General features: G+C 36.2%; 17 protein-coding genes and 2 long non-coding RNA genes across 40 annotated transcripts in view; 8 read left to right on the top strand and 11 right to left on the bottom strand.

The window, feature by feature from the left end:
• Positions 1-1,249, top strand: part of LOC110802838 (protein STABILIZED1) — a 3,490-nt gene extending 2,241 nt beyond the window's left edge. The window contains exon 1 of the mRNA XM_022008302.2: positions 1-1,249. This exon is cut by the window's left edge and continues 2,241 nt beyond it. Within this exon, the coding sequence (XP_021863994.1) occupies positions 1-1,068 (1,068 nt within the window). The 3' untranslated portion in view covers positions 1,069-1,249.
• Positions 1,250-2,000: 751 nt separating this feature from the next.
• On the bottom strand, positions 2,001-7,237 carry LOC110802811 (uncharacterized). 3 transcript variants are annotated; one of them, XM_022008266.2, is made up of 6 exons: positions 7,060-7,237; positions 6,161-6,435; positions 5,340-5,991; positions 5,029-5,228; positions 4,017-4,261; positions 2,001-3,689 (listed from the first exon to the last, which is right to left on the bottom strand). In XM_022008266.2, the coding sequence occupies exons 2-6, from the start codon at positions 6,430-6,432 to the stop codon at positions 2,500-2,502; spliced, it is 2,559 nt and encodes an 852-aa protein (XP_021863958.2). In that variant the 5' UTR covers positions 6,433-6,435; positions 7,060-7,237; the 3' UTR covers positions 2,001-2,499. The 3 variants fall into 3 exon arrangements, with proteins under 3 accessions (XP_021863958.2, XP_021863957.2, XP_021863959.2); XM_022008265.2 differs by having other exon boundaries at positions 6,161-6,432; XM_022008267.2 differs by having other exon boundaries at positions 5,340-5,968; positions 6,161-6,393; positions 7,060-7,236.
• A 1,301-nt stretch (positions 7,238-8,538) lies between these two features.
• Positions 8,539-15,642, bottom strand: LOC110802807 (cysteine desulfurase 1, chloroplastic). The gene is made up of 10 exons (XM_022008263.2): positions 15,310-15,642; positions 14,550-14,683; positions 14,214-14,373; positions 12,186-12,372; positions 10,890-11,035; positions 10,743-10,815; positions 10,578-10,641; positions 10,149-10,248; positions 9,124-9,282; positions 8,539-8,931 (listed from the first exon to the last, which is right to left on the bottom strand). The coding sequence occupies exons 1-10, from the start codon at positions 15,562-15,564 to the stop codon at positions 8,755-8,757; spliced, it is 1,455 nt and encodes a 484-aa protein (XP_021863955.1). The 5' UTR covers positions 15,565-15,642; the 3' UTR covers positions 8,539-8,754.
• A 3,165-nt stretch (positions 15,643-18,807) lies between these two features.
• LOC130467130 (uncharacterized) lies at positions 18,808-21,625 on the top strand. Its single transcript, XR_008927290.1, has 4 exons — positions 18,808-19,221; positions 19,500-19,611; positions 20,268-20,332; positions 21,351-21,625. It is a non-coding gene; the product is annotated as an uncharacterized lncRNA (long non-coding RNA).
• A 4,680-nt stretch (positions 21,626-26,305) lies between these two features.
• Positions 26,306-29,121, top strand: LOC130467129 (uncharacterized). The gene is made up of 4 exons (XR_008927289.1): positions 26,306-26,733; positions 27,012-27,123; positions 27,780-27,844; positions 28,863-29,121. It is a non-coding gene; the product is annotated as an uncharacterized lncRNA (long non-coding RNA).
• A 1,738-nt stretch (positions 29,122-30,859) lies between these two features.
• LOC110802824 (transcription factor DUO1) lies at positions 30,860-32,969 on the top strand. Its single transcript, XM_022008288.2, has 3 exons — positions 30,860-31,272; positions 31,642-31,900; positions 32,317-32,969. Exons 1-3 carry the CDS (start codon positions 30,980-30,982, stop codon positions 32,836-32,838), a joined length of 1,074 nt encoding a protein of 357 aa, XP_021863980.1. The 5' UTR covers positions 30,860-30,979; the 3' UTR covers positions 32,839-32,969.
• Positions 32,970-33,100: 131 nt separating this feature from the next.
• Positions 33,101-36,737, bottom strand: LOC110802808 (uncharacterized). Its single transcript, XM_022008264.2, has 4 exons — positions 36,222-36,737; positions 34,046-34,204; positions 33,808-33,916; positions 33,101-33,515 (listed from the first exon to the last, which is right to left on the bottom strand). Exons 1-4 carry the CDS (start codon positions 36,696-36,698, stop codon positions 33,310-33,312), a joined length of 951 nt encoding a protein of 316 aa, XP_021863956.1. The 5' UTR covers positions 36,699-36,737; the 3' UTR covers positions 33,101-33,309.
• A 1,734-nt stretch (positions 36,738-38,471) lies between these two features.
• Positions 38,472-39,092, bottom strand: LOC110802825 (protein FAR1-RELATED SEQUENCE 5-like). Its single transcript, XM_022008290.2, has one exon. The coding sequence runs from the start codon at positions 39,090-39,092 to the stop codon at positions 38,472-38,474; it is 621 nt and encodes a 206-aa protein (XP_021863982.2).
• Positions 39,093-40,698: 1,606 nt separating this feature from the next.
• Positions 40,699-45,615, top strand: LOC110802805 (dnaJ protein homolog 2). Of its 2 annotated transcripts, none has more exons than XM_022008255.2 (7): positions 40,699-40,883; positions 42,118-42,296; positions 43,011-43,176; positions 43,356-43,497; positions 44,042-44,175; positions 44,265-44,407; positions 44,871-45,615. In XM_022008255.2, exons 2-7 carry the CDS (start codon positions 42,147-42,149, stop codon positions 45,387-45,389), a joined length of 1,254 nt encoding a protein of 417 aa, XP_021863947.1. In that variant the 5' UTR covers positions 40,699-40,883; positions 42,118-42,146; the 3' UTR covers positions 45,390-45,615. The 2 variants fall into 2 exon arrangements, with proteins under 2 accessions (XP_021863947.1, XP_021863948.1); XM_022008256.2 differs by having other exon boundaries at positions 40,747-40,918.
• A 2,189-nt stretch (positions 45,616-47,804) lies between these two features.
• On the bottom strand, positions 47,805-51,680 carry LOC110802817 (histone-lysine N-methyltransferase ASHR2). Of its 3 annotated transcripts, none has more exons than XM_056837477.1 (4): positions 51,592-51,680; positions 51,425-51,476; positions 49,223-50,484; positions 47,805-48,331 (listed from the first exon to the last, which is right to left on the bottom strand). In XM_056837477.1, the coding sequence occupies exon 3, from the start codon at positions 50,448-50,450 to the stop codon at positions 49,251-49,253; it is 1,200 nt and encodes a 399-aa protein (XP_056693455.1). In that variant the 5' UTR covers positions 50,451-50,484; positions 51,425-51,476; positions 51,592-51,680; the 3' UTR covers positions 47,805-48,331; positions 49,223-49,250. The 3 variants fall into 3 exon arrangements, with proteins under 3 accessions (XP_056693455.1, XP_056693457.1, XP_021863972.2); XM_056837479.1 differs by lacking the exon at positions 51,592-51,680 and adding an exon at positions 50,913-50,991 and having other exon boundaries at positions 51,425-51,584; XM_022008280.2 differs by having other exon boundaries at positions 51,425-51,615.
• Positions 51,681-54,186: 2,506 nt separating this feature from the next.
• Positions 54,187-59,105, top strand: LOC110802840 (uncharacterized). Its single transcript, XM_022008303.2, has 5 exons — positions 54,187-54,351; positions 54,460-54,728; positions 55,111-55,225; positions 56,538-56,656; positions 58,619-59,105. The coding sequence occupies exons 2-5, from the start codon at positions 54,505-54,507 to the stop codon at positions 58,668-58,670; spliced, it is 510 nt and encodes a 169-aa protein (XP_021863995.1). The 5' UTR covers positions 54,187-54,351; positions 54,460-54,504; the 3' UTR covers positions 58,671-59,105.
• A 228-nt stretch (positions 59,106-59,333) lies between these two features.
• On the bottom strand, positions 59,334-63,854 carry LOC110802841 (cysteine proteinase inhibitor A-like). Of its 3 annotated transcripts, XR_008928356.1 has the most exons (3): positions 63,666-63,843; positions 62,443-62,745; positions 61,931-62,103 (listed from the first exon to the last, which is right to left on the bottom strand). XR_008928356.1 is itself a non-coding variant. In XM_056837476.1 (2 exons), the coding sequence occupies exons 1-2, from the start codon at positions 63,777-63,779 to the stop codon at positions 59,461-59,463; spliced, it is 348 nt and encodes a 115-aa protein (XP_056693454.1). In that variant the 5' UTR covers positions 63,780-63,854; the 3' UTR covers positions 59,334-59,460. The 3 variants fall into 3 exon arrangements, 2 of the variants coding, with proteins under 2 accessions (XP_056693454.1, XP_021863996.1); XM_056837476.1 differs by lacking the exons at positions 61,931-62,103; positions 62,443-62,745 and adding an exon at positions 59,334-59,694 and having other exon boundaries at positions 63,666-63,854; XM_022008304.2 differs by having other exon boundaries at positions 61,931-62,745.
• A 2,827-nt stretch (positions 63,855-66,681) lies between these two features.
• Positions 66,682-80,111, top strand: LOC110802812 (uncharacterized). Of its 4 annotated transcripts, none has more exons than XM_022008271.2 (13): positions 66,682-66,834; positions 68,125-68,252; positions 68,337-68,454; positions 68,651-68,732; positions 72,147-72,243; positions 72,505-72,607; positions 72,697-72,830; positions 76,248-76,425; positions 77,137-77,291; positions 78,012-78,221; positions 78,889-79,236; positions 79,357-79,483; positions 79,669-80,111. In XM_022008271.2, exons 2-13 carry the CDS (start codon positions 68,145-68,147, stop codon positions 79,818-79,820), a joined length of 1,812 nt encoding a protein of 603 aa, XP_021863963.2. In that variant the 5' UTR covers positions 66,682-66,834; positions 68,125-68,144; the 3' UTR covers positions 79,821-80,111. The 4 variants fall into 4 exon arrangements, with proteins under 4 accessions (XP_021863963.2, XP_021863960.2, XP_021863962.2 ...); XM_022008268.2 differs by having other exon boundaries at positions 68,337-68,460; XM_022008270.2 differs by having other exon boundaries at positions 66,696-66,834; positions 68,143-68,252; positions 68,337-68,460.
• Positions 80,112-84,988: 4,877 nt separating this feature from the next.
• LOC110802804 (cysteine proteinase inhibitor A) lies at positions 84,989-85,644 on the bottom strand. The gene is made up of 2 exons (XM_022008254.2): positions 85,476-85,644; positions 84,989-85,362 (listed from the first exon to the last, which is right to left on the bottom strand). The coding sequence occupies exons 1-2, from the start codon at positions 85,578-85,580 to the stop codon at positions 85,132-85,134; spliced, it is 336 nt and encodes a 111-aa protein (XP_021863946.2). The 5' UTR covers positions 85,581-85,644; the 3' UTR covers positions 84,989-85,131.
• Positions 85,645-88,756: 3,112 nt separating this feature from the next.
• Positions 88,757-91,877, bottom strand: LOC110802829 (uncharacterized). 4 transcript variants are annotated; one of them, XR_008928355.1, is made up of 4 exons: positions 91,546-91,849; positions 90,303-90,388; positions 89,526-89,597; positions 88,757-89,442 (listed from the first exon to the last, which is right to left on the bottom strand). XR_008928355.1 is itself a non-coding variant. In XM_056837473.1 (3 exons), exons 1-3 carry the CDS (start codon positions 91,813-91,815, stop codon positions 89,419-89,421), a joined length of 366 nt encoding a protein of 121 aa, XP_056693451.1. In that variant the 5' UTR covers positions 91,816-91,859; the 3' UTR covers positions 88,757-89,418. The 4 variants fall into 4 exon arrangements, 3 of the variants coding, with proteins under 3 accessions (XP_056693451.1, XP_056693452.1, XP_021863984.1); XM_056837473.1 differs by lacking the exon at positions 90,303-90,388 and having other exon boundaries at positions 91,546-91,859; XM_056837474.1 differs by lacking the exon at positions 88,757-89,442 and having other exon boundaries at positions 89,522-89,597.
• Positions 91,878-94,113: 2,236 nt separating this feature from the next.
• On the bottom strand, positions 94,114-97,225 carry LOC110802821 (transcription termination factor MTEF18, mitochondrial). The gene is made up of 2 exons (XM_022008285.2): positions 94,831-97,225; positions 94,114-94,730 (listed from the first exon to the last, which is right to left on the bottom strand). The coding sequence occupies exon 1, from the start codon at positions 97,118-97,120 to the stop codon at positions 95,420-95,422; it is 1,701 nt and encodes a 566-aa protein (XP_021863977.1). The 5' UTR covers positions 97,121-97,225; the 3' UTR covers positions 94,114-94,730; positions 94,831-95,419.
• A 933-nt stretch (positions 97,226-98,158) lies between these two features.
• Positions 98,159-115,493, top strand: LOC110802800 (flowering locus K homology domain-like). 4 transcript variants are annotated; one of them, XR_008928354.1, is made up of 10 exons: positions 98,159-98,695; positions 99,560-99,664; positions 100,338-100,595; positions 110,570-110,628; positions 110,709-110,800; positions 110,907-111,019; positions 112,522-112,584; positions 112,856-112,938; positions 114,570-114,694; positions 115,159-115,493. XR_008928354.1 is itself a non-coding variant. In XM_022008248.2 (9 exons), the coding sequence occupies exons 1-8, from the start codon at positions 98,231-98,233 to the stop codon at positions 112,934-112,936; spliced, it is 1,236 nt and encodes a 411-aa protein (XP_021863940.1). In that variant the 5' UTR covers positions 98,159-98,230; the 3' UTR covers positions 112,937-112,938; positions 114,570-115,033. The 4 variants fall into 4 exon arrangements, 2 of the variants coding, with proteins under 2 accessions (XP_021863940.1, XP_021863939.1); XR_002537324.2 differs by having other exon boundaries at positions 98,160-98,695; positions 114,622-114,694; XM_022008248.2 differs by lacking the exon at positions 115,159-115,493 and having other exon boundaries at positions 114,570-115,033.
• A 1,967-nt stretch (positions 115,494-117,460) lies between these two features.
• On the bottom strand, positions 117,461-121,249 carry LOC110802806 (uncharacterized). 6 transcript variants are annotated; one of them, XM_022008261.2, is made up of 3 exons: positions 121,045-121,249; positions 120,227-120,322; positions 117,461-118,002 (listed from the first exon to the last, which is right to left on the bottom strand). In XM_022008261.2, exon 3 carries the CDS (start codon positions 117,995-117,997, stop codon positions 117,614-117,616), a length of 384 nt encoding a protein of 127 aa, XP_021863953.1. In that variant the 5' UTR covers positions 117,998-118,002; positions 120,227-120,322; positions 121,045-121,249; the 3' UTR covers positions 117,461-117,613. The 6 variants fall into 6 exon arrangements, with proteins under 6 accessions (XP_021863953.1, XP_021863951.1, XP_056693450.1 ...); XM_022008259.2 differs by lacking the exon at positions 120,227-120,322 and adding an exon at positions 119,129-119,188; XM_056837472.1 differs by having other exon boundaries at positions 121,065-121,249.
• Positions 121,250-122,102: 853 nt separating this feature from the next.
• On the bottom strand, positions 122,103-130,919 carry LOC110802816 (uncharacterized). The gene is made up of 14 exons (XM_022008279.2): positions 130,741-130,919; positions 130,475-130,570; positions 130,173-130,369; positions 129,526-129,598; positions 129,112-129,186; positions 128,902-129,012; positions 128,768-128,810; positions 127,306-127,384; positions 123,567-123,669; positions 123,389-123,484; positions 123,270-123,302; positions 122,833-122,929; positions 122,646-122,730; positions 122,103-122,559 (listed from the first exon to the last, which is right to left on the bottom strand). Exons 2-14 carry the CDS (start codon positions 130,559-130,561, stop codon positions 122,433-122,435), a joined length of 1,206 nt encoding a protein of 401 aa, XP_021863971.2. The 5' UTR covers positions 130,562-130,570; positions 130,741-130,919; the 3' UTR covers positions 122,103-122,432.
• Positions 130,920-139,217: the final 8,298 nt, after the last annotated feature.

Raw genomic sequence — 139,217 nt, 5'->3', positions numbered from 1 at the left:
GACGCTTTACTTCGAAGGGCAGTTACTTATGTTCCCCAAGCTGAAGTTCTTTGGCTCATGGGTGCAAAAGAAAAATGGCTTGCTGGTGATGTGCCTGCTGCTCGAGCAATTCTTCAAGAAGCTTATGCTGCTATTCCAAACTCTGAGGAGATTTGGCTTGCTGCTTTTAAGCTCGAATTTGAAAACCATGAACCTGAAAGAGCTAAAATACTCCTTGCTAAGGCCCGAGAAAGAGGGGGTAGTGAAAGAGTTTGGATGAAATCAGCCATAGCTGAGAGAGAACTTGGTAATGTTGCAGAAGAGAAGAGGCTGCTTGATGAAGGCTTGCAACACTTCCCATCCTTCTTCAAATTGTGGTTGATGCTTGGACAACTTCATGAGCGGCTTGGAGAGCATGCGAAGGCTAAAGAAGCTTATGCATCTGGTCAAAAGAACTGCCCACAATGCATTCCTCTGTGGCTTTCACTTGCAAAACTCGAAGAGAAGATGTTTGGGCTGAATAAAGCTAGAGCAATTCTGACTATGGCTAGGAAAAGGAATCCTCAGAATCCTGAACTGTGGCTTGCTGCTGTTAGAGCTGAACTTAGGCATGGGAACAAGAAAGAGGCTGATAACATGTTGGCAAAGGCTCTTCAAGAATGTCCCAACAGTGGTATATTATGGGCAGCTCAAATTGAGACTGTTCCCCGCCCTCAACGTAAAACAAAAAGCTCAGATGCGCTTACTAAGTGTGACAAGGATCCCCATGTCATTGCTGCTGTGGCTAAGCTGTTTTGGCATGACAGGAAGGTGGACAAAGCAAGGAGCTGGTTCAACAGGGCAGTGACACTTGCTCCAGATATCGGGGATTTCTGGGCTTTGTACTACAAATTTGAACTTCAGCATGGAACCGAGGAACTTCAGAAGGGTGTGCTGAAACATTGTGCTGCTGCGGAGCCCAAGCATGGTGAGAGATGGCAATCGATTTCAAAGGCAGTTGAGAATGCTCACCAGCCAACTGAAGCAATTTTGAAGAAACTTGTAATTGCTCTTGGGAAGGAAGAAAAAGCTGCTGCTGGAAATGAATAAAAGTTAGGTTTTCTTTCTTCACATTGTTGATTCTAGTGTTTACCTGCTATGCTACCATATACTGTGATCATGCTTTTTGTCAAATCTCAATGTATTAGTTTCTGACTGTGATATTCTTACGACTTCTCCAATTTGTCCCCACTAAGTTGTCTAATATAATTTGGCTTCAAGTTTTGGTATTGTTGTTGCTGTTTGTGTTGTTTATTTATTTGTCCTTGCAGCATCGTATATTTCTTTGTAATTGCTAATTGCATGAGTAATAATGCTTTCTTTCATGTGATAACAAGCTTTGAGAGCCTAGCTATCCCGATCATAGTTGCTGTACAGTTGAAGTGTTGGTAACATGATGATGGGATCATGAAATTGGCTTGTGAAGACAGCTCGAGCCTCGAGGAGAGTGCATGGATGCCAATCTATCGGCTAACGACTCAGGATGCTGTATATTGTTGTTCACTGCTAGTCATCGGTCTAAAGGCTTCTCTGCTCGCCATAAAATACCATCCTGAAACGTTTAAGACTAAGGCTGCTGCAGTCTTACAGTAATCTTTCTTGTACATTTGGATAAAGTACAGCATATTTAGTTACATATTGTTCAAAGACTTGCTGCCTTATTTGAAGTTAAAGTGTCCCATATTGGAACTTTTCTGTTTTTATTTTGTTTTTTTGTTACAGGGGTTTGTTTTTTTGAAGCCTCTCAAAACCACTTCAATCCAAGGAGATGACGTTCGTAAACATTATGACTCCACTTCTACTTGTTACTCTTATAAACAAAGGGATATTGATTAAGAGAATTAATTAGCTAATATGTGGTTTTAAGTGGTAATAATTATGACCAATAAAGAACAATGTTACATGGAGGGTAATTGTTGCCTGGATGTGTTTCGGATCAATGACCATATTACTCAAACTATTCATTTCAATTTAAGTAATCGTATCGGAACCTTACACTCCTAGGACAGTGTATGGATGGAATTCATAACAAGATTTTAATGTTGACATGTAGGCTAAGTTTTACTGTTCAAATTAAACTATTCACAAAGTAAACTACAAAACTTCCAACCGGAAAATATTTCTATTCTACTTTTACCACAGATCTAAACTTCCAGATTATACAAGATGATTCCCAGTTTACCCACTACTCGCTTGGTTGCTCCTCCATAGCTACAAAAATTCCCTCGTCAACATCCTGTCAGGGACTTGCCGAGTCTTCAGAACTTCTCATAACAGCACCTATTGACCGTAATATGGAACAAAAGAATCGTCAACTAGTTGATTCTCGAGGACGGCAACCACATCTGAGACCTGACAATCTGACATCGTAGACTAGAGATCTTCCCTGCTCAGAAACAGTTATAACAAAAACCTCAACATGAGACCAACACTTTCAAAAAAGTTCTGGCTTTTGACCATCAAACAAGTCAATGACCATGTTCAGTTATCATCTCTCTTTGAATCTTTCCTTGTATCCTCTTTATTTGTGAGTTTCCGTTTCTTTAGTGAGGTTTTTGGCCTCTTATAGAACTTAAGAACAGTATTGTCATCAATAGAATCCAATGATTCAGTAACTTTGTCCCTGTAATCATCGTAATCATGATTGATAACCGAACACAGTTCTGGAGACTCTGTAGATAAAGGTCCTTCCATCATATCTTGAGGAAAAACCTGATTTGAGATGTCACGATCTTCAGAAGCGTCATTCTCAATCATAAGATGGGAATCTGTCAGAAGAGTTTTGTCCCCGTTTACTGACAGAATATCAGCGGGTAGAACTCCATGCGTGGCAAATAAACCAGAAGGTGAGACACATATAGATGAGGGGTCAATCTCCATTTCATCATGAAATGCACTTACATCACATGACCCTCTTTCACCAGTCCCTTTGTTTAGCAACCTACCATTACCACTGCCTAAGTTACCACTCTCACCCAGTTGTTCCAAGGCCAAATTAATATTGTTATCCGAACATACTGTAAATCCTGCTTGTTTCTCAATCTCATTGATCATTCTGTCGCTGCTGTCAAGATCTGGTGAAGCCTTTATCTGTGTCTGTAGAAAAGCTGTGAGAGAAACAGCATGATCACGAATCAAAGAATCATGAGGCGTGCAACACAGCATTTTGATCAATGCTTGCTTGTACTGATATAAACAGAGAGAAGGTTTAGAAGGCTCTTTTTTACGACATACCCTGCTAACCTTACAAACATGCTCACACAAATAGCCACTTTTTGATACAGTGCAATCACAGACTGAAAATTCAGAACCAGGATTTGATACCAGATAATTCTTTTCTTGATCTTGTTGGTCTTTAACTCTGGCACATTGACCTTCCAATATAACATCAGAGTCGGGAATCTTTAATGAATTGCGCCAAGATGTTAACTCATCCATCCACTCATCTCTGCAGTATCTGGCAAAATCATGCTTCGCTGGATACTCGTCAAGCCAAAAGTAAGAGTGCACTTTTGTAGCCAGCTTATCTACCAACCAATCTGCACGTTGATATGCACTGGGATCTTTCTCATTTAATAATCTAACATTCATCTGACGATGGTAAAATTCAATCGCCGAGCTCATCTCCTGGCTGGCAAGAGGAAGGGTTTGTAAACTAGTGGCCCAACCCCCTGCAAGTGGAAAACCATTGTTAACGAAGCAGGTAAAAGCATTCACAAAAAGAGACGGGGAGAAAAGAAGTTCATGTTGTGGAGTCCAATGAGGACAAGAAATGCATTATGGAGCCAGGCTGGGAAACTCAGCTAGGAAATCAGGCATAAGTTTTCCAAACAAAATACCGTAGAAAAAGATATAAAGACAATGCTGCAATGTCCTAATACTCCTTTAGGCAATGTGATAATAGGATGTACGTACTATGCAGTATACAGAACTCTAAATTTAAACAATTTAAGACAGAACAAAATATACTTGTATATTCTGGAGAGTACTTGACTAACCAATTCTGGGGTACCACACAGCTTTGAAGTATTCCACAAACTCCGAATTACTCACAAATTCTTCCATGAAATCATCAAACAAAGTCACATTTCCTTGTCCAGTGCAGATCTCTGAAACAATCTGCCCAAGCCGTTTTGACATTTGAATCCGCATTTCATTTTGAGAACAGCTCTTCATTAGGGCTTTATGCCATGCATGACGGACACGCCACGTAGATATCAGGACAGAGCACTCAAATACATCCCTGAGAAAATAGCCATATATATGAACAAGATCCACACTCCATCATAACAATTGATTACAAAAATTAAAAACACCCTTCTACCATAATACTTTGATTGATATTTTTGTCTCTCAAGCTAACAAACACAGTTCACATGGTCTCTTTTGAGAATTAAGTCAAATAAAATGATTAACAGAACAATGCCCCCACGGGGCCCCACCCCCACCAGGAAAGATAAGTGCTTCAGAATTATCCTAAACTTCAACTGGGATAAAACTACAGGTAGTACCATTTAGGGGAAGGGAACAAAGTCCCAAATTAAGTCGCAGGACATGTAAATTATAAGTTCAGAACCCAGAAATGTCAGACATGAAATTGGTGCGATCCAAAACTAGAAGCCTTTGTTGGTGCATGCGTTCACATATTTTGGAGGATGGTATGAAGATATAATGATAAATTACTTCTTTCCTGAATACGGTAAGGACTAAGGACAAAGCACGTCATTAGTCAAATGCAATGAAGAATCAATTCTGATCAATGTTTCCTAATCTAATTATATGCGCTCTGCATTGGCCAAATGCAATGTTGTTCAACCAGGGACCCCTCCCCCCTTCTCTAAAAAAAATATAAAAGAAAGATAGTTTGATGCATGATACAAAATAACAAGGTGAGTTCAACCACTAAAATGTTGCTCTCGAACACTTCATACAATTGCAGTTATAACATTATAAGAAAACTTGTTATCCAGGTCCAGGATGGTTTCCTAGATAATAAGCCAAAAGGCGTACCTAATTTCACTAACATCGGTTAAAGGATCATCTACAATAAATCCAGCTAGCTTCCATGAAGGATCTTTTGCTAACACCCTGTTGTGAAGAGCCCTCATCCACTTGAATGCATTCCTGCTTGAAAACCTTGGGGTAATCACCCAAGCTACTGGAACAGCCTTGTTCTCTGAACTGAACACAAGAAGGCTGTGGACTGGATACTAAATAAACCAACAGAGTCACTAGAAGGATAATCGCAATCAGTCTTAAAATTGTATGTATGTATATATTAATAAAGGAACATGGAATGTACCAAAGAATACAGAACAGACCTTAAATTTGTTTGTTCCAAATTTTGAATCAGAAACTAGAAGACCACGGTTACCAAATTGAATCATTTGCTGCAACTGCCACTCAGTTTGAATTCCAACCGTGAATGGATCAGACTCAGAAAAGTCCTGATAAAAGAAAACACTTGTTGGATGATTTTCCACCCATAGGCTCAGGCTGACAGCATCATCAGCATCTAGCTCATACTTGGATCGCCGTATTCTTTTTTCTTGTCTTCTCACATATCTATGTGTTAGAAGGTCATCGCGGTTGAAAGGACCTCCTTGTTTTTCTACTAATTCATTATGTCTTTGCATAATGGTTTCCACAGGTACACCAGCATGTAACAGAGAATGAACACGCAGAAGAAGATCCTCGGAGATGTATGGAGCATACATAGCATGAGTTCCAACTGCCTTCTTGTCTTGTGGACCATGACAGGGTAATCCATTCTTGTCAACATGCTTATCCTGACTATATGTGATAAGTGCAACAGAAGGCCGAGCTATGAGGCGTTTCACAATGAAGTGACAGGTGCAACCCCTTTTTGTACCAGGACGTCCGGCAGATTTCTTCTTCGGAACATAAGTGTTTCTACTTGGTCGTACAACCCCACCTTTCCTATGGTCATCTGGTCCAAAGGAACACCAATACCTAAAGTTGGAAAAGGTCATAAAGAAATCAAAATATGACTTCCTAGTGTAACACTTAAAATGTAAGATCATCAAAATCTTACCAAGCAACAAAGAATGTATGTGCTCAAAAAACGAAGAAAGAAAAAGTAAGCCATACATATAAAAGAACAAGAAAATTGGAAACTCACAAGATATACTCAAGCACACCATCAACCTTGACTTTGTATGATGCCTTTGCACTACGGTGCCTCCTAGCCTCAACATGAAATCGAGTAGGACAGTCTGTGTTCGAGGACTCACCCCTAATAAAATCATCTACCCTGGCAAACGGAATTAGTGCAACCCGGTCTATTTTATCTCGCCATCCTTCTACCTTCGACCAAACTATATCCGAAGCACTGAACTCCAAAGTAGGAGGACTCTGCACAGGAAGATTTAAAATCTCATCCCATCTGGCCATCTGCTGGAAACACATTCGAAATCAGATGATATTTTCTCAAGCAAAACCTAATCACTTTGAAGCCTTGAACTAGTAAAGAAACCCACATGATCATCCTCAGCATAAAAAAAATCCCAATTACAACAAACAATCAAACAACAAACCCATGAAGTAGGGTTTGCATATTCCAGTGTGCTCTCTATTTCTGTTTAAGGTGGGGTGTATCCTAAATTTCGCAGAAAATATGAAGTCTTGAATCACAGACATCATAAAAGACCTAATTACAACAACAAAAAACCCAATCAAACAACCACCCATGAAGTAAGCTTTCCTTTCTTTATCGGGGGCGGGGTGAATTCTAAAGTTAACCATAAATTTGAAGTCTTAAACCACAGACAGCATAGCATAATATACATGATTACAGCAAAACAAAGTATAATACGAATTTCACAACAAAGAAGTATAATACGAATTATATCAGAAAAATCAAATCATATCAAAAAAGTATAATATTAATTTCAACAGCGAAACAAGCTAACAAAAAAACCAACAGAATATATTTAACAATTTAGAAAATTACATTTATGAATCAATAAAAATACAAATAAAATCAACAAAAATTAATACAAAATACTTGTAGATAATTACCGAGAATATCAGCAGCAGAGAAGGAGAGGTGGTTAGCAGAGGCGCCGGCGGCTAGAGGTGGTGATACAACTACAACATGCTGCTTTTGTTGGAGGAAGAAGATGCAGCTGCGACTATGCTATTTGGAGTTTCAGGAGAGACAAAATTCATTTATTAAAAAATACATAAGAAAAACTGTTTAGTTTTTTTTTTTTTTTAATTTCTTTCTACTTCTACAAATTTTGATTACGGGATACAATAATAACAGGCTTTTTTGCGAGTGTCACGTGTCATTTTCGCAAAGGTAACGAAATAAATAAAATAAAAGTGGACATAAAAAAAATGAAAAAAGTCAATAAAATTTGAGATTAAATATATATTTTAAAAATCTATTCATTTATGATTATCTCATATGATTTGTACTATTTATTAATTACCGTTATTGATTTGAAATCATCCGTATTATGTTACTTTTTTTCTTCTTTTTTTTTCTCCAATAACTGTGTTATCGTACTTTGTGAACAAAAAATATGATAGGAAAATTTAGAGCACATTTGTTTTAGTTTAAAATTTTGGAAAAATTAACATAAATAATCCCAACTTTCACACATCTTCTAAAAATAATCCCAAGTTTGGATTATTTTAGAATAATCCAAACTTTAGAGGTTACCTTCTCAAAATAATCCGAAGTCTTTTTTTCTTGTCATTACTAATCCATTTTGGGTCTATTGTACATATGCAAATTGATAATTTGGATTATTTTGAGAAGGTAACCCCTAAAGTTTGGATTATTCTAAAATAATCCAAAGTTGGGATTATTTTGAGAAGATGAGTGAAAGGTGGGATTATTTTTGTCAATTTTTCCTAAAATTTTTGGATTAATCGGTGTATGAAAAATTTCATAATGCAACCGATTTGCTGGAGTACGAATGGTGGAATAACATGAATATTTCCCATGGATAAACCAACCACTTTCCTAGCATCATCCATTGTTAATCTGATTCCATCAACATCATGTACCACCAATACTAATATCTTTGTAATCATTCTTGTTATTAATATCTTTCCCGCAATACTAACATAGTAATATCTTTGTGATCATTCTTGTTATTAGACGGGGGCAACAAACGGTGTTGGCAACAAACCCCCTCTTGTCAACACCGTTTGTTGCCCCCGTCTAATAACAAGAATGATCACAAAGATATTACTATGTTAGTATTACGGGTTTTGTTGGAAATCCGCCTTAGTCCGCCCCCTCCGCCCCCTGTTAGATGAAGATAAGGATGATTTAAGGTTGATGACCATGGGAATAAAATTTGTACCATTGTAGGTGGTGTGGTGAGTGTGGATTTTAAACTGTACCCGTCCTGAATCTCTTTTATCTAGTACCCACGAAAGAACCACGTACTCAAATCAGTGACCACCGGAATTGGCATTATCTTAAGATTTTTTTTCTGGTTTTCATTTAAGAGAAGCATAGAAACTAAATACTTGGTACAATTGTACGATATTTGACGATGTTATTCCCATCAACAAGATCTTCAAACATCATTGAGTGGACTAAATGATTATTTGACCATGTTAGTACACTTAACCAAGACCATCAGAAATTACACGCTGCATTTAGAATTACAGGATCACACCAAATGTACAATATGATCAAACAACCCTCTAAAACAAATTACATGCCTTGACTAACATTACAAGCTTTCCTTTTCATTTCGACATGAATGAATTAAAAAACGTAATAGTGTCATCAAGTGCCTCGATGAAATGATCAACGTCCTCTTTGGTGTTGTAGAAGTATAGGCTAGCACGAGCACTAGCATTTGTCCCTATATGGCGATGCAGAGGTTGGGCACAATGGTGACCTGACCTGATGGCCACTCCATGCTAGAGCAAGAATGAGACAAGCCAAAGGTTAAATCCATATTCTTCTCCTTTCAGAAAAAACGGGGAAGAAAAATATATGCATGCAGACTTCAGACAAGACGATGGATTCACCACTAGAATTATCTAAAATGACCCGTAAAGGTTACTCCACTATATGAGATGAGGCTAAAAAAAAAGGAAGAACATTTGTACCTGTTGATCAAGAAAAGTGGCAATATCAGTTGGATGTATGTTCTCCACATTAAATGAACAAAGAGCAGCTCGCCGGACTGTCTGGGATGGCTCGGGCCCATAAATCCGGACTTTAGGGACAGCAGCTAGCTTTCCGTATAGATAGTCAGCTAATTCCACCTACAGAAAGATATGAATCTTAAAAAAAGTAACTCTAGTAACAAATTCAAACTTTCTAAGTGACCATGAGATGCAATATCCAAGTGTATACTTTAGAGATGCATACTTTGTTAAAATAAAATAAAAATGACAGGGAATAACACAACGGTAACCATTTCCTAGCTTTACTGATAATGCGGGAAAAAAACACCTAGTGCAGCAATATGCTATGAACCAATATTAAGGAGAGGGGATTTTTAGGGAGTATCTTTATAAGTTAGATATGAGTGGCCGTGGGAATAAGTTAGGGAGCTAGTTAGGGAAGAGTGCTAGCACATTAGAGAATGGGAAAGGCATGCTGAATATTGTGGAAAGTGAGTAGTAAGATTGGATTGGGCGAGTGCCATTCGTCTCGAAAGATTGGTTAGGTTGTAATCGGTGATTTTATCATCAATTTAATCATATCATTACTTGTTCTTCTTTTAATCTCCCTTTTATGTTCATAGTCTCACTGTTTGGGTCTGTAAGCTATGTTAATTCATAGCACAATATCTGGAGTCCGATACTCTCGGGATGAAAATATGTCCGTGAGGCATACTCCAAAGGTTAAAAAAATTTCCGTGCAATTGCGCGTGTACTATACTCAATTGTACTATACCTTTAGTAAATGTTTTCTACCAACCATTGATGTTTGAATATTTCAGAACTCCAAAGACATGCAAAAGACAAATACTATTCCCAACAGGACCAAGCCATGACTTAACTTGTTAAAATAACAATAAAATTTTACAAAGTTGTAAAGCGACCAAAAAAGCTGATGACGGTTTTGTGTTGGTTCAAAATCATTGAATAGGGTGATGTACCAGAGAGGTAGTACTGAAACAAACCTCATATTCATGTATCTTCTGCATGCCAATTTCTGATAGATAATCTATCGCTGCTCCTAAGCCAATAGCCTCTCCAATTGCTGGCGTTCCAGCCTCAAATCTAAGCAATACACAGAGAAACATAAATCAGAACAAATGTTAGAACCAGCACTGTGACACAAACAAACTAGAAAATCTCATATTTTCAACGTGTGATAAAGTAGCATGAAGACCCAAATTATCCTTGCCAAATCAAGATGCAGCAGCTTTAATGAAACATGCTACAATTTTTTCAATATTCAATCAGCATTCCAAGCAAGAAAAAATAATTTGAGTCAGCGGCAATTAGGAAAAAAAAAAAACACAACAGCAATGTTCTGAAATAGCTTCATGCAACTAGAAAACTCTAGATGCTTCTGCAGTTAATTATCCACTTATTAAGACACCTACCTGGACGGAGGGTCAGCATAGGTGGAGTGGTCCAAATATACATCAGCAATCATTTCTCCACCACCTAAAAGCAGATACATGTTCGTCAATGTTGCCTATGTTGCCTGCAACTGTAGCTAATGCAGGCGAGATTCAATATTACTATAAAAATACCGAAACTCCTACCTAAGAAAGGAGGCATGGCTGCCAGGAGTTCCTCTTTTCCGTATAGGAATCCAACACCTGTAGGTCCACACATCTGAAGCATTGTTTACTCATTGTTTAAAAAGATCTCCAATGTAATAGCTAACGTGAATATTGGAAGAACCAAACCTTGTGAGAAGAAGCAACGAGAAAATCAGCATCAAGGCTCTGAACATCAACTACCATATGTGGAACACTTTGACAAGCATCTACCAAGACTTTTGCTCCAACACCATGGGCTGAACGCACTATATCAACTATGGGGAGAGTCGAAGCTACAAGAGATAACATGGAAAGTACCAAACATTCAGGAACCTTATGGAAGAAAGAACAATGCCATTATTAACTCTTATGGTATAATTTAACAGAGTCTGATGTCTGTTTAAAAAGACACTCTTAAGTTAGATTTTGTACTTTGAGATACCTTGAAAATATTAATACATAAAGCTGATATAAGGTGCCTTCTACAAGATGTACAACCATATTCAGGCATCCGAACATGACATTGTTTTCACATCTTTTTCTTTATTGTGGTATGTTGACTTCACATATATTTCAAGTACAACGACAATAAACACGGAAAGGACAAGTCATCTTCCAACACCAGAAAATGGTCTTCTTTTTTGGCAAACAAATAAAAGAATATTACTACCAAGTAATCGGATAACGTGCAATACAACTCAAAGCAACAGAGAAACCCCAACACCCATTAACGATCACAAAACGCTACAAGATACAAAAAAATTACTCCCTCCGTCCCGGAACACTCGACCCGGTTTGACCGGCACAGAGTTTAAGGGACTTGAATTGACTTATTTAATTTAATAGATAGTAGTTGATAGTGGGGTATTATTTTAATGTAGTTAGTGGGAAATGTGTAAAGGGGTGGGGTTGGGGGAGAGTAGGGGTTGAATTTTTAATTATTTTTTGTATGGAGTAGGGGGTAGGTGGGTTAATAGGGGTGGAGTGAGAAATAATATAATATTGTTAGAATATTTCCATTTTTAGAAACAGGTCAAGTATTAAGGGACGGCCCGATAAGGAAAACAGGTCAAGTATTCCGGGACGGAGGGAGTACACAAATAACAGCTCCTTTTGTTTCTCAGAAGCTCTACAGGCAACTTTAAACAGAATCTCCTTAATAACCTCTCCTTCTTGCTGAAACGTCTGTTGGAAAATCTTAGTTGTGCGGAAGGTACACAATAAATGCTAAATATCAGGGTCAATGTACAAAGTCAAACATGAGGATTCCTTCGTGAAAATATAGAAAAACTCAGAAACCTTAGTGAATGTTTTCCTTGAAATCTACAAGACTATTGCCACTCAGAAATCAGCTTATCTAGGTGCAGTGAAACAATAATATATCCCAGTCAATTCGAGGATTGTTAGTTAGGAAAGAACCATCAAGCAATTAGTTTCACGTACCAAGAACATTTGAGACGTGATGAACAACCACAAGCTTTGTCTTTTTTGACAATAACTCTAACAATTTCATGGCATCCGGAACTTCTTCTTCGGTCAAACTCACAAATTTTAAAACGGCGCCAGTCTTCTGAGCTACAAATTGCCAAGGAACAATAGCACTGTGATGTTCTGCAACAGTAAGGATGATCTGCAAACAAAGTTGTTCCAGAGCAAAATTAGACATGCACCAAATAATTCCAAAGAAAATTTACAGAACATACGAATTTAATTAAACAGGTCCCACAATAACAAATACTTTGTAGTACCTATCTACAAAGCAGGACTCAGATAGTTGGATGATTTTACTTAATGAAGGGCACAAACTGTAGCTACCTGCTGAAGTTTAATTCATGGCTTCATTTAGAACTCAAACATATGGATTAATTTGTCCCTTTAAAGCAATAATATCAGTAATTTGGTTGGAAAAAGAGTCAAGAAGAGGTGTAACTATAGAGGACAAAAATGCCACATTGTATTTAAAGAGGCAGACATGTACATCATGCTAGATCCTGAAGGAATCTAAACCATGACTAATACAAGAGAGGAGACCGATAATATCTTGCCATTCTTATCAAGAGAAACCAACTGAACATTTAACTTTTCAATAAAAACAACCGTGCATGTTGATGTAACATATGGCTACTAAATACGCAAGAAAACAAACACCCACGGAATGCATAGACATTGGCAGCTAATTAAAAGGCCGTGTAAGAACATGTGGTTAATGATAACTCATCCCATTCAACCTAATGACTTATTTCTTCGATACAAAAGCTGAAACTTTCAGTATATTCTCTAACCTTATGGTGCTTACTCCTTACCACGGCAACTGATTCTCTCATAGGGCTATCATTTGGTATAGATACATTTTAGGGCCTGTTTTGGAAGTGAGGCTGCCAGGGATTGTTTCATTGGCATCATAGCATGTATTGATATATAAACATCTAATCAGATGGAATATTGCCTAAAACACTTCAAAAAACTGAAGTTGCAAATCCTTTCAAATTTCAACGCAAAGAAAGTCTTCACTTGCTTTACAATCCATATCTAAGCAACTACACTTCCAAGAGAAGAGGATACTCTAATCCCAAGCAGGTCAGCCAGTTTAGACAAAATTTTGGGTATCATAGTCAAATCAAGGGTAAGGTTGCGTACATCCGACCCCCCCTTACCCCGCTTCTTGCGGGAGTCTCTTTGAGGCAATGGGGTAATGATAATGATAATGATAGTCAAATCAAATAGCCTAGTCCATTATTCACAAAATAGAAACATGTCAATATAGGACGAACTTAGAGAGTCAACCCCTTTCAATGACAAAAGACAAGCAGGAGACCCAAGCTCCCTAGATAAACATTATTTCAATGGAGGACCCTTTCCTTTGGTAAATTGGTTGCATGGTTCCTAGTTTGGATAGAAGAGAAAATCAGGTAGGCAAGACAAACTACCCATTTGTCGAAGTTTTCCCCAAGACAAACAAAAGGACTTGCCAGAAACAATACTGTAATACATTCAATTCCAAACAAAACAAAACCTTTGCAGAATCGCCACTCGGTTAGCCTGGTAACCCCTTAGTGGCTACTGCTCCTCAGACATGTCTCCTGATTGGTTTACAGTGTTTGTATGCCCATATCACCGCCTTGAAATAGGTAGAAGAAAATTTGAGGAAGGAAGCGGCTCTTTCTTCCACCAACTCTTATTTACATCTATATAATAATATGCAGATACAGTTTTCCCATATACACATTCTGGCTGCCTCAAATCCTCTAGTTTATCCAACTGGAAGTTACTCTCTCAGTAAGCATAAACTTGGCTGGGGTTTCCAACTTTCTTGTCAAGAAAAAGGGGAAATGAATAGTGCTAAAATTATTGACATCATTCACATTAAATATGTTTAATGGATCAAAATGATAATAATAAAAAGTGCTGCAATTTCAGGGCAGTAAAATCGGCATGTAGTACAGCTAGCTTGTAGTTTGTACAAAAGAATACCTCATCACCAGCTCTTATATTAGAGAGACCCCAAGAATAAGCCACTAGGTTGATTGCTTCAGTAGCATTTCTTGTGAAAATAATCTCACTGGACTCTTTAGCATTGATGAATGTTGCCACCTTTTTCCTTGCTAGCTCGTATCCATCTGTTGCCTTCGCACTGAATTACACGATTCATCAGGTTACCAACAAAATCGTACACAAGGGAAATATAGTCAACTTGAATAAAATCCTTATCCCCGAAAACCTCAATTGTTGATCAAGGTTTCCAGATGGAAAATAAGTGTTCAATTGGAGGAAATAATGATCAGAACAGCTCTAGCATGGTGTCAATACCTCAAAAAGTGTATGCCTCTGTGCACATTTGAGTTGTATTCTTCATAGTAGTTCAGCAAAGCCTTCAATACAGATGACGGCTTTTGAGAAGTTGCTGCACTATCCAAGTAGACAAGCTTTCGCCCATTTACCTCCTGTGAGTGCAGCAACTCAACATTACAACAACTTCCACACCAATAACCAATTACCCACTAACCTCATCAGAATCAAATCACAATCAACTACACAATATCATGATACATACAAAATCAAACCCATTATTTGACAGCAGATAAAAGAGATTCAAAACCCATATGAACCCGATAAATCCGACAACAACTCACTAGTAGAAAACAAAAAGGATTACTTCCTTCTATGTCAATTTTTGATAAAAGTAAATTTTCCATCACCCCCATCCCCGATACCTGAACCAAGAATCAACTTGTCCAAATCCTTTGATCTACAAATTCCGAAATAAGTAACAAACACCCTCTTTTTTAACTCTAAGGTTAACACTACAAGTGCCAAAATAATACAGTACCTCCATAGTCCACTGAAAAAATGATAATCTCTCCGACGCAAATTAAATGTCAGAAAACGAGTCCAAAACAAAATATCAAGGTGACTATTAATTCTGAACTGCAGCATATGCAACAATTACAGCAATACTAACACCAAAAATACAATTCATCAAATTAACCCCAAGAAAATAAAGCAAAAAGACATAATAATTCAATTAAGTTACGAAAACAAATACAGAAATTTTGCAAGAACAAAAAACCTGGTGAAGAATAGGAAAATCGGGACGAGTGGAGTGGCCAAGAGAAAGGGATTGATTATGGGTGACAATTGAAGCGGAAGCTGAAGAGCAGTGAGCAACTGATGATCTTCGGACGCCAATACGGGTTGAACTGGAAAAGGGATTCGGGTTGAAGAGAAGATAATTGAGCGAAGAAGTCGAGGGCTTCAAAGTTGCACCTCCAATTCCGATTCCCATCTTTCTTATCTTTGGATACGGCTTGTGATTCACAAACATGAAACACTATACCACCTCCAAAAGCATTCAGTTGAGAGAGAGAGATCGAACAAAAATTGGATGAAAGAAATATACGAAGTACTAAAAAAAAATTGACGGAAATAAGATAACACGAGTTTATACCAATTGGTAGAAGGTACACCCGGTTCACCGGTTGTATTTAGACCTACGTGTAACCGGCTGGTTTATTACTTTTAACCCCTTTAAAAACACATTTTTATATTTAAAAGCACATTTCTACATAGTAAAATCATATCTTTATAGCTCATAAAAGCACATATTGTTAATAATAGAACATATTATTAAAAGGTATTCAATTAACCGGTAAGGAAATTAAAATCTACACTTTAATAAATTGGGTTCTCAAACTTTAGTGCAAAAGATTGAGAGGACATGTAAATTTTTGTTGGTTGCTTACCTCTTAGGTTTAGATTTTTTTTCTTAATTAGAAGAAATACTCCGTATTATAGTATTTGAAAAAACATATGTTTGTTAAAATTGTAAAAATGTGCTTTAAACCGTAAAAATGTGCTTTTAAACTAAAGTTTATGTTCTTTTTTATATTGTTTGTTCTTTCTTGTTTATTTGTTTGATTCATTATAATCATCTGGTTAATGTTCATAATGAAATTAAGCTCTCCATCGATCTTTTATGTTTTTACAAGCGCATGTATTGTTTGTTCTTTCTTTTTGTATTGTTTGTTCTTTCTTGTTGTATTGTTTGTTCTTTCGTGTTATTTTTTAAATTTATCATAAAATTGTTCATAATTGTTGTGATGTTTTTTCTTTCTTCTGTAATTTTATGTTCTTTTTTATATTGTTTGTTCTTTTTTGTTTAATTGTTTGTTCTTTCTTGTTTATGCGTTTGTTCATAATAATCATCTGGTTAATGTTCATAATAAGATTGTCATACCTTTTGTATTCTTTGTTTTTTCTTGTTCTATTACGGAGCATCTTTTAAACCCTTGTTCTTTCTTTTTAACCTATTTGTTTTATTTGCTTGCTCATCATTTTCAAATCAGTAAATGTTCAATTTTAAATTAGTTGTGATCATCATATCAAATTACTTATTATTTTCATTTTCAGCCTACAACAATGAGGAAAGTGAAACCGTCAAAGTCAAATATTGTGTTCAAATTACACTTCATACACACATTCAAACTTATAAGAACTCGAGACAACATCAAAAGCAAGATTCAAGATTGAAGATATAGAAAAATAAGTTGATGATTTCTACTAATCTTTGTTATATAAGTGAGAGCTGAGGTTATTTCAGTAAATCCACTTTTGGTGTCCCCCTTGGATTACTAAAATACCCTCCACACTTATAGAATAGAGAATATAATGCAAACTTACCCAATAAGAAAGCCTAAAGAAGCATTTTAATCAATCTTACCCCTTAAATAAATTCATACCATTTTAATCAATCTGTTTATATGCGTTCGACTCTATCTAACTTATCTGTTTCTTATTTTCGCACGCATCGCATTTATATTATATTTTTATATGTTATTTCAGGTTTAAATGTAATAAAGCAAATTTGTTTCTTATATCGCACGCATCGCGTGCATATAAGACTAGTATCTTATAATTCAAGTACAATTTTACAAAGGCAATGCCTAAAATGTTCAATTTTTTGGTAAAATATGTCATTTGACATGTTTTAATTGCTCAATATATGTAAATATATGTTCAAAGTAATGACATAGTAATGCAATAACTAAGTTCATTTTAAAATTAGTAAATACTCATTTCACAATCAGTAGATAAATGTTCATTTCTAAATTGGTTGAATAAATATGGATTGCCAAATAATTAGATAAACGTTCATATTCGAATGAGTAGATAAATGTTCATTTCCAAATAAATAAATAAATGTTCATTTCCAAAATAGTAAATGTTCATTTTAATACCAGTATATTAATGTTCATCTTAAACAACACAAAACAACGTCGTTTTGGATATGGTATAGCCAGCTCGGGTACACCCAAAAAATTGCGCACTACTACCCGCAAATTTTTGGCTATACCCGGGTACAGCCAAAGCTGGCTATACCCGGGTACAGCCAAAGCTGGCTGTACCCCCATCCAAAACGATGTCGTTTTGTGTTGTTTAAAATAAACATTAATATACTGGTACAAAAATGAACATTTACTATTTCGGAAATGAACATTTATTTATTTATTTTGAATGAACATTTACTATTTTGGAAATGAACATTTATTTATTTATTTGGAAATAAACTACAAAAATGAACATTTACTATTTCGAAAATGAACATTTATTTAGTTATTTGGAATGAACATTTACTATTTTGGAAATGAACATTTATTTATTTATTTGGAAATAAACAATATAGGCGCTTGTAAAAACATAAAAGACCAATGAAGTGGACAATTTCATTATGAACATTAACCATATATTAATTGTGAACAAACAAATAAACAAGAAAGAACAAATAATTCAACAAAAAAGAACAAACAATATAAAAAAGAACATAAAATTCCAGAAAAAAGAACAACCAATACAACAATTTTATGATGAATTTTAAAGCCAACATGAAAGTACAAACAATACAACAAGAAAGAACAAATACTGGTACAAAAGTGAACATTTACTATTTCGAAAATGAACATTTATTTATTTATTTGGAATGAACATTTACTATTTTGGAAATGAACATTTATTTATTTATTTGGAAATAAACTACAAAAATGAACATTTACTATTTCGAAAATGAACATTTATTTATTTATTTGGAATGAACATTTACTATTTTGGAAATGAACATTTATTTATTTATTTGGAAATAAACAATATAGGCGCTTGTAAAAACATAAAAGAGCAATGAAGTGAACAATTTCATTATGAATTTTATAGCCAACATGAAAGAACAAACAATACAACAAGAAAGAACAAACAATAAACAGATAATTATTATGAACAAAAAAATAAACAAGAAAGAACAAATAATTCAACAAAAAAGAACAAACAATATAAAAAAGAACAAACAATACAACAATTATGAACAATTTTATGATGAATTTTAAAGCCAACATGAAAGAACAAACAATACAACAATAAGTTTGATGAATGAATTTAAAAAACAACAAGAAAGAACAAACAGTACAACAAGAAAGAACAAACAATACAAAAAGAAAGAATAAAAGTGTAATCCCCCGTAATTTTATACATTTCATTTATATATTTTAACGTATATTTAATATATTTAAATAAGAATTTACGAATTTTGGAAATAAATAATATAATTAACGTATATTTATTTATTACATTTTAATATTTTCAACGATTTACGAAATTGAAAATGATTTTAGAATTTTAAGTTAAAACGAATTCGAATTACGAAATTCCGTTCGATTGAAATTAGGAAGCAATCCTAACCATTTTGGATTCAACAAACTAAATCTTAATCCTAGCCCAAGTAGTAAAGCCCAAGTTAAATAAACTACCAAGTAAACCCATAACCCTCTCCTTGTTTTTACTTCACGTAAAACTCAAATCCCAAACCCTCCTTATTCCTCCTCCTTCACGTGAAACCAACCTCCTCCCTCTCCTCCTTGCAGCCCCCTCTCCGCCTGCGTCAACCACCATCAACAGCCGCCGCCGCGACCACCCTTCCACCTGCACGCCGCCGTCGGTAACTTCCTCTCCCCTCTGTTTCTTCTTCGATCTCCCTTTCCGTTTATCACTCCTCCTCTCCCCTTAATTGTGGCTTTCATTTTTCGCACAACCACCACCGAGGACCACCAGCATTCGTCACTACGCCCAACCACGCACCACCGTGTGCGGCTCTGCCACCAGCCGTCCTCCGTCGATACCTCTTCCTCTTCCCTTTCGTTTTCTTTTGTTCCCTTTCGTTCCCCTTTCCCTTGTTGTTTATTCATCCTCCTCACTCGTGTTATGTTGTTGCGGCAGCCACCACCGCGCGCACCACCGCCCCATTGCCGCGCGCACCACCGCCCCATTGCCGCCGCGCCGCCGCGCCGCTGAACCACCTCCGGCCAGCCTTCTTTCCTTCTCTCTTTTGGTTATTTCTTAAACCCTAAGTAATTAAATGTTTTAATTATATTTTATCAATTTAATTTATGTTTTGATTGAATAAATTTATGGTTTTTATGATTTAATTACTAATTTTTAGATTATATGTTGTCGAAATTAATTTAATTATTTTCAGATTTGTTAATTACGTTTAAATTAGGGTTTTAATGAAGTTTTATTAACTTAATTCATGTTTCGTGAATATAAATTATAAGTTTTTATGATTAAGTTAGATTTTCAGATTTTACATTATGCTTAATTGATAATTTAATTTTCAGATTACATAGTTGAATTGAAATAAGGAATTTAATTATTAAAGCATGGATTTTTAAGGTTTTAATGTTCTAAAATCATAATAGAATGATTATACATTATTAAAGCTATTATTTTTATGATCTTAAGAATGTTAATTATGTTTTGGAATAGTTGAAATTAGTTATGTTTCTGAAAATTTAAAGTACGATGTTTGCAAAGAGTTTTCAACGAATTTCAATCACTAATTTAATAATTATGATGATAGGAAATCAAAGGTTTAAGTTTTGATATTGGGAAATGTTCTAAATATGTTTAGGATGCATTTAGAATGCTTTGTTATGGTTTCCAATGATTAGGAATTGATTTAGGTACGTTTCTTGATTGTTTTAGGCGGAGAATTCTTTGTGGGCGACTTTTGAAAGTGTTAAAGTGGCCTATCAGTTTGTTTACACAAGGTACGTACATACCTGTGTGCTTGGAACGTGTGCTAATTGTTGAAACCATGTTGAATCTTGTTGTTGAACTTGGTTATGTTGATATTGTTGTTGAACTTGGTGATGTTGATATTATGGACGAACTGGGTTATATTGAATGTGCATGTTTAATACTGTTGGACAAACTTATTGAACTTATTTTGCACTATAAGAACTGTAACATGTTAGTATGGATGTTTGATACAAACATGTTGGTTGGGAACACTAGATTATTCTATATGATTGGGTTGGATCAATTGGTTGTTGTTCCCTTTCTATCTTTTCACTACTTTATAAGGGCGGAGGACCTTGTTTAGTAAGTTGAAACTTTATGCCCATATACAGGGTTGCTCATGGTTAAAGGAAAGGTTGGTTAAGTTGGAATGAGTCTTGATTGATGCTTTTATGATCACTTACTTAATTCCAAGATAAAAACAGTTGTGAACAAATGTGAATTGTCTGTCTTATGTAATGGTTGAGTCATAACGGAATCTCAATTTGTAAGTCATGTAAAGTGAAACTGAATAGCAATAGCTTTAGACTGTGCACGTCTGAAGTGACGGACAAACAGGAGTTGGGGTTCATGGTGGTAGCCCATGGCCTTTTCTGGGACCGGATTGATCACCGTGTCCTATTTTTATTTAAACGTTCCTCGATATCGCAGGTCACTGAGGTTACGGAGTCGCGCCCGTACCTCGTCTTCCTTAGTGAAGACTTCTGGATGGTCAACTCGGTCCATTGTCTATTTCAACTAAAATAATATTATGGTTATTAAGCCTAGCTTAGTCTAGTCAAGTATAATCGTCAATTTATTATGTTTTGTCTGTCTTTCCTTATATTTATTAGTATCATGTTAGGGTTGTTGGTTTGATAGTATCATGCTAGGATTGTTGTTGTTTTAGTATGTAGTACTCAGCTTTGCTGATTACGTGCTTTGTTTGTGTGTGTTGATCATGGCTATGCCTTATTGATCCTGTGATGACCCATCTTTGGTGAGCAGTCTCTAAGGACCAATAAGCGTTGCCCATCTACAGGTTTGAAGATGATGCATCATTGGGATCGGGATTAGAGAGCTTGTAGTTCTATTCGTTTAATTAAGTGATTTAATTTGTTAACTTGGATTTGAAATTTGTCGTACTATTCGTATTTCCTTAATTCAGTTAATTGGTTTGGACCTAATATGTAATAGATTATTTATGAACCTAAAAGTTAGTTTTATGTTTTCCGCTGCAAAATTCTGAATAAGCCGTAACGTTTTCACACGGGCGATAATGCCTTGATAATTCTCTATGTTTTATATTAAAAGGTTATTTTAGAAAAGAGAGAATTGTCGGGGTGTTACAAAGTGGTATCAGAGCTAAGGTTTTATTTTAATAAATTTCTAGGCGCCTAACCATCTAGTTATTCAAAATAAATTTCTTAAAAATCGAGTTTCTACGGATTATAGTGTTCAAAAATTGGTACTTTTTTTTTTGGGGGGCCGATTTCCTTTTATCTTGTTTGAAAGTATACGATATTCCTTATTTACGTTCGAAATCAAATTATTTTTCCAAGTTAAAGTGATACTTTCGACATTTTTATTTTTCTTATTATTTATTATTCAAACAAATAAATAAAAATAATATGAATACAATTTTTTTTTTTTTAAAAAGGAGTTCAATTTTTTTTTAGTTGGTTTAAAAGTTAGAATTCGTTAGTTAGGAAATATAAAATCTTTTTCGAATTAATAACTTTATTTTCGAATTTATTCGCTACGCATTTCCTTAATTCATTTTACTTTATTTATTTTATATTTTTATTTATGTTATTATTCTATGTTATAATTTTCTTATATTATCGTTCTTTTACTTCGTCATTTAAATTATTTCAATGATTTAGTTTATGAGAGATGGGTAGTATAAGAAGGGCATATAAGATAGAATTATATGTGCATTAGTAGCTAGTCAACGCTAGCATTAGAAATTGATTGTCATGTACGTGCGTGTGCTAATTGTTTAAGTGTTACATTTACATGTGCATAAAGAATTGTTTGATTCCACCAAACTTATTGATCATTGAACCTTGTTTATGTTTTGGCTGGAAAATCGTTAGTGAGACCTTGAATTGTCTATTTCAGGAATAAAATGTTTCTTTCCAAGTATACCAACATAGGATCCTTCGAGAAACTTGATATAGAAACCCCTGATATTTACGTGAAGAAAATTGTGTTTGGATGTGAATATTATGCTAAAGTTCATGGGCAACCTATCTTAATGAGAAAGGATATCATAGCAGCCACTATCATTAATTGCTTACCTAACAAATTTCCATACCTAGAACTCAAGGAAAAGTTTAAAGACATGCATTCTGATAATGGAACTCCAAACTTGACTAAGTATGGGACTTGGGATGGTAGATGGAAATATGATTCAGAAATTCTGACCACCATTATTGAGGCGGCAGAAAGTGGGTTTAGAGACGGTAAAATCGTAGGGAGTCATGTTGGAGATGCCGTTACAGAAGAACCTATGGGAATAAGTGTAAATAATGACCTAGAAGAAAATGATGTAGCTGTGGAGAATGAGAATGTAGGTGTTGAGGCAGAGAATCCTAACCTAGTGGCCCATGAGCCAACCATTGAATTTCTAGTGATTCAGATGCATAGCTCGAAAGTGAACAGGAGGTGGCAAGTGAGCCTAATCAAGATAAAGATATGGAAGAAGATGAAGACCCTGGAGAAGAGTTTGATGATTTTGAGATCTAAATTTCACTCCGCAAGTTTCAGGAGCAATGGATAGGCAAGAGGCCACAAATATTTTGAAGTCATAAATAGTTAATTAGCTCTTTTATGTTTTAAAGAATAAGTAGCGAAGCTACAACAGTTTAAAGTTAAAGTTTATTGAAGTTTGAAATGTTCTTTATTATTTTCAAGGATGTAATAAACCTTTATAGAGTTAGCAATAGAAGTTAAAGTATTCATTTCCAGTTTGAGAATTCCATTATTCGCCAACAATAGTTTATGTTTGTGTCATAGAACTTTTATGTTAATTTGAGGACAAGTGCGTTATTATGGTTTAGAAATTGTTATTAACATTCTTTTGAGGAATAGAGTTAGATTATTGATAATCCAAATGATCATGAGTTTATTTTGGGCACCCGAATGGGAATATTATTACTTATTTGTTGTGATTGAACTTCCATTCATTGGTTTTCAAATTGTATGTCCTTGATGGGGATATTTTCTTGAATGAGTGACGATGATTGCTCTATTATTGGTGTACATTCTTGAATAAGTGTTTGTTGATGCGATTTCTATGATCAAATCTAAATTTCTTTCGTAGAGGGGACATATGAGTTATTTTAGGTCGCACACTAGAATGTCAAGCAATAGTGAGTTAGTTGCTACTATTCGCCTTTTGGCGGGAAGACTGGCTGAAGAGAGAACTGAGCGTCCTGATTCTACTGGGGACATGTTTGAGAGACTAACCAAAGTTAAGCCACCATACTTTAAGAAGCAAGCTGATCCTACCTTTTTAGAGAACTGGGTTAGAGAGTTTGAGAAACTGTTTGGGGATGTGAACTGTCTTGAGAACAGGAGAGTGGGTCAAGTTGTACTGTACTTGGAAGATGAGGCTGATTTGTGGTGGAGAGAAAATGGGGTTAGACTTAGCGCTGTTGAGAGATTCAATTGGGCTTCGTTGTTACTGCCTTAAGGAAACTCCTTTAATGAGAAAGCAAAAGGCACAATAATTGATAAACCTCGTGATGGGATTGGCTAAATTTGTACAAGGCTAAGATAGACGTACTGTGAAATTCAGAAAGTAAATTTAAGGAACCATATTGGAAGATTGACCTCGTATAGATGTTTTGAGAAGTCCAAAAACCTTTAGTTTTTTCTGTAATGCAAGTGAGGACTTGATGAATAAGGAGTGTGAACTATTTTTCTGCAGTGTGTTAGAAGTGGGTAAAGAAGTTGGAGTGGAAATCAAGGATGTTGCCATTGTGAGTGGATTCATTGATGTGTTTCCGAGTGAAATTGCAAGTATGTTACCTGTTGGAGCCTTTGAGTTCACTATAAACTTAGTTCCTGGAACGACACCTATAACTAAAGCACCATATAGAATGACACCTCTCAAAATGAGCAAATTAAGACACAATTGCAAGAGTTGTTTTGTTAAGGGGCATATTAGGCCTAGTGCATCACCGTGGGGAGATCCTGTGTTGTTTGTTAAGGAGAAAGATAAGAGTATGGAATTATGCATCGATTTTAGGCAGCTAAACACCATCAAGAACAAGTACCCTTTGCCTAGGATAGATGACATATTGGATCAATTGAATTAGGCGAGTGTGTTCTCGAAGACTGAGTTGTGTTTGAAGTATCACCAATTAAGGATAGCTGATAAGGGCCTAAGACCTCATTAGGACTCGTTATTGTCATTATGGGTTTAGAATAATGTCTTTTGGGTTAAGCAATGCACCTGCCATAATTATGGATTTGATGAATAAGATTTTCCACGAATTCCGAATTAAGTTCGTTATTATATTGATGATATCCTGATTTATCCAAGGAATGAGAAAGAGCATGACAAACACTTGAGGATTGTTTTGGAGACTCTTAGAAAGAATCTAGTGTTATGTGAATGAAGTATACAAATCTTGAAGTCACGTGTGTATAAGTGACACCGACGGAAAAGTGAAGACTAAATTGATTAAAAACTACGTTACTTAAGGGAATAAAATTAAGAGAAGATTCGAGTGGTCCAGGATCGTTAGAAATCATTTGTTGTCTTGAAAAGATGGGAAATATACGAATTGGTGAAAGAGCTAAGAGTTAATCCCAAGAGTTATACATCCATGAAAGACGTGATGAGGTTCGGTAAAAAAAAAAAAAAAAAAAAAGTGAGCAGAAAGCGTTTCTGTAGATCCTACTAAGATTCAAGTTGTGACTGAGTGACCTACTCCAAAGAACGTGTCCGATATTTGAAGTTCTCTAAGCCTAGACGACTATTATAGGAAGTTGTGAAAGACTTTTCGAAGAAAGCAAAACCAATGACCAACTTGTTGAAAAAAGAATCGAAATTCAAGTGAAGTGAGAAATGTGAAAAAGCTTTCTAGGTTTTAAAGGAGCGTGTAACCTTCGCACCTGTTGTCGCATCAATTGAAACCTTATAAGGCTAATTACCCTACCCATGACCTAAAGCTAACTGCTATTGTGTTATCTGTGAATATTTGGAGACATTACCTTTATAGGGAAACATGTAAGATCCTTGCCGAGCACAAAAGTTTGAAATTTTGGCAGTAAGGTCCAGTTGAATCTTGGGGACGACATTGAAAATGAGTATTGCTTTCCACCCTGCAACCGATGGTCAGCCTGAGAGGACTAACCAAACCATGGAAGATATGTTGAGAGCCTGTGCTATTGACTTTAAAGGGCAGTTGCTAAACCATCTAGATTTGATTGAATTTTCGCGCAACAATAGTTACCATGCGAGAATTAAGATTACACCTTTTAAGGCGTTGTATGGAAAGAATTGTAGGAGTCCTACTTGCTGGAATGATTTTAGGGGAAATATTGTATTGGGGATAGAATTCCCTGAAATGAGTTACGGGGGCGTAACTCGTTTTCTTTAAGAGGGGTAGAATGCGATAGAAATTCGCGCTTTTTACCTATTTTTATAGCAATTTTATGCATTTTACGCTCATTTTTAGCAACTTATACATGTTGATGCAAAGTAAATAGATTCTCCGCATAAGAAAAAGGTGTTCATGAATAACACAAGCAACTTTAAGTTGGCAAAAGAGTACACAAGAGTGGCACAAAGTACTTCTACAATAAGAATAAGTTGAAAAGTTTGGAAAGATATGTGAATTTTCGTGTCAAGTTTCGGGACGAAACTTCTTTTAAGAGGGGTAGATTGTAATCCCCCGTAATTTTATACATTTCATTTATATATTTTAACGTATATTTAATATATTTAAATAAGAATTTACGAATTTTGGAAATAAATAATATAATTAACGTATATTTATTTATTACATTTTAATATTTTCAACGATTTACGAAATTGAAAATGATTTTAGAATTTTAAGTTAAAACGAATTCGAATTACGAAATTCCGTTCGATTGAAATTAGGAAGCAATCCTAACCATTTTGGATTCAACAAACTAAATCTTAATCCTAGCCCAAGTAGTAAAGCCCAAGTTAAATAAACTACCAAGTAAACCCATAACCCTCTCCTTGTTTTTACTTCACGTAAAACTCAAATCCCAAACCCTCCTTATTCCTCCTCCTTCACGTGAAACCAACCTCCTCCCTCTCCTCCTTGCAGCCCCCTCTCCGCCTGCGTCAACCACCATCAACAGCCGCCGCCGCGACCACCCTTCCACCTGCACGCCGCCGTCGGTAACTTCCTCTCCCCTCTGTTTCTTCTTCGATCTCCCTTTCCGTTTATCACTCCTCCTCTCCCCTTAATTGTGGCTTTCATTTTTCGCACAACCACCACCGAGGACCACCAGCATTCGTCACTACGCCCAACCACGCACCACCGTGTGCGGCTCTGCCACCAGCCGTCCTCCGTCGATACCTCTTCCTCTTCCCTTTCGTTTTCTTTTGTTCCCTTTCGTTCCCCTTTCCCTTGTTGTTTATTCATCCTCCTCACTCGTGTTATGTTGTTGCGGCAGCCACCACCGCGCGCACCACCGCCCCATTGCCGCGCGCACCACCGCCCCATTGCCGCCGCGCCGCCGCGCCGCTGAACCACCTCCGGCCAGCCTTCTTTCCTTCTCTCTTTTGGTTATTTCTTAAACCCTAAGTAATTAAATGTTTTAATTATATTTTATCAATTTAATTTATGTTTTGATTGAATAAATTTATGGTTTTTATGATTTAATTACTAATTTTTAGATTATATGTTGTCGAAATTAATTTAATTATTTTCAGATTTGTTAATTACGTTTAAATTAGGGTTTTAATGAAGTTTTATTAACTTAATTCATGTTTCGTGAATATAAATTATAAGTTTTTATGATTAAGTTAGATTTTCAGATTTTACATTATGCTTAATTGATAATTTAATTTTCAGATTACATAGTTGAATTGAAATAAGGAATTTAATTATTAAAGCATGGATTTTTAAGGTTTTAATGTTCTAAAATCATAATAGAATGATTATACATTATTAAAGCTATTATTTTTATGATCTTAAGAATGTTAATTATGTTTTGGAATAGTTGAAATTAGTTATGTTTCTGAAAATTTAAAGTACGATGTTTGCAAAGAGTTTTCAACGAATTTCAATCACTAATTTAATAATTATGATGATAGGAAATCAAAGGTTTAAGTTTTGATATTGGGAAATGTTCTAAATATGTTTAGGATGCATTTAGAATGCTTTGTTATGGTTTCCAATGATTAGGAATTGATTTAGGTACGTTTCTTGATTGTTTTAGGCGGAGAATTCTTTGTGGGCGACTTTTGAAAGTGTTAAAGTGGCCTATCAGTTTGTTTACACAAGGTACGTACATACCTGTGTGCTTGGAACGTGTGCTAATTGTTGAAACCATGTTGAATCTTGTTGTTGAACTTGGTTATGTTGATATTGTTGTTGAACTTGGTGATGTTGATATTATGGACGAACTGGGTTATATTGAATGTGCATGTTTAATACTGTTGGACAAACTTATTGAACTTATTTTGCACTATAAGAACTGTAACATGTTAGTATGGATGTTTGATACAAACATGTTGGTTGGGAACACTAGATTATTCTATATGATTGGGTTGGATCAATTGGTTGTTGTTCCCTTTCTATCTTTTCACTACTTTATAAGGGCGGAGGACCTTGTTTAGTAAGTTGAAACTTTATGCCCATATACAGGGTTGCTCATGGTTAAAGGAAAGGTTGGTTAAGTTGGAATGAGTCTTGATTGATGCTTTTATGATCACTTACTTAATTCCAAGATAAAAACAGTTGTGAACAAATGTGAATTGTCTGTCTTATGTAATGGTTGAGTCATAACGGAATCTCAATTTGTAAGTCATGTAAAGTGAAACTGAATAGCAATAGCTTTAGACTGTGCACGTCTGAAGTGACGGACAAACAGGAGTTGGGGTTCATGGTGGTAGCCCATGGCCTTTTCTGGGACCGGATTGATCACCGTGTCCTATTTTTATTTAAACGTTCCTCGATATCGCAGGTCACTGAGGTTACGGAGTCGCGCCCGTACCTCGTCTTCCTTAGTGAAGACTTCTGGATGGTCAACTCGGTCCATTGTCTATTTCAACTAAAATAATATTATGGTTATTAAGCCTAGCTTAGTCTAGTCAAGTATAATCGTCAATTTATTATGTTTTGTCTGTCTTTCCTTATATTTATTAGTATCATGTTAGGGTTGTTGGTTTGATAGTATCATGCTAGGATTGTTGTTGTTTTAGTATGTAGTACTCAGCTTTGCTGATTACGTGCTTTGTTTGTGTGTGTTGATCATGGCTATGCCTTATTGATCCTGTGATGACCCATCTTTGGTGAGCAGTCTCTAAGGACCAATAAGCGTTGCCCATCTACAGGTTTGAAGATGATGCATCATTGGGATCGGGATTAGAGAGCTTGTAGTTCTATTCGTTTAATTAAGTGATTTAATTTGTTAACTTGGATTTGAAATTTGTCGTACTATTCGTATTTCCTTAATTCAGTTAATTGGTTTGGACCTAATATGTAATAGATTATTTATGAACCTAAAAGTTAGTTTTATGTTTTCCGCTGCAAAATTCTGAATAAGCCGTAACGTTTTCACACGGGCGATAATGCCTTGATAATTCTCTATGTTTTATATTAAAAGGTTATTTTAGAAAAGAGAGAATTGTCGGGGTGTTACAAAAAGATTAATGAAGAGTTTAATTATGAACATTAACCATATGATTATTATAAACAAACAAATAAACAAGAAAGAACAAACAATATAAAAAAAACATAAAATTCCAGAAGAAAGAACAAAAAATACAACAATTATGAAAATTTGATGATGAATTTAAAAAACAACATGAAAGAACAAACAGTACAACAAAAATGAACAAACAGTACAACAAGAAAGAACAAACAGTACAATAAGAATGAACAAACAGTACAATAAAAAAAGAACAAACAGTCGACAAGAATGAACAAACAATACGAGCGCAACGTTTTTGAGGGGTACAGCCAGAGTTGGCTGTATCCGGATACAGCAGTTAGCAATTGCACTACTACCTTCTACCCTTGGTAATTCTTTTAACAAGGATTGGGCTTTACATTATAAGAATGAAAACGGGTCAACATTATGAGAGTTTGAACTTTGTTTACACAAACAATGGGTCAACATTTTAATGCCTCTATTCAATTAGGGTTCGTCTCAAGTCCATTATGAAAATAAAATTTGTGTTTTGGATTTGAATCAAAATCCAATACGAATTTCCATCAAGCTAAGTGCTATACTACTTATCCAATTCAAAACTCATTTAATTAATTTATTTTTTTCCCATATATCTAAGATGTCTACCGCTGCTAATGCCTAATGGTGACAAATATTTTCATCCCGCGTGCTTCTTAAAGGTTGATAAAAGACAAAGTGAGCAACTGCTATGCTAAGACCAACTTAGTTGAGTAGATTTGATTAATGAATAGGTTAACCGTTAACTCATGGTGTATAATCGGTATTGGACATGGTGTTTAGGGGACTTACAATTTTTTGGTCCTTATGATAGGCTAACAACCGTGTAAAAGAAGATACATGAAGTATATGATTTTCTAAAAATAAGTAACATTCGCATTCGTTACTTTTGTTTCTCTATCTCAAATTCCCTTATTGGTCTTCTGGTCCTTTTCATTGATCACACTCGCGCCAACTCGGTTTGACCCAACCCGCTCAATAACCAGAAGTAAGCCACAAATAATAAATTACTTCATAATACGAAATACATAAGATCCAAATCACATTTATTTACTTTCTTCAAATCTCTTATGCGTTGTTCTGTTCGACTTATTTTGACTTATTTCAGACAAAATAAGTTCAGTTAAGTTCAGATAATATAAGTTCAACAAAAATAAGTTTTTTTCAGACATTATCATACACAAATAAGTTTATTTAAGACAAAATAAGTTTTTTCAGATTAAATAAGTTCAAATAAGTTCAGATAAGTTCAGATAATATATGTTCAGTCAAAATAAGTCCAATAAAACGGAGCCTTACTGTATGATTTTTTTTTTTTTTTGGGTGACGTATGATTTGCTTTTTTGGAAAAGAAAATTTAAACTTTTTTTATTCACGTCCCAAATAATCTGAAAATAAATAATTGAAACCCCCAATTTCAAATAACAAAAATAAATTAAGAAGAAAAAAATAGAATCCAAGAATGTGAGAAATAAAAATTTGAAAATAATAAAATAATAAGAAAAAAGGTGGAGAAAAAATCGGAGATTGTGGGAGAATGTGGGACAAGTCGGACAAAGCCCTTAACCCCCATAAACAACCCTTTAACCGCCACTTTCCCCATTTCTCTTCCCCCTAACCTTTACATTTAACAACATTTTTCACTTTCCAACATTTTTACACTTTCCAAACATTTTACACCCAAATCCAAAACATACGCACAAAAATATAGTGAGATAAAAACTTAAATGGAGGAGTTTAGTAATAATAATGGCACTATTAATAATGGAAAGATGAGCAAGAAATATTATTACTATAACAAGAATAATAGTAATGGTAATGTTACTGTTACTGTTGGAGGAAGTGCAAATTATATAAAGAAAGGGCCATGGAAATGCGAAGAAGATCAAGTATTGATTAACCATGTTAACAAGTATGGCCCTCGTGACTGGAGCTCCATTCGATCCAAAGGTCTTCTTTATCGTACTGGCAAGTCTTGTCGTCTTCGTTGGGTTAATAAACTTCGTCCCAATTTGAAAAGGTACGTTTCTTTCTTCCTTTTTCGTCCCAAAAATTAAAAATCAGTTGTTTCATATTACACTCCATTTTACAAACTTCTTTTTGTACAAGTGTTTTGTTAAATTAGTTTGAATTGTTGTTTCCTTGGATAAAAAGTAAGAATAATGGATTTTTGTTGTAGTGAAATGGTAATTATTTCAGAAAATGGTAAGTTTGTTTTAAGTACTTTTCACCCACTTCATATCCAAATCCCACCCCCAATCTTTTTTTTTTTTTAATTTTATTTTTATTGATAGTGATTGTAATTTTGTTTCTAAAATGAGTAAATTACAATGGGTTTTTAATAATTTGTGATTAAATATGTGATTTTTTTTTTTTGGGTTAAAAAAAGTGGATGCAAGTTTACGGCAGAAGAAGAGAGGGTGGTGATAGAATTGCAGGCGCAAATAGGGAATAAATGGGCAAGAATAGCAACACATTTGTCAGGAAGAACTGATAATGATGTCAAGAATTTCTGGAGTAGCAGGCAAAAGAGATTGGCTAGGATTTTGCACTCTCAATCTCCTCCTCGTCCTAACAAAAAGCACAAATCTTCTGCTTCTACTTCTACTTCTACTTTTACTTCTAAGGATCGTGCTCATTTTCTGGAGGTAATTTACATGACTAATTAACTCTACATTGGTAGAGTACGGAATCAATAGTCACATATGTTAGGCTGGTTTTTTAGAAACTTGCTTTTTTTCCGAATATACCCATGATTTTTTATTAGATTTCTTGATATGCTCTTGCAATATTACTCGTGTGTTAAAAAGGTTTTTTCGTAAATTATGTATTTGTTATCGTTATTTATAAATATTTTTTGGATTATGTAGCAAATTTAGACAAAAGGGGTGTTTTTTATTGTAAGTCATACTTTCGTATATGAATTTTATTTTTATTTTTATGGTGTACTTTTTTGTCATATCGGTTCATATATATAGTTAGTTTTTTTTTTTGTTTTTTTTTGTTTTGGTAGTAGGTTCATATATATATAGTTGACTTATTTGTTTTTGGTCTTAATCCTTAGGCCACCAAGAATTCTTCAATGGAGGGAGAGACATCATCTAAAGCTCAATCTGTGAACTCATCCTCCAACAGCAGTGCAGACAAAAACAACATGGAAATGATACCGTTTACAGGTTCAGTCGACCACGGTTATCCATGTTTTGAAGAGAGCAACGTTGCTTATCTGGAACCAATTCCCTTAAACACATACTACAACAACATGGACTTGCAACTACTTGAACCGCCTTCTTTCCCCACCATTCCCCACCTCCAAACAGACCTAATTCCATTCCCCCCAGAAACACAGGAGCTCATCGATAGGCTCGATTCGAGCTTTTTTTCACCCTTTGGATGCACAGGTGAACCTGCACTCGTCGATGATGGTATCAGCTTTTATTCATGTTTTGATGGAGATGCAATCAGTGGTGAAACAAGAGTTAAGAGGGAGAATTACAACAATGCAACACCTGACAGCTTTTTCGACGACTTCCCTTCAGACGTGTTTGATGAGATTGAGCCCTTACCTAGCCCTTCTGGCTGGTAAATTAGGATTAACTGGTCAATTAACCTGTAGTAGCTCTGTAGCTTATGTTCTGACTTAACTTACCAGGCTTCTGTAATCTGTAGTTCTGATTGTTTAACTATCTTTGACTCGAAGACGCTTTTGACTTTAAATCTTGTACTCTGATTCATCTATTTTGGTGTCAGACATTTGCATCTGATTTATAGAGTCTCATCATCAGTTCAGATGATTTTGAAGAATCCAATTCAACTAAAATAAATGTATGGACAGAGAAGAAAGAAGATGAAATGAAACTATGCTCGTTTTCTTCAAATCTATAAGTTTCAATGTTTCGGTCAATGATGCTACAGGCTAACATCATCCTGTAATATGACAATGAGCAACTCTAAGCCTAATGTATACCGGCCAGAAGACTGGATATTGAGGCATGTATATAGCTGCAAACAATTATTAAGAAATCAAAGCACCCTTCTGGGTCTCAAAATGTAGAGGTTATACACCATCAGCAAAGCTGTTTGCTGCATTGAACCCGATACCGGTTGCGTGTGGAACAGTGAGTAACTGAAAGCTTTCAGCATTGACTGCCCCGCTTTCTCCAAAGGTGATGTGCCTTTTTGCATGTGAGTAAGCACAATAGTTTACTTCATAAACAGTTACATATTTCTTGAAGGTTGAAACTGAAGTTCCAACGCCTTCCCCTGCGTATCAGCATAATATTTGTCAATTTCAGAAATAAGGGAGAGTACATAAACAAGTCCCAGAAGATTATTACAACTCAGTTCAATATTAGTATAAAACATCTTCTGGTCCAATTATTATACCATTTTGCATTAGAATTTTGTTCAAATAAATTGCCTATTTCTACGATACGTTGACAATTTGCACTTTACATTACCATATTGTCCTCCACAAAAGTATAACCTTGAAAGGTATGCCACTTAGGAGTTGCAGAATTCAGTAAAAAAAAACATGTCAAGTAATAAAGCTTACCGTGTGTAACCAGCAATAAGTTTTCTCTAGGGTATTTATCTGCGAGCGCCTGAATGATATGCTCATATCTGTTCCTTGAACCCAAAACAGTCTCTTCCCACCGCGGCATCTATATTTGCTCCAAAACATGATTCAAGTAAGAACAAGATGATGTGTATCCACAGATTCCATACTATATACATTTTGGTTTATCATTCCCAAGTCACAACTCCCAAGTAAAGAAAGATGGTACAATTACCTCTTGGTAAATCCTTTCAACAGAATGATCTACAGTTCCAGCAGGTAGCATAGCTTCAAGCTCGGAGATATTGAAACGAAAATCACCATCTTTAGGTGCATATTCAGGTCTTATGGCCTCCCTACTCAACATCTCACACAACCCATACTCAATAGAAACCTGTAAGGCAGTTGAAGAAAATTATGCACTTGGATCAAATCCATGAGTCAAAATATTTACAACTTATGATCAATTTTACAATTAAACGCTTAAGTAGTTGAACTGAAAGCAGGTTCATCTGCCCTGAACTCGAACACAATCACAATGAGGCACCCACCCATACAAATCTCAATCTCAATCTCAATCTAGATGAAGGCGCCATCCAATGAAGGCAATCATTATACGAAGTATAATATATTAAGCAATCTATAAGTTGTCACCCAAGCATACTAGGCAACAGAGGAAACATGTCTTTTTGATACTAGAACCACTTTCTAACCAACATCTAAACATCAACTCATACCTCAGAAAATTTAGAACCTAAGTAACACCAAGGACAGCACACCAGGATTTTCATGATTGTCAACACAAGCAATTCCGTGAAATCCGCCTTGCCTTTCAATTGACTAAAACATATACTCTGCATATAACTAAGTTATAATGGTGCTGAAAATTGTAATGATAATCAAATAGATGATAATGAGAACTGAAAAGGGGAAAGGAGTAAGAGGAACGAACAAAGGAAATTCCAAGGCAGTAGCCAGATGAGCCGTCATGCCCAGAGAAAGCTGTCAGGCTAGCAGAAATGGCTGGTGCAGCTAGATAAATATCTTAGAAATTTTGGGGAAAAGATGATAATCGTTACAGGTCATGAAGGTGAGAGGAAAGAAAGAAAGAAAGAAAGAGCGAGAATGAAATATGTTCTTGATTTATGTCTGAGATGACCAAATTCACGCAAACCTCTTTGGTCTGTACTCTGTTTATACCCACAACACTGAAACTAACCAATGCCACAAGCAGAGAATAACAGGCGCCAGAGCCATGTACTAACTACACGATACCCCAATATTCCATAACAGGCTTTTGTCGGGACTCAGGAGTACCAGTCAGACTCTGCACTTCTGCAGTAACTGGTGATAATCTTGAACAACTTCAAGAGAAGAGGAAGGTGATGGACTAGAGCAAGTTTCTTCGCAATCCTAATCTATCAAGTTTCCACTAAAGATAAAACCAAAGAAGTGCTCCAAATCAGAAATGAGGCAATACAAAATCACAACATTTGAGGTACATGTTGTCAGTATCATACGTTATTCAAGTGATATGTCAACCCATTTTTGCTTCTTTTTGATATCAAAAATTTTGGATTTCTCCTTTGGATGTGTAAAGGTAGAAGTCAGATAGAGAGGCACTCAATTGGAGGCAACAAGATTACAATAGAGGATGTACATTCTCCACGATTAAAGTTCTCTGCCCCTCTTCTCTTCCATTACTTGTTTCTAGCTCTCCCTCCACATAACAACTCCATGTAGTCATGTCCCTACTCACTCTCTTAATCCACCCCCCCCCCCCCTTCCCCCCACACGCACAAAACGGAATCACCTCGGCAAGATTAAAAGCGTTATACCTCCTTGTTTGCAGTTCCTACCCCCCTCACACAAAAGAAATTCCAAATCCGTAATTCCAACGTTCAAACACCATATTAACAGCTATCACCACGACTTTCCCCATCCAAAAAACTTATTGCTCTTTTCTAAACATTTCACAAAGATATCCACATCTTTCGCTACAACAAAACACACTTTGACCAGCACTTCAGTCACTAGGCAACATATACATTCTCCACCTCATTACCTACAAATTGCTCATCTTGATTCACCAAAAAAAAAATCAATCTTGATTCCATTTTCAAAATTCGTGTTCTTACATATGTCCAGACAATTCATAAGCATTCATCAGCTTTCTACCATTATTAGAAGAAAATCAATTATACCTAATTACCCATCATCCAATTCAGCTGCATAATAATAACAATCATTAAACAAAAAACACTCAAACTCATCAAAGTTCAACAATACCCATAATTCAATTCTCCATTTTGATCATCCAGACAATAAAAAGGACGAACACCAATCAAACAGAAACCCACAAACCAAAACTCAAAATGATTAAAAGAATAATATGATCATTAAAGTTATACCTTAACTTTAGTGGGGTCAAATGAATCATCGGAAGAGGAACAAATAGCAGAGATAACCTCAGAAGCAGTCTGAATACATCGAAGGAAAGGAGAAACAAAAACACGGTGGATCGGAAACCCGAGTCGGGTTCGAATCTCGTTACCAACTTTATAAGCTCTGACTTTTCCAGCGTCAATAAGGGGCGGATCCCACGGCCTCTCCGCCGTGGTAATCCACGTTGGAAGAAAGTTGTCCATCCGATCGCCGTGCCTCATCACAAGCATGTTCTGATCAAACCCGCCACCATTTCCGCCACCGACGCCACTAGCATCCACAGAGCTCATTTTCTCTGTGCCAAAATGGGTTTTTGTTTGTGTCAGTTGAAGAGTGGGAAGATTGAAGGGAATTGGGTTGGTTTTTGAAGGAGCAGTTGGAAAGTGACAAGGGAAAGGGAGAAGGAATTTGGGGGAAAGTTTGGGAAGATTGGAAATACTCATTTTTTCTTGGGATTTGGTACACTTATGCTAATTTTTATTTTATTTTTCACAAGATATACTTTAGTACTAATGATATTTTATTTTATTTGATAAGGATGTGACAAGTGGAATTCTTCAATAGTTTATATTTTTTAAATATCTTATAAAATGTTTGGTCCGTTCACGAGATAATAAGATTTATAAAGAGAATGTTCATGGTAAATCGTCCTATTTTAAGAAATTTGATAAGACATACTCTTAGAATACCGAATAAGAAATTTGATAAGGAGAGTGTTCATGGTAAGTCATCCTACTTTAAGTCTATATCTTTTATCGTGGACTCGTGATAATGATTATGATGAGAACTTATAAAGAATGAAACTTGTTTAAATAGTGGAGATGTATTATCATGGATATTGGATATAACTTTACTTGTCAAATTAATATGGAAAATTTGGTAATATTAATCCAACCTTTGGCTGGTTTTCTTTTATTAATCCTACCTACGACATATTTTTTAAAAATCCCACCTTTACTACCCAACGACTTTTATTGGGCTTATGTGACCGGTAACCGATGAAAAAGTCATCGATATGGTGATGATTTGACGGTGATGACTGAATATATCGAGAGAGAGTACTGCCACGTAGGGACATATTACCGCCTACAATAGGTTTATGACATGTTGGGCCCAATAAAAGTCATTGGGTAGTAAATGTGGGATTATTAAAAAATATGTCGTAGGTGGGATTAATAAAAGAAAATCGGCCAAAGGTTGGATTAATATTACCAAAGTTTCCAATTAATATACTCCATAAATTCCTTCTCATTATTGTAATTTGCAACCATAGGCATAACACATTGAAAACCAACGATGATTTTTTTAACTACTTCGTATTATTTGTACTGGAAATATTATTTACTATGAAGACTTACTAGTACTTTGGATCGATTTTCCTAAAAGATGCTAAAGATGGTCAAATTACCTATATGCAACCCTTTAACAACAAATTCTCTACTTATCGTCCACGTCAGCAAGTAAGTTAAGTCTTTTCTTTTTTCATGAGTCAATAGTAATAACCACTTACTCAATTAACAGTTCGGGAAATTTAACCATTTTTTATCGTTATGATGAAAAAGATAAAAAATGGTTCCTCACTACTACGTACTTGAAACTTTAGCCAGTTAACCTAATTGCCATGAAACAATGGTATAAATTTTGTATAAAGTTTGATCCAACTGTCAAGAACTCAAGATGGATTGCAATAGTTGGTATGTTGGTCACCAACTCACCACTCACCAATGGTCTTGGATCACTGTTTTTATTCTAGGAGTATGTCTATTCACATAATCAAATTCCTATGATGTTGATGCATGAATGTACTTCTAGGTCTACATATGTCAAGGTTCTGAAACTTCTAATGAATAATGATCAATGGTGAATGATCATGCGGGGGTAGGTGTATACTATTTATTGGCTCTCTTTTTTTATTCAATTTAATACTCTGTATCATTTATTATGTGTTTGATTTTGTCGAAGAATGTATGTTTGGTGGTTTTGAGGTATGAGTTTAGAAATTGCAATTTTATTAAATAAATTATAACTATGAGATTTACCCATCTTAAACCCACACCTCATACCACAAATATGAGAATCAAACATCCCTAGAATAAGTGAAAATAAATAGAGATAAGGTGAATATAACATGGTTTCATTGCCGTAAAAAAATATGGTTCCACTATGTAAAGATTTGTAGTTTGCTCTTATTTTGGTATTATTCTATTCAATTCAATTCAAAAATAAGTGTACAATTTTATCGCTACAACTTCTGTAACACCCAACGGCCGGTAGCTCGCTGCAGTCTCGTCTTTCATAAATGCATAGGCGATTAGGAAATTCTGATTTGTCGGTGTCACACCAACAATCTCCAAGAAAGGAAATCCATATCTGTTAGTCTTGTACGTCGAATACAAACCAATAACCAGTGGATATGTGCGTAACACCTCCACCATTGCAGGGTGACCTAAGAATGCGCGGCTTATGACTTTACTCGTACGGTCACTGCATGAGACCCAGTTTATGTAGTCGTGCTCTCTGGCTAGATGCAACATCTGCTCAACAACGTTTCTTCCTTCTGAACCTTCTCGTCTCATCTTTTCTTTGAAGTTGTAAATGTGTCTCATGTTGGGATGTTCATCTGGAAACTTGTTTTTAATGGCCACCATAATATTTTTTGGCTTAGCTTGTGCATCGTTCATCTCGCGAACAACTTCCTTTGCACCCTGACTAAGACCACTAACACCACGGTGACCCTCGGGATATACAATCAATGTGTGGTTATGTGTGCCACGATCATGAAGCAACTCAATAACCCAATTATTTTCTTCTACTCGTTGTTGTTCACACTTAATCATAAAACGACAACCACATGCCTTACTCTTGGTCGTTTTGCGGTCTCTAGACCCCTACAATTGTTTTCTCTTCTTCCCCGATCGCATTTCAAGTAGCGGTACTTACGACCATCTTTTTGCGTCGTTTTGTACGAGCTACTTATCAATATGAACCCAGATCCGATAGCCACTTGTTTTTCCCAATTCGTTGCGTATTCAAATCCATCGAATATTTCATTTGTTGCAAATAGATAACTATAATCAACATCGTCGCCACCATAATCCGGAAGTGGGGCCTATAATAAAACATAATTTAATAATTATAATCACTAACATAATTTCTAAAATATATAACAATTAAATTAAAATATAATTTCCAAATTAAATAGCAATTAAATGACACATGTAATTTCTAAATTTCTAAATGAACATGTAATTTCTAAATTAAATAACAATTAAATTAACATATAATTTCTAAAATAATGTTACTTTGCGCGTAATAACTAACATACTTTCTAAAATCACTAACATAATTTTCTAAAATAAATAAAAATTTAATTAACATATTATATTTAACTTTGCGCATAATAACTAACATAATTTCTAAAATATATAAATTCTAAAATAACTACATATTTTCTAGAAATTTCTAAAATCACTAACATAATTTTCTAAAATAAATAAAAATTAAATTAACACATTATAATATTAATTTTGCGCATAATAACTAACATATTTTCTAAAATACATAAATTCTAAAATAAATAAATTCTAAAATAACTACATAATTTCTAGAAATTTCTAAAATCACTAACATAATTTTCTTAAATAAACAAAAATTAAATTAACAAATTATAATATTAATTCGAATAACTTTACATTAAAAATTAAAAAAAATAAACAAATTTGACTTTCAGATTTACTTCCCGCGCACGGACTTTGCATGAATGACATGGGACTGACGCACAAACTTTGCATGGACGACATGGAAATGGCGCACGGAATTTGCATGGGTTTCATGTACACGGCGCAAATTCTGTGCGCCAGTTCCATGTCATTCATGCACAGATTTTGCGCCACTTCCCTGTGCACGGTGCAAAATCTGTGCGCCACTCCCATGTGCAAGGTGCAAAATCTGTGCGCCAGAAATGAATAAAAATAATAAAAAAACACAATTTTTACCTCCTCCATTGAAGCCACGAGCCGAAATTCCGGGACAACTTCCACGACTATAACCACCGCCGCAGATCCCACATAAATTATGAAGAAACTAACGTTGTCAACAACTTATTCCGACGAGATTACAAGTTAAGATACCATAATGAGTTAAAGAGGGAAAAAAAAAATCTTGCCAGAATTTCAGTTTTCCGCCCGAAATCCAAGAACCAGCCTGGTGGGGAGGGGGGTTGAGAGAGAGGTGAGGGAGAGGTGATAAAGGTAAAAAAAATGAAAGGAACAGGTAAGTTTTTATAAGGATAATTTTGTATTTTCACTATAAATAGTAGGACGACTTTAGCGTAGACGGGCGTCGAATAGCGATACACTATTGAAACTCGTCCACGTTACAATCTTGTGCACGGACTACGGAGGGTTTAGAAGTACTGGGAATCTAGCGTAAGTATTTGAGTAGGAGCATAATTGAAGCGTGCGGATCCTTCCCTTGAAATACAAAGCAGGGCACCAAAGTTGTTTGAACCGCTCAAACCTTAATTCTCAGAAAGGTAGTAGAGAGTTAGAGACCGCCCTTGTCTCTCTCTCTTTCTTTCTCTTTCCTTCATCTGCACAAACTTGGGATTTTCCTCTCAAATTTATTCGGTGAGTTTAAAGATTCAATCGTTTCTACTTTCTGGGTATGTTTATGCTGCTTCTGGTTTTCAATCAGTTACTTTAACTTGCTTGGTTTAGCTTTTTTGTTTAATTTTTACATGCTTAGATCTTTCTTGTTTTGTTATCTTTTTTATGGTTTTTTTGTTTTCTTTCCTGCAAGAATTGAAAATTTTCAATTTTTTATGCTTTAATTGATTGTTTTAGTTTAAGTTTTTGTTTGACTGGGATTAGGGTATGGATTTATGGAATAGTGTGCTTCGGACTTGCAAAATTTATCCTAATTGATTGATTTTTGACGAGGAAGTTGTTTTTATTGTGTTGGTTTACTGGGTTGGATTTGTGTGAGTATGTATTTGGTAAGGCTGAACATTTTGATGAATGAGAAGGTCAATATGGGTTATATAGGAAAGAAGGTTTCTGCCATTATAATCAGGAAGATGATTAGGAAATCAAGAAATTAATTTCCTCACAGGGATTGCTACAATTGACAGAATATAATACTTAGTTGTTAGCAGGTATCATAGTTTACACAGTCGTGCAGTGCTTCCTAAGTACATCTATGATTAGATTTACTCCTAAAACAAATATTTTATCTTCAGGGGTGAGCCCAGTGGTAGGTAATACAGAGTATGATTTAGCTAGAATGAAAGTTGGATGTCATTTCTATGTTGAATTTTAAGTTAGAATTTGGTTTAGTGGGTGAAGTGATCCAAGAAGGAAACTAAATAAGATGTGATGGTCGAGATTTTCTTTTGAAATTTTGGACTTGTATGATTGTTAAGACTTGAGGATTTGATAACGTCCAGATGTGAATTTGAAGTGAAATTTGGACATTTTCTTAAAGCACATGTTGTCTAAAATCTAGTTACTATTGGTGCTTTTGGAAGTCTTGTTTATGATCAATTGCACCGAGTTTGAGGGATTTAGAAATGTGGAAATGGAGATGCTAAATAGTCAGTATGAACTTTTATAGGTTCTATTCAATGGGAAGCCGAAAATGCTGTTGGAGTGCCTTTATATGCCCCATTCTAATTTCACTATGCTGTTTTTTTGAGCATATTTTAAAAATAAATCTCCTCCTCTCGTCTTTGCGGTATTAAACTAAATTATGAACGAGACACTTTGATGTATGCTTTTCTATTTTTAAATGAATGTTGTTTTGTTTGAGGTGTATTAGGATTTCGCTACTGCTGCATCTAAACTTGTGAATTTTCTACCTTAGTGAGCTGCAGAGTGTTGTAGAGTTTTACCATGTTTGGCCGTGCTCCGAAGAAAAGTGATAGCACCAAATACTATGAAATTCTTGGTGTCCCAAAAAATGCCACTCCAGATGAACTCAAGAAGGCATACCGAAAAGCTGCCATAAAGAATCACCCTGATAAAGGTGGAGATCCAGAGAAGGTAATTACTTACTTGCTTGCCTTAAGATTTGTGGTACTTTCAAAATATTGCTGTTCTGTATCTTGCTTCCATTTGTTTTTTGTCTTGTAATCTATTGTATACTGGATAATATGTCCTTTAGTCTTTTGGGGCTTGAATTTTGTTCTTGGCTTCTGAGTTCTTGTTCCTTTACTTCAGTGATCAAGCTGGAGATGGTTGTTAATGTGTGAACTGTCATGCTGATTTTAGATCTCTTATCCTTGCTATAGTTGTTTGAGTAATTTTGACGGTTTATTATGAGCTAAAGGCTAACCTACAAATCAATAATTTTGGAGGGCGGTGCTTATGTAGTGTTATCTATTTATCGCTTGTGGAAAAACCAAAGATTTCAATCATTTATGGGATTGGAATATTTATGTCATATATGGAATACTGGGCCTCATGTATTGTGAAGTTTTGGTGAGTGATTAGAAACTTCAGCAATTTTGCATAAATTGAGAGATAATTAATGTCAAAAGTGTTGATGTACATCGTGGTAGAGATCAACTGTTCTAATGCTAATGCTAAAGTTAATTGTTATTTAGTCATCTCTATGTTTACTTTGCATGCTTATTTTGGAATGACCTCAGAGTGTTTATATTGGAATATCTTTAACTTCTATTTTATGCTCTTTCTTGATTGATTTGTTAACTTTTCTTCCCTGCCTTTTATTTCATTTGGTCTCTCCTGGATCAGTTCAAGGAATTGGCTCAAGCTTATGAAGTTCTTAATGACCCAGAGAAGAGAGACATCTATGACCAGTATGGGGAAGATGCTCTTAAGGAGGGAATGGGAGGTGGCGGTCATTCTCACAATCCATTTGATATATTTGAACAATTTTTTAATCCTTCAGCTTTTGGAGGTGAGGATTTGCAATTCATCTATTGACCTCACTTTTACTGTTTCTTTTTCCCCAAACCTTTTCGTATGTATTAGCATCCTGTATATATATGTCACATGACCTTTCCAATATACGCCACGGAAATATAAGCTAACATGAAATCCTAATGTTTGTGATATTCACATTTGTCACTGTCGCAGGTGGTAGCAGTTCGAGATTTAGGAGGCAACAGCAAGGTGAAGATGTGGTTCAAACTATGAAGGTTTCCTTGGAGGACATGTACAATGGGACCACTAAGAAATTATCACTTTCTAGGAATATTCTGTGTCCTAGATGTAAAGGGTATAGTTCTTATCTGTTCATCATATAATTACTTCAAATCCGATTTTGATTTCTTAGTTGAAGTTATGATCTCTTTATGCTGTCTCAACACCCAGGCTAATCTTTAGCTTGTTCAATGTGGAAGTCCTAAGTTCTAGTGTTTTTGGTGGGGCCCTGGGGGGGTTAAGGACTTAAGGTTACACAATTCACAATTGTGTATTCTCCTTCCGTAGGTTATGCGTAGCAGATTGGTGGAATGAAAGTTCTATCTTCTGTTCAACCCATTTTCTAGGGCTGTTTACTCTGGTTTGATTACTAATGACTGTTGCAGTCTAGGTCTTATGTTTGGTTGTTTTTGAAAATGGACGTATGCTTTTTTCACAATGTTTTACTGCCCTGTGATAAGTGACGACTATAATTTTGTGAAATCTGTTCTCTGAAACATGCAAAGTATCATATGGAAGGTCATGATCACTTAGATATGGGATATGGGATTTTAATTCTTGATGTGACACTAGCTTACATATGAGGTTTTGATCTTATTTTCTGATCTGGGATACTGCAGGAAAGGATCAAAAAGTGGGGCATCTAGCCATTGTAATGGGTGTCAAGGTTCAGGTATAAAGATTACTACTAGACAAATTGGTCTTGGTATGATTCAGCAAATGCAGCATGCCTGTTCAGAATGTAGAGGCACAGGTATTTGATTCAATCTCTTACTTTTTTTGTCATATTCGTTCTTACATGTCACAAGGCTATCATCATATAGAATGTTTTGGATAATTCAGGGGAGGTAATCAGCCAAAAGGACAAATGCCCACAGTGCAAGGCCAAGAAAATTTCTCAGGAGAAGAAGGTGCTGGAGGTGCACGTGGAAAAAGGGATGAAGAACGGTCAGAAAATTGTATTCCAGGGACAAGCAGATGAAGCGGTAAGTTTTGCAAATTCATGCCAACAAAGCATAATTTAGTGAACACAAGGACTTTCTTTTTCTTTTAATTTTTTTTTACTGTATCTCCAAAAAAATATGGTTTTCTTTGGAATTTGGAGAACTTGTGACTCAATGACTCTATGTACGGAACTAAATTTTCTGGACTGTCAGAAAAGAAGCCGTATGTACGGTACAGCAAAGTTACCACCGTAGATAAAAAGAGTACAAAACACATTCCAAATAACTGTTAAGGAGTTGAGTTGGCAGAATGTTAGGCAGAAAGTAATAGGGACTGGTTTAATAGATTGTAAATTTCTCTTTGCTCTCTTTGAGTACAATCTCCTAGTTGTGTTTACTCTCTTTCCTAGAAGGTTTGCCCTATTCCACATAATCAGATAGAAATTTTAATTCATGCTTCCGAAAAGAATGAAGAAACTAAACTTATGTTATTCTGATGATGCAGCCAGATACAGTGACTGGGGATATTGTGATTGTGTTGCAAGAAAAAGAGCATGCTAGATTCAAGCGAAAGTTCGATGATCTCTATGTTGATCATAAGCTGAGTTTGACCGAGGCTCTTTGCGGTTTCCAGTTTGTCCTGACTCATCTTGATGGGAGACAACTGTTGATAAAATCTAACCCGGGAGAGGTAATCAAGCCTGACCAATACAAGGCAATCAACGACGAGGGAATGCCACATCACGAGAGGCCATTCATGAAGGGCAGATTGTATGTCCACTTCAATGTGGAATTTCCCAATTCCTTGCCCCTTGAGCTATCACAAGGTTTGGAGAAGATATTACCAGGGAATCCCAGGAAACAGGTGACAGACATGGAGGTGGATGAGTGTGAGGAGACCACACTACATGATATTAACATGGAGGAGGAGATGAGACGCAAGCAACAACAAAGAAACCAACAGGCGTATGATGAAGATGATGATGAAGATGAAGAACCTCGGGTTCAGTGTGCACAGCAGTAATTTGATGGTGCTGTTATTACAGATGATGAAATATTTGAAAATGGAAGCTTCTATTAAAAGTAAAACCTTGTTTAAGTGGTGGTGATTTTGAGTTTTGGGTATCTATTTTTGATGTGTATAGCTTCTACATAGTTCGCATACAAACTTGTAGTTGCTTCTATTGAATCTGACAGATTTATCTTTTGCTTATTTCCTATAATGTTATTGCTTTAATTCAAGGTGTTTATGCTCTTTTTGTACGAGAAAGGCCATGAGACAGTAATTTCTTGTTGATCACAGGGGAATGCTTGTTACTTGTTGCTTTGAATTTGTTTTCCGGCTAGCAGAGAAGAGGGGCGCAAGAGCCTAGACACTTCGATACTCCATACCCCGTATATGAAGTATGAACTCCAAACTCGAGGATAGCGTATTACTCTATTAGTAATATGGTATGTACATTTTGATTCCTTCTATAGACTTACCGAGATTAGGTTACAAGTTATTGTATCCCTTTAATTAGGGTAATATCATAGGAAAAGTTTTGGTTATTGATTTTCATACTTTTACAAGGAGAGTTTACTCAGTCAGTGTCCATAAGTTTAAGTGAATTTCGTTGATAACTTCCACTCTTTGTTCTTTAATGGTAAGTTTTATCATGGCTTGACACTTTGTTCTTATTTTCTTAGGCCAATATTGTTTTTTTTTTTTTTTTTTTTTTTTTGACAAGAGGACTAGCAAAGCCAAAAACAAACAAACAACAAACCAATAAAAGGCAAACTAAGAACAACGAAAATAAAACTAAAGCCGAAGATGAAGCAGCTGACGACGACGAGCGGAAGTGGCCAAAATATGGGCAGGACAAACCAAGCGCCGTGAGCCCTTGCAAACAGAAACCCAGGCAAAACTGTGAAGGATAACACGCAAACGCTGAACGAGCCAGAGAACTGAGAGTGGACTAGATTTACCGCCAGACAGAAACCAATCACCGTAGTGGAATCTGAAAAGATAAGAACCTTAGTGAAGCCATGCCTAATCACCATCTGGAGACCCCATAAACACGCAGACAATTCTGCTTGAAGAGCGGAACCCATTACGCAAGCCTGAGCCCCCCCCCTCAATCTGGTCTAACGAGATTGGGTCCTGAAGAACCCACCCAAGACCTGCATTATTAGAAGCAGACATCCAAGCACCATCCGAAATAAGAATAATATCTGCCTGGGAAAACCCTGGCGGATACGACCCCTGAAGATGCTCGGAAAAAGACGAATCTAGCACCCGATTCCGATGACGACAGATAGAGATATCCCGATGATGAAGAGCGCGAGCCTCAGAACAACGAAGATTCTAACCAGCCAAAATAGAACGAAACGCACCAGGATCCCACGCAACATTCCTAAAGCGAGCATGATTACGCAAAACCCAAATCGTCCAAAGCATAGAAATGAAACCATCCAAAAGTCCCTGAGGAGCTTTGAAAAGATTAGTAACAAACTGAACACACCAGTGTGAAAACGAATCCAAAGAAAAAGAAGGACAGAACAAACACAGAGGCTCCGCAGACCAAAACTGAAGAAGCAAAGGGCAATCCCTGAAAAGATGGACGGCTGTTTCCGGCTGTAGATGACATAAAGAACAAACTGGATCAACCGGCATACCCCGTAGGCAAAGCAGAGCTGCCAAAGGCAAAGCGTTCCGGAGTAGCTTCCAAAGAAAAATCTTAAAACGCGGGAGAATATCCAGGCCCCAAAAGTGCTTCCACCGAGAAGAAGACGGAATATAAGCCTCAGAAGCAACAGTATGAGATTGTCGGAGAAGCATAGCATACGCTGAACGAACCGAGAACTGCCCGTCAGGAGTAAATTTTCAATACATGAAATCATCCACTAAAGAAACGGACGTTCCAAAGCCAGAATCTGACTAGAGATGTCATCCGTAAACAGCCGACGAACAACACCAACATTCCACGCGTAAGAACGCGGATCAAGTAATGAAGAAACATGGGTAGGTAACTCCAACCCATTGGCCGAGGGCTTGAAATCCACACGACCAGAAGACACCCAAACATCCTGGAGAATATTAATGCGAGTTCCCGCACCAGGCTTCCACGCAATTCCCTGGTTCAAAACCTCAAACCCCTGGGCCAAACTCCGAAAACCCCATGACGGGCGAGACACGTGTTGCTTGTTTGGGGTAACCTTAGAAGGAAGAGACCACGAGTTCCAAATTAAATAGTGTAAACACATTTTTTTAAATTTAATAGCGTAAAACTAGTATAAAACCAGAAAATGGCCATTTATTAAAAAATAATAAAAATAGAAGGATCAATAATTTAATTCTACACTTGTCACATTAATCTTAATAAATATAACTCATGTGGGTACTTTTAGACATTTACATGGGTTATATTGAGATAAAAATTGGACAAATAAGGAAAGATTCCAAAAGGGACTAACAAATAAAAACAATTCAATACAGAAAGAGGACTAACATTGAAGAACGGAAGGAGTAGAACTTAAAACAAGAAAATAGAGCTCCCAATTCTCGTACATTCCCCCTTACTCACATCGTCATAAGCCTCATCACACTAATATTCGAAGTTCACAAAATTGCATTCGAATTTCAAACTGATTAATAGATATATAGATATCATTGCAATGAAGAACTATCAACTGTATAATTCCAAGTAGAATGCAAAACAATAGTAACATTTTGCATTTATCAAAACTTCTAACTTGTTAAGAATTCTAAATACCAAAAAATTGAAGCAAATATTGTGGTTTCGAGCTTTTATATCCTCAGCCTGGAAAATTCGAGCTTAAAGCTGTATTTCTCACTCTCGGGTCTGTTGTCCTAGGGAACACAACACCAATCTTCAGCAGAGTCAAGCTAGAAACACATCTGCTAGAAACACATCTACTGAGTCCTGCTATGAAAGACAAAATCTGCTCCAAACCAGTTCATTCCTACATAAGGCAAGGTCCCCAACAGGGAAAAAGAGGTAAATATAGATGGAAAATGGATTCAAATGCGTAATCTTATACCAAGTAGTAAGGAAAATAATTATTGTTTATCATCATCAAATCATATTATTATTGTAGTATTTAATTGTCCCTTTCCTAATTGCCCTGAATATGGATGAAAGCACGTCAACAAAATTTCTTAACAGGTTGGAGCAACTATTGATATAATTTCGCTTAGCTGCTACAAAATTTTGTAAAATTGAGTATGGATGAAAGCACAACAACAACAAAGCCTTAGTCCCAAAATGATTTGGGGTCGGCTAACATGAATCGTCGTAGGAGATCGTCATTGTCACCAATTAAACCAGAAAGGAGCAGGAAGTAAAAAAGAAAAAAACAAGGAAGAGAAAGTGGAATTAATGAAAGTAAGATAAGAGAAAAATGTATAAATATATATTATAGAAGAAATAGTGTAAGAGATAATAAAAAAATTCTTGGAGCAACTCTTGACATAATTTCGCTTAGCTGCTACAAAATTTTCTAAAATTATGATTAATCGTTCAAGGATTGTCATATAGAGCTTATTTACTAATACATCATATGATCATAATCTTTTAAAAGTCTAACATAATCACATCAGAATCAAATATGCAGATTTTCAAGAAAAATATTCCTAAATGAAACTTAGAACGAGTCTTTGTATAAGATAGGTAATTTTTTCTCAAACTTTGACGAAAAGCACACGGCAATCACAAATAAACTGAACCATAAGTCAACAAAAGTAAAAACAATGATAAGGGATGGATAAACATTGATCTCAACATCTTAGGAGAAATTACTATTAACATACAGTAATTTGTGCAAAAAAATACAAGAAAAAGGTGAAAAACATACCTCTTCAGAACCATTTGCCATCATCATGCTACAACTCTTCTTTCTTCGTACTGCCACAAACATTACATTCCATGATATTAGGTGAGTTGTTATTAGACGGTGACAACGGAGCCAAAGTGCCTCCACAATTTTCTTTATCGCACAAAAATCTCATAAAAAAATAAGCATGAGGAAAATCATCCTCCTCCTCCGCTTCTTGCTCAATCTCATTATTCTCCCCATCTGAGGGAGACATTTCCTCATCCTCCTCCTCCATGGTGTCATCCTCACCATCTCCATCCTCATGAGACCAGTTAGCCTCAATCTTGCATCGATCACAAATACAAGAAAAACCATAATCATCCAACAACCTCTTTTGCCGTTGAGGATAGCTTAGATTGACTGGGAAATAACTCAAACAAATTTCTCGGCCTTCAGGAACATCATGTATCATTCTAATGACCATATCAGTGTTTCCCTCATTTCCACCATCAACATAGTCAAAACGACATGCATTAGGCAGGCAATCGTGGTTAAATAATGAAGCATTTTGATAAATAGCATAAGCTCTCACAGATCTTTCTCTGTGTTCTGAAAAAGGCTCCATGAGTCCAAAGGCATTACACCTGTCCTTGGATAAAAGAGAAGCAGTAATTTCTAAAGATGGGGCAGATAAACCCTCGGGAAAAGGTAGTGATGAGATGATAGAGTGTAGAAAGATGGCGGCATCAGAATCTCTCTCTCCGCCATGTGGCCCACCTCCATCAAGTGATATCAGAGTTTGAAAGGAGGAAGGAGAAACCATAGCAAGATTGAAGGCAGCCACCAGATAACGAGCTTGGACCTGACGTTCCTCAGGCTGCTGGTTAACTAGTACAGAGCAATTTCTTAAATAACTAAGAGATTGGCACACCCATGGTGTGTGTGTGAAGCCAAGGGCCACGGATTGACATCTCGGGCTGCAAAAGATAGCATCATCGGGATGAGAACATGAAGGACACGCTGATGTCGCACTTCCAGTGACCAAGAGCTTATAACAATGAGCACAGTATCTAGAGTTAGAGGAGCAAATCCCTTGTTGTTGTAGTCGTTTCAGAGGAAAAGCAGAATAAGTTAGGATGGGGGAGTCTCGGAGAATTATCTGTCCTCCTTTAAGCGGCTGAGATGCTACTAGACCCCTTCCCTTCCCTTCAATGTTCACCAATCTCAGAACGGTTGACAAGGCCGCGTGATTATCTGCTACAGCCATGTGTAAAGGTATACTGAAATTTCACTCCTGCAGTCTGCAGAGAACAAGATAAAGTGATAAACTACTTCAGATTGTTACAATAGTTGGTGCAACACAACTCGTGAAGTACTTGTTCAAGTATTAGACTCATCTAGTTTATGAAAATTCTCCTTATTTTTGGTCCAAATTGAAAGTCAAGTGCCTGAGCCCTGGTTAAATTGTAAAGGGTCCGACACGAGCACTGAGGTGACATGAAGAGTCCAACTGGCAGTCAGTAGCCAATATCTGTTGTTACTTTTTTGCATAGATTTGACTTAGGAAGCTAACTATCACTGAAACATTGTGAACCTAATTCAACATAACTTTACCATAAACTAAACTATTCAACAGAAAGTTGCACTAGACTACATCATAGTCACCCCTGGTAAAAATTGAACCTTTTAAACTCCCATTAGACAGATTTCAATAGAACAACAGAATTACCTATGTAAGGTTAAAAAAAACAATCATGTTATCGACTTCCGGCACGATTGCTTCTCCAATAATTACACATTCAGAAAACCTGATGTGCATATGCCAGATTAGTACTCCGTTTTGCAAAAGTCTAGATCACCATATTCACCAACAACTTAGGTATCAACAAATTGCATATACCGACTTCATAGTGTAAAACCAACATATTTAACATAAAAAGAAGATCAAATCCATGCAATTAAACTAGAACAAACAACAATTTCACAATGGCAAACCAACATATTTGACATGAATTTCAATATACAAATTTATGTTAAGTAACCAAAAGAATTCAATTTACCCAACTGATTTTAGGTTGGGTATGGCATTAATTAATAAACGTAGTTTAATTTGTTAAAAACACATGATCAAATTGAACAACAAAACCCACAATTTAGCATAAACATTACCTAATTCAATTGACATTCAAACATTCAATTAATATTTTGTGATCAGTTTGAGAGAAGCAGAGAGTGTCTCACCTTTCTGAGCGAGAAGGGGTTTCAGAATAGTTGAGCAGAGAGAGAGAGTGGTGCGGGCGGGCGGCGAAGTAGAGGAGATAAACAGCACAAACTGACACAACATACAAGTCTTCTTCCTGATTTTATACTCACTGAAGTTATTGGAAACTCGAACTCTCATGAGTCCTTATTCATGAAGCATTGAAGCCCACAATTGTTAGGTCTACAACCACGACAAGAGTATAAACCCGGTGGGGTGTCAAACAATCACTACAAGAGTACAACCGGGTTGTCTGGATTGGGTTTGATTTTCTTTTTTAAGAAAAGGATTAGCCTGTATATTAAATGATTGATTCATGATTTACTGGTAAATTTTACCCAAATTCTTATTTACCTGGGGTGTACGATGAATATTATACACTGAAGTTAAAGTTGATATAAAATGCTTAAAAGTTACCTTTTGTATATGTGAAAGTTATCTATTTCTTAGTGATAACTTTTTTAATTTAATAAAAAATATTTCTTCAAAATTACTAATAATGTATAAAATTAATCATTTAATCCTTTAAAATGTTATCTATCAATTTTTTTTTAATAATATAAAAGTGGGAGAAAACTGGGTAAAAGTTGGAGAAAACTGGGTAAAAGTTAGAGAAAACTGGGTAAAAGTTAAGTTGGTGTACAATAAATTTATTGTACACCTTGTGCATGCAAGAACTTTTGTAAATTTTATCATTAAGTATGTACTCACTTCGTCCCAAAATTAGTCTTGTATTTTAAATTGGATGTCCCATAATTATAATCATGTTTCATTATTTGAACATAAAACACTTCTCATATTAATCCTCATTTAAGACTACAAAAAAAACCATTAATTTTTTTTCCATGTAATATATCTGTTTCTCAATGTACTTTATTCCCCTCCCATTGTACTTTATTCCTTTTTAAAAGTACTATATTCAGGACCGTCTCCGAGTACTTGGTGATCATGTGCTAAATACAAATATTGGGTCCCTATAAACTTTTACGAGCAATTATTTAATGTAAAATACATAACTATTATGTTGACTTTTTTTTAATACAAAATATAGTGTCAAATTAATAATATATTTACGTTTTATGAGGGTTAGTTTAAGAAAAGAATAAAAATGTTTGACAAAAGGGTGACTGTAACGAAGACTAGAATAAAGTGAAAAACAAAAGGGAGAAGTTTGTTGGGTTTCAAACTCGGGTTCAAAGTCCCTCGCTTTTGCCTCCCTACCAACTGAGACAAAGTTCTTTTGTTGTTTAATAAAGAAGATGAAATAATATAACCTTGTAATCTGCTGGGTTTTAACTAGCAATTTTGGACCCCAAAATTTTGCGGCCCTGTGATGTAGCTCCGGTTGGACCGCCCCATAGTCGGACTTGACTATATTCTACTTTCTCATACAAATTACTTTCTAATGACCAATGTACTATATTTCAATTTCTCACACTATATTCCACTTTTCTTAAAATTCGTGCTTTTAGTCAAACATGACTATAATTTTGGGGCAGATAGAGTACTATATAACGTGATATATTTACGGAACATTGATACTTGCATTTGAAGCTATGCTGTGCCGATCTGAAGCGAGACAATTTTATTCCTATTTCCTGCTCGATAGAGGCTATAACTCTACTACTGAACTTAGAGTGAGGAGTCATTGAGCGTTATTCTTGATAACACCGAAGGAGACGACAAAGTCCCTTCTCTTTTCTCATTTCTCATTTCTCATGAGACTAAGAAATAAACTCAAAACTAGAGATAAGAAATAAAACGTTATCTAAGATCACTTCTAAATCAGAAAATATTAGTAGCAAACTTGGTAAGACTAGACTTGACAACTTGACAATCCACTTCGATCACGACCTTGTGTAAGCTATATCTTAGGGTGAGCTTAACCTACAGATCGAGTTTAATTGTGTTTAACATAGGTCTTAAGTTATTTCAACCTGGTTGTTTTGTTTCTTGATTGTGTAATGAGTTATTTCATTCTTTTTTTTTTAATTTGAATACGATGACTTCCGGTCAAATTCGCTATTAGATAATCTTTAATAATAATTTTACCAAGAAGCACATTAATCGTAGTCTGATTCAAACTTGTTGTTTCTTTACACCGGGTCTGGTTGAGGTTGGAGTACCAAGCTAGTATGGGTACATATAAGGTTTCTAAGGTCTATATAAGTTCAGTTCAACCAAGTCGTTGTTTAGGTTGATTTTTAAGAAAGTTCGTTTCAAAGGGATGTTAACTATGGAGTAACCATAAATCGGATCTCATCATTTACCCTTTATGACTTTCTCTACTTATAACTTTTTAGTTCAGTTTAAACTTTAAAGCAAAAGGCGTATATCCAATCACCTAATTTCGGTACGGTTTGAATTTGGGTTTGTAAATTTCGAGTTTGGGTGAATTTTTTATTAGTATAACCTTAAGCCCTATTTGGTTCATTATTAGTAAAGGAAAGAAAGAGAAAACAAAGAAAGGGAAAAGAAAGGAAAGGGAAAGAGATTTTATTTTCCTGTGTTTGGTTCAAAGGAAGGAAATGAAGGGAAGAGAAAAAGAAATATAAATGACAGCTTTTAATTTTTTCTTTCCTATCAAATTCCTCCCATTTAAGAGGAAAGAAAAGTGAAATTTTTACAAATAATCTTTCCTTTTCTTTCCCATCAAATTCCATGTAATTTATCTAACCAAATATGAGAACATAATAAAACCATTTCCTTTCCTTTCCTTTCTTTTCCTCCCAAATTCCTCCCAAATTCCCTCAACCAAACAAAGGCCTAAAGCACCTTGGTTATCAAAAACATCAACAGAAGCTGTTAAAAAAAAAAAAAACATCAACAGAGAAGAAAATCACTCATCAGCTGGTTCATCTCCTCCTCCTAGCCTCTCTCGGATAGCTCCCTTGCGCCTTGCCAACTGGTAAGTGAAAGAAGTTCAAATCTTTCTATCATAACGAACTCCATCTAATTTTTGTTCTTAATCATAATTAAATCGGTCTAAATTTGTGGGTTTTTCATCTTTGATCAGAATCAAATCGTGGGCAAATTTGCTTAGGTTTTCAGGAGAGATAAAATGCAGTTTTTCGGGACAACGGAGATAAACCCATCACCACCAGCGGTAACAGCGGCCGGAAACAATGCACACATGATGTACATATTCAATAGAAATGGGGTTTGTTTGCTTTACAGGGAATGGAATCGTTCACTTCATACATTGAGTGCTCAGCAAGATCAGAAGCTCATGTTTGGTCTCCTCTTTTCCCTCAAATCTCTCACTGCTAAAATGGATCCTACTAGGTTAATTTTTTGTCCCTTTTTTGGAATTTGTTTATGGGTTTTTTTAAATTGGAAATTGTTGAAATTTTGGGTATTTTGGTGTTGATTTGATTGATGAGAAAACCACCCACAAGTAAAAAAATTTAAAAGATTGATTCATGGGTAAGAAGGTAGTTTTGAAAATGTGATTATTTTGGTTCAATATTTCGATTTAGTGGCTGAATTGTTTGATTCAACAATGTGATCTAGTGAGCACTGTGGAGAATGTTAAAATTATACAATTGCTGCTTTTTGAGGTTAAGTTCTTAGATTTCAAGATGTTTTATGATGTTGCCCAATTTGATTGATGGGACTATGATGTGTGTGGGAATATTGATGCTTGAAATTTGTGATATTTGAACAGTGCCGATAAGGTGAACCTTGGGGTGCCTCAATTGCCTGGCCAAGGGTGTTCTTTTCACAGTTTCCGCACCAATACCTACAAACTTAGTTTTATGGAAACTCCATCAGGAATAAAGGTAGATCCGAAAGCTTTTGCCTACAAATTTTGTTTTATTTTATTTCTTTGATACTTAAATGCTATATGGTATGTTTCTATCATCGTACGTTAGATTTTTGTTGAAATCCTATATACATAATTCCAGGTTCCTTTCACCCATCATGACATAATCCCACAATTGTTAGCTTTTGTTACCATTTGCTTGAGAAGCTTTGGCACCTGTTTAATAGGTTGATGGTTCTGAACTTCGGAGCAGAATTCAAATTTCATATTGTCTTTCAACTCTAATAGTCGTATCTCAATGGCTTAACTTTTCAACTCCGAACCCCCTATTGTTCGGCTTTAATAGCTAATGAGCACCCACCTTTATCAATGCTGCCGGACCATGCTTTCCTACTTTTTCCATTCACAGATCGTCAATGGAAGTATCTGTATTAATTTTCTTTCTTGACCTCCTTGCATTTAGCTATTGACCTATTTGTTATAAGACAGTTAACAAGAAATAGAAGTCTGATTCTAATTTGGCCAGTAAGAGTATGGGATTTGAATTATAAAGCGCGAAAGAAAATGGAAAGTTAAATCAAAGATTGTCAAATTTACAAAATGTGATTGAGATGGGAGCCTTTCCTTGGGTACAAGTTGTTTTGGTTTTAATCAGTAAAGGGTCACTAGTTTTGTATGGTTGATAAAAAATCTGAAGTTCCGAACTGCAGTTGTTTGTCTCGTACTTTTCAAAGAACAAAGTTTGTTAATGCAAACTGAAGGATGTATCGACTATCAACCCTCATTGTTTTTCCTGTGCTTAGACAACACCTTTGCCTTTAGATCATCTTCCAACTGTTTCCCGGTTATTAGCTTTGTTTTATGGTTAGTTCTTGTTTACTTTCTCTTACTATTTCTTTTCACATTATTCTTCTATTTTTAGCATACCACATTACCCAGGTTCTACTTAAGAGGCTTCTGCCTATGGTGGATGGAAAGAGTGGGGTCAATTGTTTGAAACAATACCCATGAAATTCTGGAGATGTTATTTACAGGATTCCCTTGGTTAGAAAGGCATATATAGGTTTACTTCATGACAACAACAAAAAAAGCCGTGGATAATTTTGTAAAAACATTTGACTGATCTGTTGGTTTCTAAATTGGTCCTTTGTATTTAGATAAGGTTATGTCTATCTGATATTGAGGACCTCTGCCTATATCTTTGTAGTTTAGGGTGTCGTGTACTCGTGTATCTTTAGTATAACCATATCATATGCTGTCTTTGATGTAATATAACACATTTCATTATTGTTAACTGATTCCTGTACATTTTATTTTTATGTTGGCAGCTTATCTTGGTCACTCACCCTAGAACTGGTGATCTACGAGAATCACTAAAGTACATTTACAACTTGTATGTTGAATATGTTGTCAAGAATCCACTTTATACTCCCGGAACTCCAATCAAGTGAGTGACTTACATTTTACATTACTGATAGATTTGTGGTTTGTCTGACGTATCGGTGAATGATTTAATCGGCCTTTTCTCTAGTTTCTAATCCACTCTACCCCTTAGCTTATAATCTACCTCTAGTGCTGTACAGATTTATCCTTGAATAATTTTATCTTCTTTGTGATTATGTAACTTGTTTCAAAATGGCTAGACTGGGTTAACTATACTTCTTCAGCAACCCTTTGGAAATAATGTCTTCAAATACAATTTGAAATTGACACGCCTTTCTCTTGTGGATCATGAACCTCTTTCCTTGTTAAGGAAAACATTTATCTGTTTTTTAAACTGCTACTTCGAATTGATCTCAACTAGGCCCTGTTTCTCCTCTAAGCTCTTCCCCTGTTTAGTCTATAAGAGGTGATTTAGGCTTTCAGTTGGATATATGTTGATCTTAGGAGAACACACAAAATCATGATGTACTTAAAATGAAGTATTAGTGTTTTGTTGTTCCAAAAAGGAGTGAGTAGCTGAAGAAGGGGAGTTGGGAATTTGAATTGTTTCCTTTCAACTGCAAGGTGTTCCTCTTCCTCTATTACCTTGGACCTTGGTAGATCATGCTTTCCGTCCTTAAATTATCAATGTTATGTAACCCTGTAAAGGCTGTCCAAGTCTTTTCTAGAAATACAGGAGTTGGTAGAGGGTGGATATTTTGAAAGATGCACATCTCGTATATTTTTAGAGTTATGATCTCCTTTGCATCATGAAGCTGCATAACTGAATCTGATAATTTTCTTGCTAAATTAGAAGAGTTTTGCTTCTGTAGTTTCTCATCATTGGCAAAGGGTGGGAAACTTCTGTAATTCTGTTGTCTGCTGTAAGTCTGCAAAGAGCATGCCCAACCATACTTGTAAATGTTTACGTGATGGTTTACGGTTAGTGTTGGCACTTAGCAGCCATACTCAATTCAGTCCTATTCTGCCAAATGTGTCTCTTTTTTTAGCTCCTACTGGGTCCCTTGTCTCCTGAAATAAATAGAAAAAGTAAATATTTTCCCTCAAGCTTGACCAGAGATGTTACAACGTACTTCATATTCTGTGGTCATTCTCAATAGGTTTGAACTATATAGGCATGCCATTTTATCACATACAAGTACACCTTTATTCCTCTTGAGTGGATCGTGCAATGTGCACCCACTGCTCCAAGAGTTGAAGCTATATATGTTACTAGGACCCAGATAAGAGTGTCAGACTCGGGCATGGCCCAAGAGTCTAACATGGAAAATTCTAAACTGAAGATGCGAGGACACTTAGAATCCAAAGAATCGACTGGGACACGCGATCAAGGATACTTTCCTATATGAAATTATGTATTTCGTAAGAAATAAAACTTCTGTAAACGTTTCCCTTATTGGACAAAATTGAATTTTCCGGGAGTCTCATTTGGAGTGTCAGGTATCCGATATTACTTGAGTTGAAATGAAGAGTCCGGGTTATCATAAGCTTGAAGAATGGCATTGACGTCTCTTTCATCTTTTGGAACCATGAATGTACTAGTTTCATGTCCGCTTCAATAGATGTATAGAGAAACAAATTCTTCTTCGGGCAATTGGGGCCATCAACTTTGATGGTGTTGTAGAAAGATCCGACTGATGTTTTGTTGATATCATGATATAGGCCACTAAGCGCAATCTGAATGGATAGCACTAGCTAAATCCATAGATTCTTTAATGAATTAATTCATTCATCAAAGTATTAGTTTCTGGTATCGATTTTTTTATCTGCCTAGCAACGTTTATTCACCTGTTTGTGCTATGGTTTGTTATAAAATGAGTTTTACCCTTACATATACTGGATATATATTTTATGTTTGGTTGTACATTTCAAATTTCTATCGGTCTTCATAATTAGATTTCATTTATCAAATGACTGTTGGTTGTATTGCTACTAATTACTCAATCATGTCCACCCACTTTCTTAGGTATGAGCTGTTCAACACTACTCTAGACCAATATGTTCGAGGCCTGGGTTAATGTCTGAAAGACGGCTAAACTGGAATTCACTGGTGATGCAGCATCTTGCTTCTTTTCTGATATGAATTTACAACTGTCAATTCGTTATCTTATCCTTGAACAAGATATATACCTGAAAGTGAGCTAGAAGCCTACAAGTGTTGACATTTCACGATTTATACTTTGGTGGAAGTCGGAATACAGGGAGTCTCTTCTTTACCTTGTATATTTGTCAGATTCTCGAGGATGTTGAGCATTCACCAGAAATATTAAATTTGCAGCAGTGTCTGTTGTTCTGGGTTTTGCTGATTTAACAGATGTGTGTTGTTGATTATATTATAAGTGACTGAGCACAAGATTGATTTTTTTTTTCCCCCAAAGGAGCGCATATACGATGCACGATTCATGTACTGAGTATTACACTGTGAATAATAAGAAGTCACTCATAAAATAGGACGACTCGTTCCCATCTTACATTAAGGCCTTATTTGTTTGATGTTTCACTTGACTTGTTTGATCGTCATGTAGTGTTGTTTGTAGCCATTTAGATCCCGGCATACGTAGCACACACTCACAGGTTGTTATCAGTTTGCTTACTCTTATAGATGCAATAAACTACATTTAGCATCATGCCTAATGTCCTAACAGGTAATTAGGAGTAGTAATTTCATGAAAGACTTTCAATTCGAGTTAATAGTAATAGTAGTGATAGTAATTCATTGCTGTTTAGATGTAACTAAGCACATCAAACACTTATTTATACACTATCATAATGTGCACACTCTTTAGTGCAGCATTGAAGATTGTTACTCTAGTTGGCAACGGCGACATGTGGCTCGTCTTGCTCCTTGGCTACAAACACTTCGAGTATCCGGGTGTGATTCCATGGCTTATCATAAACTATGGCAAAATATTCATTGGTGATGGCCATGGGTGCACCATGGACAAGAATTCCATTAGTTGCCTCAAGAATAATATAGTACTTCATACCAGAACCCATTTGGTATTCTGCTTCTATAATCCTGATAAACTCAAGGCAATCTCCCTACAAAGTTCATAACTCACAACCATTAGCTACTCAATCATTGGTAAATCGGTTAGCTTTACTCCACAACTAAAATAAGATATTAAAACTGTGACATTCTGGTTCCTAGCTTTTTGTTTTTAATAGTTTGCACGTTATGAAGTTGTTTGGAAAAGAAACTTCGAGAGGATTACATATTCTTCAGCTACGATAAAAAAAGAATGTTATCGCATGTCTTTTTCATTGGTTCTTGTTGCCGTTAAAATATAATGTGAGGTGGACTTTGTTGTATACTTTTTAAAACCTATTCTTAGTAAGCGTATATGGTAGGTCAAAGACCCCGAATCAACAAAGGCCCAACAGTTAAGTCAAGCCCAATTGAGGTACAAGCCCAAGAGGAAGAAACAGAGCAGCCCAACAAAGGACAAGCCCAAGAGAAACGCGAGCCCAGAAGAATCAGGTTTCCAGCGCCAGTTACAAACAGGTTAAAGGGCTTGGAATAAGTCAGGGTTAACGTGGCCACGAACACCCGGTTTCTCTCTCTCACCCAAGCAGTTACAGGATCAACTTCCACTCTTCTGCAAATTGCTCTTCAACCGCCTCTTACTAGGGGTATATATACATAAAAAAATCGGCATTTACAAAGACACCATCAACACAAAAACAAAGCATTTCTTACTTTCGTAGCTTTCGTAGCCTTAGCCTAACGCTTAGTGTAGTCCTAGGCTTAGTAGCCTAGCAGTAGCGTAGCAATAGTTCGTGGTGTTTTCCCTCAAGTATTGTAGAATATATGGCATTTATGTTGTGTATTTTTCCAAACATTCAACCATGGAGGTACATTTCTTCAAAAATTAATGTTTGTCCAATTTTTTATTACATATCAGTCAATGACATTTGCTTAACTTTGTGTGCTGTTTTACTTAAGCATTTCATTTCACAATAAGTTTTTCATAAAAAGTTTTGCATTTGGTGATTTCCTACAAATTACCTATTTACAAGCGAGACCTCTACATACTAAGGCCAGCCGTCGCTTAAGGGCAGTATCCCTAGACACCTTTATTCGCCCTACAGAATAAGGTGTTATTGCTTGTTCGCGTATAACGACAACAATATTTTGGCGACCATAGTGAGAGTGATAGTCAACAAATTGATAAAACTCTTGCAAATCTGACTGCATAATTCTTCATCAAAAATTATTCTACCTAAGACTATGAGAAAATTATGCCACCTAAGCCTATGAGAAATAGAAGAGGAAATCCACAAGAGGACGATGACCAGAACAATGACATCTTTTTAGAAAACCCTCCTAGATCAACAACTTAACCCCCGTCCATGAGGACAATACACTTCCTCTCCTAATCCTACAGAGATTGAAAGGCCACAAGTTGACGCTAGAGCATCTAACTCGAGACCAGCTAGACGATTCCTCTCCTATGAGGGGCCGGTGGTTAGTCTTCTACTCACACTAGAAATCTAATAAGTACCTTGTACACCAGGTACTTAGAGATCGTGAAAGATCTATTGGCTGAAACTAGGGAGATCTAGAGGGTCCAATTTTATTCTAATTATTGTATATATGCTTGTAGAATAGTCTGCTAGAGTATTCACAGTTATACTAAATAATGTATCAAAATCTTATAGGGAGTCAGTCTCGAGGCAATAGACAAAATTATAATTGACATATATTAACAATATTATGAACACTACTAATCATGCGTTAAAAGAAGTGTAGAAACTGAGTTCGTGGTTAGGTTAGAACCACTAATTAAAAGGCATAGTCAATTGAATGAAAGCCCTTGACAATGCTAGTAATCAACCTAGAAATGAAACGCAACAACATGTACAAAGAAATGAACTGCCACTAGGATGCCCTCTAAATCACATTGAAATGTCCTAGAGTCTTATTTGGAGTGTCAGGTATCCAATATTACTTGAGTTGAAATGAAGAATCCGGGCATCATAGACATGAAGAATGGCACTGACATATCTTTCTCTCTAGAACCCAACAATTTGTAAATGGAAAATCAGGATAAACCGTGAATGTACTATAGGAATGAATTCTTCTTCGGGCAATCGGGACCATCAACTTTGATGGTGTTGTAGAAAGATCCAACTGATATATTGTTGATATCATCATACGGGCCACAAACACAATCTGAATGAATAGCACTATCTAAATCCAAGGATTCTTTAATGAAAGCAATTATTTCATCCAAGTATTAGTTTCTGGTATCGATTCTTGACCTGCCTTCGCAACTTTATTAACCACTTTGTGCTATGGTTTATTATAAAATTAGTATAAATCATTTTACAATGAAAACGTTTTACACCCTACCAAACGGAGCTGAAAGACATTCGTTCTAAGTAACAGTAGTATTAGTAGTAGTAGTAGTAGTAGTTCATTGTTGTTTAGATGTAACTAAGCACATCTGTTCCGGGGTTGAAACGATGGAAGGAGCGTCCTTGATGTCTTGAGTTCCGATCACGTACGGTGCCTGCAAGATGAACTCCGGGCCAAGGGGGGGTCCCCGAGGCGGAGCCTCCGACGCTCAAGTCAGTACAATTGATGTATAAAATGAGGTGTTTAGGGGAGAGAGAGTAGGGTGGCTTCTCTAGGGTTAGAGAATGGCCTCTTTACCTTGCCCTTTGAGGGGTATATATAGTGCCTTTGTTGGGCCTTTGAGGCCTTGTAAGGGATATTGGGCTTGAGTGGATTTTATTGGCTTTTAGGTTAAAATGGTGGGCCCATTTTAACACCCCAACAACATCAAACACTTATTCATACACTTTTATATATAATGTGCACACTCTTTAGTGCAGCATTGAAGATTGTTGGTTATTCTAGTTTGCAATGGCGATACGTGGCTTGTCTTGCAACATAGGCTCGAACACTTCGAGTTTGCGGGTGTGAGTCCATGGCTGATCATAAACCTTGGCAAAGTATTCATTGGTGATGGGTGCACCATGGATAAGCAATCCATTAGTTGCCTCAAGAACAATGTAGTACATCATACCGGAAACCACTTGTTGTTCTGCTTTTATAACCCTGATAAACTCAAGGGGTATTCCTCCCTACAAAGTTCATAACTCACAACCATTAGCTACTCAATGATTGTTAATTCGGTTTGATAAAATCAGATATTAAAACATGAGACAATCTCGTTCCTTTTTGTTCTTTACTCTTTGTTTTTAATAGTTTTTAATGCACGTCTGTGAGACTGCTAATTATTAACAAGAAAACCATACTATTACAACTCATAATCGACAGTTAACATGAAAACTATAACTATTAACATGGAATTATAACTATCAACCCAAAGCGCACTATAACTATTAATACGAGAATCTTATAGGAACGCATGGTGTTATTAGAAAATACTTACTCGCACCGTTTTGACTGGACACGCTTGCCAATGCACAACTTTGACCACCAATAACTTTAACTATATATTATAAAAACTTATAAAATATGGAAAATTTGTTAGAAATGACCTTTTAACACACAAAATTATGAGAAATGACCTTTTAGAAAAAAAAGTTGTGAAAGAAGGCCCATTTGGTTTTTTTTGTTGTGAATAAGGACCATAAGTGATTTTTCGGTGGTCAACGACTGTTTTCCGGCATTGACCATCATGTGACACGCACGTGTCTTAAATTTTAACAATTTTTTTATTTATTAAAGTTTTCCTCCAATATTTTCCCCCACCCCCAACTAACTTATTAAGATGAAACCAACAATATATTATATACTAACATCATGTGCGAGTATTAAGGGACGGAGGAAGTATAACTAAGTAAGGGTGCGTTCTCTTAACCTAATTTTCCAGTATTTTTACGAACTTATATTATACTTCGTATGAACTTATTAAAACTTATTTTATTTATAATTGTACTCGTTAGCTCTTATTTTTCATGAACTTAACTGAACTTAATTTTCTTGAAATGAGTGGAAATAAGGTGAACAGATCAAAGCATATATAATCACAACTTACTTCCTTGTTGTGTTCCTTAACGGCCCAATTCGCGATCTCGATGATCTTTGGACTGTTTGGGTCGACAGGCTCAAGGCCTCCAACTTTCTTCTTCAGTTGAGCAGAGCAACTCATTTTTGCGTTTGATGTTAGTGTGCAAATGTGTGTTGTTATGTGTCTGTTGGAGTAATCTAGTTTAAGCAAACCCTCTCTATTTATAGAGTCGGACTTCGAAACAAGAATTCCATTTTTATCATCTCTGCTTCAATCTTTAGTGAACATATTCTTAGAAATTTAGATTCTTAGAAATTTGAAGGGATGAAATATTCTTCAACCATGATATAGAAAGATTACATTATCGCATTTCTTCTTCATTGATTATTGTTGTTAGATTTTATATTTTATGTTTCTTTGACGATCCATATGAAATTAAATGTGTATGTTATGAAGTTGTTTGGAAAAGAAAATTCGAGAGGATTAAATATTCTTTTGCTACGATAAAGAAAGAATGTTATCGCATGTCTTCTTCATTGATTCTTGTTGTCGTTAAAATATAATATGAGGTGGACGCAGAATATATTTGATATTTCATGTTATCTAAAAAAGGGTGGTAACTTCAGGTAAATGTCGAATTTGAGTTTGATTACTTAGTATTAACTATGAAGTATAGTATTTTTAAGTCGATATTTACTTTTTAATCACTACTATAAATCAATATTGAACGCTGAAATCGATATATTTCCTCTGTTTTTTATTTATTATTGCATTATTTGTAATTTTACAATATTCACACATACTCTCTTTTTATCATTTTTTTTTGTGATTTATATAGAAGGAATTATATAATCATTTGGGATCTTGTTAGATTTGTCTCGGTATATATTTTCAAAATATTTAAACATGTACAATTATGTTAAATTTTGCTTTATTTTTTATTTTTTTTAATGGTAAAAGCAACATCAAAACTATGATCGTTGGGTAGATCTTGCACTGGACATCTCTCGCACATATCACTGAAATATACAACCTTTTCGAATGAACAATCTAACGATTTATTGTAGTGGCGAGGGTGATTGTCACTCGATTCATCAAATGGATAACTATTGCTATCCCGCATAATTCTTTACCAATAAACTAATTTCACGGTAATTCATTAGATCTGCGATTTTGAACATTAAAAAGAAAAAAAAAATAAGAAAAAGCTTCCCGAGGATAAAAGAAAAACTTTGTATTTCGAGGGAGAAAAATCCTCGCAGAAGGAGGAAAATAGATTATTTTTTTTCCAATTGAAGGTCCCAAGTGTAACATTGATATGTATTTTACGTTATAATTTATTTTTTAAATTTTTGTTGAACAAGGTGAACATTACTGTCTTGTCTAGGGAGAAAACTATCTGCTATATTGAAACCTCTCATTCCCTTTGTTATTGTTTGTTTGTCCATTTCAATCATTCCCTTTACTCCTCTCATTCCCCGATTTCCCTCTACCATGATTCCCCACCCCCCCTAGGGTATCAACCTTACCCCCAAAATCCTCTTCAAATCATCTTCCTTGACCAACATTGACCAACTTATACACCACACCACACCACCACCCAACTCCAACACCACAATCGCCGCCCTCGCAACCACCACCACCTGCAACCACCCTGAAACCAACCACCACCACCCATAAACCAACCACCACCACCCGTAACAACCCCAAAACAAACCACCACCATCCGCAACAACTCGAAATTAACCACCACCACCCACTACACCTGTTGAGGAACATCGAAACGACGATAGAAGGAGGGAGAAGGAGAGGTAGGAGAACGAAGGGCGGCGGCGGGAAGAGGGAGAAGGAGAGGAAGGAGAGATCGAGAAGAAAAGGAACAACGGCATGAGGAGGGATAAGGAGAGGTAGGAGAGATAAGAAAAGGAACGGCGGTAGGAGGAGAGAGAAGTAGAGGCAGGAGAACGAAGGGCGGTGGTGGGAGGAGAAACAGTTCTGGCGGTACGTGGGGGAGGAGAGGAAGAAAAGGAACGCCCGCAGGAGGAGGGAGAAGGGGAGGGAGGGTACGACGGCTGCGTTTGCGGGAGGAGAAGCAGTTCCGGTGGCGGGAGGAGAAACAGTTCCGCGGGTGGGGGAGGAGAGGAAGGAGGAGAGGAAGGAGGAGAAGGGAAGGGACTGAAAATATCACCAAACAACCTACCAAATCAAAGGGATTTGTTTTCCATTCCATTCCATACCCTTTCTTGATTCCATTCCCTTTACCCCGTGTGAACCAAACTGCCCCTTACTTTTTATGCTTATTACTCCCTATGTTCTGGAATACTCGCAACGTTTTGACTGGACACGTTTGTCAATGCACAACTTTGACTATTAATATCTTTAATTATATATTATAAAAACTTATAAAATATTAATTATATATTATAAAAACTTATAAAATATTAATATATATTTTGAAAATATGTACGGAGTATTAAGATGAAGCCACCAAATTCCGACGGGCCCTTAGTGTGTTGAAAGACTTGAAACTATGGACTTGAGGCTTTCTTTCGATTTGAAACTGTGGGTTCCCATTATTTTGTGGTTTGGGTTTATAAAATCGCAGGTATTAAATGCAGTACCAAAATCCCTAAATGCAGAATCATTTAATGACTTAAATAATAAGTACTACTTCTGTTTCTTTTTGTTTGTTACGTTTAGACTTTTGCACGTTTATTAACGTATAATAAAGATTTTTTTTCTTGTTTATTTAAATTCTGTAGATTCCATCATTATCCTGATTTCATTTTTTCAAAATCTGACATTTATTGTCTCTTTGAATATAGTGCAAATCAACTTTCATTTTAATTAAAAAAAATAAACTAAAGTAAAACCCTTGCCAACCAAGGGCTTTATTACTTGCGAAATTATAAAGTAATTTAATGAGTTAGAAAAAATTGGACGACTTAAAGTTAAAAGTTGACACAAAAAATGACAGTATAATAAGTTTATAAAAGCAAATATTCTCCAACGTAAAGAACATTGTAAAACACAGTAAAACAAAATGGAAGGAGTAAAAGACAAAAACGCCCTTTTATATTTTGTAAGTCTCCAAAACCCAAAAAAAAAATACCTTCATTGCCTCCACCATTTCTCTGGTTTTGCATCCCCTTCTTCTTGCTTCTCTGGTTTCGCATACCTTGAAGATACTCAATAGGTATGTTATATCTTGTTTTTATTTTATTTTTTTGTCAATTTGGTATTGTTCTTTGATGTTAAATCGTGTATCATTGGGTAAAAAAAAAATCGGAAAAATTTCTATCCGGCAGTTGATTTGTACTGCCAGGTCCTATAACCGGAAGTCAGTTTGTATTACCGAATATTACCACCGGAAGTCGACTTCAACTTCCGACTGGTTGGTCCGGGTCAGTTATTTGTTGGTTAATTGTGTTGTTTTGGGAATTAAAAGTATTGCCCACCAAGTGTTTGTTGAAATGACTCTAGTTTTCATAGTGTAATTCTATTTAAATCGATGTTTTCATTGTTTCTTAGTAGGAGAAATGGTTAGTTGTTTGAGCTTTTGTTGAGTGTTAGTTGAGTGTAAGTTGCAACAACGAAAACTAAGTATATTTATGTTCATCTATGATATGTTGTTTAGAATAAACTTTTATATGATACATAGTTCAGAACCCCACTTAATTAAACAATTAATCAATCTCCTAGTTAATATTTCAATTTGATTCTTGACCACCAAGTATTTAGATAGTTTTGATTTTGAATCATGTTAGTGCAATTCACAGTCGGTGTTATCATTTGTGGGAAACTGTTTCACCAAATTTAGTCCTAAAATATGTCATTGTTTGTCAACCCAAACTCTCCGAGCTAGTCTTGTGGATGGTATACTCTCCCCCTTGAAGCAATGAATCAAAGAGATAAACATATCTGAGGATGTTAGTCAGCTGATTTTTATTCATGATTCATCCCTAGTATGGAGTAGTAAGTAGAAAGTTCACTCTTCTGCTACATCTCCGAGGATATTAATCATCTAGTTTCCGATTCCTGAGCAAACCACTGCATTATAAATGCTTTCAGTAAAAGTCTCAGATTCTGGTGAGTTTCCTGCTATAGGGAGAACCATTAAGCAACATGTTACAGCCACACATATAGTAGCAGTATAGTATAAGCTCTTCATAGTTCTTGTAACAAGTTTTCCATGTGTCCATTCTCATCCCTTAATCAAATCTTTGAAAGGCTAATCACCAAGAAAAGTAAATTATTTTTTAAAAAAAAACCAGAAGAATATGCACAAGGCGAGAGTTTATTTTACAAGTAATTGAATCAGAGTATTAAAGTGTTTATATAGCTTTTGGATGGGAAAAAAGATAGATTTATAACAAGGGCAATATAAGAATAATAATATTTAAATAATTTTAAGTTATTCTGCATTTAGGTAAAACACTACCTGCATTTAGTACCCCTTTCAAATATACAAGTCACATTTTTTCAGTGTTGCAAATTGCACCAGAGATGCCTGCATTTTCTGTGGCTAGTGGATGTAGAGCACCCTCAACTTCGATTTTCAATAAATCCAGATTTCTTCGGCCTTTAATCTCCCAAAGACCTAGCATTCAATCGGTAAACTCATAGACATCTCTTTACAGGACCAGTTTGTGTTGGAAATTTTTGTATTTTGAATATCGATATCATGATTCATGTCAGGCTGCAACAATTTCAGCTGACATAGGATTCTTCTCTCTGAAATCAAGCGCAGCGAATATCAAAGTTATGGCTGTTTCTGAAACAATGGCTGCATCACAATTGAAGTCTTCTTCTACAGGTTCAGGTACTTTTGCCCTTTTATTTTATTTTATTTTATTTATTGCGCCACTGTTTTTGTACTCTGCTACGTCTTTTAGTTTTAATTTTCTAAAGGGTGTTTGGAATCATTGCATATATGATTGAGTCTAGTACTGCTTATATTTTGTTATTGTGAAAATTCTGCATAACTGTTGATGTGATTACTTGATTTTTAGGCTCAGGGATGAAGCGGGTGTTGATTTCACTTTCTGATAAGAGTGATTTAGCTTTGCTCGGAAGCGGGTTACAGGACTTAGGGTCAGTTTTGCTTTGTCTGTATTTCTGTACCTGTTTTTCTTTCTTCCCTCTTCCAACTGGTTTTTTATTTTTAATATAGTTAGGGGAGCTCTAAGTGATGAAATACTCTGTTGATAATTAATATCTTTGGTGATTGCTGGCATGAAAACATTTCTCATTTCAGTGATTCACATGGCATGTTTCATTATCTTCCATACATGTTACTCCGTGTGCTATACTGCTATATGTGGACTCACCAAAACTGTTGGACTATGATACAGTGTCTGACACTTATACTACAGTTTCATCTAGGTTTTTTGCTAGTTTGAAGGGTCACATCAGTGAAGTATAGCAAGATAGGCCAAAAACCCGATTACATAGGTTGCTTTTATGTGTAGTATGCTTATCAGGTTTTCCTGAAAATATAGTTTAATAATTATTATATTTTTTGGTAACGTTAAGCTAACATTAAAAATAGGCACAAAAACAGAGAGAGCCTGCGAGGCCACAACCCAAATAGACAAACTTATTCCAGTTTACAAAGAACCAAAAGCTAAGAGCAATCACTACTGCTGATTCTCTTAGGCAAACCAGAATACAATCAAACCAAAACTTGTCACTACTGCTGATTCTCTTAGGCAAACAAGTTCTGGTCCTACTCTTAACTGTTTCTTCAATCCTCTGAACTGACTAAAAAACTGTTGGGACCTTCTTGTTTAACCATCGTTCCTCGCCATCCAATTGTGCTACATACATGCACAAAAAGCAGCATAAAATACAATTTTCTGAACTTGGACCATCTCTTCCTAAATCCTAACTACCCATCTGCATAAAGTATTTAAATGCAAGCTAGCACAAGCGATCAGGAGCCAATCTTTTGTTGAACTTACAGAGTACACACTACTGTAAGGGCATTCAAAAAACAAATGGGAATGGGTCAAGCACAGATGATGCAACTGGAATCGTTACTGACACCAATTACGTACAGGGTAGTTCTGTTTTTAGTCTACCAAGTACACATAACCGGCATATGAAACTATGTTTAGGCACGCTGAGCCTACTCCGAACCCATCTTTCCCACAGATCTTTGAACCTTTCTCATATGGCCCTTTAACCATTTGTATCCAGAATTGGTAGACTAGATCCCACTTGGGTGTTGGCCCCAAGTCTTACCTCTATACCCCTCAGCCAATCTTACTTTTACTTGAGCATATTGACTCCAATACCAACTGGCAGAGATAGGTGGAGAATATCTCCATCAGTCACAACCTTTCACATAAATGTGATCAATCCATTTCACTCACAAACAATTAGCTTTAGAAGCGACATTCCAAACATACTCGAAGCAGAATTCCAAGCAATAATATCATGAACGCCAAGCCCACAAGCATTCTTGGGCCTACAACCAAATCCCAAGAAATCAAGGGAACCCTAGTTTGCAGACTTACCTTCCCATAGAAATTTCTTACAAACAGCAATTACCCTCTTAAGGATAGTGTTGGGGATGATAAAGATGCTAGCCCAAGCGCTCAACCGTCCTATAGGAGTGCATAGAGAGCAACACATAATTAACCAACTGAACTGTTCGCACATACAAAAGGTTTTTGGAGCCCCAATGATCCCGACAGTAATCCTCTCCACAAGAATCTGACAATCTTTTACCCCCAGCTTTTTGGATGACTGAAACAGGAATGCCCAAATATTTAAAAGGGAACTTGCCGAGATTAAACTTAGAAACTTATAAAATTTCCTGAAGAACCTCAGAGCCAACATTACCAGCATCGAGAGAAGACTTAATAACATTAGCTTGAAGGTCCGAGGAACCAGAGAAGGTACAAAAGCAATAATTATATTTTTCCAGGCTTCTTGACATCATAAGAAAACTTGGAGGAAGGTGATTGGACACAATATGAGCTTCTTTGGGATTGAGGAAAATATGGCGTTGGATAGGACAGCGTGGAGGGAGAGAATATATATTGATGACTTCATTTGACTTATACAACTTTCATGTTTCTGTTTCTTTCTATTATTTAATTTATTTATTTTTTTTATTTTTATTTTATTTTTAAAATTCTTTTATTTTTTTTTATTTTTACATGCTATTTTGAAATGTACTTATTCATGTATGTTAAACTTTACTTATTTTTTATTATCTCTTACAATATTTTTTCTATAATATATACTTCCTCCGTCTTTTAATACTCGCAACGTTTAGACTTTTGTCACTATTCATATAATCTACTTTGACTATTCGTAGTGTTTTTTATATAAGATAAAACGTAATCATGTGGGATCTTGTTAGATTCGTCTCAATGTGTATTTTCAAAATATCAACTTTTTATAATTTTTGCATAAAGAGAATTTAAGATATAAATGATCAAAGTTGTGCATCGGCATGCGTGAAACTAACAAACGTTGCGAGTATTAAAAGACGGAGGAAGTATATATATATGTATTTATTTTTCTCTTATCTTACTTTCATTAATTCCACCTTCTCTTCCTTGCTTTTTTCTTTTTACTTCCTGCTCCTTTCTGGTTTGATTGGTGACAATGACGATCTCCTACGACGATTCATGTTAGCCGACCCCAAATCATTTTGGGACTAAGGCTTTGTTGTTGTTGTTGTTCTGGACATCATATCCTATTGTTACCCACATATTTTTTTAATCAATTAATTGTTGATTGTTCAAGAAAAAGAAAGAGGAAATTAACTTGTGAAAATCCATTTAGTAAAATCTTATTGTCAATCTTCTGCTGTGGAGGATTTTCTGAAGCTAAAACTAAAAACTTAAACTATCTCCAAGCCGTGCAGGTGATTGACTAAAACATTAACATGTGTTGGTTCTATGCTAATTGTTCCTACTTGATGCTTCAAATATAACGAGTCTTGCTGAAATTGAAGATGAAATTATGAAACGCACCTCTGTTTAGTCTAAAGCTTTCAACATTTGGTAACAGTTTTATTACAAAGGGATATCTAATTTGGGAAGTTAATAATGCAGTCAATTCATTTTAAATAATTATGTTCGTTGCCTTATCTATTTATGTAGAAACCTGGTTGGATTTTGTTCACTGCCACTGTCAAGACCTGCAAAATAATATTGAATGCCATCCATGGTTATATTGCGAGTTATAACTTCTCAGATATCACAGCCTCATAGTATACCGAAAATATTTTGAAACAAAGGTTCTATACAACGGAAAACATCATGATGCGTCATGAAAAATATCTGTAACTAGTTGTGTAGTTGCTATTTATGCCTCGGGAAAATCATGGGAGATTTCTAGTTGAACTAGTCTCAGAATTTTGTGTGATTGCTTTTTTCTTAGATAGTGTTTGTTTGCTTTTCTGTCGAGTCACAGTCACTTGATAGATGATATATTGCAGAAAATGTCTTTTTACTTGATTATGATGTGTTATTTTTTTCTCTCTAGATTCACGATTGTCTCAACCGGAGGAACGGCGTCTTCTCTAGAAAATGCTGGCGTGTCTGTTACTAAGGTGGAGCAGCTAACTTGCTTTCCTGAAATGGTGAGCTTTTTGTATGTTTTGCTCAGTATTCGTGATTTTGATCTTCACCATATTTTCTTGTACTTGTAATGATTTGATTGATTCCTCTGACGTATAATGCTTGGACACTTATGTACATGTGCTTTTAAGCGCCTATTTGTTATAAGATCTCTTTATAGTTGTAAAGTTAGACACAAGTGAGAGAAAATACAGTAAAACGTTTTTATGGTAGTGCCATGATGAGATTTATCAGTATGAAGAATTAATACATATCCTTTACAGCTTGATGGTCGTGTAAAAACTTTGCATCCTTACATACATGGTGGCATCCTTGCTAGAAGAGACCTTAAGGATCACATGGATGCTTTACAAGAACATGGAATTGGTCAGTCACTCACTCCAAGTTTCTTAGTGACTATTGCTTTCCATCTGATGCTTGTATGGTTGATGTAGTTTCATACAATATCTCCGCAGGAACCTTTGACGTCGTTGTTGTAAATTTGTACCCTTTTTATGATAAAGTAACGTCAGCTGGAGGAGTTCATTTTGATGAAGGAATTGAGAATATTGACATTGGTGGACCTGCTATGATCAGAGCTGCCGCAAAGGTAATTATCCTGCTCGAATGCTAGACATTTAATCACATATTTGTTGCTTTAATATATTTATTATGTTAGTTAAAGTTTTGTGGAATGCTGTATGCTTTTAAGTTTTATCTCTTATCATTTTTCATTTTTTTTTTAAATTTTTTTTGGTTTTTCCTATGTTTTTTCCCATATCTAATTAGTACCCTTTATTTTAAACATCTGTATTCTACTATTTTTGTAACACCCCCAATTTCAATACATGTTTACTTATAGGGAACTATAAAATATTAAATTAAGGGTATTACCGCCACATTTAGGCCACAACCCAAATACAAGCCAACAATTGAACCAAATTACCCAAAATCGTCATTACAACTTAATTACATAAAGACCCAAACTAATTGTCTTTAAGGTGATCTGCGTTATTGTCTTGCTACTAGTGACCTTGTTGTAAAACGGTCTCTCAATATGTGCCACCGCATACTTGTAAATTGGGAAAACATGTACAAAAAGAAAACCACAAATCAGTGAAAATTGAGTAAGTACTACTTCACCCCTAAAACATTTTCGAAAACCTTTTTCTTACCTTGGAAAACATTTTGCTTTAAAGAATTTGACGCACATATAGCACATAGCAAGCGCGCATACACAATTCCTGATAAATAGTTATTAAGTACTTAAAGGTAAGAGAACAAAATAATTCCACCAAATTGTAGTTCGACACTACCATTCGAATGGGTGTTACCACCAAAATAGGTCTTAGTTCTTAAATTTTCATACACCCCCCCCCCCCCGAGTGTTTTTAACTCAAAAGAGTAGAGTAAGCCTAGGTCGTGCTAGTGAGCTCCGACTAAAATATTAAGACATGTTGTGTCATACCACCAATGTGTTCATCACCTTAGGGGATCCCGCCTAAGATATCTTACCATCCAAGTGACTATATTTGAAGAATTGATATGGACACACGTTCATGAATAACATATGATCAAAACAACATCCTATAATCACATTGGGCCATACATTTTTATTCGATACGTATCTATATAAAATAAAACATGAGTTCCTTCATATTATATGTTGGTTTCAGATGTTATAGTGCCAACTCTAGATTGCTCATTAATCGCAAGCGCCATTTTACAACTCATTGAATAATCCCATTAAGTATGTAATTCCAATAGTCAAAACCATATTTTCACAGGGTTTAGCAAAGTGATGAACATAGTTACTCACCTTATTACGCCTAGTTTCACAAAACACACACACGAGCACTTATAGGTATCTGCACGCTCTACGTACTATACAAACAAGCATAAAATAGATGGTGTCAATATATGGACGATGTGAGTGTAGGCTATACAAGATTACACAATGTTAGCCGGATATGTTTAGATAAAAACTTAGTAAAATCTTTTTATTTTAGTGCATCCAAATCATGATAGTAAAACCATATTAGTATCCAAAACCGAATGAGTATTAAATACTAAGGAAGACAGTTTATTTGTAATATTTATATTTTAAATTTTAACTGAAATAAGATAAAAAAAAGTCATCATGTAGGCTCTAAAACCCACGTCCCACGCGATGTTCCAAATCAAGAGATAAAACTCAAGTAAATAAAAAATGTATTTGCAGCAAAGCCATAATATACAAGGATGGAAACATCGGGGGAACAGGAGTGTGAAGAGGGACTAAGACCTATTTTGATGGTAACACCCATTCGGGTGGTAGTCTCGAACTACAATTTGGTGGAATTATCTTGTTCTCTTACCTTTATTAAGTAATTAATTAACTATTTATTAAGAATAGTGTTCATGTGCTTGTTAGGTGCGTGAAATGGTTTAAAACAAAATGTTTTCCAAGGTAAGAAAAAGGTTTTCGAAAATGTTTTATAGGTTAAAGTATTACTTACTCAATTTCCATTGATTTGTGGTTTTCTTTTTGTACATGTTTTCCCAAATTTGCGTGGCACATATTGAGAGACCATTTCACAACAAGGTTACTAGTAGCAAAACAATACGTAGATCGCCTTAAAGACAAATAGTTTGGGTCTTTATTTAACTAAGTTGTAATGACGATTTTGGGTAATTTGGTTTAATTGTTTAACTATGACATTGTTAGTTTAATTATAACAGTTAAACGGTTGTTGGATAATTTAGGCTTGCATTTGGGTTGTGGCGGTAATACCCTTAATTTAATATTTTATGCTTCCGCTACAAGTCTTAAACATGTATTGAAATTGGGGGTGTTACAGTTTTTAAATTTTAACGCTGTGGATTTTTAAACTGGTCTAAGCCATATCCTTGCCGTTAAGGTAAATGTTATATTTGCTTTAATTTTCTTTTTCTTTAAGTTAATTGCCATTTATGGTTTTTCCTTACCACCACACTGGCACACAAGCCTGAGAACCTACCTTTATTCACTATGTCCACCAGCTACCCCATCTTCTACAGCCTTCTTTCAATACCCACAGGCAAGGAGCCGATGACCTCCCCCTTCGTCCTACTTGACCATCAACACAACAACTTTCGTTGTCCTTTCTCTTTTTATTATTCAGATCAATTCCCCACTTCCTTTCCTCACTCGATCTCTTGTGGAAGAGGACTGCAAATATTGAGGGACATGCGGGTTTGTTGAAGTGCAGGTTGTCAGGCAGAGATGTAGGGAGGTCAACGGAGAGAGTTGGGGTAGAAAGAGTTGGTGGTTGGTAAAGAGGGAGGGTAGTGGTTTGTGGCTAGGTTCATCAGATCATGTGAAATTGATAACTGTGGTTAATGGATTTGCAATTTTTGATCTAAGGATACCATGTATTTTTTTAAAATGTAGTGTTGGAAAAATGTAGGGGCACTACATAGAAAAATCTCTTTTTTTTTTCTTGGGGGGGGGGGGGGGGGGGGGGAAATTTTGTGTATCTTCAATCCTTGAGTCTTCCACTTTATATATCTTGGAAACTGATGTTAACTCTTGTTGGGATTTGGTTTGCCTTTCAAATCTCTCCATTTAAACCTCTTCTTATTCTATCTAAAGCTTCTCTAATAATGGATTAATTACTGGTCTGCTAGTTTTGACTTTGGATATGTATGGTAGCATTTTTAGCTGAAATTTGGTACTCAGACATCATGCAAGATTGCAATGATGCAACTTCTTGTATGATCCTAATTTTTGATTAGCATGCGGTAAATAACATATTAGTCGTAGGCCAATTGTTAGACCGAGAATAATGTTCACATAAACTTCCTAAGTTGACAGTTCCTATCTAGTGCTAAAAACTGTCTTCCGAACACCTACTTGATTCCTTGTTTACGGGTCAACTCATACCTTTCCTGGCCATTAGGTGATCTTCTCTTCTTTTACCTTTATGTTTTTGGTTTTCTAAGATCCAGATTTAACATAAAGTATTTTACTTGAGATGAATTATTAACTGTCGATGAAATAAAACAGAATCACAAGGATGTCTTGGTGGTGGTTGATCCACAAGATTACGCTTCGCTGTTAGATTACCTTAAGGGAGATAAGGATGATGAGATGTTCCGTAGGAAGCTTGCCTGGAAGGCTTTTCAGCATGTAGCTGCTTATGATTCTGCAGTTTCAGAGTGGCTGTGGAAGCAAACTGAAGGAGGTATGTCTATGAAATTACAAATCATGATTTATGGAGAACAGCTTCTGTTGAGAGAACCCTTAGTGGTTAAATTTGTTTGGATTCTGGTGGGCTAAATCAAATTTACTTCGCATTACTGTGTTATTTTAGGGGCAATCTGTAGGGGCAATCAGTTGCCTTTCCATAATTTTCAAGGGAAACACACTCTTAGCAATTCCAGGGCTTAGAATGTAACCTGTTGGCGCCTCTTTGCAAATTGCAATTTTAATGCTGCCTGCATTAGTCCCCCTACCCTCCCTAGACAGGAGCATTATTAGAGGTACTGGGGGATGCTGTATTGTATAGACCGAGAAGATTTTTCAGTTCATTGTGTAATATGTTGTTTGCATGCCTAATTTTTGAAATGCTCTTCACTGTGCGCTGTTCCTGTTGTTTCTCGGCCCCTTGATTTACAAACTGTATTGGAATGTGGTAAAGCATATACAGATATTCTGAAAGACCATCGTCACCATGTCAAGTTGCTAAAACTTCCTGTTTATTGTTCTTCCACCATTCTTGTTAATTTAGTTCATCATGAAGAGATGAAGCATTATTCACATGTTATATGCAGAATGTGTATCTCCTCATACAATCATATGTCTATTATGTAATTTCTTCATAGACATTTGTAGCCATTTTTTTATCATCGTTATCGATGAGATCATGAGACTAATGTTATTTTATTTGTCAAAGACAAATTCCCGCCCAGCTTCACAGTACCATTGTCTCTTAAAAGCTCTCTTCGGTATGGGGAGAATCCTCACCAAAAAGCTGCATTTTATGCTGACAAGAGTCTTGCCGAGGTTAATTCTGGTGGTATTGCTACTGCTGTTCAACACCATGGAAAGGTGAGACAAGTTTAGAATGTCTTCTTTTGATTTATTGTACTACCGCTGGATCATTTACAAAGGATGACTCTTTGAGAATCAAATTCCACTAAGCTTTATGTATTCTGATAGATATGTATTCTAGGTGGAAGTAGTTTTACCTTTGTCTGCTGTACTTGTCTTTTTATCAAGGTTGCCTTGTTAGACCCTTTAAATGCCCTTTAGTGTCCATCCATTTATTTTTGGATATTGTTCGGAACAGTGTTCTTTACTTCAAGTTTAACAACATTTTTGTTGAAGGAATGCTCTAATGCTTTTAAGCTAATTTTTGGGGCTCAGCAGTTGTAAGTTCACTGATTTGCAGTTCCTATTAGATTTGGCCAAGGCTACTCCAGTTGTGTAGCCCTAACCTATATGAACCTTGAGTGCATTGCCGACAGAAGGGAGACAAAAGAAGAGCAGAGGGGAACTTTACTTCAAAAGCATTGAGAATTTTTTTTGGACATCCATATATAGTGATGTGGAAGTTTATTTTGGGGTGGAGGGGGAATTATCTATTGTCACTGCCTAAGTATACTGGGTAGTTCATAGCTTTTGTCCAGGATGTTCTTTCACCTATTTTCTTGGTGTTTTGGCATCATGTATTCACATGACATGTCTAATTATCTTTTGGGTTTTTTTCATCTAATTGAGAATTTTATGCAATCTATCAGAAAATCATCTTATTGTTTCTTTCTGCAGGAAATGTCGTATAATAACTATTTGGATGCTGATGCAGCTTGGAATTGTGTCTCTGAATTCAAAGATCCAACATGTGTGGTGGTGAAGCATACTAACCCTTGTGGAGTAGCTTCACGTGATAACATAATTGAAGCATACAGGCTAGCTGTCAAAGCAGATCCAGTTAGTGCATTTGGCGGCATTGTAGCCTTCAATGTTGAAGTTGATGAGGTAACCACTTATTTTTGTTCCCGGTAAATAGGTGATATAGTTCATCCAATGGGGCTAAGTTCCAATCATCATGTCAATTGTGCCCTATCGACTATCGTTAAGGATTTGGTTCTTCCATTCAAACCAATTTGCGTTGCTCACAAATATTTTACTAAAAGATTTTCGAGTGAGAAAATTATCTTTCTTCTTATAATTATGCCCCCTCTGTCCCTAAATAATAACCCATGTTCTATAATAGGCCATCCCAAAGTAATGGCCAATCTGCACTTGGTCATATGAGATTACAAATTTATTTTAAATATCTAAACTGTCTCCATTAGCAATATATTTTTTTCATTCCGACATGCTACTGGAACCTTTGAAGCTTAAGTATGCAACTTACTTCATCACTGGTGATGCTTCTTATGATTTGTGTTACTGTTCCTTGCTACAAAGTAGGCTGTTATGCTTTACACTACTATTATTTGTTGGAAATGTTTTGTTGAGTCTTCTTCTGGAAACAACTGTACTTGTCTTAATCTGATTAGGAGTTTAACAACTGGTGTGTTAAAATTTGTTTATAGTAACACTACATGGAACTTGATGTCCTTAAAATCCGCTAAGTTATTTTTGTTGCAATAGCAGATTGATTCTAAACATCACATCTTGATTTGTATTCACTTTGAAGGCTCTTGCAAAGGATATTCGAGAGTTTAGAAGCCCTACAGATGGTGAGACTAGGATGTTTTATGAAATTGTGGTTGCGCCCAAGTATTCAGAAAAAGGACTTGAGATTCTGCGTGGAAAGTCGAAGACTTTGAGAATCCTCGAGGCAAAGAAGAATGACAAAGGAAAACTTTCTTTGCGACAAGTTGGAGGTGGTTGGTTAGCTCAGGAGTCCGATGATTTGACACCTGAGGATATTCAATTTAAAACCGTCTCTGAAAAAAGTCCAACAGAAAAAGAGCTAGGCGATGTTCAATTTGCGTGGCTTTGTGTGAAGCATGTGAAAAGCAATGCTATAGTGATAGCAAAGGTTATCTTTTCCTTTCCTCTGCATTGCATATCCTATTTTGATGTATTATTTTGCACCAATAGATTATATTAGTAAGTCAAGAGAGTTCCATATTCTAATGTTATAAATTTTTTTTTGCAGAACAAATGCATGCTAGGCATGGGGAGTGGGCAGCCAAATCGTCTTGAAAGTTTAAGAATTGCTATGAGAAAAGCGGGAGATGAGGTCAAAGGAGCATCTTTGGCGAGTGATGCTTTCTTCCCATTTGGTAATTGCCCTTTCATATATTTGGTCTCTCATCTCATTGTTAAAAAATAATTCTTCCTCTAGATTGCGCTTTAACTTTTATTAATTGCCCTAATAAGTTCATAGTACATGAATTTCAAATAAGAATTTATGTATACAACTTAAAGATTAAATGATGAACTTTTAACTATGATGTAATGTGAACAGCTTGGAATGATGCAGTAGAAGAAGCTTGTCAGAGTGGGGTAAGTGTCATAGCAGAACCAGGTGGCAGCATTAGAGATAAAGATGCTATAGATTGCTGTGATAAATATGGCGTATCACTAGTTTTAACTCAAGTGAGACACTTCCGACACTAACCATGATATAGACATTGTTTCATTTAACACTTTTTTTTTTTTGGGTGCAAATGAGCCACAAGGGTGGGATGAGAATCGATCTCAGAATCACCTGTGACCGGGATGGAAGCTCTAACCAACTGAGCTATCCATCACTCTCAATTGTTTCATTTAACTTTGCTACAATTAGTATATCATTATGATTTAACTTGAATGCAATTAGTGGTATTCTAATTCTTTTTTATTATCATTTCGAGTTGTAATACTATTTTTATGTGATTATATAGCAACTGTGGTAGTGTTTTCGTCCTATATCAGCAATTATTAATTGTTGTAATTAGACATTTTCAGATTATTAGTAGATAGACTTTACTGTGTAATTAAGGTTATTTTTTGGCACATGTAATAAGATCCAAGCACAGTCCCAACGAAATTTATCTGCAAAATTCTATAAAACAAACGTGTTTTTATTTTCATACCGTCTTTAGATACATTATTTTCCAAACTTTAAAAGTCAATAATTAATCCTCACATAACTTATACGAGTACGACAAAATTATTAATTTAAAGATGGACGATAAATCAAATTGTTTGACTAAAACTATTATATTTTCAATATTAACTTTACCTATTAGTATCCTTATATTTATCGAACATTTATATTATTTGTCCAATTCATAAAATTTGATAAGAAAATAAATTTAACAATATACTACCTCCGTTCCTAAAAGTTCTTTACGCTTTCCGTTTTAGTCTGTTCCTGAAAGTTCTTTACACTTCTACTTTATTCCATTTTTACTCTTATTTGGCCCACCATAACTTACCCACTCACAATACTTTAATATTAGTTTCCACTCACTCACATTGGTGGACAATTTATAGTCACTCATTTTCCATTTGTTACCCCACCATCACATGTTCACCAAAATTCCTTAATTACCGTGCAAATAGTAACCGTAAAGATCATTTAGAAACGAAGGTAGTACTGCTTATGTTTCAACTTATTTGGTAATAAGATGGATCACAAAACTCCTGTAAATCCAGTGATCATGGATAGAGGTCCTAGACTCCCTGACTCACATAGAGCATTGCTAGATTGCACATTTGCACCTTCACAGTTGATGTTGTTAAAAAGGGGTTGTGCTCTATCCCTAACCATAAAGCCCCTGGTAATTACTATGTGTTGTTACAAAACGTCATTTACCCTTCTGTTGATTTGATTTTATGCTTTGAGTGTACTTAATTTAATTTACCCTCAAATTTGTGTTGATCGTCTTTATAATGAAGATAGCATTAATTAAAATTGCCCGAACTTGTATTGCTACTACTAATTACGCAAATATGTCATTAGTTAGGAACATACTAGCCCGTTTGTTACTTGTGGTGCACGCAAGGTACGTACAACTCGCCTGTACCATGAGCTCCGAAAAATGGACTCAAACTACCGGTAGTTTAATTCAACCCTATTGAGATATTATTATTATTATCAATGCTAGTAATGTAAATGGGGTTTATTGAGATATTATTATTGTTCCGGGGTTGAAACGATGGAAGGAGCGTCCTTGATGTCTTGAGTTCCGATCACGTACGGTGCCTGCAAGATGAACTCCGGGCCAAGGGGGGGGTCCCCGAGGCGGAGCCTCCGACGCTCAAGTCAGTACAATTGATGTATAAAATGAGGTGTTTAGGGGAGAGAGAGTAGGGTGGCTTCTCTAGGGTTAGAGAATGACCCCTTTACCTTGCCCTTTGAGGGGTATATATAGTGCCTTTGTTGGGCCTTTGAGGCCTTGTAAGGGATATTGAGCTTGAGTGGATTTTATTGGCTTTTAGGTTAAAATGGTGGGCCCATTTTAACACCCCAACAAATGCCCCCCAGACCCAATTCTATTTGAAAAATGGGTTGGGTTTTGATTTTGATCACTTCCAAGTGAAAGTCGATTTCAGCTCAGAATTTTAACCTCGGCTCGGATTGTAACATCGGTTCGAGTTGTAATCTCGGCTCGGGTTTTACCTTCGGATTTTTGTCCTTCGGATTTTTACCTTCGGCTCGGTTTTGTCCTTCGGATTTTTACCTTCGGCTCGGTTTTGTCCTTCGGATTTTTACCTTCGGCTCGGTTTTGTCCTTCGGATTTTTACCTTCGGCTCGGTTTTATCCTTCGGATTTTTACCTTCGGCTAGGTTTTATCCTTCGGATTTTTACCTTCGGCTCGGTTTTGTCCTTCGGATTTTTACCTTCGGCTCGGTTTTATCCTTCGGATTTTACCTTCGGCTCGGTTTTATCCTTCGGATTTTTACCTTCGGCTCGGTTTTATCCTTCGGATTTTTACCTTCGGCTCGGTTTTATCCTTCGGATTTTTACCTTCGGCTCGGTTTTGTCCTTCGGATTTTTACCTTCGGCTCGGTTTTGTCCTTCGGATTTTTACCTTCGGCTCGGTTTTATCCTTCGGATTTTTACCTTCGGATTTTACCTTCAGCTCGGACTGTAACATCGATTCGAGTTGTAATCTCGGAGCGATTTTTCACCTCGCTCTTCAAATCCGGAGATCTGTTTAAGAACGTGCTTCTAAAATCGGCTCGGATTGTAACATCGGTTCGAGTTGTAATCTCGAAGCGATTTCTTTACTTCGGCTCGGATTGTAACGTCGATTCGAGTTGTAATCTCGGAGCGATTTTTAACCTCGCTCTTCAAATCCGAAGATCTATTTAAGAACGTGCTTCTAAAATCGGCTCGGATTGTAACATCGGTTCGAGTTGTAATCTCGGAGCGGTTTCTTTACCTCGGCTCGGATTGTAACGTCGATTCGAGTTGTAATCTCGGAGCGATTTTTAACCTCGTTCTTCAAATCCGGAGATCTGTTCAAGAACGTGCTTCTAAAATCGGCTCGGATTGTAACATCGGTTCGAGTTGTAATCTCGGAGCGGCTTTTTTCCTTCGGCTCGGATTGTAACATCGATTCGAGTTGTAATCTTTGAGCGATTTTTAACCTCGTTCTTCAAATCCGGAGATCTGTTTAAGAACGTGCTTCTAAAATCGGCTCGGATTGTAACATCTGTTCGAGTTGTAATCTCGGAGCGGTTTTTTTACTTCGGCTCGGATTGTAACGTCGATTCGAGTTGTAATCTCGGAGCGATTTTTAACCTCGCTCTTCAAATCCGAAGATCTGTTCAAGAACGTGCTTCTAAAATCGGCTCGGATTGTAACATCGGTTCGAGTTGTAATCTCGGAGCGATTTCTTTACTTCGGCTCGGATTGTAACGTCGATTCGAGTTGTAATCTCGGAGCGATTTTTAACCTCGCTCTTCAAATCCGAAGATCTGTTCAAGAACGTGCTTCTAAAATCGGCTCGGATTGTAACATCGGTTCGAGTTGTAATCTCGGAGCGATTTCTTTACTTCGGCTCGGATTGTAACGTCGATTCGAGTTGTAATCTCGGAGCGATTTTTAACCTCGCTCTTCAAATCCGAAGATCTGTTCAAGAACGTGCTTCTAAAATCGGCTCGGATTGTAACATCGGTTCGAGTTGTAATCTCGGAGCGGCTTTTTACCTTCGGATTTTTAACTTCGGCTCGGTTTTATCCTTCGGATTTTTACCTTCGGCTCGGATTTATCCTTCGGATTTTTACCTTCGGCTCGGTTTTATCCTTCGGATTTTTACCTTCGGATCGGTTTTATCCTTCGGATTTTTACCTTCGGCTCGGTTTTATCCTTCGGATTTTTACCTTCGGAAGTGATGTAGTGCCATCATGCCAATGTATGCTGTTGTTACCAATCGTGCAAGGTGATTGTGGGCTCAGTTGAGTCTGAGTTGTGGAAACTTGCTTTATTTCCAAATTCATAACTTTCACGCGTGAGCTGTTACTGGCTCCAAAAATCTGTACTCAAGCAAAATGAATCCTCTTTATTCTGAAAATGAGTTTGCAGATCTGGGAGAGTGGGAAAGCATCTTTACTTGGCCTTGAGGCTACTGGGCCACCAAAATGTAGTAACGATCTGTAGCAACAATTTGTAGCAACATTATTTGTCACCACACTACCCATTATAACGTAATTTGTTGACAAACAGTAATTTTTGGTCGGCTATTTCAGATTTCCGGCCATTTTTGCGGTTGAACATAATAGTATGAAAATGTGGATTTTCATGGGTTATTGCTCTCGATCCCCACAGACGGCGCCAAATTGTTCCGGGGTTGAAACGATGGAAGGAGCGTCCTTGATGTCTTGAGTTCCGATCACGTACGGTGCCTGCAAGATGAACTCCGGGCCAAGGGGGGGGTCCCCGAGGCGGAGCCTCCGACGCTCAAGTCAGTACAATTGATGTATAAAATGAGGTGTTTAGGGGAGAGAGAGTAGGGTGGCTTCTCTAGGGTTAGAGAATGGCCCCTTTACCTTGCCCTTTGAGGGGTATATATAGTGCCTTTGTTGGGCCTTTGAGGCCTTGTAAGGGATATTGGGCTTGAGTGGATTTTATTGGCTTTTAGGTTAAAATGGTGGGCCCATTTTAACACCCCAACAATTATTATCAATGCTAGTAATGTAAGCTATATTAACAATTATTATTATTATCAATGCTACTAGAATCAATGCTAGTAATGTAAGCTATATTAACAATTATCATAACTCCTAAGTTGACTAACATATCTTTTTACATTACTAGCATTGATAATAATAATAATATCTCAATAATATACAAGTGGTTAATTATATACAGTACTATGCAAAATTTGTCAAGAACATACATTTTGTTTTAATTCTTTGTAAAATAATTTATTAGACTTAGCCATGCAGAAGATGGTAAAGTGGGGGCAAAGTCAATACAATATATACTTGGAATTTCCATAGCACTACAATGATAAAGCGCTACAATGAATCAATGATATATCTTTTTCTTGAACCAACTGGGGTTGATGTGAGTGGTTATACGTATTTTACTCCTTAATCAAGGTCTCAGATTCGAGCTATGGTTATGGAAAAAGTCTTAAATGGAAGGGATGCTGCCTATCAAGGTATTCATACAAACTTCTGCTGGAGATTAGTTCACTCGCCAAAAACAGTGGAAACTCCTCGAAGTAAAACCAAAAAAAAAAAAAAAATTCACTCTAGAGCTGACAGGGGTCAGGTGGGCTACGTGCATGGGTGATTTGAGCCAAGGCACAAAATAAGAAATTTATGAGAATTGCAATTTTGAAAAGTGGTACACAACGACAAAAGTTTTATTTAGTTAATAATAACAGTACATAAAATCAAGTCATGCTAAGCAAGACTTGTAAGTGGTGCTTAAGTACGTATTCATTCCATCAGAGATGGAGTTGGTGTCGTTGAAGATGATAATTAATTAGTTGGGAATCGCAATACGTGCATTCTCTTGCAACAGAGGCTTAAACTCAAGAAGCTCCAAGGTATCTGTACTAGCTTGTTCATACACTTTCACAGAAAAGTTGTTCCTCAGGTAAGGGTCGGGGGATGGAAGTCCGTCAGACGTCGCCTCCAGAACAATATAGTAGTTCATACCATTAACCAGCTGTTTTTTTGCATCCAAAGCCCTTACAAACTTCAGGCTTTCCCCCTACAAATTATATATTACACAATTAGTCAATGTTAACAGAAGAAAAAAAACATAAAACTTGGGATTGATGAATAAAGAAAGTGTTACGTTGTTAGAGTGAAATTAAAACATACTTGTTCCTTGTTATACTGATTAACAGCCCAAGCAGAAACCTCTTGGATCTTTGGACTGTTTGGGTCCACTGGCTCAAGGCCTCCAAGGGCTAAAGACCTCCTCATTATGTTAATGAGCGTATGAAATTGTGTGTATATTTGTGTATGCTTGTATTGTATTTGTAATAATTTGTTGAGAAACCATCTAAATTTATAGGATTGGAAATAGAACCATTTTTCTCATTTTAGCACATGTGTCTATTTAGTGAATATATTCTTGTCATTTTTTGGACCATTTAGCAATGCAAGTTGATTCTTAAATTAATTATACTTCGTATGTTGCTTTGAGAATACCCGTACACTTCATTTGTGTTCCCTCCATTTCTTTTTGTTATTTGCGTTTGGTATTTTACACGTATTTTAACGACTAATTAATGTGCATTGAGATTCCTTTATTTTTTTTATTTAAACGAAAAAAATTACGTTTATTTATAATGTTTTCACTTTTATCAAAATTCTGATATTGGGAAAATGAGAAAAATTTAATGTCCCAATGAAAAAGTATGAGAGATAAAATGACCCAATGAATTTAATTGGTTAATTAAAATAATCATTATACGCAAATTTTGATAGAATATTAAGATATTTATGTGATAATATAAAGGCAAATTTGTTAAAAATGACCTTTTATAATCCAAATTTTGCGAGAAAGGACCTTATATAATTTTTTTTGTTAAATCACACCTTAATGTAAATTTTTTTGCGAGAAAGGACCTTATATAATTTTTTTTTGTGAAATCACACCTTAATTTAATTTTTTTTTGCGAAATACAACCAAAAGTAAATTTCCGGCATTGACTGAGCTTTTTCGGCCATTGACTTGCACGTGAGAAGCACGTGTGACTTTATTTTGCTAATCACACCCAATTTTCCTCAAAAATTCTAAGCTTTAAAACTTAAAGTTGAAAAACAAACTTGAAATAAAATCAAGTTTGAAAATTCGAGACTCGGAAAAATCAATGTCTTTAGCCAACGTAAGCCACACGTGCTGCTCACGTGCAAGTCAATGGCCGGAAAATCCCAGTCATTGCCGAAAACTTCCCTTAGGTCCTTTCTCACAAAAAAAAATTACTTTAAGGTGTGTTTTCACAAAAAAAATTATATAAGGTCCTTTCTCGCAAAATTTGAGTTATAAAAGGTCCTTTTTGGCAAATTTGCCCAATATAAAAGGAAATGTAAAGAACATTTTTGGACACCCAAAAAGAAAAACGTAAAGAACAAAATGAGACGGAGAGAGTAGTTTTAAAAGTAAAATATACGAAGTATAAAGTATCAAATGTTCTTCATGCTACAATAACGGATAAAGAATTTTTATTTTATTTTACCCAAACCACTATCATAAATATTATTATATAAACAACATAGACCCTTTTTGGCAAAACTAGCGGTAGCGGGTAGCTTTAGCGATTGGGATAGTGGGTAGTTGTCAAGAGTAGCAGGTAGCGTTTAGCTATCAAAATAATGGTCCATAGTATGAGTGTTTGGCAAAACCAGCAGTTGAAAATTGTTAAGTACATGAACAGTTAAATATTTAGCTAGAAAATTAAATATATATATCTGTTAAATTAATCTCAATTCATCATCTTATTGATATTGCATCCCAGAATATATAGTACTCTGTACATAAGATTTAGTTTCCTTGCTCAAACTCTACGTAATACTCCTATACATAATATAATTCTACTCACATTAGAGTACTACTTGTACAGCTCTAACTGCTCTAATTATATCTTATCTTAACAATATCCAATTAATTAATTATTGTTACATGACATGAAAAACATAATTATTATTACTCGTATTTTTTTTGAGGTAGCAATAAATTAACATATTTGACTATAATAATTGTTGAGAGTTGTTCTTAGCACTTTTAAAAATCATTATCCGATCGCTGTTCTTTATAGCATGCTAAACAAATCGTGTTTAGACACTTGTGAGAAATACACAAGGTCTATTAACCTACCCCGTAACATTGTTTCTTTTTCGCTCATTTCCTTGTTTCCCAAGTTCTACAGGTACTTTCATGAGACTCTTAGTGGTAATTGGCCTCTCATCGGAACCATTTTCTATAAAGAAGACTCAGCCACAATGTGCTTTGGTAAGATATCATCGTGTAGGTGTACTCAGGGCATTTCCAACAATCATGAACCAAAACAAGAAGAGAATTTTTCCCTTTCTTTGTTAGATCTTGAACATTTTGTTGATTTACGTTATGTAATGGCCTATAAAAGTCTTAATGTACTCTTAGTATGTAGTGTGTAGTTGTGTAATAACTTTTTATTTATGCAAAATGAGCCTATGTCAAAAAATAAAATGTTTAGTATGGTACAAATAAAGAATAGATGCATCTTATACGAAACAAGGATTATAAAAAGATAAAACTACAAATAATATAGCGGTTAGGGTTGCAAATGAGTCGATACATTCGCTAAAAACTCGCGAAAAATCTAGGTCAAAGCTCGTTTATTAATTAATCAACGAGTTTGAACAAAATTATAGGCTCGATAAGTAAACGAGCCAAGTTCGAATAAATTACGTTCGGCTCGTTAATGTTCACGAGCACTCGTTTATAGCTCATTAATTACTCGTTTATAAGCTTGTTTATAAGCCCGTTTATAACTCGCTCAAGCTCGAAAAAATAATTTAATGGAATAAAGTATACTACGTAAGTTTTTTTTTTATAAAAAATATGACCCTTAAATGTCAAGAAACGTATAAAACGGAAGCGAATCTATCATGTAATAAGTACAATACCCATAGAATATTTCAGTCATACATATATTTTGTGAAGTTTCTCCTTGATTATATGATTTAAATCTTGACGATTTCTTGAAGCTCGAATAAAGCTCGTTTAGCTCGAGCTCGAGCTAAACTAGCGAGCTCGAGACATCATAATGCTTAGCGAACAAAGATCAAACAAAAAATTGCAAAGCTCGAGACAAGCTCGAATAGTGAAAATCCTTATCAAGCTTAGCTCGAATAAGGTAAAACTCGGATCGGATCGGCTAAGCTCATTTGCAGCCCTAATAGCAGTATATATATAAGACAAACAAATAAACAGAGTAAAAAAAAATTAAACTAATGAAGGACAAAGGCCCTCGCATAAAAAGAATCATATGTTCAATTTATGTATGCATAGGATTAGAGATTCTTCGTGCTATAAGAAAATATTTTTTGTTGGGAATGCATGTGAGTTGAAATTGATTGTCAAAATAGAGAAATAGGTTTTTTTTTTTGGAACTGAATGAGTCACTTCACCATTAATTTAAGTTGTTACAAAAATATACATCATCTGAAAATTTAATATTGATGAGTATAACAGCTTCGACTTCATGTGGCGCAAAAATACAGCAATTCATGTTTCCCAAAAAAAAGTTCCACAAAGGAAATGTCATTGTCGATCTACCGAAATATCACTAAACTGATCGGGGGATTCAAGCCTTGGATGCAACAAACTCAACCGGCCCTTAGCCTTCGTTGCCACAAAGTTTGGCTCCATGAGTAGCTGCATTATCCTTGCCTTAGCTAGAGAATCTCCAATTATCAATATGATTTAGGATATTAGAATCCTGCTAGACTTATTACTTGTACATGGCTAGATTCTCCTTCGATAAGGCGGCTAGCACTAAACTAAATGGAATTTATCAATTTTTGTGGCTTAAAGATTGAATATATTCTTTACACGATAATACAGAAAGAATTTGATTTCTTATCCATTGATTCTTGTTGTCTACAAGTATAACATATGTAGTATAATGTCAAATGAGGGGTTTTGGTCGATCAAATCATATTCTAGGCCAGAGTGTCTATTATGTTTTAGGTTTTGAATTCATGCTTAGTTAGTCCAATCCAATACCTGCTTAGTTGGGCTGGCTAATATGCGATAGATGGTGGTTCAGTTACTTCAGTAGGGTCCCCTTCTTTTTACCTAATGAAAAAAACAAAAAGATACGAATGAGCAGATATTTGACATTGTTTGTTGCTAATGCTCAAAATATACGGCTCCATTACCTTGGCACACGAGTACTCTATGATTCTTGTCGAGTTGGACCATCTACCAATTGAAGTTGATTCTTCATAAATCTGTTTATACGCAAGAATGTTATGTTACTCGTACCTTTTATTTCAAGTACCAATGTCGGATCATTAACCCTTAGGCATAGATATGAACACTATGCCACTTCATTCTGGGTAAATCATGAAACGTTTTCACAATTTAGCCGATGGAGTGAGACACTTGGACACGTACCCGTGTCCTATACACTATACTAGTACTCGAGAGCCGAGTACAAGTAACAAATTGTTCTATACAAGTACCCGAATCCATGTAACATAGCAAGAATGTAAAGGACTATATATTCTTCACACAATAATGGAGAAAGAATTTTACCTTCTTGTCATTATCGATTCTCGTTATCGTTAAAATACATCGCAATGCAAAATGACAGTGTATTACTTTACGGACTTGTACAATTCAACATGAAAATATGATATTCAGCAAGCATCGGATTGAACAATACTAGAATGAACCAACAACAAATTTGTGGATGCAAAGCCTAAGAAAAAGGTAACATCTTCAGAACCAATTAAACGGGAAAGCTGAAGCAAAGGGTACAAAAATGTCATAGCACAAGCGCACTTGCGTCAAATTTCCCTTTAGTTATGTGGTTACCCAAAAAGGAAAGAGCAACGCGTTCACGTTCTTGAGTTGGGTAAGGAAGTCTTCAAGTTAACTCAAACAAGGTACACCCAAATCTTGTTAGAAGTAAAATTTAAGTGATGATTTACCAAAGACAGTATTATTCGGCCTTGTTTCGTGGAGGAACGCGCATTCCTTTCCTAATGTTAGCACCGGCTTCTCTCATATCTTCCACCTAAAAATAATGTGCAACCTATATTAGTATAAGTTATAGCACAGCCAACCAACATTTGGTTACAAGGAGTATATATCTTAAATCTTAAACAGCCAAATGGCGATGACCTCAATGATGAAGGAACAACCTAGAGCACGGGACGTGGATGTACCATTGTTTAGAACGACCAATCATACAACTCCTTCACTCCCCACAAGAAAATAAACGAGAAAAGAAGATGTGAACTTTACTCATTCCTTCGTGTTCTGTACATCTGAATCACTAATCATTTATTAATCAATCATCTGCATTCCATGAAGTAAGCAGAGTGGTTTAAATTTATCGATTGCATTCCATGTAGTAAGAGAGTGGTGCAAATTCTTAGGTGTACCAAAACCCCTAAAGCTAGGTGTACCCAAAGCCCAAAGGTACTTTCATTGCCCATTTGAAGCTCTCCAATGAGCATAAAAACAAACAAACGAGCAGATACAGACGCAGAATGGCAAGCCTCCCAGCATAGAAACGAAGTGGACTCGCTGTTTGATTTAATTGAGTCGTAGAGTCTTAACTACAAGCTGTTAAGGTTCAGCATTTTGGCTAATTAAGGGTATTCAACACCAGGATTTAACTGCTCCAAGCCTAAATACTTCATCAATTCTTCTACAATTCAATCACTTCAAAATTCTCCATACAACAACTACCCTTCGACAGGGTTCGTTAAACGGATTTCCTTTACCTGAATTGAACAATTCATCTAGGTTCAAAAGGGAGTGCAGAACAGATAAAAGGGGGTTTGTAATCAGGAATTTGCATATGTATTTGGGTTCATCACTTGAGCTATGAGAACTAAGTTCACATTGCAACAAAATAAATAAATAAATCTTACAACTTTGCATTCAAATTCTTCCAAAAACCACTATCAACAAGCATACAAAACCTGAATATGAATATAAAATTAATAAGAATAAATTAAAAAGAGTTGAAACAATAATTAAAACCCTTCAATTAATCAACCCAGATCCTCATTTTCAATGCAAATCAAAATACCCAATTGGCCAACTATCAAATTTTCACTAAAAATAAATTTCTAATTTCCCAAATTGATGAAATTTGACCTAAAAATCCAACATTTTCCTCCAAAAATAAAAAAAAAAAAAAAACGAGAGAAACAAACTCACAGTGTGGATGCCGGAGGCGTTAAGGGCGGCAAAGAAAGCGGTGGCGGCGGCTCCAACGAAGAGAGAGGCGACCCCGAATGCCCTGGCGGGCATAAAATTGGAATCTCCGACGAAGCCTTTCTTGCAAGATCTAATCCCCCACCCTAATTGGGCGGCGCTAGCTATGCAACACCAGTGGGTCCTACTCGGTACCCACGCCCACGCCTCCCCAATCCCGAACCTAACTCCGTCGCTGTTGTTGACGCTGCTAATGTTCTCCTCCATTTTCATTTCATTTCATTGTTGACGAACTTTTTATTTTATTTTGGCAAATTTGCAAAAAAAACTTTTATAACCCAAATTTTACGAGAAATGAACTTATATAATTTTATTGCGAAATTACACATTAATGTATACATTAATGTAACTTTTTGTGAAATCATACATTAATGTTTTTTTTCCTGCGAAAGACAATCAAAATGAAGTTTCCGACATTGACTAAACTTTTCCGGGCTATTGATTTGACTTGCACGTGAGAAGCACGTGTGGCTTTATTTTGCTAACCACACTCAATTTTCCTCCAAAATTCTAAGCTTTAAAACCTAAAGTTGAAAAAAAATCGGAAAGAAAAAATCAATTTTGAAAATTCAAGACTCGGGAAAATCAGTGTCTTTAGCCAACTTAACTCTGCTCATGTGCAAGTCAATGGCCGGAAAAGCTCAGTCAATGCCAGAAACTTCTCTTAGGTTGTGTTTCGCAAAAGAAAATTACATTAAGGTGTGATTTCGGACAAAAAATTGTATAAGGTCATTTCTCACAAAATTTGAGTTATAAAAATCATTTTTGACAAATTTGTCTTTTATTTTGGGCAAATTGTGACGAAATTTGAGTCACGGTTGGTTTATTTTCTAGTAACCCAATTAATTTCTAGGTTTCTTTGTAATACTTCGTACTAGTAGTTTTGGTACCGTTCGGAGTGTTTGTTTGACATTTCTTTTATATTTAGGGATGTTTTTAATTTTGAAACTCAAATAAGATACAAAAATTTCATGAAATGCCCCCGAATTTTGCAATAATTCACCAAGCGTCGATCAAATTTCAATAATTCATCAAATACCCCTCACAAGTCACAATTGACTTAATACCCCAAATATCCATTCATGACATCATCATCCCTAATTAATTCAATTATCATCTAATTAACCCACCCATTAACCCATTTTTCCTAATTCTTTTATTTAAAATACATTTTTTTAAAAGCGTTACAATAAGTAGTATCACATAATTCATAATAGTTTATGTGTTACAATAGCTTTGGAAACTCGTTACCTTTTATATTGTAACGAAGCTTAAACCTATTGTAACACCTGACCCTTTTTTTTTTTACAACAAGAGCAAACAAGCTAAACAAAGTCAACCATCCCATGTTTTCTTGCTCTAGAGGCAAGGTCATGAGCAGGCTTTATGCAATTTCTACTAACATCAACAACAGAGCAAAACTCAAAACTACTAGCACTACTTCTAATTTCTCCCATAATGCTTGCAATCTCAATCGATCCCATTGTTCTGTTGTCCGAGAGAGTTTCATATGCTTGATATTCCTGTTCTTTGCCTCGATCAGACCTCTGAGGATTGCGTAGCCTTCCGCTTGCAAAGCCGATGAAGCTCTTATCCTGCCCCCCTGCTAGCGTTATTTGGTCATGCTTAATAATCCAACCCACCGCAGCCACAGAGTCCCCGTTCTTCTTTCGCTTCCATGCACCATCCACCATGAGCTTGAGACATGTGTTGTTGAAATCTCCTATGAGAATCGCAATTGGGTTGGAGAAGTCCTTCTTAGTTGGTTGGTTTTTATTTCCAAGCTTCTCTCTTAACTGTATTGCCTCGTCATTATCCTTCTTCATTTTCAATGTGATTTTGATAATGCTCCTTGAGTTAACCTGACATCGTTTGAAAACCACACTATTTCGGTGTAACTAAATTCCCCATAGAGTGAGAACAAAGCTTGTTGCCCGCGGGCTATTAGGCCCGTCTTCCTTCCACATGTAGTTTAAAAAGTTCATAATCCAATTGTTGATGCTACTGTATGGGACGTCCTGGAGTAGGATCCCAAGATCAGTAGCTTTCTTTCGAGACAATGCAGTCCCTAAAAAGGTGAGTTTCATTATCCACCTCTTTCCCACACAGGTGACACTCTTGTCGTACCATGACACCCCGTCTACAGAGATTAACACCTGACCTTATTAGTAGGAAGCGTTACAATAGGCTTCTAAAGCCATTACCAAACACCCTCCCCCGGGTAGTAGGAAGCCGTTACAATAGGACGAGAATGTAACGGGTTAAATGGTGTTACTCGTACAATAGACCTATTGTAATGGTTTTGGGCCTTATTGTAACGATTTTCGATGTCACAATAGACCTTGAAATCAAGTAGTGAATATAAAACACAACCTAACCTGCTCATGCCATATTTTTCAGTGATTGCAATAATTCTGAGATCTTCATCGAAGAAGAGATTACTACTTATTATTGAGTTAAGACGACTAAGATTAAAGAAAGCACGATGGTTAATCTAGAACGATTGATCCCTTAGACTTATAAAGTTATACATGACCATGCTTAGGAATCTGGATGGCAACTTTGCAAAGATGTTTATGTAATTGTTGTTGGTGATGAAGTTTCTGAAACAACTTCTGACAAGCACATTACAAAAATAGAAAAACTCTAGAATCACTCTTTTAATAGTGCATATAATGCCAGAACCAGGAAGCCTTTGAGGAACTTTGGAGATTCCAGCAAAATCTAAGAAGCACTAACATTATTGAGGAACAAACTCTAATACTTGGTATTATAGTGTTGATAATCAAGCGTAGGACAAAAAGTTGAGGCTAAGCAAAATTTCTGACACTTGGAACAGGAACCGAAAGACTGGAAGTTGTGCACACCATGCGTTAAATGTAGCTTTAGTCAGCAGATCTCCCAAGTTTATTTTACAGCCTTTAATGCCTGAAGTATTCACCTGATGCACCTCCAAATCTTAGTCAACTAACAACCCCTAGCAGCTTCAGCAACTGCATCTTTATCCTGCTCAAAGACGTGTCATGCCTGAACTTTACAGTTAATGGTCCTAATATGATTAATGTCTCCAACCAAACGTAAAAGACATACACACTATTCTGATATGTAGAGGATAACTGTCACGTTTCCTGAAACAGATTTAGATAATGGTTAGTTTTTCAAGCATATTTCCAGTGACATGGAGTGGATGGGAAAGAAGCAGCTATCGTAGAGGGTAATATATATTACTGAAATCATGGTTGAATCCCTTATTAACAAGGAGTTGGGAAGATGTGACAATCAATCTTAATCCCCAACTGAGGCAGTACAATTTCAAAATAGTGGTTAAAATTTGAGCTCATGCAACTTGCATCCTGTTGCTTCAATAACTGCGGCTGATCTTGTCCATAAACAGCAATTTCCACATCGCAACAACCTACTTTGGTATCCAGCAATTCGTTCCAGGACTTTACCAGCCAGGACAGCCTTTGCAGACTGCAAGATGTTCACAGCAAATTTTGAGAGACATGTAACTTCATCGAAACAACAGGCAGAAAAAGGTTTCACGACAGATCTGCCAAATTGAATTGCCACTGATGAAGAAGATAGGCTCTCTGTTAAAGACACAAAATACTAACCCTTGTATGAATCAGGTAACGAAAATAGAACTGAATCTAGAACCAAAGAATTGACCTCCTATTATCTTTAACGTTGGCCAAAAATATTTGTATATATGTTGTGCTAAAGAACAACATGAACCTACAACAATCAAGTCAAGTGCTAAAGAACTTCTCAAGAACTTGCATTCCCCACTATACATTCTAAACTGGAAAGTGTCTTATGATACATTCTTTTGGGACTCACTGGTCTTCTTTTGCTCGCATTGCTCCAACCACAACTGGGGTGCTGTTGGATGTATACAGGCAAGTTGCTCCAAGAAACCTTTCTTACTAATCGCTAAAATCCCAGAAACTGTGTACTTTTTTTTACACCACCCCTGCTTAGTAAGCCACACATGAAATCTGTATCTGGGTTTAATTCGCTTTTCTAGATTATACATAAAATAAGCTGGAAAAGTCTCCACGAACTTCAAAGATAAACCGATTTCTTGGCGAAGGAAGTCAATTTTCTGCTTAAGATTGTCACTATCCTGATTTAGAATTTTAGGTGTGTAAATTATCATCTTGCAGAGTTTGGAGAACTCAATGCCTTCATTTAGTAGGAGATCAAATCGCTCTTGTAAGTCACTACTAGAACCATGCATATCTTTTAAAAGCTTCATGGTGAAACCATTCTCTCCAAATCCAATGCCATGTAAAAAATTCAACTTACATAGTGAATAACCATGTGTTCTTACACCTTTGATGCTCTCCAATTTCTGTAAATAAATCTCGTCTTCACCTTCATCAGAATTACTCAAATCATAATTAGCTAACAACTGATACTCCCCCGACTTCATTCTATGGAAGAACCTTTCATGAAGATCCATGGCTCTAAGAATATGGGGCAAATTACACATCTTGTTCCGATCAAATACATACGAGTATCTCTCCCTAAGGGTTTTAAGTTCTTCCTTCGACAACCCAAAGTGATTCAAAAATCCTGACACAGAAACAACACGATTTTCGATATCGATGCTCAAAATCTCCGGATTGGAAAGAAGCAACAAACCAACATCTGTTTTCCCGACACCCAACTTACAAAAGAACTCCACCTTCTCAACCAAAGCCTTCTCTGAATAATCAGTAAAAACAGCATAACTGTTATCAATCCATTCTGCAACAGTTCCATTTGCAACACCCAGGTCATAAAAAACCCTAAACTTCCTACAAACCTCATACCAAACATCCACATTTCCAACAAAGTAACCCCCCAAATCAAAATCAACAAAAACCCTTTTCAATTCATCCAACAATTCATCAAATTGACCACTTAATCCAACCTCTTCCCCCTTCAATAAATAGGGAAACCCCAAACAAATCCCAGCAGCTTGTTCATTACTAAACCCCATTTCTAACAACCCATTAAACTTGGACCCCAAGAACTTAGGTTCCTTCTCAAAAATCGAAACCTCTGCCACATACAAATCCCCCAATTTATTCCAAGGAACCCCAAATCCAGCAAGAGCACAAGCAACATCTAAAACAGTTGAATCATCAGAGAAAAAATGAACATTTGGCTTCAAAAAATCATTAATTTTACAATAATTAATCCCAATACTCTCATAAAAGAAGCCAAATTCATGAACAGGATTATACCTAAGAAACTTCTGAAAAGTCTTACGGAAATGAACGGCTGAAAAGTGTACCTTAGAAACTAATTCAGTGAGAGAATTAATGGAGTTTTTGCTGATGAACTCGGCATATGAAAAGGGCAGCGCGCTGGTTGTGTGGAGATAGTCTGTGATAATTTCTTGGGCTTCTTTGATTGCTTGTGGGCGATATTTTGTTGGGATTTTGGCGAGGTTTGGGAGATTTGTGTTGGAGCTGAAATGGCGAAGACAAGCTTGGAGAAGAGGATTTGAAGAAGACAGGCGCATTGTGATGGAACATTTGAGAGATTGTTGGGCAACTTAGGCTGTTTTAACCATTCGCTCTTTGCTCTCACTCTGCTTCCAACTTCCAAGTCTACAACTTTAGGTACGGCTGAAATCTATGAGTTACTTTGGTTATGATTAACTTTAATTGATTTTAGTATAATTAGGGATAATTAAGATGCAATTAGTAAAAAATAATGTCATTAGTTGATTAATTTTCCCAAAAATTGATCAACTAATGACAATGTTTTTTACAAAAAATAAGTAACTGACAAACCTACGAATGTACGAAGTATGTAATTATCGACAAATTTTCTTATAGTTATGAGCGATTTTCGGCTTGAATGATTCAATTTATCATGTATTTGTTAAATCTATATTTCTATCATATGACTCTTTATTTGAATTAATTGTCCCTTCAAAAAAAAAGTTCTGAAATATGCTTATTTTTCAATAAATTCACAATCTATAGTCGATGTCAACATTGCTTCAATTTTTCTTTTTCCAGTCCAACACCAAATCGCCAATAGAAATAGCAATTTTACCAGATAATTCGCTATTTGACTTGCCAATTTTGGCATAGTAAATTGCCTTTTCAATTGATGATTTTGCCATGACACATCGTCAGTTTTAGATACTGGCTGAAACAAGTAAAAACTAGTACATCACCATTTGAATTGCTGATTTAGGCCTCTTACCTTATCAACTGAATTAGCGATTTAAAAATAATAATAATTTTTTAAAAAAAAAATGACATGAAACTCGAGGTATGGTATATTATATTTTTTGAAACTTACAGGAGTATTTGGTGCGTTCCGTGAAAACTCAAAGGCATTTCATAAAAAAAAACCGATATATTAATGACATCACTTTCCAACTGCTTTCAACGGAATTTGCATCGGAGTTGGAGTTGTAATTTAAAGTGTGGATTAAGTTTGAGTTTACAAAACTGAAAATTTTGGTAGTAACTCGTAAAATAACAAATTTCTTGGATTGTATTTGACAAATTTTTGTTGACATTATTACTTATATTACTAATACAAATTCCCAATTTTAATTTTGAATCACAATTTACCTTCACCTGCTTTCTCCTTTTGCTAGCAAATCTCAACAATGGCGCAACAAGGACAATACCCAACAATCCCGACCCTTCAACCTTACACTCAACACCACCACCAGTACATCCCTCCACCACATCCGCCGCTTCAACCTCCACACCCCCACCACCAACCCCTAAACATCCCTTACCCCCACCAATACCACCACCACCACCCTCATCAATACGCCGATTATGCCTCTGTTCCTCAGCTTCAACACATGCCTTTGCCCCCAATTCAATACCCCACTTACCCACCACCCCATTACTCCGACCGACTGTCCTCAAAGCGTCCCCGTGAGCCCGTTTCGGACTCGGCCGAGGTGCCGTCCACGAAACGGCAAGCTGTGGGGAATGATATTTTGTTTAGAGTTGTTGTTCCTTCTGGACAAATTGGGAAGGTGATTGGGAAAGGTGGTCATAGGGTTCAGAAGATTAGGGATGATACTAAGTCCACCATCAAGATAGCTGATCCTATTGCTGTGAGTTCTTTTTAGGGGTTTTTCTGTTATTTAATTGTTTTTTGTTGGAGTTACTGACTTATGTATTTTTCTCTTTGGGTATATGATGATATATAGGTTGAAAATTTAAGTTTTGGTAATTTGGGAATGATTGGATTTTCGGGTTTTTGAAATTAGGGGAGTTTGTTCTTCTGTGTTTAATTTATATGGGATTAAGATTGTGTTGGAGTTATTTGCCAAAAAAAAAGGAGATTGTGTTGAAGTTCTTGTTATGTCTAATAAGCATTAGATAGGGGAAGCTGTTGAAGTTACTAAGGGATGACCTGTATGTATAATTTGATTTGATGTTGTGTCTTGTTGAGCTATCACATAACTCAATATGGTGAAGGCTCGAGTTAGTCTTGAGTACAGGAATACATAATTGGTGCTGAACTAGTAAGATGAACATTGGATGAATTTTGGTTGCCAGTTTTATTTGTTTCAGATTTCTGTGTTGGTGGCTTGGTGCTGTTAGGAAGATGAGTTTATCATGTTAAATTGTCAGTAAGTGACTTCCTTTCGAGGACTGCAAGAAATTCTAGTAATTGGGGGTGGTGAAGGAGTGAAGGGCTGATTCTGAAAACATCGATGTTTACATTAATCAGCCTCAGTTTTTTGTTCAAGATTCCTGTGTCGTTAAACTGTGTTGTATATTGCTATATTGGTTGATGTTGAGATTATATGCCAGTATATAACTATATGTAGTGGTTGCTAGTTTGATGCTCCAGTTTAAGCATTTTTTGGCTTGCTTTTGGATATAGCTTGGAGAGAGGAAATAAAAGAGTTCTAATACCCAATAATATGTGAGAATGGCAGCTTGTTGACGTGCTATTATTTTTGTCTCAGCGATACGAGGAACGTGTTATAATTATTAGTTCTAGAGAGAATGAAGCTGGGGGTATCAGTGATGCGGAGAAGGCTTTGCTTCAGATAGCTTCTCTTATCCTTGCGGTAATTAATCCTGTTTTCCTTTCTAACGCTCTTTATTGAAAATAACTTTGTTGTGCAAGTTAGTCAGTATTATAACTTTTGGGGTTTTTATTTGGAGTGCTTGTATAAATGAAATCAACCTTCTATAGACTTTTGTGGTTATTATATTCTTTATGATAAGATTCCTAACGTGATTCATCTTTTGAAACGATTATTATGAGAATAGTGTATGAAAAATTGGTCTTCCAACTTGTGATTTGGTGTGTCTTAAACTTTTTGCTACTGCTTTTTCTGGTTTAATTTTGATATTCATCTTCTCTGGTTTTGTAAACAAAAAAAATCAGATAATGAAGAAATTGTTATGTAATTGTTGGTTGGATCTTGTGAAGCCTGCATTGTTTACAGTATTTGGAACTTGCTTTGCGGTCTTGTACTGTGTCCGGTATCCCATCCCCCATCCCCCATCCCCTAAATTTCTCTTAAACTGACATGCACACATTCACAAGAGAGGGGGAGGTATGAAAATAAATGACTAACAGTTAACAAAAACATAGCATATATGGTGCACTAGAATACCTGTTCCCTTCTTTAGTTTACAAGGAAGTATTAGTTGGTCATACGATGGAGTAAATATTTCTCGTTGTAACAATACCATGGCCTTGAGTATCAAACTGACCTTTTTCTAATCTGACAGGATGATGGAACTAGTGCACCTGCAGTAAGCATTGCTGCTGCAACTGATCCCTATGCTGCTTCTGGCATCAGTGGAGGACATGCAGTTGCAAATTCAGTAAAGCTGTTAATAGCTGGTTCACAAGCGGGTGGCTTGATAGGGGTTTCAGGTCAGAACATTGAAAAGCTTAGAAACTCTTCTGGTGCTACAATTGCAGTTCTTGCGCCTAACCAATTGCCTCTGTGTGCATCTGCTCACGAATCTGATCGCATGGTCCAGGTAAGATGGATGTCATATGTAAGCCTACCATTGCGTGGTTCTATCTTCACTATTAATACTTGGATACTTAGATGGATGTTCTTCCTTGTTCTGGTTTCTTTACAACTTACAAGCGTCTTCTTTTAATCCTGATGTGATATTTTTCTATGAATATAAGGACAAATTATCTGATCCTCTCTTTCTAAGGGGAAATAGGCTTAGAAAGGAATGGCACAGTTTGTAGATCCCGTAATTCTCTGTTTCAAACGTCTGCCAGTTACATGCACATTAGCTTTGTAATGCAATTCATTGCCGTTAGAACTTGTAACCATAGTCCAATAAAAACGTGTATCCTTATTGTGGGTCTATTTTGGATCTCAAATCCCCTGGCCTGTAGATGCAACATTCCCTTTTTTTTGTGGGAGGGGGGGTTGCGAGTGTGTATAATTTTTTACGACGGTTGTGTTTTAATTAGATGTATGCCATGCTATGATTCTATGACCACTTAGGGGGTGTTTGGTTCATCCGTCGGTTTAGAATGATTGATACCTACATACCCATACCTAAACCCGGGTGTTTGGTTCGTCAAACCAGATTTGAAACATAGTTTTCTAATATTTTTATTAAATAAAAAATCCGTCAGACCTTCTCTTCTTCTCCTCCCTCCTAGCTTCCTCCATGAAACATTGTTGCTTCTTCAAAACTCCAACAAAACGTTGTATCTCCAACAAAGACAATTGATGCTTCTTTTAATTACCATCAACACTCGCACTTTAACCTTTAATTGTTGATTTTGTTCTGTAATTTTCAGATCTGGAACTATAATGGTAAAAAACACCACTAGTTGTAGTATCTAAATTGATGATTCCTATAGCATGTAAATGAAGGCATGATACTTATGTATAGGCTGCATACCAAACAGTGAACTCCAAAAAAATGCTAGAGAGAGAGCGAGAGAGCGAGAGAGAGAGAGAGCCCCCACCACAGCCACCGGATCCCGCCAAGGAAGCACAGGTTCAGCTAGCACACTACTCAACCACCATCGACCACCATCCCCACCCTGACCAAATCCAACCCCAAAACCAACCCCAATCCCAAACCCACAAACCAACCTATGCAGAAATGCTACAAAACAAAAACCAGCAGCACACCCAACCGGCCATCAACTCCAACCAACTAATGAACATTGTCTCCACCACCCCTCCACCCAACTATGATGAGAGCACAGAAGCATTCATCAGCTTAAACCAGGAAGATGCGTCAAGAATCTCGGAGAAATGGGTAAGCTCCCTCATTGTGAAGGCAATAGGGAAGTCATTCTCAATTGATTATTTGAAGTCATCCCTTCAAAGAATCTGGAAAATCACCCCACCCCTGCAATTCATAGCACTAGGGAAAGGGTTTTACAATGTCACCATACCCTCGGAGGAGGCAAGAGAAGGTATACTCTCGAAGGGACCGTGGTTTGTTGCAGGCCATATGCTCCTTGTCCAACCTTGGACACCAGGCTTTAAACCATCGGAAGCGATTATTTCAAAAGCCCCAGTTTGGGTCTCGCTACCGGAATTACCAATAGAATTCCACACCAAACCAATCCTGCACCGAATTGCGAATGAAATTGGGGCCTTCATCAAAACAGACATGAATGCAATTGAGCAAAACAGGGTAAGATTTGCCAGAATTCAGATCTTGCTAGACTTGGCAAAACAGAGGAAGGAAGCTGTATGGTTAGGAGCGTTTAAACAAACCATACAGTACGAAGACACACCTAAATTTTGCCACCAATGCAGCTCCATTGGCCATGGAGAAGAAAGGTGCCCCCAGAAAAGAACAAACATGGAGATAACCAAGAACGGCGGGAGTACAGGGGATGCCGATGAGGACAAAAATTTAGGGCAAGACGTGTCACAAGCAGAAAGGGTTGATAGAGAGGAAGAAGGGGAAGGCCCTTGGATCCATGTTTCAAAAAAGGCGACAGCGGGAAGTAAGAAAGGTGAAAGGCAAAAGGCTCCAAGAAACAAGAAAGCTGAGCAGAAGATTGCTGCAGAAGGCAATGTTGGAGAAAAAGGAGGGAAAAGACAAAACCACAACGGACAAAAGAAAAAACCAAATGCTCCAACAGGGAGGTACACAATTTTAGTTCAAAATGTTACTAGCAAACTGTCAGCCCAGTTGAGGAAGAAGGATCTCACCAAAGCCCAAATCAAAAAGCCCAGTTGTGAAATGGACCCAAACACCATTGAAACACAAAAAACCCAAACGGCTAGCATTAATACCTCAACTCCCAATATCAACCCACCGCCACCTAAACCAATTAAAAGCCACCCTTCAAAGATAATCCAAACCGTCCATCTATTCCCCCCTCCCCAGCAAACCACAGCCGCTCGATCGCAACCTTTCACCTTCTCCTCAACAGTAAAACCTAATGAGGTAAATGCCCCCAAACCCATCAACCCCACTATCTCCCCTACCAGAAACACAACTCCTCCCGCTGAAACAAAAAACCACTCAAAACACCCTCAACCCAGCAAGAATGTCGAGCGAAGTGGACACGGAAATGTTCGATCTTGGAAGCGAGTCGGAGGAGGAAACAGACTCCACCAAGCCACCACCATACATCCACAGTTACTTCAAGCGCCGAACCACACCAAACCCCAAATTCCTTCTTCCCTTCCAGCCTCTCCCACTGGAGTACCCATTTCCAATCATCGAACCCACCATAGATCTTTCTCTAACCCACTATGTCTGCAAGGAACCACCGATCCCGACTTTCCCGGAATTCCATATCAACAACATGAGGTTCACCCTCAAACTCTCATCACAATGGATAGATGTCAGCCCTTCGGCGATACGTCAATTCATGCTGGAACCACACTGGCTAGATTTCCCATACCAGGATATGGAAATGTCGCCAAAAAAAGGAGGTATGATGATACCTGTCCATCTGCCGGATCTCAAAACAATCAAAGCCCTTTCCCCTGTTTTGGAGAAATTTCTGCGCTGGTGGATGCTAAGCAAGGAGGCACAGAAGGGGCAGTTCATAGTACCACCAGAGCTGGAATTTATGTGCGACCCAATCCCAGTGCTACCTCAAGTCAGGAGGACTTGGCCGTTGTCAGCAAGGAACCCAATCAAGGGAACCTTTGGGGAGACAACAAATGCACTGATGGTACTTGCGACAACGGAGAAGTTCAACCAAGTGGAAATCAAAGTGATAATAGTGAAGGAGGTGGAAGAAGGGGACTGCGAGATGGAACTGGAGTTCATGGCAAGGAAGGAGACCCTATGGAGCAGGAGGAACAACGAGTTCATACACAAGATAGACCCTCTGACCAACAGGAAGTTCAAGGAGTTCTCCAGAACTCGGAAAACACCTGATCCCATGATAATAGTTGCTTGGAACTGCAGAGGAATTGCCCGCCGGGGATTCCAATCCAATATCCGCCATCTCTTTAAAGAGCACCTTCCCCAAATCCTAATACTAACTGAAACCAAAACCAGCCCCAAAAACACTGCAAGAATCATGAAGAAAACTCCCTTTGAAAAGTATGTGCTAGCTGAACCCTATGGCCTCGCTGGTGGGATCATAGTTATGTGGAACCCTGACTTCATCAACTTTCAGATGATTGGAAGGGATCTGCATACTATTCATGGTATTGTGGAGGTAAACACTTCCCCCCCTTTTAGTTTTTGCTTATCTGCTGTGTATGCTAGTACCAAGTACAAAAGTAGATTAGAAACTTGGCATGACCTAATAGACATGTCTAAACAAATAACAGTTCCTTGGGTAGTAATGGGAGATTTTAATGAAGTCACTTGTCAATCAGAGAAACTGGGGGGCAATTTGATCAAACAGCATAGGGCAGATAGATATTCTGATGCCATGAATGAATGTGGGCTAGTTGATGCTGGCTGTGTGGGTAGCAGGTTTACCTGGTTTAATAAACAGAAAGATAAACCCATTTACCAAAGACTTGATAGGGCTTGGGTAAATATGCACTGGCTTAATCTGTTTCCTAACTCTACTGTAATTACTTTGCCTAGAGAAGCTTCTGACCATAATCCAATTAAGCTAATAACGGAAAATATTGGTTTGCAAAATCATGGTCACCAAAATGTTTTCAAAATGGAACCTTTATGGTATGCTGAACCAGGTTTCTCAACCATGGTGGATGAAAACCTAAATGCTGATAATTCTGACTTGGTTAGTAAACTCAATAATATCTCCAAAACCATGTCTTCTTGGGTTAAGGACAATATAGGAAATATTTTCAAAAAAAGGAAAGTCTTGTGTGCTAGAATCATGGGTATCCAACGAGCTCTAGAACACAAGCCAACCAATAAGCACCTCTTGGACTTAAATGAGGACCTCTCTAATGAGCTAGGTCTCATTTATGAGCAAGAGGAAGCCTTCTGGATGGCTAGGGCTAGAACTAGTTGGATTGAAAATGGGGACAAAAACACTAGCTATTTCCAGAAGTCTGTCATCATAAGAAGAAGAAGGAATAAAATCACTAGCCTTAGGTCAGAAGTGGGTCAGGATATCCAAGGGAAAGATCTAGTGCCCCATATTGCCAGCTACTTTTCCACCCTCTTCACCTCTGAACAGACCATTCCCCCCTGTGAAAACCACCACTACTCCAATGAAATCAGTATTGACCATGCCACCAATATTGAAGAAGTTGGGAGAGCTGTGTTTGACCTAGGTTCCCTTAAGGCCCCAGGTATAGATGGCCTTCATGCCCACTTCTACCAACAACACTGGGGTGTTTTGTGGAAAGACCTATATAAGTATGTGGATAATGTACTGCAGACCAAAACCTTTCCCCAGTCCATCAATGATACCACTATCTGCATTATACCCAAGACTGCCCTACCAGAGTCCATAAAGCAATTTAGGCCCATAAGCCTGTGTAATGCCAGCTATAAAATAGTGTCAAAAATTTTAGTCAACAGGATCAGACCTCTTTTGAAGGACATCATCTCCCCAAATCAGAATAGTTTCCTTCCTGGAAGGGGCTGTGAAGTTAATTACATTGCAGCTTCTGAAATCTTACACTCCATGAAAACCAAAAAAGGGAAGTTTGGGTGGTTTGCTCTTAAGATAGATCTTGAAAAAGCTTATGATAGGCTGGAGTGGAACTTCATTAGGCTCTGTTTAGCAAGGAAAGGCTTTGATAAAAATTCCACAGACCTCATTCTTAATTGCATTGCCTCTCCTGCAACATCTATCATTGTAAATGGAAAGCCCTCCCCCTCCTTTAAAACCACTAGAGGAATCAGACAAGGAGACCCAATATCCCCATATGTTTTCATTATTTGCATGGAGTACTTAGCTGATATGATTAGTGAGGCTGCCTCTAAGGAAAACTGGAAACCCTTCTACTTGAAGAGAAATGGCATCCCCATCACCCATTTGATGTTTGCAGATGATCTGCTTCTGTTTGGAGATACTTCTGCCAAAACTCTCAGTGGCATGAAGGAGGTCCTTAGGAACTTCTGGGACTGCTCTGGCCAAAAAATGAATAACTCTAAGAGCAAGATCTATTTTTCCAAACACACCCCCCAAAACCAAAAAGATCTATTCTGTAACACTCTAGAGGTACAACCAAGCCCTGACTTAGGAACATACCTAGGGTTCCCCTTGACAGACAAAAGGCCAACCAAGAACCAAACTTTAGACATTTGCAGGAAAATTAAGAGCAAACTGGCCTCCTGGAAGGCTAAATGCCTCAGCAAAGCTGGTAGGTTAGTACTTATAAAGTCCACCTTGACCACCATAGCAAATTACTCTATGCAAATTCTGTACTTACCAAAGAAAACCCTCCAGACTATTGACCAAGCTTGTGCTAATTTCCTATGGGATTCAGAACCCCAGAAAAAGAAAACCCACCTTGTAGCTTGGCTCAAGGCCTGTGGACCATTGGAAGTAGGAGGGCTTAGTGTTAGATCAGCTGTAATGATGAATAAAGTGCTAATGACTAAACTCTGCTGGAAATTTAACACAGGGGAAAACCTAGCCAGTAGCCTAATCAAGGAAAAGTATGTTGATAATAGACCCTACCCTGCCCCTTTCTCAAAAGGGTCTCATATTTGGCAAAATGTTGGAAAGGGGTGGAACATGTACAAGGACCTTACTGCTTGGTGTATAGGGGATGGAACCCAGATCAACCTTTGGCTAGATAATTGGACAGGAAAAGGTTCACTTAGATCTTTAATACAAGGACCCCTAACCAGAGATGAATTTGCACACACTGTTAGTGACATTAGGAGGGATGGCCATTGGAACTTAAGCTGCATTTCCTTCACCCTACCCACTGACTTAATCCAATGGATTCAAGCCATTCCCATCCCTCAGTTTGGTGAGGATGCCCCCTTCTGCTCTCTATCAAAAGGGCTCCACTTTGACTCAAAAACAGCTTACAACACCATTTGGAACACCCACTTCCCTGACACAGACTCAAGTGATAAATGGAGTTGCATTTGGAAAGCTAGATGCCCACCTAAACTGAAAATATTCCTTTGGCTTATTCTTTGGGGAAGACTCCCAACTGCATCCCACCTATCCAGTAGACAGATTATCCCTAATGGAAATTGCCAGTTTTGTCCTAATACCCAGGAAGACATGGTACACTTGTTTTTAAACTGCCCCAGAGCTACTGAATTTTGGAGTAATATTGAGTTTCAACCCAAGTATAACCATCTCCACTCTGATGTTGAAAATTGGTTCCTAGATAACTTGAATGATACTGGGCTATCCCAGGTTTTGAACACTACAAACCAAACAGTTTTCATCTTTTGCCTTTGGAGAATATGGAATAGAAGGAACTTATGGATTTTTCAAAAAGAAAACAAAAATATTCAGTCTTGGTGTCACCAAACTCTATGGTTAGCAAAAGAGCATGGAAATATAGAGAGTAAAGGAACACAACAGATTAAGCCAGTGCATTTGGACCCCCCTAGTCCCTCAAATTACTTTGTTAAATGCGATGCATCTTTCTGTTCCTCCACTCTCCTTGCCTCCTATGCAGCAATTTGCAGGAATGAAGATCACACATTCATGGCTGGAATAGCTGGAACCTTCACCAGTACCTCAGCTGCTGCTGCAGAAACTCAATCTATCCTTATAGCTAGCTCATGGGTCATCATCAAAGCATGGCAGAATGTGACTATATTTACAGATTGCAAATCAGCAGCAGAACACCTAAACAATGACAACCCTCCAATTTCTTGGCTGTCTAACCTATATGCTAAATGCAGGGAGTTGCAAAGAACCCACGGGAGCCTCTGGGTGAAATTCAGAAGAAGGGAGCACATCATGGAAGCAGACTACGTGGCAAGGAAGGCCAAGGACAGGCTGAGTCTGTTGGATCAAGGCAGTGATTTAGAACCCCCCCCCAGTTTAACTACTGATATCTCATCAAACAATGACACTAATTTTTTGGGAGCATGTTTGCTTCAAAGTAATTGGGCGATATGTGCCTGTATTTTGACCTCCACACGGAGTGGAGTTTAGCTGAAAACTTATTATGTATGTGCACTCTAATATTTAAGTAATCAAGTAACTCATTTTCACCAAAAAAAAAAAAAATGATACTTATGTATCAATGTATGTTCCTTTTTTTGTTCTAGACATGGTAACTGCCACGGTGATGATATGGGAATGATGTTCATCTTCCATTTTTTCCTTTTTTTTGGTTGATGGGGTTGAATCGGTTGATAGAGGTGCAAGAGGAAGCCAAAGAGCAATAGATAATTTTTTGGTTTTTAATTTATGTTTTTCTGCGTTATTTAAGTTTGATTCCAAATTCATGGTTTTGGCTCATACGAGTCACACCAACCGGCCACCCCCTCCTAAAGGTATGAGAACCCAACCTGAGGGTTTGAAGGGCGGGTCCCACAGATATAAGATTTAAAAAAAATATTGAACCTAACATCAAGAATGGGTTTGGTTAATTCCAAACCCATACCTGATTCCAGAAGCCGCTGAACCAAACACCTCCCTTATAGGGTCAAGTCAGATAGCTTGCACTACTGCCTTCAATAAAGAGGTAGCTTATGCTACTTTTATGAATTTGATATGTACTCAGTATTATTTAGTTTGTTCAGTTGTGTTTGGAGTTAGTCCAATGAAAATTGGAACATATGTTGACATCATGTATATCTTTCTCATTGATTTGTGACTAACCTAGTACAGAAGGATACAAGACAGTAGTTTAAATGATTTTCTGGTAACCATACGTGGGGATTTCCAGTGCTTTCAAGAAGTATGAACTTGGTGTCAACCCTTTCAATCCAACGAAGTTCCTCCCGCTCCCAGTCTCCCTCCCACCCTGTTGTCTTCCCTTCATTTCCCTGCCCCATCTTCCTTCCCTCCCCCCTCCCCCATCCCTCTTCCCTTCCCTCTCCCTTCTTCCCTTCCCTTCCCTTCCCTTCCCTCCTCCCTCCCACCTCCTGCCCTTCCCGCCCTTTCCTTCCCAATTATTAATGCAGTTCCCTTTAGCACACTTCCCTTCACCTGCCCTTTGGCCTTTTGTGTGGAACTGACAAATATGTAAACTAATGATTGGTAGGTTGGCACCAGGACAGAGGAATAAGGAAATACAGGTTATCTGGGAGGCTTTCCTTGATTGTTCTCATTTGCGTCAGTCTGGCATTGAGTATGGATCAGTTTTCTCTTATGTTTATTATCGCCTCTTTTTCTATTACCCCTATTGTGCCTCTAGTTTTTCTGTTTCGACAATGGACGGGGAAGCTAATGAGCAGACTTTGCTGTGTGGAGGCTCAAGAGCTCAGTAATTGGTCTATATGTTGGGGAAATCTTGCTCCCTATTTGACCTCATTAATAGATTGTACAAGGAAAACATAAATTAGCTCTGAGCCTATCATTAAGTGTGTATTAAAGCACTAATAGTAACTAAGCTATGAGGTTATTTGCTCAATGTGTGAACACCAGAAAAGGTCTACAGTCACATTCACCTGCATAAAAATTACAAACATCCACTTGTAATGGCAGAGTTCCCCATCTTATGTGCAAATATTACAATAACCACCGTATATTAATTGGTTTTTAGGAGATCTAAACGTTAAGTCGTAAATAACCATATCTGACCAATTTTAGTTTTTGACTAGTGAAGGTATCTTGTTTCAAAATGATTTTTAGTAAAAATTATCTCTGTAATAGTAATTAGTGCAAGAAAAAAGTACCAAAGGAGAGACTACAGGGTGTCTAAATGACTCCTAGAGCAGAAACACTATATGCATTTATGCACATAATTAACCAAATCTGTCCTTTTTATGCTCTCTTTTTTATTGTTCGAAAAATCAGGATCATCTATGATATTACATAATACTCCCTCCGTCCCGGAATACTTGAAACGCTTTCCTTATCGGGCCGTCCCAGATTACTTGAAACGCTTCTAAAAATGGAAACTTTACATAATATTTTATTATTTTCTCACCTTACCTAAGGGCCCACCAACAACCTTACTACCCAAATAAACATTAAAAAGTTCATGACCCCCAACCACATCCCACTATCTATATTAAAAAAATACCCCACCACTAACTACCTTTCAATTAAATAAGAAGTCAATTATAATGAATTAAACTCCGTGCCGGTCAAACGGTTTCAAGTATTCCGGGACGGAGGGAGTAGTCTCAAGAGAGAAGAAAATGGTAATCTGGAATTGTTATGATATGTGATGTGAAGGTTCAAAGTATGCACTTGTGAATCAATTCTGGGACCAAAATGAGCATACTAACAATAGTCAAACCATTAAAGTAACTAAAATAGCCCAGGTTTGATTCCTGTACAATATATATCATCTTCGTCTATGTTGTTTTTTGTATGAGAATCTTTTATAATGACATGCTTCCACCATCTGGCATTGTGGGGTGGTTTGATCATATGGGTGGGAATCTTGGACACTCCATCGCATGCTTTGTGTTTGCTCCTTATTCTGAGAAGTGATCCTTGTCAATGGCGATATCAGATATCAGGTGAAGTCCCAGCTGTAATGAAAGCCGTAGAGGAGATTGGTGTTGAACTTAGGTAATTATACTTTCTGGACTCACTAGCTTGAGCTCCATTATCCGCCGCCTTCTCGGGTTCATATGTTGTCTTTTTATCAGGCAAAACCCACCCAAGCAAGTAATTTCAATCAGCCCAACATACAACCTGAGCATTGCACGAGCAGCACAGAATTATATGGACCCAAACGCTGGTAAATTTTCTTTTATAAGCTTTATTGTTTACAGCTGTTTTAGTCTGCTGTTATTTCTATTATTTTTCTTACAATAAAATCATTCTAAGGAGAATATATTTTGCAGCTGAATATGTGACATTGGATATGGTAATCTCGGAAACAATGGTGGGAGGCTTGATTGGCAGAGCTGGTTCCAACATTTCGAGGATTAGAACTGAATCTGGTGCAATGATTAAGGTCTGTCTTGGGAAGATCGATGTTGTGAATTCTACAATTTACTGTCTTATTTGTTACATTAGTCATGTTTTGGGGGTTAATGAATGATTTTCTGATTTTATCTACACCAAAATACTTCTGCAAATTCTATGTTAAGATGGGTATGTATAATAAGATGCTCAGCATCATTCCATATCCCTTGGATAAATCACACCCTGTAGATTGTAAAAGTTTACTCATATCTTAGTATACTTTGTTTCTACTTATTGTTTTATACAAGGAACAAAGTACTAGGCTAAAGAGTACCCAGCAAGCTTAAAGAAGAAATAGCTGATCCAATAAAAAGCATCATAGTCTATCCTTAGTCGTAGGTCTCAACTTGGATAGGCTAGCAAGAACCCCACCACAATCATGTGCGTCAAGCAACCAGTAAGCATAAAACATCTAGTACTGCCTTCAGATGTTCAACTCGGGATAAAAATTCCATTTTCTGCCCTTATTCTAAATCTGACAGGTTGTACATCTCTTGAAGATATCCAGCAAATATTTTTTCCTATAATTTGAATGTTTGACGCCTCTGTTGATCTTCCTTGATATCTTCCTATATTCCTCGCCAACCCTGAAGTTTAAGTGGCAGCAGCAGACACAATCCTAACCGAATCAGCTTGTGAATATTGCCCGGACATTTTGCTATTTACTACATTCTTTTTCCTATGGTAGAATATGCCTATGAAGACACTGGTGCTGGAGTGAGCCTGATTTCCCTAATATTGAAATTTCTATTTCATAGAGGCAAAGAAGATGCGCTGAGCAGATGCAAATAGGGGGTTAAAAGAGAAACAATATGGAAATATAGAGTGGAACAATTGAAGGGGAATTCTGAAATACTGTAGTCAATCTGTAATGGATTGCAAAACCATGAAGACACAACTTAACTTTCTGTACCATGTAGATACCATGTTAGGTGTGTGCTGCTTGCGTCTTGTTCTTTTTCCCGAGGGAAGTAGTATATTTTGTCACCTGCGGTTTATTTGGATAATTCAAATTCCTTTTTCTTAGTTGATACTCCTGAATCAGCCCACAATTCTACTTTTTTTTTTTAGTTTCATATTGTTTTTCACTATAGATTAGTAGCTTACTGTTGCAATGTGACTTTTAATACTAATGCAAATATGCACTAACAAACGATTATAAATCACTGTGCATAATTTTATAAGACACTTGTTAAGTAATGGAGGTAGTACCATCTCTAAGAAGTAAGAACTGAAATTTGTATTGGTCTTTCACATCTTACATGTCAATATGGAGATTCTACTCCATTAATTAATGTATCCGAGATGCCCATATTTTTAAGTCTTCATATGATTTCCACCATGTCATCTCACTATTCTCCTGGGGACTTGCAATGTGCGTATTTATTGACCTTTTGCTATGCATGATGCTTTCTGGTCCTTTTCCAGATCTGAAAGCTGATTAATACACATTGTTATCTAACATGATGCTCATTCTGTTTCAACTTTCAGGTATTTGGTGGAAAAGGGGAGAATAAACATAGGCAGATCCAACTTATTGGCTCAGCTCAGCAGGTAAGCCTTCATTTTGTTTACCTTCTGATCTGGGTGTCGGAAAGTGAATTGCAGATCTAATACTTGTATTCTTCTTTTAAACCAACTGAGGAAGTACCATATAAATATACACAATCTGTTTAGCAAGAATTTGGTGTTAGAGGCAAAAGTACATATATTTTATCTAGATGATGGTGAAGTTGGATTACCTGCACTGCACAGCTGCACTATGTTCCTCAAGGTTGTACTTCTGATAGAGTGACTTGCTTTTAATGTTTATGTCCCTCTACAGGTAGCCTTGGCAAAACAGAGAGTTGATGAATACATTTATACTCAACTGACGCAACAACCTGCTGCTGAGCAGTCAGTTTAAAGGTCCATCTTCCTTACTCTTCTATCATCTGCCGTCTACTTTATGCTTTAAGGTGTGATTACTTCTGTAGCGGTTATTACATGGCAATAGTAATTCATCAAGGTTTTCAATTATGTGTATCAGAAACAATTATTTTAATGTTATTCAAGTTAGATTGTTCTTTAGTACAATCTACTCCCTCCATCGGAGTTAAAAGTGACATATACTATTTTTTGTAATCTGGAAAATGTTTTTACCTCCTCTAAGATTGGTGGTTGGCCGATTAGATGTTCTAATAGGCGCTTACTCGAAATAAGTGATAGATAACACAATGATTATAAAGGCCTTTTTAAAATAATGTACTCCATATGTGCGTAGGGGTTGGGAGACTTGGGACAACTTTAGTGATAACTAATTCTGGATAAAGGGAGTAATTCACAACTCACAAGGGAAGAAGACGATTTTGCGCCTGCTTTAACCTGCCTTTTCCTGTTAAGACTTGATTCTCGACAATTGAGAGTCTTGAGACAATTTGGCATCATAACGTAGATGACCATTTTAAGAGAAAAAGAGGGTTCTTGACAGTTACTCCGTAAGACTTAAGTGTATCAATTCGTTTTGGCTAATCATTAATTTCAGCCAGTTTATGCTTATAGAAACCATAGATCCGCAGAGAATGTGTCATAGTTGATAAATTTTGATGGTAAGTATTGAACTGCATTTGAGCATTAGCATCCAAAAAAAACTGGGTTTGGCCCAAGCCAAAAAAGGACTGGTATCAAACCGGTCTTATATCTGTAGTATCTGCGGAACTTAAGTTTTTTTTTCCTTTTGACCAAAAAGATCCTGTTGGAATCTGCAAGAACTACCACGCCATCTGTCTTGTGTTCTAGGGCTTGTTAGATTGAAGCTGGTGACCATTTTAAAGTTTCAGAAGAAAAATCAGACTACTCCTGAAGTGTATCCGAACTTCTATTGGCGTGCATGCGAATATGCTACAACATTGAAAACTGACGGGAATGTAGGGGAAATACACAAGATTTTGTTGCATAAATTGATAAATAAAGTGTGCCTTTTTCTTGAACATAATTAAGGTAGAGATGTAGGCTATTAGTTTGCAATATAGGTAGTACAAAAGAGAGAAATCTCTTGAGAATCTCAGATCTATGATTAGTTAGGCTATTGACCGTGTGCCGTCCCTAGCCACACTGGTTAGAATATGAATGCATTAAGAGGTTGGTTGCTTTGTGATATGATGCTTCTTTGTTACATGGACTCGGATTTTAAGAAGTTTGAAGATTTTGTTTTTATCTTAGATGAGTTGGGGTTGCTTTCAGAATAATTTAGAACCCTTGAATAGTTTGATTTCCTCTTCCCCTTTCTTCAGTGAAATGATTAATAAATCACAGAAAATTATGTCATACATTGTCTACTCTGAGGAATATGTTCTTTTTCGAAATTGATATATAACTTGTACAAACTGTTGGTTGGTATTGCTGTAATCTGGTTTCTGGTATCTGATAATTCCGGTGCATGACTATGCTGTTTTGTGCATGCACAACTGTAAGACAAACTGTTGTGTTGGTATTGCTGCAATCTGGTTTCTGGTATCTGATAATTCCGTTGCATGACTATGCTGTTTTGCGCATTGCAGCTCTCTTACCTCAAACTTTATCATTGAGAAACTTGGGTTTCCCGTCTTGCAGATTGCCACAGTGAAGATGAAGTTTGTCGCTTGCCATAGCTAATGCTTCTACCCACTTGCTTCTCGTGTGAAAGGTAACTTAGGAGTGTGTTTTTTTGGTATAAATATGAGCAGCAACCTCTATACTTTGAGGGGCAAGCAAAAAGGATCACATTCGACAGCCATGCTTTATCTTTGTTACTGGTTTTATTTTTTACTTTCTCCTGGTTTAAATTTTAATTAATAGGTTATGTTTCTACTTTATGAAAAACGATGTGGTATTTGCATAGTTGATGTATTGGATATTGACATTTAGACCTGGTGTATGTACTAGAGACGTGCTCGTTTGGATTACAGTAATAGATACTCCACAAACAAACTCTCAGTTCCGACTTTTGGAAGTTTTTGTGATGATATTTTATTTACTCGTAGAATTTGAATTTAGTTTACAAAATTACAAATGCAAAATGGCTCAGTAGATGAAATTCTGATGTCTATAGCAGTCTTCTGAAAATATACAGATTATTTATGTACTATCGCGCATAAATGTGTAATACAGGCTTAGCAGTTTAGAACAATTGATGATGGGTGAGCCGGTAGCATCTTCAAGCGGACGTTACCTGCAAATACGGAGTAAGATATAACAGGACACGGCTTTTGGCACGTCCAATATCAAGTATTCTCCAAGTACTGTATGTCAAAATGTCTGAAAAATACAGTAGCCAGTGGCTCTGCTAGTTAATTGCAATTTGATGCTAGTTATTAGTGGTTATAAAACAAGTATGTGATGCAAAACAAACTTATATGTTAAACAATTGGGATTAGCCTATGAGATGTTGCACATTTTGGATTTTAAAAAAGCTACTTGAACCTCTAATGATTACAGTTGAACGACTTCCGATCTTGAATGTATATAAGGCTCGTTTAATTGTGTGTATCAAGCTCGATTTTGGCTCATTCAAACTCCAAATGTAAACAAGTTTGTTGATGAATAAAGCTCTAACAAGAATTTTCAAATTAGCTTGAATATTAAATGTACAATATAGGCAAACGAAGAGGCGATGAAACACTGTACACGTACAGTAAATCATGAAACACCGTTAACACAAAGAGGCAAAGCAATGAGGTGTAAATATCAGAGTCCAGCTGATTGTGACGCTCTTACAGTGTTTTTCATTAAATTTCCAAACTTTTATGTAAGATTGTCTTACAGAAACGTTAAAAAAGAATCCTTTGATGGTATCCTCATTTGTCGCGCTGTCGAGTATTTTTTTCTGTTTTATTTTTCTGTTTTATTTTTCTTATACAAACCTCAACAAACTCTCTTCTACCTCTTTACTCTCGTACCGTAAATCTTTGTACTTACAATAAGCATAACCAACAAAAAAACCTAGAAGGATACTAGATATTATTAAAAAATTAATAATTACTAATGTCGTGTTCATTATTAACATATTTTATGAGAGGACAAAACATATTGAAGCAGAACGGTCACTCCGTCGGAGATGCAATCAAAGATGGAATTATTAGTCGTTCGTATGTGTAGACAAATGTGCAATTAGCAGATATTTTCACTAAAGGATTGAACACACATGTTAAGTTTTTTTCTTGGCAAGATGGGCATTCGAGATATCCATGCTCCATCTTAAAGGAATATTACGGAACATACGACATATTCTAGATTTCTAGTAATAGAGTTTCACTAGTATACTATTTCCTAAATCCACGTACGTTTGTATAGAATTAGGAAAGCATATTGTACTATAAATATCGAGGTGAGTTATAATATTCTATGAGTAATAGACGTACTCCAATACAAATTAAAACCCTATTAATTGATGGAAAACATGGATTGTTTGATGGTGGCAAATTACATGGAAGATGTAATTAATGATGATGACATGTTGATAGAAATACTAATTCGATTACCAATCCGAGAAGCACATGAATGTAAGACCGTCTCGAAACGTTGGCTCTCAATTATTTCAAGTCCTTTTTTCAGGAATCGTTAATGCAGTCATCGTGATTCGTGACCATCAAAACAACGTTTCATTACTTTACAACGTTTATAGTAAAACACAAATTAAACATCTTCATCTTCATCTTCATCTTCATCTTCATCTTTTAAAGAGCGATACTTTTATGCAGGAACACGAACACCAAGTTGTTTGTTTGGCGATGAAGATGATACGAACGAGCAGCTAGCTATTTCATCAATTAATTTTAGTGGTTGTTTGCGTAGCAAAGATGATCCAATGCAATATAAAGTGGTGACTGTTCAACCTCAACGCCATGTAAGTGAAGGTGTTGTGACTTTAACTTATTCATCTTCTGTTCTAGTTTTTAATAAATGCTTCTCCCAATTCACTTTGTTTTCAATCACATGCATTGGGAATTTGGGATGGAAGAAGTAAATGTTCCACTATTTATAATGGAATGTTATTTTGGTGTTTGGACACGATCCCTTCAACAGGCCTAACCGTTAGATGGAACGTAACAACATGACTTCAACATTAACAGTAACAGTCTGGGACTTGAAAGACTACACCAACCGTATTTGGAGCGTAAAACATATATTATGTTCATCTTGATTGGCCTCCTTTTATGAATATGATCACTAGTAGTAATCCACAACTGATAAGAATCATGGCCGGGTTTCAATCCTTTTGATGAAGATATGATGTTGTCTATCTTCTCATTTCTCACCGTTATGTGGCTGTCAATCTTACAACTAAAACTCTGCAAACTATCTTCACTTTCGAACCAAGCCACTTGGGTTCATCCAGATTCTTCATATATGTCCCTCCCTCTTGGCCGGCACCCTTGACTTGTTACCAATTATATCATAGAAATATTCTAAGTTTTATGGTTATAACTATTATTTATAGTCCTTCCTCTTTCTAGCCACTTGAAAAGTCTAGGAACCTTCGAAATACAGAAATAATTTAAGCAACTTGAAGTCTAGGAACCTTCGCTAAAGGAGAGAGAAATATTAAGATGAAAAGAAGATATTATTACTTCTTGGAATCCTCATCCTTCATCTTCTTCTCCCATCTACGCTTCTTGTAATCCAGCAACATTTGTGGCATCTTCTTCATCAATTCAGCAGTATGAGCACGTTTCTCTGCTGCAATTCTGTCAACCTTGTGTCCTTTCCTTTTTGTTCTCATCTCTTTTCTTGCTGGGTCATATGGCCAGTCTTGTTCGGCAAGTAGGACTTCTTTGCGGATCCTTGCACGACGTCGAGCACTTATTCCCAAAGGCTTCCATGCACCGAGTTCCCAGTAACCCCAAACACCTTTCGCAAACTCATCCCTGTACTTCACTAACTTCTCCTGCCAAGGATATTGGTATTCAGTCGCTGCCTTTGCCACGGTTTTCACAGCCTTGCTTGCCATCACTCCTGTTCATTTACCACACAAAAGTTTGAATATTACAAAATGTTTCTAAACGAAAACAACAATTGTTTAGACAGGCAACAGTAGATCACTAAACAGGGGTCATACAAATCAAATTATGAGCTTGAACAAATCAATATGTGTAACTGCTAACTGGTCAATTAATTACGGTAAATAAGAGTTTTGATTAGTTTTTAAGCATGGTATTCTCAGGCAAAATATTAATGGCCATAATAAAATAAAATAAAAGTCACAAATGAATAGCATCAGAAGTGATATAAACTTCCTGATATGAACTTAATAACACCTCAAAAAAGTCACACCAGAAGACAATTCCTCAAAACACTTAACCTGTAAAGTAAAAACCAATTATTTATTCAAACGAAACAAGGATTCTAAGCTTATAGGACTTCAACATACCAACAATCCTAATTTTCTATACACCAACATTAACCCAAACAGGAATACTGAGATTACAGGACTATTCCCGAACATGTTGATCGAAGACATCAAGAAATTGCATTAAAAGATACAGGATTTTAACCTAGGTTGCACAGAAACCGTGAAACGGATATGGGGAAACGGCAATTTAAATAATTTGTAATACAAATACATAAATTAAAGGAATTTAAATAGAAAATATGGTCAGATAATGCAGTTAATAATCTAATATTATCATAGAATGAGCAGATATGACAAAGGTGAATTTCAGTTGGGCATTTTGTCGAACACTTGGAATGCAAGCCCATAATACCTAGAATTCAAGCCTTTAATAATCAAACCACTGACACAAATCTTAACATTGGCTATTGTCCAAGTATCCATACACTTATAAAACAATATCAAATAATCAAATATCCAAATGGTGTAAAATTAAACTGACTCAAATTAAGCCATTTAGTGACTCAATTTCGTATACAATTAGTGACTCAATTTCGTATAATTTGAAGTATTGAGCACAATTGTGCATCAAATCAACCCATTTCGTATAAATTAATCTCATTTTTGTATAAATTAAACTCATTTCGTATAAATTAAGGGGTGTTTAGATAATTAGGTCTTTAACTACTTAATTCATACAGTACAATACTACAATATTAACAAATTGGACAGAAAATCCTATGACCTTACCTCGACGCCGCCACCGACGACCACTATCTGCGGTGAAGAGTGAAACCAAAGGGAGGATCGCTGTACCAGAGGAAGAAGGAATAGCGGAGATATTGAGAGAATCGGAGAGCCTAGGTTATAATAAATGCTAACATTGGGAATTTGGGGGATTTTAAAAAGGAAACGTCTGTTATTTCCAAAAAGAGCGTTTCCCCAGCGTCTTTTCTGAATTCATTAGTGCGAAACGTTTTTAAGAAAAATGAGACGTTTTTACCGCGTTTCTGCGTTTCCACGTTTCGAAACGTTTTGGAAACGCCCAGATGCCAAAAAAACCACGTTTCCGTGCATCATAGATCTTAACCCTATTACTCCGTAATACAAAAGGTTGACTATAGTATAATGGGCTGATCACTGAGAATACACCATACAATTGACAATAGCAAACAGATGCCAACCTTAAAACAAAGCCATCTAATGTACAAAAGGAACACAACTGCATCATAATAATCAAGAGAAAGATACCAACATGAACAACTTTGAGCATCTCAAATTGCGGTAAATAAGAGTTTGATTACTTTTTAAGCATGGTATTCTCAAGCACAATATAAATGGCGATAATCAAAATATTTCACGAATGAATAGCATCAGAAGTGATATAAACTTCCTGATATGAATTTAATAACACCTCAAAAAAGTCACGTCAGAAGACAATTCCTCAAAAACATAACCTGTAAAGTATGAAATAATGAGTTTTATGAAACCAGTTTCCATGATTAGACCATCTAAAACCTTTAAGGAAAACGCATTAGAAAAGACAAATTCATCTGGCTATAACCCATAATCACTAAGTTGAAAGAAACAAAAGTACCTTGTGCACAATTTTAATTACAGAAGCACAGCTCACATACCATGCTCTCTAAATAAGACCGTTCTTTAGTTTCATACAAGGCCACTTACATGGAAGACATTAGATCAGATTCCATAGAAGTTGGTCAATCAAAAAGGTACATTCAAATAATATGATATTTCCAATGCTTATGCCCAACCAAATAAGGAGCTACACAAGAATACACCAGTAGCATTCTCACAATCTATTTCAGAAAAGAAGAGAGTGTGAACCTCTACAACATGGAAGGACGCCAAGTACAAACTCCTGCAGTCATTTGCAATAACAAACCGATAATATCTCCCCGAGAATACACCAAGAAATGTTTCCTAAACAGGAATAACAAGGCTATGGTTAAGAGGTGGTAATTGGCTTCCAGATAAACATGCCCGTCACCGAGCCTCTGGGAACAGGGAGAAAAGGCCCATTTTCATAGTCTTCTATCCCAACATAAAAAGGGTTTTAAAATAAAGTGTTGTGAAAGTAGGTCGAATAGTTCAGATGCTTCAATGGCATTAAGGATTTGAGGCCTTGTTAATCATCAAACATATTAAGGAATCAAAAGTTAGAATCTAACCTAATTCACTATCTTGTCATGAACAAAACTAATTCCTCAACATTTCCTCAAGCTTCCAATTCAAATTATAAAAAATATTGCACAAATTATTGTTCAGTCTTATAAATTATAGATAAAAACAATTCAATCAAACTAAACTTTATTATGCCCTTAAATTATTGCTCTTTTGTACTCTGCTCCCTTCTTAGAAACACCAAATCAGCCCCAACACATCTCCAATATTTAAACAAAAACAAATTGAAAAATGTATAATAGGATTTTCAACTACAATTACGAACGGGGTATATAGACTAATTAAAATAAAAACAACACCAAAACAAAGCTAACAAAAAATTGAACAAGATTTCACCATTGAAACATCATATCAGGAGACGGAATGTATTTAAACATTTTTGGATCTATAAAAATGCAAACAAAATCAACAGAAAAACACGCAAAAAAAATCGATACAAAATAGAAAAGTGAAAAAAATACTTGAGGAAAAGACGCTATACACTGTCGTCAAGCACCCAGAATAGAAGCCCCGGAGATGGAGAGGTGGTTGGCAGAGGCGCCGCCGATCAGAGGGGGTGATGCAACTGGAAGCTGGTGTTTTTGCTGGAGGAGGCAATTAGAACGACGGAGGAGAGGAAGAGCAGCTGAGAGTTGGAGTTTGACTGTGGGGAAAGAAAATTCATTTGGGGTTTTTATTCTTTTTTTTTAATAAATTAATTCTTTCTAGGAATTCCGATTTCCAGCAAAATTGTTAAAAAATGCCAAAATTCTGAAATACACCCCTATTTTAATTAATTTGTAATTTCCATCCACATCATCAAAGAAAATCGGTCCTTTTCTTTTGTCCTTATTTTTTTTTAACAAGTCAGGACTACATCGCCAACTCAATTAGTGATGTAGTCGACTAAATCGACAATTGAATTAGCGACGTAAGAAGAATACATCTAATGAAGTTGGCATTTTGCCTTTGTTTTAGTTAGTGGAAGTGAACAAACAAAATGACCGTGAAAATTAACAATAAAAATCATCAATTGAATTTACGATGTTGTACAGTAAAATCACCAACTTCAATCGGCGATTTATTATTGAACCGAAAATATCAATATCTAAACGAATACTAATGAGCACGATAGATTGAGAATTTATTGAAAAGGAGGCAGAAATGTTAACATCTTTTATCATTTTAGCCAAAGTAACTCAAATTTCAATGATATAAACAAATTAGGATAAAAAATCTCATTTTTTATGCTTGATTTTAAAAAAAATGGAAACTGTCTAGATTAAACTATATGAAGACCATAACCATCTCCCATGACATAGCTATAAGTATAACAAAAACAAATGGTTATCCATTATAAAAATTGAAAAACCTTCTACTACTTGTCGATGTCGCTCACCTCCATAATCAATCTACCATATTTTTGAAAGTTTAGCCACTAACATCAAAAGAAAACCTTAGTAAACGATTTCATTTTCATACCTGGTCAGAATTTCTTTCTTCAAATAAATTGTTTCAAATGAGGCAAACAAAAAACAAATAAAAAATCATAATAATATCTGTTTGACAAAAATGAATTACATTGACAGCAGCAAGAATTTCATCAAACTGCCAGATATCATTTGGATTTCCAAGGACAGATTACAGACGCCCAAAGAAGGAATACAATTTTAGATAAACAATTTTAGATAAATTGTCGAAACACAAGACAATCAATCTAAGCCATCTTATCCCAGAAGCCCAAAACTTCGACAAGTCAATAAGAACTATATTTCAATATCAGAAGCCATGATGCTTGAAAATCATTTTTCCAACTACTAAACTGAATGATAAATAGCCGAAACAAAATTCAAAATGAAAAAGTAATATTCTACGCAGCGGAGGTAGGTTTTTGAGTTCTCAACCCGAACAAATTCTCAAATAACTTGGGAGCCATTGGGGGGAGGTCTATCGGTTCAGGAGCCATGAAATTGACTATTTTTTCATGGACATGATACCTGCCACAAAATCATTAACACAATTTAAGTTTCAGGAGAATATCAATAAATTGGAAAAGGTAAGACCAAAAGACTGAGAAACAGACCTGATTTTTCGGCTCTTAGAGGCTCGGCGGTCTACCACTTTCCTTTTCTTGGTTTGTAGCCTTTTCAAAGCATAAAATGCTGACTCTGCAAAGTTTATTGTAAAGATTTGTTCTTTAGATTGCTCATTATATACAAGCATAAAGTATGAAGTATGTATGATCAATTTGTCGATCAACGGGAACTTACCGGAAGATGATGGGTCAATTGTCTCAAAGAACTCCTTCAGCAATTGTTGGTAGAATTCAGAGTCGTCCAGAAGCTCAGGGTCACCCTCAGTGTTTCCCTAATTGAAAAAAGAAAATTAATCATGCTTCCACTGAGGAGAATTGTGCACAATCACAACATAGGAGAAGAAGATCACAGCTATTTATGGTTAAAAAGGGCTGATCGGGGTCATGGGATTGATGCATGTAGAGGATGGATACGAAAAACGCTTAACGAGATATCAGACCACAAGACCCAGCAGAGGTTAGTTGTATTGTCCAATCTGATACGGAGTAATACTAAAGTCTCGACCGCTATAAACCTCCTCCGCCCCACCAAAAATAAACAGCTTCATATAATTAGAGAGTGGTCTAGGGAGCCATAACAGTAAAAAGAAGTAACCAGCTTAGAGAATATACCTCTTCATTGGCGTTGCCCACTTGCTTAGCAATCTACCATGAAAGAATCAACATCAAAGTTAATAGATAGAGGACAAAAAGTTTGTATATCAAATTAAGGCACCATATTAAAAACTTACGTTGCCAAATACACCAACTATTTCTCTTCTCAGCTGCATACTCTTAATCATTTTACTTGGATCCCTCATGTATGTTGCCACTTGATCACTTATATTCTATAACCATAGAAAGAATGAGATAACCAGGGGACATCTAACAACAACACAGAATGACTTCTAGTGTAGTGATGCACCTTACCTGGTTAAAGGCCAACAATTTCACTTTCTTTGCAGCACCACCACTGTGGACATCCGCTTTTCTCTGCCATTTATCTATGGCCTTATTTCTAAAAGGTGCTACTCTGCAAAAAAAAAGCGTAATGGGTATCCAGTTTATCTACATAATGGTAACAGAATTGTGGTTGCGTACAAACTCAGCTAAAAGCCATAACAAAAGCATGAAAAAACAGATAGTTGAGTAAGCAACCTAACAGTTTTAACGAATACAGACTACAGAGTATGAAGTACCAAATGCAATTATGTTATGAGTTAACATAACTACAACAGAAATTAAAGAAGAAAGATTTTTAGTTGATAATAATGGAATTACAGAAATTGATGATAGTTATCAAGCTTTCGAGTGGCCTGATTCACTCCCAAGACCTAAACAAAGCAAAATAACGATTCAATATGCTGGATATCCTTCTCTTTACCCACACTCCCTTATTTATAGCTTTTCTGAGTCTTTTTTCATCTAACCAACGAACTAACTAGCTCTTCAAGCTACCCTTGACAAACTAATTATGCAATACCTAAAGTGCCCCTTCCTATTAGTCTAGTTCATCATAAATTGTGATGTACTCAATCACATATAGGATTAGAGAACTCACTGACAAAAAGGCATTCCCACAGAATTCCACTAGAACATCCATGAAGAAGTAACAACCGTGGAGGCCTGGAGCAAAGCTGGACTGATTATCATCTGTCAGGGAGATCAGAATCAGGAGAACCAGGCTACGGTGAAGCGGTGAGGCCTTTGATAGGGACGGTCTGTCTCCTTCAAAGAACATGCTTGGTTCACTAAGTCAGGTCATGACAAGTGTTGAGCTATCCTATGCATAGAGTCTAGGGTAAGTGACCAGGCCTCAAATATGGCCTAGTAATTTGTGCCAATTGGCTGTAACAGAGATGCAAACTCTTCATAAAAAATCCCTGGTTCCGTTGCTCTCATGTGCAGCGACAGATAGTCGAGAACCAGCTCTTATACATGCAACCCCACCTCAGTTCGTCTTCATTTTTTAGGCTACTAAAGGCATCAATGGCTCTATCGGCTTGGAACCCAACATCACATGAAGACAAATTCAAACAGCAATAACAAAATCAATGACCAAGGGCAAGTGATCAGTTTCACTTTTGCACGAGACTGAGGGTGATAACTAGGGTAAATTTTGGAGGTTGCCTACGAAAAATATGTTATTTGACTTACTCCCTCTGCCTCTATTTCGGTTCACAATAACAAATACTTCCACTGTTCTTTTTTAAATGACACAATTATTTAGGCATGTTTGCCAATGCACGATTTTACACATTAATATCTTCAACTACGGATAAGAAAAAATTATATAAAGTTGATATTTAAAAAATATTTATTGAGACGAATCTAATAAGACCCCACAAGACTATGTTTTTTCTTAAGTATAAATCACAAAAGCAAGTCAAATGAGCTTGTGTGAATAGTGTCCAAAACCCAATTGTGTTATCTAATAAGAAACGGAGGAAGTACTTCGTATCAAGGAGAGAGGTGAAAATAGTGGAAGGTAGCTAGGTAAGAACCTAGGTATAAGGCTCAACATTTATGCAAGTACAGAGAAAAAGGCTTGCAAAAAAGGCGTGTGAACTACATTTTGGGACAGCCAAATGAGATATATCTGACTGAAATTAGGGGACACATCGACACCCAAATACGGTATATCTGAAGTTCTGAACTTAAATGGGCAGAGGGAGCATTAACAACATTCATATTAAAAGATAAAGAGATGAGCTAGCTATGATGGAAGCCTTTCTCCCCCGATAATTTTGGCAAGAGAGACAAAATCTCTTCCCCATCAAGCAACCTACAGAAACTCCACTGAACCCACAATTGTGTCTTCACGGACTTTACCTTCAGTTTTAACTTTTAACAATGGGATTATAGAAATTGATAAAGCAACTTTTCACATCACTTCACTGGTAAGTCGTGAGAAAGGCAAGTCCCAGTATTTCTCATCACATTCCCACTCTTTCACCGTACGGAATAAAAAAGAATGCCACCTCGAACAAAGAATAACATCTAGCCATAGCGGCATTGCGTTATCACCTTCAAGTACAGCAGTAGACTTGTAGAGCATATCCATGAATCCCCCAAGCAATTGATTGCTTACTCCTCCCAATCTTAGTTTAAAAAGGCGCAAGGCGCACAAGGGTCATGGAGCCTAGGCGCAAGGCGCACGCCTTTTGGATGCGTACATAATTTCCTAATAAACCTTAAAGTTCGGTATAGAACAAAATTCACACAACATGTACTCAAAACAAATAATACTATTGGAGTGCCATATTTTCTTGCCGGTTCATAAGCATCGGTGATCCCATTGATGGAGTGCCAAAATTAGAACCTTCTATGGTAATTACAAGCTGGAAATATGAAAATTAACTCATATTATCCCAAAAAGCTTAGGTTCTAGAGATATGACCGTTGATAGATCACATGGGGTGTGTTAAGAAAGATAAAAAAAAAGTAAATAAAAGGATCCACGTCACCCTATTGCGCCTGGAGACTTATCAGTGGGCCTGGAGAGCTGAAGGCGCCGAAGGCTGCGCCTAGGCGCGCTTTTTGAAACTAAGCTCCCAATTATGAGGACATATAGAAAAAGGCAAGCTCAACACTTACAACTATCAATTCTACCCAATACTTTCTGAAAATAAAGGTATCCAAAAAAAACAAAAAACACCTAAACACAACTGAAACCAAATCACATAGGTAATTACCAAAAACCATACCACATAAAACACTCTAGAAACGTTTCATGCACCCCCAAAAACACCACTAATAATGAGTCTCAGACTCTCAAACCCTAGCAGTCATGTGTTAAGTCTGTACACCAGCACCAAAAAAGTTGAGGATAAAAAAGAGCTAAAACTACTATTTCACCAGCCACACAAATAGAGGAGAGAGAAACCATTGAACAAATCATCGGAGAAGATAACCAGAGCCCCTGCAATCTCGACCGACTAGCCTCTCTGTAGAACAAAACCCCCAATGTGTACTTACTTATTTTGATGGATTTCTTCTTCAATTGACAGATTTCTCCTCAAACCATACCCATATCTAATACCTGGAATCCTGGATCCGTGTCGGGTTGTATCGCCACTGGTACTACAGCAAATATGGGGTATCTGAGTAACATAGGATGGGGGTAATTTTCGTAGAATAAAGTCGAATCCAAATAAACTTATTTGAAAAAGATTTGTGGCAAATGAAAAGTTTGATGAGTCGCCCAAACTTGACCCGTTTGGGGTTAAGTATTATCAGGTGGAGAAAGAGATGACAATGGGGAACGAACAACCACATTACAGACGTTCATATTAAATACAGAAAGACTCAATAAGGATGTGATCATAATGAACAATTTAACAAGAATAGGGACTTGCAGAAGCCAAATGAAACATTAAAAAACAAAACCAAGATAGTTTTAAGTCAGCACAATCCAAATTTCAGCATTACTCCATCTCCAGACTTCACAAAAAATTACATACACCACCATCCAAAGTGATCTTCCAAGGTCAAACACTTCTTTCTAGTAATCCTAGTGGATCGGACATGATGCCTTCTTTTTTTTTCACTAATTGCAGTGACGAACGTAATTTAAATTACTAACCACCAAACAGGATGATAGAACACTGCAATGGATACATCATACTGTATCAACTATCAAGTGTTAGACAAGATGAGAGAAGCATACCTTGACTGTGCTTGAGAAATATGTAACCATTCTGTTTCTTCGTTAACAGTCATTTCCTCAACCTCCTCAGAAGATCCTCCTGGGAAAAAAAACCGGAAGAAAAAGGGGGCTTAACTGCTTAAGAAAGATAAGCAACAAACAGATACAGAAGAACTTCTATATTCATGCTAAACTACCAAGTATACACGGTATATCTTCCAGCATGAAACAAGATATGCAGTGTAGAAATGGTGTAAAGAACAGATAGTAAAGTAAGATCTCAGTACTTTTCTTATGGTTGATAACTTCCACAAAGGCCAAACTCACTCAATAAGAGAAAGAGATAATGATATTAACCACATACCAATCTAGACCTTATATAGGGAGTTCAAACTATCAACAACAACAAAATGCAACTTGATATACCAAATTGCTATTAACAAGAGTCAAATTTCTAAAGAGAGAAGTTGTCCTCTCATATCCTATGGCAGAAAAGGAACGCCTGCTGATATTGCAAACAAAAACTAAAAAAAATGCCAATCTGAGCTAAAGCATATATAGCACAACAAAACCTCTAGATCAAGTCGTACGTAGTGCTCTGATTAAGATACATGGGCGAAGACCATCGTAATTCATCCTCATCACAAGATATAGTGAGTAAACAGATTGTTCAGGAGTTTGAATATTATCCACCATATGATTCTACAACACAGCAGTGCAGGAAAAGAAAAATGCACCTTGATATACCAAATTGCTATTAACAAGTCAAATTTTTAAAGAGAGAAGTTGTCCTCTCATATCCTATGGCAGAAAAGGAACACCTGCTGATATTGCAAACAAAAACTAAAAAGATGCCAATCTGAGGGAAAGCATATATAGCACAACAAAACTTCCAGATCAAGTCGTACGTAGTGCTCTGATTAAGATACATGGGCGAAGACCATCCTAAATCATCCTCATCACATGATATAGTGAGTAAACAGATTGTTAAGGAGTTTGAATATTATCCACCATATGATTCTACACCACAGCAGTGCAGCAAAATCCCACACAGTAGTCGGTTAAATTTTTCCAATATTAAGCAAAAACAGGTTAAAAGCTATTAACATCTCAAAAGAAGAATCAATCAACGCAAGACAAACAGGAACTAAATCAACAAGATACTTACAGTAAATATCAAACAACTGCAAAAGACAAATTATGCAGGTCACTGAAATAAGTAGGTAGAAGTCCAACTACTATTTTGTATGCGTACTCTGCATAGGCTATCTTGCTATGTGGGAAAACACTGTTTCTAAGAGGACGAGAAACTTGCCACTAAACATGAAATATCATGACAGTTTTCCTGACACAAAAATTAATTCATTGGATTAACAAGCCTATCGCTGCTCAGTGCAGCTTACAGAAGCCATACAACCAATTCATAGCACTAGCCCACTAGGGCAGAGACATACTAAACAATTAATAAATATCTGAAATATACCTTCTGCGGCTTCACCAATTGATTGATTATTGTCAAGTAGAGCCTACATCAAAGAAATAAGCATATTTCAGCTATCAACTGCCTATTATCAAGGATTCATAGTAACAAAATGAATAGGCGTTATATGAAAGTACCTCTTGTAAATGCACAAGGGATTCTATTGCTTCTTTAGATGAAGCAATGAGATCTGAATATGCGGCAGATACACCTTCATCTGCCTCACAGAATGATGACCGAATTGGTTCCTATAACCCAAAATCATATTTTTACCGCAACATTCCAAAGTGGAATAGCAACTAAGAGTAAATTATAAAAATAAAAATAAAATTAAAAAAAGAAAATACCTGCGGTAGCTTATTTGATTTAAAATATGGTTTCTGTAATAAGAACCTGAGTTCAAGGGCCTTATCCCACAGAGCCTACAAAAACACGAGGATCATTATAACAGCAGCACATTAAGCACTCTATAACATATGACATTCATATTTTCAAGAATGAGTTAAAGTTCTTGACGTAGAGCGTGAAATTATGAAAGCTAGTCCAGGAATTTTATTGTTTTTCTGTCATCATTCCTAAGAAACATATGCAAAAAGGCCAACTTCAAAACAGTTAAGAATCATGATGAAATATAGAGGAGTGCATAGCTAACAGTATTCAACATCATGTTTACAGTTGAAAATGGAAAACTTTAAACATGCAACATTTAATAACAGTCACTTCAAGCAAATAGCTCTGATGTACATCATATATGTAACTACCTTCTGGCTCTTAATAGCTTGCCCCTTTACATGATCTTCATCCTTGTGTCGCTTCAAATTTTGTATCAAGCTCCTAAACAAGCAACAAATTGAAGTGTTGAAATCAAAACCCATCCAAGTTGTAGTTCAAAAGACAAGAACCGCTAAACAGGTAAAGCTGATATGCAAATAAGAAATGCCCAGAAGCCAGCTCTAGGCCCATTGCCTTTTGAAGACAAGAACCAAAGCATCCCTCCCCCGCCCCCCCCCCCCCCCCCCCCCCCAATAAATACACCTCCCACCCACACCAACTACACGTTGATGAAGCCATTGTGCAATTCCCTGGAAGTGGTGAAATCTATGTGGATATAGGAATGGCATCTAAAATAGTCTGCACAGAACTTAAAACCCTATTGTATAAGTGTCAGTTACCTAAGACAATCCTCCACTACTATTCTAAAATTGGGACCAGAAGGAATACAAAAAAGGGACACACAAGAGAGATAGAAGAACCACAAGAAACAAAGAAGCGTACACGGTCATGCATATACAATTCCATTATAAAAACATCACTTTTGTGAAATTATCCACACACAATAATCACTAACATTCACATAGAGTAACAAGCCTCAAAAAGCATCCGAATTTTTCAAGAAAGGAAAACATACTGTTCCATATTTTGAAGATCTCTATACTCTTTCTCGAGTTCCTGCATCTCATCATCTTTCTGCCCAACATTTAATACACCAACATCGTCATCAGCTTCTTCTTCTCCTTCACTATCGTCCTCGCTCTCACCCTCACCCTCCTCATTTTCCTCCCCATCTGAATAATCATCAGATGCCTCAAACTCCTCTCCACTTACCTATATGATTTAATGGCAATCAAATTATAATTAAAAACCAACAAATCAAACATCCATCAAACAAAAAAACAGCTCAGAAAAACTAGTTAATTATAATTTTGGCACCTGGTTCACAAATTCATCCTCTTCTTCAAACCCTGACTCGCTATCGCTCTCAGGAGCTCGTTTTAATCGCTTTCGGGATGAACCCATTTTAAAACCCTACAGATAAAGAACCCTAATTTCAATTCCACTTTTTTTAATTCAATATGCAACCAGCCAACCAACCATCATATATGAAGTAATAGGTTTTTAGCGTAGATTGCTATAAATTACAGAAACAATTGACATTAATTTGAACATGAAGTACGAAATCAAGTGAAGAATCTTACGAGTTGGGTAAAGCAACGCCGGAAACTGACGAGAGTATCAAAAGCGGCACAACGGAAGAATAGTGTCTGGAAAAAAGTTAAACCTCCGCAAAACCCCTTTACTCCGACTTAAGGGCAAAATAAAAATAAATATGGATGAATAAATCATTCGTCAATTTCGCTTTAATTAGCTTTCTCTGTCCTTTTTCTCGTACCCCTCCGTTTACAAGAATACTTTCAACAATTTTACTCCGTATTAGGTGATATGCACTAATTTAATTATAAACTAGTATGTAACCCGGGCTTTGCCTCGGGTTTTGACTTTTATTCAGGCTTTTTTTATAACATATGTGCACGTAGAGATGGTGTCATCATCAAATTACGGCGGTGACATAAGATTAGTGGCCGATCAACAACCTCCCCGATCAAACCCCACATCCAAAAATCTAAACAAAGTCGGATCCTTTTCTTCAAAGTAATAATTGTACATTTATGAATTAAGTAATCATTCATTGTTTTGCATTCACTTTTATTCAATGTATTTTTTATTGTAAAACGAATATATAGGATTATATGGAAAGATATTACATAAGTTGTAGTTGGTTAAGATGGTAAAAATGTAACTTTTAACAAAGAGGTTTGGTGTTCGATCCTTGTTATATGTTTTTTGTTGTAATAACGTGTCATGATGCTAATAAGTGGTGACGTGGCGTAATAAGGAGAGATCTACGTGACACGTATACATTCTTCAAAACGCCTTTTAATATATTAGTATAGATATAGGGGGTTTTTATTCGACGTCCTATTTCGCTAAAAACGCCCTCGTTTTAATGACAAAAGTACGTTATTACCCTTACAAAAATGAAACCCCCCCTCCTTCCTCTCTCACCCCATACACTATTCACGCCCACCACTCCATTCATCCCCCACCACCCCATTCAGCCCCCACCACCTCCAACCACCCCCACCATTCCCGCCCAACACCTCCACCAATCACGTTCACCACCAAAAAAATTAAAATTATTCATTTTTCATTAAGACATTAATATAAATTATAAAGGCATTATATAAACAATTATAAAATAAATTCACATTATTTTTTAATCTACATTAATAAATAAACAAATAAATTTTTAAACAAATAATTATAACAATTTCATTTTTTTTAATTAGCCTACAATTCCGAAAAGAATAATAAAAAAAATTCAGATTATTTGGGCCGCCCAGATATGGCGGCCCAAACCATGTACTGGCCGCCCAGAGATGGCGGCCGGAACCATGTCGCGGCCGCCATCTCTGGGCGGCCCGTACATGGTTTGGGCTGCCATCTCTGGGCGGCCAAGACATGGTTTGGGCCGCCATCTCTGGGCGGCCCGTACATGGTTTGGGCCGCCATCTCTGGGCGGCCAAGACATGGTTCCGGCCGCCCAGAGATGGCGGCCCAAACCATGTACGGGCCGCCCAGAGATGGCGGCCGTGACATGGTTTCGGCCGCCATCTCTGGGCGGCCCGTACAGGGTTTGGGCCGCCATCTCTGGGCGGCCGGAAAATTCAAAAAAAAAAAAAAAAATCATACCTTCGGCGACGATGCGTCCATCATGGACGACGACTACGACGTTGAAGGAGCGAAGTCGTCCATGAGGTGGTCAGCTCAAGCCGGTGGTAGGTGGCGGTGGATTGGTGGAGGGTGGCGGTGGTCAAGATGGTGGTTGGAGCTAAGTTGTGGTCAGCCCGCAAAGTAGAATTGGGGATGCCGGAAAGTTTGAGTGGGGCTGCCGAAAAATTGAACCAGGGTGGGAGGGGCTGCCGGAAAGTTGAGAGTGAAAAGTTGAGGTGAAAAGTGAAGAATTGAGGTTCTCTTTTATAAGGGTAACATCGTACTTTCACGTTAATTTTTGCGGGCGATTTTAGCATATGCGGACGTCGAATAGCGATACACTAAATATATGTAATATTATATATTACTCCCTCCGTCTTATTTTGTTCTTTACGTTTGGTATTTTTTACGCGTTTTAACGATTAATTAATTTGCATCGAGTTTTCTCCAATTTTTTTATTTAAACAAGATAAATTACGTTTATTTATAATGTTTTCACTTTTATCAAAACTCTGATATTGGGAAATGAGAAAATTTTAATGTCCCAATGAAAAAGTGTGAGAGATTAAATGACCCAATGAATTTAATTGGTTAAAATAATAATTGGACGCAAATTTTGATAGAATACTAAGTCATTTATGTGATAATATAAAAGGAAGGATTTTTTGGTATTTACTACCTTAAAAATACACCACTTTTGTATTTACTACCTTATGAAAATTTTATTTTAAATTACTACCTTAAAGTTCCATTTTATTTGTAGTCACTACCATTTTACAGTTTTCTTATTTTAAAATTGAGATATCTCTTTCGTTTCTTAATCATTTTAAGTGATTCAAAGCTCATTCTTCTCATTTATATGTAAGGATTCCATAGGGATCTTACCTTTTAACATTTCGTAAAAGTTTAAACAAATTAAATATTATTTTTAAAATTTTAAAATAGTTATGAATTATCAAACGATTTTTTTTGAAATGACGTTCTCAATGAAATCCCTATAGAAAAAGGAAAATAATGAACTTCGAATCACTTTAAACGATTAAGAAACGAATGAGATATCTTAATTTTAAAATGAGAAAACTGTAAAGTGGTAGTAAATAAAAAAAATCTGGAAGTTTAAGGTAGTAATTTAAAATAAAAATTTCATAAGGTAGTAAATACAAAAGTGGTGTATTTTAAAGGTAGTAAATACCAAAATTTCCTAAAAGGAAATGTAAAGAACATTTTGAAATACCCAAAAAGGAAAACGTAAAGAACAAAAAGAGACGGAGGGACCGAGGGAGTAGTAAAAACTATTTTTTTCATTTCTTTCTAATTTTTACGTTTTCTTTTTTGGGTGTCTAATCTTTATTTTTTCTTTTATATTATCACATAAATGTTTTACTTTTCTATCAAAATTTGTGTCCAATGATTATTTTAACCAATTAAATTCATTGGGTCATTTAATCTTTCACAATTTTCCATTACGACATTAAATTTTTCTCATGTTTCCAATATCAGAATTTTGATAAAAGTGAAAACATTATAAATAAACGTAATTTGCCTTGTTTAAAAAAAATATAGGATTACATAAAAAAAATAGAGGAATCTCAATGTAAATTAGTTAGTCGTTAATAAACGTGTAAAAAGCCAAACGTAAAGAACAAAAAGAAACGGAGGGAGTATAAAATAGATATTTGATAAATATACATTAAGATTATTCTAACAACTTACTCCGTACTACGTTTTACACCATAACATTTGATTTTTATATACTAGATTAGCCCCGTGCGATGCACAGTTTGCAAAATTTTTGAATTAGATAACCTTTGTATATATGTTGTTACATACTTCGCATAAGAAAAAACTTGAACTCCGTACGTAAACTTGCTAATCGAAAAAATTCACGAAAAGTTAAAGGAGCATCTACATAAGCTAAAACTATATAAGCAAGTAACAAAAAATAAAATTGAGCAACAGTTTGATCTAATTACATGAATTTATATATTTATATATCTGAAAGTCTAAAATATATAAAATAAATAATTGTAATTTAAAAAATTAAAACAATCTAAAAAGTAACATCATATTGAGAATTCTCGATACACACTTAGGTTGTATTTGTAAATAAATATATAAATAATTTAGTATATATCAATCCATCACCATACATTATTGTCATGCTTCGTGCCATTATCATTTAGAGGCTCAATAATTACTTATAGAGAAAGAAATGTTGCAATTTCAATATGAAATAAGCCCAAAATAAAAAGTAAAACACATAACACACTGAATCATCACATTTCTCTTAATAATCAGAAGATTGAACAAAAGCAATTCACTATTTAACGGCACAAATGTAATAACATGAAAAATCAATAAGTCGATTATCTACACATTAATAATAAGGTGATTAATGAGTCAATTATATATCTACTCAATAATAATAATATGATTAATAAGAAGAGGAGGTCAATGGAACATAGAGGATGTAGTAAAACTAATTTAAACTCTCAATAAGAAAGAAAGAGAGATAGAGGGTCAAAAACATGTACTCCAATTTTAAAAAAATTGGGAAAACCCCGTACTCCATACTACAATAGATTTTTCTATAGTAAATACAACAACAACAACAACAACAATAACAACAACAACAACAACAAAGTCTTAGTCCCAAAATAATTTGGGGTCAGCTAACATGAATCGTCGTAGGAGATCGTTATTGTCACCAATCAAACCAAAAAGGAGCAAGAAGTAATAAGAAAAACAAGGAAGAGAAAATGGAATTAATGAAAGTCAGATAAGAGAAAAATGTATATATATTATAGAAAAAATATTGTAAGAGATAATAAAAAAATACAAACTTTTGTATAAGGCGGTCTTATGAAAAAGACCGCCTTGATGGCAGCCTAACATGCCACGTAAAATCTGACGTGGAAGAACTATAAACTTTTTTTTTATGAAAATATAAATACCCATTTTCTTCCCATTTTCATTTCAAAACCCTAATTTCTTTCTCTCCTCCAAATCTCTCCGTCTCTCTCTCCTTAAACGCCGCCATACTCTCATCAAAATTGATGACGGAAATGACGAAGCAGGCGGCGGAGCTTCTCCACTTCCCAGCGGAGATATTACGGTGGCCGGCGAGTAGCGCGAAATGATGGAGAATATCGATGAAGGAATCAAAAGAAGGAGGAGAGCCGCTCTCTTGCCGTAAGAAGTCGGTGGCCGACGGGATAGGGAAGCAAGGAGCTGCGCGGCGAAGGAAAGAGATGAAGGAGAAGTGTCCGTCCTTGCCGTCGTCGCCTTCCGCGTTGGCGTTGGTGGCGTTGCACGGGTTGAGTCGCGGGTGTTAGAGGCATTGCGCGGGTCACCTCCTCGCAAAGCTGCGGCTTCAATGATTTTAGGTTTTAGGCCACCGCAAGATCCGCCGCGGCCATACTGATTTTTGATCTCGTCGCCGCTGGTCATCAAGATTCGAGAAGGAGTAGAACGGCGAAGGAAAGAGAAGAAGGTAGAAGTCGATTATGATGATAAATGGCGAAGGAAACAGGTTTGATTTTCTACATTCTGTAAATTTTAATTTTATTTATCTGAAATTATCATGTTGCCGGATTTTTTGGATTTTGATTTTTATGTATGCGATTTTGTTTTTGTTTTGATTAGGTTTATGTTTCGTTTCGATTGAATTTTTTAGGTTTTTCTAATTTCCTCTTTTGATTTAGGTTTTTTCTATTTTTGAATTTCTGACAGGAGGAGGATTTGCCGCTGGTGATTGTCGTGGAGGCTACTGCCGCCACCCTGGTGCTGGAAGTTGCGGTGCTCGGACTTGCTGGTGCTCAGTGTTGTTCATGTTGTTGGTGTGGTAGTCGGACTAATTGATGCAGAATGGAAGCCTTGCGGTGGCTGCTAAGACTTGCGGTGTCGCGAATGAGCAATTGATTGCTGTTATTTAATTAGTTTTAGGTCTTTTGTTTCAGTTAAGAATATGGTTCTTTTAGTTAAGAATGTTGATGGTTTAGTTAAGAATGTTGATGGTTTAGTTAATTTCGATTCGAATGCTTCTTTTAGTTATAATTGATTTTGTTTTAGTTAAAAATATTGTTGTTTTAGTTAAGAATTATTTCATTTTAGTTAAGAATTATCATCTTTTAGTTAAGATTAAATTTCTGAGTTTTAGTTAAGATTTTCTGAAATTTAGTTAATATTTTCTAATTTTAGTTACGAATTTTCGAGTTTAATTTAAAATTTCTGATTTTCTATGTTTTTTTTTTGGCAGTTGATTTTCTATGTTTTAGTTATGAATTTATCAGTTTTAGTTACGATTTTCTTGGTTTTAGTGAAAGTTTTTTGAGTTTTAGTTACGTATATTTTAGTTTCAATCCAGGGCTTTACTTACGATTTTTTGAGTTTCACGAGTTTAAGTTACGATTTTCTTGGTTTTAGTTAAGATTTTTTGAGTTTTAGTTATGTATTTTTGAGTTTTAGATAACGAGTTTCAGAGTTTTAGTTAAGATATAAAATTTTAAGCATTGAAACTAATTAGTTAAACAATTGAATCACTTAGTTAAAAAATTAAACTATTAAGTTAAGTTTCGGAATCAATTAGTTAAACAATGTAATAAATTAGTTAAGCAATGTAACATATTAGTTAAACCATTCAAGCAATTAGTGAAGCATTGAAACCAATTAGTGAAGCACTAAAACGAATTAGTGAAGCACTGAAACCAATTAGTGAAGCACTGAAACCAATTAGTGAAGCACTGGAAGCAATTAGTTATACACTGGATTTAATTAAGTTAAACACTGGAACTAATTAGTTAAGTTTGAGATTCAATTAGTTAAGCAATGAAATTAATTAGTTATACAACGAAACCAATTAGTTAAGCACTGAAACCAATTAGTTAAGCAATGAAATCAATTAGTTAAGCATTGTAACTAATTAGTTAATATTTTATGAGTTTTAGTTAATAATAAGTTTGTTTTAAATTAATAACTATTCGACTCATAAGTTTAACTATTTGTTTTTATACCTTAACTATTTTGTTATTCAATTTGTTATGATTTTATTTCTTTTAGTTATGTTTTACACTAGTTTAGTTAGTACCCAAAAAATTTAAAAAATTTAATTTCGAAAAAATAAAATAAAATTTAAGCCTGAAATCAAATTAGTTAAGCTTGAAGTCCAATTAGTTAAGCTTAAAGTCCAATTAGCTAAGCCTGAAGTCCAATTAGTTAAGCCTGGAAATCCAATTAGTTAAGCCTGGAAAAAAAAAATCGAAAAAAATATTTTTCAATTTTTTTTTTTTTAAATTCGAATAAAAAAATAATAATTTAAGCCTGAAATCAAATTAGTTAAGCCTGAAATCCAATTAGTTAAGCTTGAAGTCCAATTAGGTAAGCCTGAAGTCCAATTAGTTAAACCTGAAAAAAAAATCGAAGAAAAAAAAAATCGAAAAAAAAAATTAAATTTTTTTTTTAAAAAAAAAATTACATGCTGACGTCAGCATGACATCAGCACGACGTCAGCACATGCGCCAACATGGCTGCCAGCAAGACTGCCAACAAGGCGGTCTTTCCTGTGAGGCGGTCTCACACAAAAGTTTCTGATAAAAAATAAGTAAGTTTAAAATAAATGAATAAGTAAAATAAGTATATTTCAAAATAGCATGTAAATTTATTTTTATTTTGTTTTTTTTTAAAACAAAAAAAAAAGAATTTTAAAAAAAAAAATAGAAAGAAACAAAAATATGAAAGCTGTATAGATCAACTGAAGTCCTCAATGTATATTCTCTCCCTCCACTCTGTCCTATCCAACGCCATATTTTCCTCAATCCCAAGAAAGCTCATATCGTGCTCAATCAGCTTACTCCAAGTTTTCTTAGGTCTTCCCCTACCCCTTGCAATTCTATCACTTAAATATTTTTTAAATTTTATGTTTACTAATTAAATTACCCTTTCCAAAGATAAAACAAATTACTCCATAAACTACAACGTAACATATAAAAAAATCTATATACACATATTAATGACATCGACTTTGGATTTGGCGGGAATTTTTTCATGTGAAGCCGCCATGTGGACAGTAGTGATGTCAGCATGTTATTACTTTAGTAATAGTTATACGGAGTAGATTACTAATAGAACATGGTCAAATTAAGTTAATACCGAGTAAATTAATATATGAATAATTCAAAAGTCAAAGTGTTGCAAGTATTCTGAAACGGAGATAGTACATAGTTTTTTATTTGTCAATCTCCTATAAACCCCTTTAAATGTCTAATAGTATTTTGGCCCGGGCGATGCCCCAGATTATTATGTGAATAACCATTAATTATTATATTCTTTAATGGAATTATGTTTTAATTTTTTTCACGATATATTATATTAATATTAATTTTGCAAAAATAACATGTAAAGTGTTATAGTTTAGTTGGTTAATGTTCTAGTGTTGTCGCGGTTCAAATGAGAAACAAACAATGTTTCTCATTTTTAAAATGGAAGCGGATTAATAGTGCGGACGTAGACCGAGGGAGAGCGCCACGAGGTATCTAAAACTCACCATTTACCCCTATTAAGAAACGGCGAGTTTTTCAAAAAAAAAAACTAGATGTTGGACAATATAACAAGCATGCATCTTTTCCACTATATAAAGAAGCAACACTATTGTTTATCACACATCTCTTTCTATGCATCCCACATATTACACTCTTCTTACAAATGAGCTCTAAGCTTGCCCGTTATTTTTGGATGCCCAACAGTTTCTTCACATCTATCTGCGAAAGGAAAAAGACTAAACGGTTAGCACCAACACTCTAAATAACCACTCATTGTGTTCTTAGTACCAAAATAATCATAATTAGTCTTTACCTCGATGCTTTTAGGTGAAGTAGTAGGTGCATAACGATCAACAACGTTGCCA

This window comes from Spinacia oleracea, chromosome 2 (genome assembly GCF_020520425.1).
Source record: "Spinacia oleracea cultivar Varoflay chromosome 2, BTI_SOV_V1, whole genome shotgun sequence".
NCBI lineage: Eukaryota > Viridiplantae > Streptophyta > Magnoliopsida > Caryophyllales > Amaranthaceae > Spinacia > Spinacia oleracea.
This window is presented reverse-complemented; position numbering and strand designations above follow the sequence as displayed.

Excerpts from the sequence above, each read along its gene's own strand:
- LOC110802840 (XM_022008303.2), top strand. The coding sequence starts at position 54,505 with ATGCAGTTTTTCGGGACAACGGAGATAAACCCATCACCACCAGCGGTA. Across the intron at positions 54,729-55,110 it reads GCTAAAATGGATCCTACTAG|TGCCGATAAGGTGAACCTTG; the intron begins GTTAATTTTTTG and ends ATATTTGAACAG. Across the intron at positions 55,226-56,537 it reads AAACTCCATCAGGAATAAAG|CTTATCTTGGTCACTCACCC; the intron begins GTAGATCCGAAA and ends TTATGTTGGCAG.
- LOC110802824 (XM_022008288.2), top strand. The coding sequence starts at position 30,980 with ATGGAGGAGTTTAGTAATAATAATGGCACTATTAATAATGGAAAGATG. Across the intron at positions 31,273-31,641 it reads CTTCGTCCCAATTTGAAAAG|TGGATGCAAGTTTACGGCAG; the intron begins GTACGTTTCTTT and ends GGTTAAAAAAAG. Across the intron at positions 31,901-32,316 it reads ATCGTGCTCATTTTCTGGAG|GCCACCAAGAATTCTTCAAT; the intron begins GTAATTTACATG and ends CTTAATCCTTAG.
- LOC110802807 (XM_022008263.2), bottom strand. The coding sequence starts at position 15,564 with ATGTTTGTGAATCACAAGCCGTATCCAAAGATAAGAAAGATGGGAATC. Across the intron at positions 10,642-10,742 it reads AGCCATGCCTCCTTTCTTAG|GTGGTGGAGAAATGATTGCT; the intron begins GTAGGAGTTTCG and ends ATCTGCTTTTAG. Across the intron at positions 8,932-9,123 it reads CCACTTTTCTTGATCAACAG|CATGGAGTGGCCATCAGGTC; the intron begins GTACAAATGTTC and ends TTCTTGCTCTAG.
- LOC110802811 (XM_022008266.2), bottom strand. The coding sequence starts at position 6,432 with ATGGCCAGATGGGATGAGATTTTAAATCTTCCTGTGCAGAGTCCTCCT. Across the intron at positions 5,992-6,160 it reads GGTGTGCTTGAGTATATCTT|GTATTGGTGTTCCTTTGGAC; the intron begins GTGAGTTTCCAA and ends TTCCAACTTTAG. Across the intron at positions 3,690-4,016 it reads TGTGTGGTACCCCAGAATTG|GGGGTTGGGCCACTAGTTTA; the intron begins GTTAGTCAAGTA and ends TTCCACTTGCAG.
- LOC110802829 (XM_056837473.1), bottom strand. The coding sequence starts at position 91,815 with ATGAAAATGGAGGAGAACATTAGCAGCGTCAACAACAGCGACGGAGTT. Across the intron at positions 89,598-91,545 it reads ACGCCTCCGGCATCCACACT|ATTTATGAAGAATCAACTTC; the intron begins GTGAGTTTGTTT and ends GCGTATAAACAG. Across the intron at positions 89,443-89,525 it reads TAGAGTACTCGTGTGCCAAG|GTAAAAAGAAGGGGACCCTA; the intron begins GTAATGGAGCCG and ends TTTTTTCATTAG.
- LOC110802841 (XM_056837476.1), bottom strand. The coding sequence starts at position 63,779 with ATGAGTTGCTCTGCTCAACTGAAGAAGAAAGTTGGAGGCCTTGAGCCT. Across the intron at positions 59,695-63,665 it reads TTAAGGAACACAACAAGGAA|GGAGATTGCCTTGAGTTTAT; the intron begins GTAAGTTGTGAT and ends TGAACTTTGTAG.
- LOC110802805 (XM_022008255.2), top strand. The coding sequence starts at position 42,147 with ATGTTTGGCCGTGCTCCGAAGAAAAGTGATAGCACCAAATACTATGAA. Across the intron at positions 43,498-44,041 it reads CTGTGTCCTAGATGTAAAGG|GAAAGGATCAAAAAGTGGGG; the intron begins GTATAGTTCTTA and ends GGGATACTGCAG. Across the intron at positions 44,408-44,870 it reads AGGGACAAGCAGATGAAGCG|CCAGATACAGTGACTGGGGA; the intron begins GTAAGTTTTGCA and ends CTGATGATGCAG.
- LOC110802800 (XM_022008248.2), top strand. The coding sequence starts at position 98,231 with ATGGCGCAACAAGGACAATACCCAACAATCCCGACCCTTCAACCTTAC. Across the intron at positions 98,696-99,559 it reads AGATAGCTGATCCTATTGCT|CGATACGAGGAACGTGTTAT; the intron begins GTGAGTTCTTTT and ends TTTTTGTCTCAG. Across the intron at positions 99,665-100,337 it reads TAGCTTCTCTTATCCTTGCG|GATGATGGAACTAGTGCACC; the intron begins GTAATTAATCCT and ends CTAATCTGACAG.
- LOC110802804 (XM_022008254.2), bottom strand. The coding sequence starts at position 85,580 with ATGAGGAGGTCTTTAGCCCTTGGAGGCCTTGAGCCAGTGGACCCAAAC. Across the intron at positions 85,363-85,475 it reads ATCAGTATAACAAGGAACAA|GGGGAAAGCCTGAAGTTTGT; the intron begins GTATGTTTTAAT and ends TATAATTTGTAG.
- LOC110802812 (XM_022008268.2), top strand. The coding sequence starts at position 68,145 with ATGCCTGCATTTTCTGTGGCTAGTGGATGTAGAGCACCCTCAACTTCG. Across the intron at positions 72,608-72,696 it reads TTTACAAGAACATGGAATTG|GAACCTTTGACGTCGTTGTT; the intron begins GTCAGTCACTCA and ends ATATCTCCGCAG. Across the intron at positions 77,292-78,011 it reads CTGTTCAACACCATGGAAAG|GAAATGTCGTATAATAACTA; the intron begins GTGAGACAAGTT and ends TTCTTTCTGCAG.
- LOC110802806 (XM_022008261.2), bottom strand. The coding sequence starts at position 117,997 with ATGGCAAGCAAGGCTGTGAAAACCGTGGCAAAGGCAGCGACTGAATAC.
- LOC110802821 (XM_022008285.2), bottom strand. The coding sequence starts at position 97,120 with ATGCGCCTGTCTTCTTCAAATCCTCTTCTCCAAGCTTGTCTTCGCCAT.
- LOC110802816 (XM_022008279.2), bottom strand. The coding sequence starts at position 130,561 with ATGGGTTCATCCCGAAAGCGATTAAAACGAGCTCCTGAGAGCGATAGC. Across the intron at positions 122,930-123,269 it reads TGGGCAACGCCAATGAAGAG|GGAAACACTGAGGGTGACCC; the intron begins GTATATTCTCTA and ends TTTTTCAATTAG. Across the intron at positions 122,731-122,832 it reads AATTGACCCATCATCTTCCG|AGTCAGCATTTTATGCTTTG; the intron begins GTAAGTTCCCGT and ends TAAACTTTGCAG.
- LOC110802825 (XM_022008290.2), bottom strand. The coding sequence starts at position 39,092 with ATGATTAAGTGTGAACAACAACGAGTAGAAGAAAATAATTGGGTTATT.
- LOC110802817 (XM_056837477.1), bottom strand. The coding sequence starts at position 50,450 with ATGGCTGTAGCAGATAATCACGCGGCCTTGTCAACCGTTCTGAGATTG.
- LOC110802808 (XM_022008264.2), bottom strand. The coding sequence starts at position 36,698 with ATGAGTATTTCCAATCTTCCCAAACTTTCCCCCAAATTCCTTCTCCCT. Across the intron at positions 34,205-36,221 it reads TTGACCCCACTAAAGTTAAG|GTTTCTATTGAGTATGGGTT; the intron begins GTATAACTTTAA and ends ACTGCCTTACAG. Across the intron at positions 33,516-33,807 it reads CTTATTGCTGGTTACACACG|GGGAAGGCGTTGGAACTTCA; the intron begins GTAAGCTTTATT and ends GCTGATACGCAG.